The sequence below is a fragment of the Hippopotamus amphibius genome, chromosome 4, assembly GCF_030028045.1.
Source record: "Hippopotamus amphibius kiboko isolate mHipAmp2 chromosome 4, mHipAmp2.hap2, whole genome shotgun sequence".
NCBI classification, from domain to species: domain Eukaryota; kingdom Metazoa; phylum Chordata; class Mammalia; order Artiodactyla; family Hippopotamidae; genus Hippopotamus; species Hippopotamus amphibius.
In genome coordinates this window covers 85,932,552-86,076,730 of record NC_080189.1, presented here as the reverse complement: position 1 = coordinate 86,076,730, position 144,179 = coordinate 85,932,552, and the positions used below count along the sequence as shown (strand labels likewise).

The 144,179-nt window shown below is 38.9% G+C and overlaps 1 protein-coding gene, 1 non-coding gene and 1 pseudogene across 2 annotated transcripts; 2 read left to right on the top strand and 1 right to left on the bottom strand.

Annotated features, from left to right (window-relative positions):
• Positions 1 to 18,183: 18,183 nt before the first annotated feature.
• On the top strand, positions 18,184 to 18,285 carry LOC130852734 (U6 spliceosomal RNA). The gene has a single exon (XR_009053458.1). It is a non-coding gene; the product is annotated as a U6 spliceosomal RNA (small nuclear RNA).
• A 25,890-nt stretch (positions 18,286 to 44,175) lies between these two features.
• Positions 44,176 to 82,274, bottom strand: NAMPT (nicotinamide phosphoribosyltransferase). Its single transcript, XM_057731415.1, has 12 exons — positions 82,135 to 82,274; positions 81,411 to 81,514; positions 73,248 to 73,404; positions 71,666 to 71,769; positions 69,341 to 69,469; positions 63,976 to 64,134; positions 63,281 to 63,417; positions 58,889 to 59,114; positions 57,558 to 57,677; positions 53,816 to 53,956; positions 52,543 to 52,677; positions 44,176 to 46,870 (listed from the first exon to the last, which is right to left on the bottom strand). Exons 2-12 carry the CDS (start codon positions 81,465 to 81,467, stop codon positions 46,760 to 46,762), a joined length of 1,476 nt encoding a protein of 491 aa, XP_057587398.1. The 5' UTR covers positions 81,468 to 81,514; positions 82,135 to 82,274; the 3' UTR covers positions 44,176 to 46,759.
• A 268-nt stretch (positions 82,275 to 82,542) lies between these two features.
• LOC130851902 (la-related protein 1B-like) lies at positions 82,543 to 120,157 on the top strand (annotated as a pseudogene).
• Positions 120,158 to 144,179: the final 24,022 nt, after the last annotated feature.

Below are 144,179 nucleotides of genomic sequence, written 5' to 3'. Positions count from 1 at the left end.
TCCAGAGAAGAGTAGATGTGTAGGGAATTTAATGGGGAGTATGCCTTGAGGAAGATAGGGACGGGGCTGGAAGAGGCTGGGAGAGCTGTCAGCCAGTGATGCAAGTCTGAGCTCTGGGGAGGAGAAGGGAATGGGAAAAGTTTGGGTAGAAAGAGTCTTGGATTGTGGGGCAGGTCTAAGAACGGTTCAGCCAGGCTGATGAGGCCTCAAGTCAAAATCTCCCATCAAAACATCCTGGGTTTCACAGGAATGCGTGTCCTGGTGTCCAGCTCGTGTGCAGCATGGCCTCGGGTTCACCTCAGCTTGGCCACCTGGCAATTACACTCCCTCAGTCGTTGGTTTCGGGCACAGTCTCCTGGCAGCCACCACTAGTTTTGTGCATGGACAGCACAGGTAGTTGCAATGAGTCTTGTATTTGGGGGAACCAGAGGTCACTCAGCCTGAGATACTAAGATCTTTCCTATCTCCTTCTGTCTCTTGCCCTCTCTTCCAGGTCAACTCCGAGAGAAGTAGCACACTAAGTCACTCACACTTTAGTAGTGACATAATTTGGCCTATATGGTCCAAATTATTCTACGACAGAAGGAATCTGGGACAAGAAGAAGACATGTGGGATTTGGGTGAAGAGCGCTTAAGGAAAGGGGCACAGATGCGAAGGGTAGGGGGCCGTCCTGAGTCCACTTTCCAGTTGAGCTCATGCCTCATCCCTGCTGGGAATGGAACGGAACCAATATCAGACTCTCCGTAGTGAAATAGCAGTGAAATGTGCTCTACACAGGTGTCACCACTCTTTGTCCAGCACAGCTGTCTCTCACCTCCTTCATATTTTGAAGGAGGGTATATTTTTTTTTGGTCACTGGAGAAATGAAGTAAATATTGTCCAGGTGGCTGGAATACCTGATTTGGGAAGAAGGGGAGAGACCCCGAGATTTTTCAGAGGTTGGTCCATCAATCAACTCAGTCTGAACCCCAGAGGTCAACAGTGGACATTTCTTTTTTTCCCTTTCTTCTTCTTCTTCTTCTTCTTTTTTTTTTTGGAGTATAATTGCTTTACACTGTTGTGCCAGTTTCTGCTGTACAGCAAAGTGAATCAGCTGTATTTATACCTATATCCCCATATCTCCTCCCTCCCGCGACTCCTTCCCACCCTCCCTATCCCAGCCAATCGTCCAGTTGATCTCCCTGTGTTATGCAGCAGCTTCCCACTAGGTATCTGTTTTACATTTAGTAGTGTATATATGTCAATGCTACTCTCTTACTTCGTCCCACCTTCCCCTTTGCCCATCCCCCCAGCCCCCACTGTGTCCTCAAATGCATTCTCTACATCTGCCTCTTTATTCTTGCCCTGCCATTGGGTTCATCAGTACTATTTTTTTCGATTCCATATATATAAGTTAGCATATGGTATTTGTTTTTCTCTTTCTGGTTTACTTCACTCTGTATGACAGATTCTAGGTCCATCCACCTCACTACAAATAACTCAGTTTCATTCCTTCTTATGGCTGAGTAATATTGCATTGTATACATGTGCCACAGCTTCTTTATCCAACAATGGATATTTCTTGCTCTCCCTTCCTACCCATGTCCTGAATCTCACACTAATTGAATTAGACTCTCTGGGCATGAGGCCCAAGAATCAGTATTTTATAAGCATTTCTGGTGATTTTCGTGAACACTAGAATTTGAGAACCACAGGTTCAAGACTAATTATGGTGGGACAACATCAAGGCCATAGCTGGGGACTATAGCTTCTAACACATAATTAAATATGTTGGACTATATCTGTGGGGTTGACCCATATCTTCTCTCCTGAATTCCAGACACCAACTGCCTCTGACTTCCAACTGTGTCCTTGATGTTCTTCCTGGGATGTGTACTGGGCTTCTCAGACTCAACATGTCTATAGCCAGTGCCCAGTTACCTACCTGGCCCTCCTAAGAGGCTTCTCCACCAGCCTTCCCCGTCACGGTTGGTAGCAACGCCATCCTTTCAGTTTGCTCACACCAGATGCTTCCTGCCTTCTCTCTTTCTCTCACTTTTTATGTCCATCCAACTAGCTCACTTTAAAATATCATTGACCCTTGAGCAACACAGGAATTAGGGGTGCAGGCCCTCCATGCAGTCAGATATCCACATTATAACTTTATAGTCAGCTCTCTGTATCCATGGTTCCACATCCTGGGATCCAACCAACTGCGGATCCTGTAACACTGTAGTATTTACCATTGAAAACACTCTGCATATAATGGACCTGAACAGTTCAAACCTCTGTTGTTCAAACGTCAACTGTGTAGCCAGAGTTGTTACACATCTTTTCACCTCTGCTACAACAACCCCATCATCACTTATCTGGCTTTATATGATAGCCTCTTAGTGGGTCTTCCTGCTTCTGTCCTTACAATTTGCACCTCCCTCTCACCTCTAGGCTACTCTCAGCAGTCAAAGTGACCCTGTACTCAAAACCACACCATGGTTCCCCATCTTTCAAGTAGGAACCAAAGTCTTTATAGTAGCTTACCCCCGACCTTCTCTTCTACAACTCTCCTCATTTCCCCTGCTGCAGCCACTCTTGACTCCCTGCTATGCTGGAATGCATTAAGCATAACGCTGCCCCAGGACCTTTGCACTGGCTCTTCTTCCTGCTTGGGCCACTCTTACCTCAGATACCTGAAGAACTCCTTCCCGCACCTTCTTTGCTTAAATGTTACATTCTCAGAGAGGCCTATCGTGACAGCCCTATTTAAAGTTGTAACTTTTCTTAAAAAATAAACTTTATTTATTTATTTATTTATTGGCTGCATTGGGTCTTCACTGCTGCGCGTGGGCTTTCTCTAGTTGCAGCGAGCGGGAGCTACTCTTCGTTGCAGTGCGCGGGCTTCTCATCGCAGTGGCTTCTATTGTTGTGGAGCACAGGCTCTAGGCACATGGGCTTCAGTAGTTGTGGCACACAGGGTCAATAGTTGTGGCTCACGGGTTCTAGAGCGCAGGCTCAGTAGTTGTGGCGCACAGGCTTAGTTGTTCTGTGGCATGTGGGATCTTCCTGGACCAGGGTTCAAACCAATGTCCCCTGCATTGGCAGGTGGATTGTTAACCACTGTGCCACCAGGGTAGTCCTAAAGTTGTAACTTTTCACAATCTGCATCCCACCCCCAGCTTTATTGAGATATAATTGGCATATTTCACTGTATAAGTTTAAGGGGTACGGCATAAGGGTTTGACTTACATATCTTGTGAAGTGATTACCACAGTAAGATTAGTTAGCATCCATCATCTGATATAGCAAAAAGAGAAAATATAGAAAGAGAAAAGAAAAAAAGAAAAAAATTCGTTTTTCCTTGTGATGAGAGCTCTTCGGACTTACATCCAACAGCTTTCCTGTATCTGCAGCCGTGTTCACTCCAGTCGCCCTGCTGCACGTCACACCTCCAGTGCTTATTTATCTTGTAAACTGGATGCTTGTACCTTCTGGCCACCCTCCTCCCATTCCCCCTTCCCCCACGCACCCCAGGCTCTGCTAATCACAAAGTTGTTCTCTTTTCCTATGAGTCTGAGTTTTTTTTTAATTTAAAAAAAAATTTTTTTTAGATTCCGCATATAAATGAGATCACATGGTATTTCTTTCTGTATCTGACTTATTTCATTTAGCATAATGCCCTCAAGTTTCATCCATGGTGTGGCAAATGGTAAGATTTCCTCATTTTTAATGGCTGAATAATATTCCATTGTATATATATGTATATATACACACACAACAGAATGTTATTGGAGATGTATATATATACAATGTTTTCTTTATCCATTAATCTGTTGATAGATGTTTTCATGCCTTGGCTATTGTAAATATTGCTGCTATGAACATGTGGGTGCAGGTGTCTTTTCAGGTTAGTGTTTTTGTTTCCTTTGGAAAAAGTCCCAGAAGTGGGATTACTGGATCATACGGAAGTTCTGGTTTTAATTTTTTTGAGGAACCTCCACACTGTTTTCCATAATGGCTGCACCAGCTTACATTCTCACCAACAGGGCACAAGGGTTCCTTTTCTCCATGTTCTCGCCTGCGTTTATCTCATCTTTTTGATGGTAGCCATTCTAACAGCTACCAAATGGCAGAACCAGAATTTGAACTGAAGCTGTGTGAGTTCAAAGGTCTTGTGTTTAGCCAGTACACGGTTGCTTCATAGTGTAAACATTTGTAATGATTCTTAACCTCTGTCCTATGCCCCTTTAAAAATCAGTTTATAAGCTGTGGTACACACTTTTAAAAAATGTTTATTTTGATTTTACTAATATTACTTCACTGCTCATGTAGCTAAGAGTGTGTGCCCCTTATCCTCGTGCGTTTCTGAGATTTGAGAATCTGCTGATCCGGTGGCACTGCCAGTTCTTTAAGGCTGGTGGAAAGAAGCTTTCCTGTAACTTCAAAGACTCATTCCTCTCTCCTTCCATTGGACTTCTGCTACTCTCTAGGGGTCCCTCTGAAGACAGTCAGCACAGGCTGCGTTATAGTACTCTGTTTAATTCAAGACCATAGATTTCTTGAGTATTTCTACCCTTGGCTCTGAGGGCACAGAGGATAAAGACACGGTTTTGCCTCCTCGGGCTCATGGTGGAGCCAGGGAGAGTGATGGAAAATGACACAGCAACAGAGACAGTGTCTCCTGGGCTGGTGGGCAGGAGCTGAGCCCAGCTGTATCGGGAGGCAAGCAGGACAAGGGAAGGGAAAGGAGATTCTACCAGCAAAGAAGAGAGCTCCAGCTCGGCACAGTCACAGGTGGCTTATCTAGGGGATGCTAAAGAACTCAGTGTGGGTGGGGCGTGCTGCAGTGATTGGATTCCAACTGTGAGGAGCCGGGGAGGTCTCTGTAACAACTATGGCAGGTTTTGAAGGAGGGGATTCACAGTCTGCATGTGGGGGATGGGGGAGCGGGACTAAGGGTCCATTGTTCTGTCTAATCCGCTTTTCTGCCAGGAAACCTCTGCAACAGAGCAGACCACTTCTCACTTATCCTTGTGTGCCTGGCAGTGCTCTGCTTAAAGTAGACAATCAGTAAATACACAGTGAAAAAAATGTTGCCGCACACATACACACCCCAATTTATATTTCTCTCTTTTTTTCTTTTAAGTAGGGCAATTAGGGATAGATTGAGACACCAGGAGGAAGTTCTCTGATCTCACGCTGAGCGCAGGTTGGTGTGTGGTTGGGGCGATAGGCTCTAGTTTCTCTGTGCTTTGGTGTTCTCATTGTGAGAGGAAAGCATTTCCTCTTCTTCCTTTTTCGTGGATTTTATCAAAATTTTGACTGCTCTGAGTATCTTCCTAGTCAGAACAAATGCATTTGGTATGGAACTAATAGTAGAATATTTAGGGGTGGGTTAACATGGAGATCCTGATGGCTAGCTATTGGGGTTACCAGTGCTACTGCCTGAATGGAGGTAAAGGAGAAAAAGTAAAACAGATTCAGTTTCTTGCATCCCAGATCTCTTTTCATGTTCTCAGACATAAATCAGTTCATAAATTCAAACAGAAAAAAATGTATATGCTTTAAAGAAAAGCAGGGAAAAAAACCAAGAAAAATACCTACCAACTATGGTTTTGAGGAATGGAAATATGGATTTTTTTTCCCTGAATTAATATTCATTTTGAGTAGAAGTGTGAACACTTGCCTACCACATTCTGTTGATGTTTGTGGATTTATTTTTAGAGGGAGGGAGAAGAAAAGAGGAAGAGAGACTGAGAGACCGTCAGACACTTAGCTCCTTGTCTATGTTAGAGTTTATTGAGACGTGGAGTAAAAATTAGCAGTAAGCAAATATTATCCACAACATGCTAAAGCTTAATCCATGGCCAAAAGACGGCCTGGCACTTAGAAGTAAAGTTTAGGCCCTTTTTCCATATGAAGAAGGCGCATCTATTTCCTATTCTTTCGGCATCATTTTTCCAAAGCACACACACTGATTAACTGATGGTTGTGATGGAATTCTGCCCTTCTCTTCTGCGTAATCTGAGAGATTCTTAACCATTTAAAACTTATTCAGAAATAAAAATCCACTCTAGTCAATGAAGAAACCACTTTATAGGTCTATATTATGGTCTATTTATATTTATTCTATTAAGTCCTTATTCACCCTGGGAAAATGATGAAGTCTTACATTTTTGTATTGTTTTATTGTTTACAAAGCATGTTTCATTCATTACCCAATGGAAATCTACTCTAAAGGAAAGACATTTTTAACTGAATCTATAATTAATAAACCTGAGATTCTAATATTTCTTGAGATCAGTTGGCTAGCACTTCACAGAGTCATGTCCAATACCTTTATAGTCTAACTCCTGTATCAGGGCTTGCTTTAAAAAAAAAAAAAAAAAGGAAAGAAAAGAAAAAAGGGACTGACTATAAAACTTCTGTAAACCTGTGAATCTTAGTAGGTCAATCAGTTGTGTTCTAATTTCTAAGTACTGATTCAAGCAGAAATTGAAATAAAAAGTATAAAATTTAAAATAAGCCACTGACATTTATTGACTACTTACTATGTGCTAGGCATGGAAAAGTACATGCATTATGTCATCTAATTCTCCTGACAACCCTAAGAAATGGAGAAATATAGTCACTTCTGATTTTCTAGATAAAGAAAGGGTTAAGAGAAAAGCAACTAAAAATAATGTTTATTGAGTGTTTCCTCTGTGCAGTCATAGTGCTATATGTTTTATATACAATTTCTCATTTGTTCCTTAAACCTGTGAAGGAGAAATCCATTTTATAGATGGTACAACCCAGGCACAGGGAAGTGAAGTATCTGGTCCAGGTTCACATAGTAAGTAGCAGAGCTGGGATCTGAACCCAAATAGTATTCTGCCCAGAATCTGAGCACTTCTTACCTAGCTAATGCTGCAAGCCAGTCTTTTCTCATTCTGTTTTGGTCAAAGGTTGGGAAGATGTGCGATCATTCAGGATGCTCAGGACTCTTGAGCATGTCAGGAGAGCAGCATCATAGCTTCTTGGACAAGCTGGTGATGAGCCATCTTTTCCTACAAGAAAAGGAGGAACTTCATAGGAACTTTTACAGGGACTGTGATGTGGGGAGAGTGTCTGGAAATACCACGTTATTGAGGCTTGAGCAGTAATTATGCTTCAGAGATTTTCACAGTTAGGAGTGTGTTTACTCCCATGAGTCTGAACACAGTTAGGTTAAGGAGCTAATAATAACAGTTGACTATACGCAAAAAGCAGCTCTGAGACTGTGGTTGTCAGTCTCTTAAATAGACTATCAGGCTATACTTACTACTTGTTTATTTTATATTATTTGTTATTGGTTTCAGGTGCACAGAATTGGATTAATCGTAATCCTGCTTTATAACACACTACATTGCTCCTTGGGACTTGTTTATACTGATCATTGTTTTAAATCTATTTTAAAGTGTAGTTAAGTGAGAACGTACTCTAATACATGCTTCTGGGTACTGTGGGCCCAGAGCTACAGCTCTGGCGCATGGTTTATCTGTGGAAACTTTTCCCACATTCTGGACATAAAATCTAGGAGGACGTGGCTTTGGAGAGTCAGCCCTGAAACCAAGAGCGTGGTGGCAATGACCCTGTCATTGATAAGAAGCTTCTCTCCTTTCCACCAGGGGTTAAGGTTTCAGGGCAGGGTCAGCCAGGGGCTTGGCGAAGACAGAGTGTTCATGACATCCTCTCCAAATTCCAAGGAGATGAAACAAACAAGTGGTCATTTTCCAGGAAAATTGAGGCCATGTTTCCAGTGCCCTGAGAGTCCTCACACTCACGATCCGTCCGCCAATTAAAAACGTTGCTCACGCCCTCAGCCCTTTTTCGTGGGAGGGCCAGCTGGAGTAAGGCCAGCGCAGCTGCTTCTGAAGGGAAACTGGGGAAGCTGCACCTTGCCCGCGGCCTGGCTAGCAGTCCTTTAACCAAGCATTTACAGGAAGAAGTTGAGATTGCCTTGCAGAGAAATCTTTTCCCTTCCAGGAAGACTTTCATACTTGTCACTTTCTTCCTTATCACAACTTCTTTTTGCTGTTTCTATGGAAAATGTATTTGTTCCAGCTTCCCTACCCCCAAAGTAGACTTTAATTGTGATACCAAAGTGAGGCATTTTGTGTTTCTAATGGTTGAGCTCACTGTAAAGACTCTTCCTCTATCCAGAGCACTGGGGTTAGTTTTCTTTTTGATTGTTTCTAGTTTGGCAGCAGGTTGCAGTGGCCAAGAGCATAACTCTGTATTCGTGTTGACCGGTTTCAAGTTCCAACTCCAACATTTACTAGCATATTTTTTTCTTAAGCCTTTGGCAACATATTTAAGTTTGCTAAAGTTTAATCTTTTTCTGAGATAATGGGAACTACCTCATAAAATTGTCAAGCAGATTAATTAAGATGTCCTTTGTAATCCACTCAGCACAGCTCTCAGCACATAGGTCCTCAGTAAAAGTTATTGCAGATTCTATTATGAGACGTAGGTCTTCATATATTTGTACTTTTATTTCCCTTGGGTGGATGCCCCGCAGTAGGATTTCGGGGTTCAAGAGTGTGTGCATTATACATTTTAAATCACGGGGCCTGATTACTGTCTAAAAATTTTACAGCAATTTACAATCCTGTTATTAGTGAACAGAAGAGGCCTTCTTTCCCAAACCTTACCAACATTGGGAGATGAGGAATTATCTCAATTTTGGCTAAATTAAATTAATGAGAAACAGTTTCTATTATTTTAATTTGTGTTTTCCTGGTCTTTAAAGAGACAGTGTATCTATATGTAGATTTATTGGCCATTTTCTGATTCTAAGAGAATCTAAGTCTGAACAGTCTATGTCTGTTCATAGCTTTTGTCTATGGGATTTTACAAATATTGCTATTTTGAATAAATATTAGTAATTTATAAAAACTCCCCGTGAATGGAGGATATTATCTATGTTGAAAATATTTCTCTCATCCTGTTATTTGTCTTCCTTTCCTTTTGTGATCTTTTGCTATACTACCATTTATGTTTTTTATACAGAGTGATGTAATCATTTTTCTTTGATGTCTCCTGGGTCTTCTCTTATGTATCAAAGATGTTTGAGTGCCATGTGTATCCTAGAATCATACTCCTGTCCTCATTTCACTGCAGCAATGGCTCTCAATTTTCTGTGGGCATCAGAATCACTTATGAAGCACTTTAAAAAATTGTGTTTTCTTGGGCTTGATCATGGGGTTTCCAGGGGTGGAGCTTAGATGCATGTTTGTGAAAAACAAGAGTCTCATTTTGGAAAAATGAGTCCTACTTAAAAGTACGAGGATGAGTCAAAAATTGTCCGCACTCTGACTGTAGAATTTATTTTAATTAACTTTAGAAAAGACAAATACATCATTTTTCAATGTAATCTCCTTGCTTTTCAATACACTTTGTCCATTTATCAACAAGCTTTTGTATTCCCTCATTAAAAAATGTTTTAGGCTGAGCTGAGAGCCACAAATGCACCACTGTCTTCACTTCTTCATCAGAAGTGAATCTTCATCTTCATAGGGCTGCTTTCAGGGGACCAAACAGGTGAAAGTCCAATGGAGCAAGATCAGGACTATAGGGAGGATGCTTTAACACCTCAAAAGGAAGTTTTTGCAAAGTGTCAACAGTGTGGACAGAGGTATGCGGACATGCACACCCTCAGACCACAAAAAACAAATCACTGCACGCTGCTCTTCTTTCGTGCAAATCACAAGTGGGGCATCCATTTTTGCTCGCACTGCAGTTACAAATGAACTGATGTAACACGTTCACACCTGCACAGCAGTAACTGGGGAGACAGTAGCCTTGAACGGAAAGCGCCAACAGAGGTTTTAATATAACCAGAGTGCGGATAATTTTTGACTCACCCACGTAGGTTCTTTTTTTCCTCCCAACCCCACCCCCACCTCAAAAGTAGGTTCTTAAATTGGCAAAATGTTGAGAGAGTTGTTGAAGTTGGATGCTATTATTGGGGCCCAGTAGTTGGCCCCAAGATGTGCCTCAATGGCATACTGATAATTTTGAATTAAAGTTATTTAAGAAATGGCCAGTGTAAGAGGAACACTATGACCCTCTTCTGTCCCCTCCAAAGCAGGAAATAAATCTCTCATATGAAAGGAGATAGTACAGGTATACCTATTGCCAGAGGTAGGGAATTTGGGCCCAGAAGCCTATATAAGTAAATCTTGTTATTTCTTTAATTTACTACCCCAAACCCAGACTCTGTTTAGATTCTTCACTGATTGAGCACCCGAAACCCAAGTTTCTTTGTCATGTCAATTCCTCACAAATTTATTGTTTTTTTAATCTAAAAAGTAGAAAAGCTGCCTACTTTGGCCACTTCTTAATCCCATTTCTATGAGACCTCCATGCACACAATTAAGATTAATTTTTTTCCTCTTAATCTGTCTTGTGCCAATTTTATTAGTCCAGCTGCAAGAACTCAAAAGAGGTGGGGGGGGGGAATTTCCTCCTCCCAACACTATAGATGGAATGTTTATATCCACCCCAAATTCATATGCTGAAATCTTAACCCCCAATCTGATGGTTTTAGGACATTGGGCCTTTGGGAGGTAATTAGGTCATGAGGGTGGATTCCTCCTGAATGGGATTAGTGCCCTTATAAAAGAGACCACACAAAGCTCCTCAGCCCCGTCCCTTCCCCTATGTGAAGTTATAGCCAGAAGAGGACTGTCTGTGAACCAGCAAGAGGGTTTTCACCAGAACTCAACCATTCTTGCACCCTCCAGCTTCCATAACTGTGAGAAATGCCTTTGTATTGTTTGTAAGCCGCCCAGTCTATGCTCTTCTGTTATAGCAGCCCAAACGAACTAAGACACTGGGGTGACAGGCACATTCATTATCTGTTCTTACTTTTGAATATGTTTGAAAATTTCCACAAGTTGTAACCTTAAAAGAAAAAGTTCAGATAGCAGGCGGAGCTTATCAAAGTTGCTGTCCTAATCAGAGTTGGCTAAGCAGCAGAGATGTTAAATTGACTTGGAAGATCAGCTAGGAAGGGACGTGGCTTCCTCATGGTGGTGTTGAGCAATAGGGGCTGCCCATGTGGGAGCTGAGCCAGAGCCCAAGCAGCCTGCCAGGGCTGTGCTGGGGCCTTGGACCCTGAACAGAAGGGCCTCCTCTCTTCCTGATTGCTCCTTGGCTTCTCTCTCACTTCTGTGGGACCCCATGGAGAGGCAGGAGCAGATACTTCTGTTCCTTGGGGAAGCAAGTGAAAAATGGAAGTCTGTCTTCAAGTCTCTCTCTGGGAAGACAGCAGCAGGTGGTGAGAGTGGTAGCGTTCCCATTTCCCATCAAGTTAACCTCTCTCTCCCTCCATTAAAAATCCTTTGTTAGTCATTTTACATGCACTCTGAATCTTCCACTTTCATCTCTCTCTCTCTCTCATATCCCCAACATGACACTCTTTTCCTAGTCACAGTAACTTCTTGGTCTTGACTATGATTTGCTTACTTCTGCAAATCTGCAGTAAAGTGTTAGGAACAGTATTAAAATAGAGGTCTTACCCTAGTGACACTTACCCAGAGCCCTGTATAGTATCTGTTATTAACAGGATGCACAGTTGAAGGAAGATAAACATAAAACACTGCAGTCAACCTGGGATGCCTCACCCAGACTTTCCCAATCCCTAGTCCTCACTTCTTGCAAAATACTACTCAAAACACAGCTCAGGGGAAGCCCAGGACAAACTGGCTCTCCTTTTGTCAGCAGGTAAGACTAAAGATAACCATGTAATTAAAGAGAACCATCAGTGCAAAGGGGGAGTTGAACTGTCAACAAGCAGAACAACCTCCCCTTAGGGGAAAAGGAAATAATTCTGGGGAGGAAGAGAACTTTTGAGAAGGTCTCAGTAGAGATTGGAGAGATTCAAGAGGACATTATATCCATAAATTGAAAGCAAGTTGCCATTGGAAGGAATAGTCAGAAAACTAGAATTCTTGAAATTGAAATATTGACAATATGATTATCAAAATTAATTTCAGTGACTTCCCTGGTGGTTCAGTGGTTAAGACTCTACGCTTCCACTGCAGGGGGTGCGAGTTCAATCCCTGGTCAGGGAAATAAGATCCCACATGCTGTGTGGTATGGCCAAAAAAAAAAACTTAATTTCAAAATTCCACAAAAGTCTGAAAAATAAGATAGATGCAGCCAAGGACTGAATTAGAAATCTGGAAGATAAAGTTGAAAAAAGAAATCTTCTGAAACTTAGAGACATGAAAAAAAAAAAGTGGGGAGGAGATCGAAGCAATTCACCCTCCATCTCCTTTAATAGGGGTCTCAAAAGACAGAAGGAGAACATGGAGAGAGGATGTGACTTTTCTCCAAAGAGAGAAATGACTTGGTCTTCAGATTGAAAGGACCCATCTCGATACATATTGGTGACATTTTTGCCCAGCAAGGATGAAAAAAAGTATCCTTAAAGTTTTCAGAAAGAAAACATAAAATTGCCTGGCTAATGTCACACTGGATCAGAAGAATCCAATCAGCAATACTGGCTGTTAAAAGGGAGCACCAAGTTCCAGATTCTAAGAGAAGTGATTTGAACATATAAATACACCCAGCTAGGCTAAGCCTAAACATACCTTCAGACAGACAAGGACTCTGAAAGATTGCCTTCTCTACACTTTTTCTAGAACAGTTACTCAGAGCTGTACTAGAGCCAAGCAGAAAAGGAACCGCAGAAAGAGAAAAACATGGGTTCCAAGAAACCAATCTAGGATGACAATGATACAACAATGACATGAATGAGGGCAGTTGCTCCGCAAGCCTCAACAGCGGTGAGTCCAAATTAGAACAGGGAGTCAGAGCCCTCCATGGAAACAGTTTTCAGGAAGAAGGCGGGTAACATCACACAAGTCTTGTGATTAGGATCTAGAGGTGTCACCGCGACCTGCTGCTATCAATGAGATGGTGGCATAAGTCTTTTTTTCTTTCCCCCCAACAAGAGGAAGAATAGCCACTGGATATTTTGGGAAATGGAAGGAAACACTCTACAAGAAAGTCATGGTCTGAATATGAAGCACGTCAGATTTTGAGCAGTTAGTGGTATATGAGAAATAGCGATGGGCCCTCTGAATTCAATACAGTCTGTTTGAACTTGTAATGGGTACTCGGTATACACATTTGCCTGTGTTGAATGTGCTTTTTTATTCCTGAAAGTGGTTTGCCATTTTTATAGTATATTTTCTTTACATATCAGCTTTTCCCTAATGACTTTTTTGGAGAATCACCCAGAGAATAAACTTAGGTATAAATTTTGTTCTCATCCTTTCTCTCTTTCCCTCTCAAAAAAAAAAAAAAAAAAAGAAAGAAAGAAAGAAAGAAAAAAAGAAAGAAATATGATTTTATGGTTTTTAACATAGTATTCATAACTTTGGATTTTTTTTATTCTCATGTCAAAGCTTATATTCATTGTCTATCTTTTTTATATTTTTTATTTTTCAAGTTAATTTTTATTGGCATATAGTTGATCTAGACTTGTGTTTCTGCTGTACAGCAAAGTGAATTAGTTATACATATATATATATCTACTCTTTTTTAGATTCTATTCCCATATAGGTCATTATCGAGTATTGAGTAGAGTTCCCTGTGCTATACAGTAGGTCCTTATTAGTTATCTATTTTATATATAGTAGTGTGTATATGTCAGTCCCAATCTCCCAATTTATCCTCCACCCCTGATTCCGCACTGGTAACCATAACTTTGTTTTTTACACCTGTGACTCTATTTCTGTATGTAAATAGGTTCATTTGTACTGTTTTTTAGATTCCACATATAAGTGATATCATATGATATTTGTCTTTGTCTGACTTACTTCACTCAGAATGACAATCTCTAGGTCCATCCATGTTGCTGCAAGTGGCATTATCTCATTCCTTTTTTTTTATAGCTAATATTCCATTGTATATATGTACCATGTCTTCTTTATCCATTCCTCTGTCCATGGGCATTTAGGTTGCTTCCATCTCTTGGCTATTGTAAATAGGACTGCAGTGAACATTGGGGTATGTGTATCTTTTTGAATTATGGTTTTCTCTGGATACATGCCCAGGAGTGGGATTGCTGGGCATGTATTGCTGGGCAGAGCTCATATGGTAGCTCTGTTTTTATTTTTTTTGTGGAACCTCCATCCTATTCTCCACAGTGGCTGTTACCAATTTATATTCCCACTGACAGTGTAGGAGGGCTCCTTTCTCTCAACACCCTCTCCAGCATCTATGGTTTGTAGATTTTTTGATGATGGCCATTCTGACCAACGTGAGGTGATACCTCACTGTAGTTTTTATTTGCAATTCTCTAATAATTAGTGATGTTGAGCATCTTTTCATGTGCCTCTTGGCCATCTGCATGTCTTCTTTGGAGAAATGTCTATTTAGATTTTCTGCCAGTTTTTTGATTGTGTTGTTTGTTTTTTTTTTGATATTGAGCTGCATGAGCTGTTTGTGTATTTTGGAGATTAATCCCTTGTTGGTCTCTTCGTTTGCACATATTTTCTCCCATTCTGTGGGTTGTCTTTTCATTTTGTTGATGGTTTCCTTTGCTGTGCAAAAGCTTTTAAGTTTAGGTCCCATTTGTTTATTTTTGTTTTCATTTTCATTACTTTAGGGGGTGGATCAAAAAACGTCTTGCTGTGATTTATGTCAGAGAGTGTTCTGCCTATGTTTTCCTCTAAGAATTTTATAGTATCCAGCCTTATGTTTAGGTCTTTAATCAATTTTGAGTTTATTTTTGTGTATGGTGATAGAGAGTGCTCTAATTTCATTCTTTTACAGTAGCTGTCAGGTTTTCCCAAGACCACTTATTGAAGAGACTGTCTTTGTTCCATTGTATACTCTTTCCTCCTTTGTCATAGATGAGTTGACCATAAGTACATGGGTTTATCTCTGCACTTTCTATCCTGTTCCATTGATCTATATTTCTGTTTTTGTGCCAGTACCATGCTGTTGTGATGATTGTAGCTTTGTTGTATAGTCTGAAGTCAGGGAGCCTGAGGACTTTGGATCTTGATTAGACAGTCATTTAAGTTCAGCATCTGGAAGCTTAAACTTATGGCCATTAAGAAGCATAACCTTAAAAAAATTTAATGTCAAAGCCTCATATTTTCCTAATCTTTTTGAAAAGTTCCTTAGTAACTAACAGGTCTTATTTTGAAGAAATACATATATATATATAAAATTCAGCCATGCCTCTAGTTTCACTTCACTTTTTTTCTGCTAAGTCCAAGTAAAATGAAATGTAATTTTTTAGAAATTTTATTTTTTATTGAAGTATGATTGACATACAACATTGTTAGTTTCAGGTATACAACATAATGATTCAACATTAAAGAAATATTTACAGCAGTTACCTCTGGGCTGTGAGATTGGAATGGTGTATGTGTGTGTGCAGTTTCTTTCTTCATGCCCCACTTTCCACCAGTCATGGCTTTCACACTTGCAAACTCATTTTTTCTAAGGAGCTTACCTACTTACTGATAGCAGGTGTAGGCTTTTGTGTTGAATGCTCCTTCCTGCAAGGTTTTAGTTTCTCAAGGACTGGGCCCGGGCCTCTACCCCGTTCCTGTTCCTCTGCCCTGGCTCACCCAACCTCAGGCTGCCCCCACCAGGTCCCAGAGGGCGTCTTGGGCAGATGAGAGCCTCTTGGCCCTGTGCCCCTCGCTTCCTGCAGTCTCTCAGACACCCCACATTGGGGGAGGGAGAAGGGGCGGCAGCCAGTCCAGGCTTGGGTAAGCATGGTGACAGGACCCCACGTTGCAAGAGCTTCAAGTTCTCTGCACCAATCATTAGACTTTCAAAGTCGCATAAAGTGTAAATCAGAAGCCCAAACGCGTACTAATGTCACATCAGCACAATAAACAAAGTAATCAATAAATAAAATAGTCTGGGAGGAACAGACTAAACTTAGAGCCTCTTCCCGTGAATAAGTATTTGTGGGGACACAGCATTTTTGGAGAAGTTAATCAGCTCATTTATTTGTAGAGATTCAGGGAATTGTCACAAGGGCCTGAAAGGATAATGAACATAGGAAACTCTCACATGTTGGTATCATCATGAAAAAGTCTTTCATGGAAAGGAGAGAGAATAGCACAATATGTGTTTCCTCCCCTTAAATCATAGATTCTTCTCCCTGCCATGCTTTCCTGCAGACAAGGAAGGCCTCTAGAAGAGACAATGAGAATAGAAAAGGAAAAGGAGAAACTGGAGAGAGGACATGAGATCTTGTGATGAGGATGAAACCCCGAGAGGCAGTGAGTACTTCAAACTGGACCATGAGTCATAGAGTGACGCATAGGCCTGTGGGTCAGTTTCCTTTCTTTGCCTCCAGATCTTGGCAGTATCTTGAATTTCATCTCTATGTTCTGCTTGTAGCATCTGTATTCCAAAGAGGCAAGGCCATTTGTAACATCTTCGTAGCTCCTGCATGCTTCCTGCTGGAAGGCAAATTCGTTAGAATGCATCTACATCCCAAAATAAATATAAATTTTTGGTAAATGGTTTTGAGAGAATATTATGTTGAATCATATGGAATTGCCATTTTTAAAGACCAAGGAAAAAAAAACCAAAAATCCCCAAACCCAACAGTCACACATTAGCGATTTTGTACTTTCAATCTAATAATTTTGCCTTTGAAATTATTTGGCTGTAAGTGCTGCATTTAATTTACCATTAGTTGGAATTTCCTGGTGGTCCAGTGGCTAGGACTTGGTGCTTTCATTGCAGTGGCCTGGGTTCAATCCCTGGTTGGGGAACTAGCATCCCTCCAGACCAAAAAAAAAAAAAAATCATAATTTATGATTAGCTACAATTTGTCTGTGACTACTACGTATAGGTTGGGAATTTATGTGAAATGAGAACTTTTAACCTACAGATTATTATTAGAGGTAATGACACTTTAGATGCTCATAAATACGAAAGGGAATAATGAATGGAGTTGACTTAATGTGGCATCTGTAAACCATCCTGTAAGCATTTATTGACTAAAACCTCATTGTTGGTGTTTTTATTTGGGGCTGTGGCTCTTGGTGGCAGGCTCTGGTGGGTGATTAATGTGCAGGAGGTTTATTAGAGGAGATGCTGGGTTAGCACCCATAGGGGTGGGGAAAGAGCCGCGTTGGACAGAGCTAGGGGCTGGGCTGCAGGGTTGTCACCACTGGCCTCAGCAGCCCCATAGAGAGCTTGGAGCAAGGATGGCCATCATACTCTCCAGTCTGGGGCACCTGTGAATTCAGGCTGCCATCTACCCTGGGAAGGGAGTTGTCCAGAGGGGACCGGTAGCTGTTAGCCAACAATTTTCCCAGCAGCTGGGGTAGCAATCCCTGTCATTGTGACATGGAGATCTGGGTAGCAAAGGACAGCATCCACCACAGTGCCAATTAAAAAAATTTTTTATTTATTTCGCTGTACTAGGTCTTCATTGTGGCTGCATGTAGGCTCTTAGTTCCCTGACCAGGGATGGAACCCGGGCCCCCTGCATTGGGACTGTGGAGTCTTAACTGCTGGACCACCAGGGAAGTCCCGCCAGTTTTTTTCAGGTCATCTCATAACACCCTAGCACTGAGCCTGGGGGGCAGAGGGACCAATGGCCTGTGTGAGGAGCTGATGGGGCTTGAGGCTTTTAAATAGACTTTTGGCTCTTAGGGAGAGAAAGGCTTTCAAACAGACTTCAGAGGGGAAGGGAGGGGATTGGGGAGACTTGCCAGCAGATGTCATGGTGGAGAGAGCTCTGGGCAGGGTCACGAGTCCTGCTCGTTGGATCCTCAGTGGTCTCACTCATGAATCAAGGGGGGTGTGAACCTGACAACCCCCATCTCCTCTTGTAGCCCTAGCACTGGGCGGTGCTCTGAGTCTCACCCCAGTGACCCCAAAGTAGAGCAAACCAGGTCAGTAACTCATTCAGATTTGAATTAGGCAGGTTGTGAATCTTCTCCTGGTTCCCTGCTCAGAATCCTGGAGATTGGTAAGGCAGAGATGAAGACAGCATCCAAGCCAGGCCATTTTATAGAGAAGCATGTTGATTTCTCCTTCCTCTAGCTCGGGGCTCTGAATAGGCACATCTATGAACAGGACAGTCCGTTTCATTACTGAGCAGCAAGCAGCAGGTCACAGAAGGAAAAAAAGAAAAGTGGGAGAGAAACCAAGAATTAGAAAACCAATGACTTAGTCACACACCCACTGTGTTCACTTGGGCAGCGTGTGGAACAATACAGAGACGATTAGTGTGGCCCCTGTGCAAGGATGACACACCAGCCCATGAAGCATCCTATATTTTTTTAGGAGTGATGAAGAAGTTCTGGAGATGGATAGCAGTGAGTGGTTTTACAATAATGAGGATGCACTTAATACCACAGAGCTGTGCACTGAAAATTGTTAAATGGTAAGTTTTATGTTGTGAATATTTTGTCACAATTTATAAAAAACAAACATGGCCCTAAGGGGTGGATAAAGATGTCATAAAGTATAAGTCATGTAATTACACTAATGAAGCCAATTATAGCCAAAAGAAAAGCAAATCTGAAAACCCAAATTCAGGCCACAACATGCACACTGGGGTATAACTACAAAGTAGTGGAAAGAGCCAACCTGGATATCAGCTGGGTTCAAAGCCAAACTCTGCCACTTCCTAGCTGTGTGACCTTGGACAAGACAGCTAACTGCTCTGAGCCTATTTCTTATAAAATTAAAATGATGACATCGGACTCACGTGTGTTGGGAGAATTGGACAAGTTATCACAGGCAAGGCATTTAGCATAGTAACTGGCTCCTAGCAGGCATTCTCTGAAGTGTTTCCTTTATGCAAGTGAAAGGTTGCAAACGCATTATGTAGTGGGACACAGACGCTAACCTGAAAAACAGAAAGGATAAAATAAAAAGACAGAAAATCTGGAGACATTATTCGGGTAGTAGTTCCTGGCAGAGGCAGGCCACTTGCAGCAAGAACACTCTAAATTGCTGAAAAAGACTTAAACACTTGTTATTAGAGAGCTAGCCTAGCTGCTGTAACTAGGAATCCCACCCCCCGCCCCACTCCAGCCCAATACAGTGGTTTAAAGAAGATGGAAGCTTATTTTTCTCAATGTAATAGTCCGGGGTGAGCAGTTCATGGCTGGCAAGGCAGCTCTGTTTCTCAACACAAGATTTCCATCTCTGGGTCCAGAGTGTTTGCATTAGATCCTGACATCGTCTAGGTAGCGGGAAGGGGAAAGGGTAGCATCCATGTTTCTTTTGAGGGTGTGACTCAGAAATGGCACACCTCATTTTCCCACCCACACCCCACTGACCAAACCTCCGCTATAAAGGAGGCTGGGAGAGTAAACTCCAGCTGGAGTTCTGCTAAAGAAAGGGAGATTGAATGTTGCTGTGCACCTAGCCATCTCAACCACATAACTTGCGTTCTGTTTTCTCTAGTTTATAACCACAGGCTTTCAGAAAAACAAAGCTAGCACATTCCCCAAAACGGAAGCACAAGTTCTTGCTTATTAATTCAATAACTATTTCTGTTCTTTGCTATATGCTAGTCATTACTCAGAACATGGCTTCCTGATCTCATGACGCTTGAATTCAGTAGGGGGAGAGAGTAAACAATAAAAATCAGAAAAACATGAGATACCAATATGTGCAAAGATGAAAATTAAGGTGATGAGGGAACAGGCGACTAGATGGCTACTTAGCTGGGTGGTTAGGGATGCCCTCACCGAGGAAATGATGTATAAGCTGAGCCATTTGAAGATCGGGAAGGAGAAAATGCCAGGAATGAGGAACTGTAGGTACAAAGGTCTTGATGGGAAGGGTGATTGGGGTGATCTTAGAGGTCTGTGGCACAGAAGGGCCAGTGTGGCTGCATTTAGCAGGAGAGGGCGAGAGGATATGAGACCAGCAAGGCAGGCAGGAGCTGTTTGCTCTCCAGCATTTCCCAGCACTGAGCACAGTGTACACAGGGTGGGCACCCAGTGAGGGTTTGATGAACGAATGTGAGAAAGATGAAGACCTGAGGCTGTGGACGGCCAGCCTGTAACTCAGAGCTCTCCTCTGTCTTCCTTGGGCAAAGACCAGATTGCCCCCTGCTCATCCTGCATACCCTCAGGTCTTGTCTCTAATCTCAGAGCCTCTTTCTCCTTGCACTTGCTCCCAGTGTCCTTGGTAGCCTGAAGTCCTCTTATTCACAATGGAATTAGGGAAGGAATTTGGGAAGGAGACAGATGCCTGAAGAAAATGGTCACATCTCCTCTTTGGCTTTCTCTATTCTTTGCTAAACAGCTCTAGTTCTCTTAGTGTTTCTCCATGTGGTTTTCCAGACCTGGGAGCAGCCTGATGCCCTGTCACAGTGCCAGTTAGCAGAGGCAGTGTAACGACAGAGTGCCAGGATGCGGGGGAGTTAAGGCTGTAGCCTTTGGAGCCAGACTGCTTGGGTGTGAATTCCCATTTTGCCCACTATTATCTGGGTCACCCCGAGTAAAGTACTTAACCTCTCTGGTCATCAGTTTACTTATCTGTTAAATGGGGGTCAGTAATAATCCGTGTCCACAATACAGAAAGCTCTGAAACTAAGGTTTTTATTAACTCACTTAGGGCTAAACAGGCCTGATCTGATCTGAACCTGTTTGGCAGGAACACTTGACGTGAAACTATTATCTTGACTTAACCCTCTTTAAAAACTAGTTGTGCATTTTGCTACAGAAATGTTCATGTGTTTGATTAAGGGACAGCCCCAGACCCTGCTGGAGGAGTTATATGTATGGGCCATACTTTTTAAAACGTGAAAAATTCTGAATTTGAAAAACACTGGGCCCCGAGAATTTCCGATAAGGGACTGTGACCTATCACTCTCCTTCTTAGAGTGTGGCAGCTAGAATGAGTGCAAGACTTTTGTTGCGGTCAGTGTACCAACTCAAAGTATAATAGGGGGTGAGGGGAGTGTCTGGATGACATCAGGTCACCCTCAAAACTCAAAGTTTTATCCTCTTGGTGAGGTGGCAAAATGTGGCTTGAATGATACGGTTAGGTGAATTTGCAAGGGCCCCTGGAAGGTGCTCTCAGGGGAGTCCCACCGTGCTCTGGCCACGGCCATTCCCCAGCCAGTGGTTCCGTAGATGATTTCTGTTAAATGAGGTCTCTTGGCTGTAAGCAACAAAAGCCTACATGAGCTAGCTCAAACCAGAGTATTCCCAAGGAACACAAGGCCAAGAGGCAGCCGGACCTTAGGGATGTTCTGGAACCAGGTTTAAAAGCCCTATGGAAACTTAAGGATTTCTTCTCTCTCTCCTCTCCTGCTTCTCTGCAAGTCTACTGTATCCATCTGTCTAGCTGAAGAGCAGTTTCCTCTGCTTTTGAATCCACTTGGTACAGATGCCCATTACCAACAGCTCCCGCATCATATTTCCTTCATGTATGAGCACAGCCCAATTGGGGTTGAACTTCTGAGTCCAAATTCCCCAGGAGGGGGCATTGGCTGGTCCAGTGGGCTAAGGAGGTGTGGTGGTAAAGAGTGACAGGGGTACCTCCTCAGCCCCTCGGTGCCCAAGCTGTGTATGGTTTCCTTCCACAGGCCTGCATCTGAGCATCTGAACACAGGACTTCCCCTGGTGCCCTTTTGTACAGGCGATCCAAGACCTGTCCTTGCCCATCCACTCCTTGGGGCTTCGAGCAGCTTTGACTGTAGCTCTTGCTCGTTCCTCCTGCTAAGAGACAAAATCCAGAGAAGCCCAGTCCCAGGGAGAAAATAGGAGGAAGAGTCCCTGGCCTTCCCTCTAACGTGGTAGACAAATCCATGCCTTACCAAGGTTTCACTTATTGCGGCTCCTTTAAATGTATAATTACCTAGTACTCAGCATGTTTACTTGATGAGGGGCAGGTGGGCGGGGGGTGTCAGAAAGCAAGGGTCTGCTTTTGCCCCATCTGGGAAGTTATTTTCTTCTTGCACTTTTGGAGGACTTTTGGGGAGGGGACAAAGCCAAATGGCTTCTGACTTGGGAGGACAAGCCACTTAAAAACTCTGGGACCCTGCTCTCAATCTGTGTAACTGAAGATAAGTAGCCCAGGACTGATCTTTTCATACAGATGTAGAGGAGAAGAAAGAAATGTCTCCATCCTTGAGCATTTACCTGGGTATCAGAAAGTTTATTCTGAGATGAATTCCATAAGAACCTGTGCAAATATATGTTGCAGTCACTGGTTCTTTCTTGGCATTTGAGCTAACGTAGAATTCTTTCCAGCCCTCCCAGGTCTGTGGTTTGACCATCTGGCGAAGGACCAGCAATGCAGTGTACCTGCAGACAGTAGAGGGATCTAGTCCTTCCAGTTGTGGCCTCCCTGAGGCAGCCTTTGGTCAGATTTTCCAGGGAGTAAAATGACCGCCTCTCTTCCAATTGCTATGCCAGCAAAACATAAATAACTCCAGCTTAAGGTATCACCCTTAAGATGCACGCAACCAGCATGCAGTTATTCAGTGGCTGTCTTTGCAGTTTTGGTACAATCAGGTCTTGGTGGAAAGAGCTGTGGTCTTAAAATCAGGATGCCTGGACTTTAGTCATAGTTCTGTCACTGTAAAAACATGGGCGAGTCGCTCACTCTTCCTGGATTTTGATTTTCTTGTTGTGAAACGAGAGTTGTACTCAGTGATTTCTATGATTAGTTCCTGCTTTAACTTGCCTTTGAGCTTCACAATTTTAGAGCACTCCAGACCTTTACTGGAAAGTGTGTGTCGAAGAAAGGTGAAACTCAGAAGAGCCAGTGCTATGAGTTTGCTAGGGAGACTGTAACAAAGTACCATGAACTGGGTGGCTTAAACAGTGGAAATGTATTGTTTCATAGTTCTGGAGGCTTGAAGTCCAAGATCAAGGTGTCTGCAGGGTTGGCTCCTCCCGAGGGCTCTGAAGGGGAACCTGTCCCACATCCCTCTCCTAGCTCTTACCAGCAGTCCTTGGCATGCCTTGTCTCTCTGCCTTCCTCTTCACGTGGCATTCCCTCTGTGTGTCTGTCTGTCTCTGTGTCCATGTTTCCCTTTTTTTATAGAGATATAGTCATATTGGTTTAGGTCCACCCTAATGACCTCATTTTAACTTGATTACCTCTGTAAAGACCCTATTTCCAATTAAGGTCACATGCTGAGGTACTAGGAGTTAGGATTTCAACATATCTTTTTTGGAGGACACAATTCCACGAGCCCATTGCCGCAGTCATAATATGTGCTTAAATATTTCTGTATGGAAGGAATGAAGAAATGGACTAAAAATAGGTTTTTGAATTTTTTCAACTAGGTGACACCTTCCTCTTATTTCTATGGAATACTTGAAGCTGAGTTTATCAGGTATTATTGGATTTGAGACATAGTATCCTTTCAGATGGCTCCCTCTAAGGAAATACTACGGGTTCCTTTTTTTCTTCTCTTCCTCCGTACCTGCTTGTTCCGCCCGTTCTTTTGTGTCTCCAACGCCAATTGAATTAGTCTTACTCTATTTTTCTTCATCTCCCTACCTGGATCTCCGAAAATAAAGGAATATGTGTTCTTTATTCACTGTCCAGAGTGAAAATGGAGGCATCATCCTCACTGAATCGTCACTTCTGCTTTCAAAGCCTCTTTTCTTCCTCCCCACTTTTTCAGGTGCTTAGAAACCTTGGGCCTGGAAGGGACCCGAGATGTTTTCTGAGGCCGCAGGTGGCTTGGGTCTCCTTGAACGACCTACATTTTTAGGCTCCGCGTGAGCATCTCTCCACTTCTGCGGTGTATTAGATATCCTTTCTTATGTCAGCTTAAAATCCATTTCCCCATTCTGTCACCGGTGAGCTCTCTAGAGTGTGAGAGAGCAAAGCTATTGCATCTCCCATGGGACGCCCTTAGAAGCAACACCAGCTACTCAGATTCAGACTCCTCTTAACATTTGAGAGGCAGCTTTCTCTGGGTCCGCTAGTTATTTAACCAGTCCACTGCAGGGTCTGCAACTAATTAGTTGAAATAACCTGGGCAGGTGATATAACCTCTTTGAACATCAGGATCCACATCTTTGAACTGAGTTATTGCTAAAAGACTTGAATTTCGGTGGTCTGCTGTCTCCCTGTCTAGCTTCATTTTTCTGAATCTCAGTCATTCAATCCACAGAATGAACATCACAGTACTTGCCTTCCCTCACAGGACTGCTATGAAATCAAAGCCGATCATATTTGTCTTTTTTTTTTTTTTTTTGCTCATAACTACTGCTGCTTCTGCTGCTGTTAGGGGCCTGGCAGGAGTTCCTCTTTCTAGACTGACTCAACACCGGAAGCAAATGAGAAACTTTTGCTGCGCGTCACCCTGAGCTTCTAGGAAGTGGCTGGGGACAGGATGTGTGGGAAAGCCAGGAGGGTTATTCAAAGAATGAGTTCCAACCTGCAACCCAAGTTCTCATTGTTAGCCAGCTGCCTGGGAAATGGCGACATTCAGTTCTTAGAAGAGCAAACCAGGGAGAAGTGCATTCACTGTTTTGGAACAAATTCAGCAAAACACAGGATGATTGGCATCCTTTTGATCCCCTCCCTCATCCATATCAAGAACTAGCTCCCTTTGACTTCAGAGACTTTAAGAAAAAAGGTACAGAAAAGGGTTCTTTTGTAAAAAAAAAAAAAAAAAATCACAAAAGAAAATAATAGGGGTTTGTTTCTTCCTGGCTGGCTCTTTTCTCACACATCTCTCTTCTGGCGTGAACTCTCTGTGCACAGATGACAGTGTGCTTACCAGTGAACTGAATGGGCCCTCCCTTATGGATGTGGTCCAGAGGCCCCCACCTGGTAGCACTGACAGCCATTTGGGTCCTTTCCATGGAACCACTGAGCATTGTTTCATCCTTGGGGTTTGCAGCCATCCTGGGCCTCTTGCTACACTGCTCTAGAGCCTAAGAGAGCATTTGGTGGTCTTTTCAGCCACTCTTATGAGGAGAGAAGAGAGGTTGCTTTCAAGAGCCTGAGGGCTTGCATCTGTCATGCTTACACACGAATAATTTTAGTATCCAGAGAATCACATCAGGAGCTAATTAAAGCCAGTCCTAAATTATTTATCTGGGTCAGATTTTCGTTCACTCTCTTATTCAAGATAAAGAAACTGTTGCTCTGTTAGTATCATAAAACCTCTTAATGAATCTTTGATGTTGCTCTGTGCCTTTCTGATACCCTAGTGATTGTTCATTTTTGTTTGGGACCTGACCTTGGTATAAAAAATCTACAAAATTTACCCCAATCCTTATTACCTCTATGTGCAATCAGCTGAAAACTTGTTATATAGCATTGGTGAAACCACCTGGTAGTGGTATGAATGCATATTTAGAGATGACAGAAATAGGAATTTGAAACTTTATCTTTAAAAAAAAAAACCCCTAAAGTAAGCAAAATATAAAATATACATAATTTTTAAAAGATTAAGGTGCCCATATGAGAGCAGTGGTTCTCAAACTTGTCTATCACGGTTAATGCAGTAGGTCCTGACATAGCCTCTCAAAATCTGTTTTTTAAAAGCTCCACTAATGATTTTGATAGACTCCATTCTACGAAATAGTCTTTTATGTTTTTAAAGTCAAACTCTGTCAGCATTGGCCCTTGTGATGTTAGTTGTTCTCGCCAACCCAAATTAATTCCCTTCATTTGAGTGATAAACCACAAGCTGGACTTATTTATTGCATACTTTAAGGACATTTAGATGAGTTTACAAAATCTTAGCTAAGGAAGTCTACTGCTCACAAAGTAATTTCTATTACATTCCTTGTTAAAGCTTTTATTTCTTTTGTCTTTAATCCTCTTCTAGCTGAGAACAAAACAAAACCCCCAAGAAAAACAGAGTAGGGAATAATTTGAGAAGGAAACTTTTAAATGGCCATGTACACGTGTTTTCGTGTATGTAGTTGTGTTAGTCTGGGGCTTTTTCGGTTGCAATATCAGAATCTACCTCAAATGAGCTCAAGCAGAAAAGTGAATTTATTGACTCATGGAACTGGAAAGTCTAGGGATGCAGCTGAGTCAGCTTGATTCAGAGAATTCGTTAATCACCCCAACTTCCTTCATAATCTGAGCTGTCTTTTCTCTCATTGGACGTAGGCTTCTTCCATGTGGCTAAGAGCAGTGGCCACGAACAGCCTGAGATTCACAAACCCATAGCCAAGAATGCTAATAGAAAGACTTCTAATGTCTGCTTATTAACTCTAGGAAAGACTCCACTTATTACCTCCTTGCTTGGGTGCTATCTCTTTGCTACGATGGTGCATGGTGAGTGACAGCACCACCTAGACTATATGGAATGTGGAGGAACCCTCCAGAGAAAAAGTCGCTCTAGAGTAGAGGCTGGCAAATTGTTTTCTAAAGGGCCAGGTAGTAAGTATATTAGGCTTTATGGGCTACATAAATCACTGCTGCATATTCTTTTTCTTCCACCCAGCTTTCTTATTACCACACTGAGGAAGACTTATTGGGAGTAGGATCAAAATTGAGCAGAAAAAGGAAAATAGGGACAAAGGAAAGAGGGAATGTAGAAAAACAGGTGAGGGTAAATTGGAGCATATTTTAGAAAGTATTCAGGCCATATTTCTTATCACTAAACAACAAAACGAGCTTTAGAGCTGTGAGGCTAGAAAAGTGATTATTGGCATCCACCCTTTGCAAGAGTAAAAGGAAAATTCATTTCACTTAAATAGGAGCAACCAGAAAAGACTGTGATTAATGTCCATACAAAGTTCTTATAAGAAAAAATATAAGGAGCAGAATAACATTCTTTCAGATGAAAGCACACCAGAAGGACATGCTCACAAAAGAGATGAAAAGCATAGCCTAAATTTAAAACAAACTAAAATGAAATAAGAAAATGATAGAAACTATGGAAGAACAACATAAATCAAAGGTAGAGAAGCTCATAAATGAAGTATTTGGAGAAATAGGAATATTTGAAAATAAAGGTGACAGAACTACCTCAGACAGGTATTGGAAACTTAAAATCATTTCTGAAATGAAGATGAAACTGTATTGACTACAAGAGCAAATAAACACATGTAACTCATTTTATTTAATTTTATATATTTTTGCTGTTTTTGAAATAAAGTTGATTTGCAATATTATGTTTCCATTGTACAACATAGTGATTCAATATTTTTATAGATTATAGTCCATTTAAAGTTATTATAAAATATTGGCTATATTCCCTGTGCTGTACAATATATCATTGTAGCTTATTTGTTGTATATATAATAGTTTGTATTTCTTAATCTCCTACCTCATCCTGCCCCTCCCCCCTTTCCTCTCCCCACTGGCAGCCACTAGTTTGTTCTCTGTGAGTCTGTTTTTGTTTTGTTATAGTCATTTATTGTTTAAGATTCCACATATAAGAAATAACATACGGTATTTGTCTTTCTCTGTCTGACTTATTTCACTTAGCGTAATACACCCCAGGTCAATCCATGTTGTTGTAAATGGCAAAATTTCATTCTTTTTTTTAATGGCTGAGTAGTATTCAGGTGTGTGTGTGTGAGAGAGAGAGATCACATCTTCTTTATCCATTCATCTGTTGATGTATACTTAGGTTGCTTCCATATCTTGGCTATTGTAAATAGTGCTATGAACATTGAGGTGCATATATCTTTTCAGATTAATGTTTTTGTTTTCTTCAGATATACCCAGGAGTGGAATTGCTGGATCATGTGGTAGTTCTATTTTTAGTTTTTTGAGGAACCTCCATATTGTTTTTCATAGTGGCTCTACCAATTTACGTTTCCACCAGGGTTCCCTTTTCTCCACATCCTAACCATCACTTAGTATTTCTAATCTTTTTGATAATACCCATTCTAACAGGTATGAGGTGATATCTCATCGTGGTTTTGATTTGCATTGCCCTGATGAGTGATGTTGAGCACCTTTTCATGTACCTGTGGGCATCTATATGTCTTTGGAAAAATGTCTATTCAGATAATCTGCCATTTTAAAAACCAGATTGGGTTTTGTTTGTTTGCTATTGAGTTATATGAGTTCTTTATATATTTGGGGTATTAACCCCTTATTGGATATGTGATTTGAAAATATTTTCTCCTATTCTTTAGGTTGCCTTTTTACTTTGTTGATGAGTCCCTTTGCTGCACGGAAGCTTTTTAGTTTGATGTAGTCCCACTTGTTTATTTTTGCTTTTGTTGCCTTTTTGCTTTTTGTCGCCTTTGCTTTTGGTGTCAAATCCAAGAAATTACTTCAAATCCAAAAAATTATTTCTAAGGCCATTGTCAGGGAGTTTATGTTTTCTTCCAGGAGTTTTATGGTTTCAGGCTTTATGTTCAAGTCTTTAATCCATTTTAGTCAATTTTTGTGTATGGTGGAAGATAGTAGCCCAGTTTCATTCTTTTGCACATGGCTGTCCAATATTCTCAGTACCACTTATTTAATATCCTTTCTTCAAGGAATATTCGTGACTCCTTTGTAATAAATTAATTGACCATATATGCATGGGTTTATATTCATGCTTTTGCTCCTCTGTTCCACTGACATATGTCTGTTTTTATGCCAGTACCATCCTGTTTTGATTACTGTAGCTTTATGATATAGTTTTAAGTCAGTAAATGTGATGTCTCTAGCTTTGTTATTCTTTCTCAGTGTTGCTTTGGCTATTCAGAGTCTTTCATGGTTCCATCCAAATTTTAGGATTATTTGTTCCATTTCTATGAAAAAATGCCATTGAAATTTTGATAGGGATTGCATTGAATCTATCACTTTGGGTACTATGACTATTTTAATAATACTATTTTTTCCAGTCCATGAAAACAGAAGTTCTTTCCATTTATTTGTGTCTTCCTCAATTTCTTTCATCAATGTCTTATCGTTTTCAGAGTATAGATTTTTCACCTCCTTGGTTAAATTTATTGCTAGGTATTTTATTCTTTGTGATGCAATTGTAAATGAATTGTTTTCTTATTTTCCCTTTTTGATAGTTCATTATTAGTGTATAGAAACACACTGATTTTTGTATATTGACTGTTGTATCTTGCAACTCTAATGAATTTATTATTTTTAACTTTTTTTTTTTTTTGGTGGCATCTTTAGGGTTTTCTATATAAAATATGTCATCTGCAAATAGTGACAGTTTTACTTCCTCCTTTCTGATTTGGATGCCTTTTATTTCTTGCCTAATTGCTCTGGCTAGGATTTCCAGTACCATGCTGAGTAAAAGTGGTGAGTGGGCATCCTTACCTTGTTCCTGATCATAGAGGAAGAGCTTTAAGTTTTTCCTCATTGCATATAATGTTAGCTATGGGTTTGTCATATACAGCCTTTATTATGTTGAGATATGTTCCTTCTGTACCTACTTTGATGAGAGTTTTTATCATGAAAGGATGTTGTCAAATGCTTTTTCTGCATCGATTGAGATGATCATATGATTTTTAAAATTTCATATATTTTTTATTTTTGGCTGTGTAGGGTCTTCATTGCAGCATGCAGAATCTTTCATTGTGGTGTGTGGGCTTCTCTAGTTGTGGCATGTGGGATTTCTCTTCTCTAGTTGTGCGTGGGCTCCAGAGTGTGTGGGCTCTCTAGTTGAGGTGCACAGGCTCAGTAGTTGTGGCACGTGGGCTTAGTTGCCCCGTTGCATGTGGGTTCTTAGTTCCCCAACCAGGGATTGAACCTGTGTCCCCTGCGTTGCGGGTCGGATTCTTTACCAGTGGACCACGAGAGAAGTTCTGATTATATGATTTTTATCTTTCATTTTGTTAATGTAGTGTATCACATTGATTAATTTGTAGATGTTGAACCATTCTTGCCTCCCTGGAGTAAATCCCACTTGATCATGGTGTATGACCTTCTAAATGTATTGTTAAGTTGCGTTTGCTAATATTTTGTTGAGGATTTTTACTTCTATGTTCATCAGGGATATTGGCCTATATTTTTCTTTTCTTGTAGTGTTCTTGTCTGGTTTTGGTATCAAGGTAATAATACTGGCTTCATAAAATGAGTTTGGAATTGTTCCCTCCCCCTCTATTTTTTGATAGAGTTTGAGAAGGTTTGTTATTAATTTTTCTTTAACTGTTTGCAGAATTCACCAGTGAAGCCATCTGGTCCTGGACTTCTTTTTTTCAGAGGTTTTTGATCACCAGTTCGATATTCTTACTAGTAATTAGTTGGTTCAGATTTTCTATTCATTCCTGATTCAGTTTTGGTAAGTTATATGTTTTTAGGAATTTATCCATTTCTTCTAGGTTGTCCAATTTGTTGGCATATAATTATTTACAGTAGACTTATGATCCTTTTTTCTGTGGTTATCAGTTGTAATGCCTCCTCTTTCATCTCTGGTATTATTTATATGAGTCCTCTCTCTTTTCTTGGTGAGTTTGGCTACAGATGTGTCTATTTTATTTAACTTTTCAAAAAACCAGCTCCTAGTTTAATTGATCTTTTCTATTGCCTTTTTAGCCTCTCTCTCTTTTTATTTGAAATCTTTCTTGTTTCTTGAGAGCTTGTTTGGAGGTTCTAGCAGGGGAGCGCAGCTACTCATATACCCTTGACCGAAGAACGGTCCTCCTCTATCAGGGAAGGTCGTCCTCTTCGACCGAGCGTGCAGCTTCGGGAGGGACGGACGCACATGGAGCGGTGAGGGAGGAAGGGGACACCCGCCTAGCCAGCCAGATCAGCCGAATCAACCCTGGCAATCAATGGGGTGACAGATGTCGCAGCCAGATCGCCCTCACATCCTCTTTCTTGTTTCTTAATGTAGGCATTTATCACTATGAACATCCTTTTTAGAACTGCTTTTGCTGCATCCTATAAGTTTTGATATGTTGTATTTCAATTTTCATTTGTCTCAGTATTTTTTGTTTCTCTTTTGATTTCTTCTTTGAGCCACTGGTTGTTCAGTAGCATGTTGTTTAATCTCCACATATTTTGTGAACTTTCTACTCTTCTCCCTGTAATTAATTTCTAGTTTCATACCACTGTGGTCAGAAAAGATGCTTGACATTATTTCAGTCTTCTTAAATTTATCAAGACTTTTTTTGTGGCCTAGCATGTGATCTATCCTGAAGAATGTTCCATGTGTGCTTCCAATAGGCTTTTTTTTTCTTCTCCTGTGCCACATGGCTTGCAGGATCTTAGTTCCCTGACAGTGAATTGAACCTGGGCCCCTGCAGTGGATGTGCAGAGTCTTAACCACTGGACCACAAGGGAATTCCTTCCAATAGACTTTTAAGAATTACAAGACAATCGAGGATTTGCACACTGACTAGACATTTGATGATATTAAACACTGTTATTTTTAGGTGTAATGAAATATATTACAAACAATGAAATTTGGATTTCATTTAGAATGTGGTGAAAAATGAATTCCTTCTCACTTCTGATATTCTATTACAGGAATCAGCTCATCGATAATGCTAAAAATTTGTTTGGGGTAGATGCTACTATTCCTCATTAAGAAATGTGCTCATAGATAAATGAGTTGTTTAAGTGTCAAAAACTTTTGAAAAGGGGCTAACTCTGAACACAGACATACAGATCTTCAGATCTGTGATAAGCTGTGAAAACAAAAAAGAAATCATTGAGTATACTGTAGAATACTATCTTTCTCATATCACTCTGAAAAACAGAGAAGGCTTAGAAACTAGTTCTTTTTAGTGTACTTAAATCAAGACAGAAATATTGTTTCCAGTTGTTTGAAAAGACCTGACTTGTTCTTTTGGCCTAGAACTTCTTTGAGCACATGTGTAAATTCATACAAATAGAAGAACTGAAAGACAGTTTTTCTGCAAAGTACTAATTATCACTCCTAATGTGGTTCTCTTAGAGTGAAAGTGTCAAGTATAATCTCTCTTCCTCTCTCTGAATATTCTACATATTCACATATATATTCCATATATCTCTGCATGTCTGTACTCTCACTGCATAGTCTTAAACCAGTGGATCTAGAAAAGTTTTTAAAAGTGAGATTGGATCAGGATATGTGCTGAACTGGCACCTAGGCAGTTAGATGGCTTTGAGTATTCCAGTCTGAAGAAGGACACTTTCCAATCAAAGGAATTTGCCTTGTGTCTAGTAGGCTTAGCCCCCTTTACCAGGGTGTGAGTGCAGGATCTCCAAGCACATAGTCTAGGCAAGTGGCTCCCAGCTTCCCATGGTACCACATACACTCGAAAAGCTTTGAGGAAAGCTCAAGGAGGAGGTCAGGGTGGAGAGCCCACCTCTGGTTCTCTTCATGGTTTTCCTCTTAGGGGTTGGTTGGTTGTAGACTTGTTAGGGTGCCCTCACCTTCCTCTTTATGTTCTTTGCTGCCCTCACCTTCCTCTTTATGTTCTTTGCTCTCTTTTTGCCCACAGGCTGAGCTGGCTGAGGTGGAAGTCTGGCTTGCTGGTGGGCATTCTGGGTTGCCTGCTCTTTCTTTCACCACTTGGAAAGCTCTGCACATATGATTTCTTATTTTCACCCCTTGTCCCAAAGCTGCAGGCAGTCAGCTGCCTGAGAAGTTGTTTTGATGAGGCTGATACAGCCCTTCCCAGCTCCTACCGGCTCCTCAGTGAACAGCCTAGGTCAGCGTCAGAAGGAACTAAAAATATCTGGAAATGCTGTAGCTAGTCATTCTCAAGTAGCTGGGTCAGATGAGGCACCAAAAAAAAAAAAAAAAAGCATCATGGAGCCTGATGTTCAGCCCTGAAAACTGCAGGCACCTATTTATGGAAAGCCACTTTGTGATTTTAGCAGCAGAAGCGCGACGGACATACATATTCTCACACACCCATACTGTGCACATACTGTGCACACACTGCGCACGCACTGCGCCCGTGATGACCAAGCACTGCAGAACCTCATGCAAAAATACAGTGTCCGTTGTATATCTAGAGTTCCGCCAACAGTGGCTCTTGGAGGGGCTTCCTGGAGGAAGTGATAAAAGGCCAGGTCTGGAGTGAGATGCTGCATGTAGATACACACAGGGGTAAGGGAAAGAAGGAAGGATTCGTCGTGGCTGAGGCAGTGCAGTCACAAAGATGAGCATGGCAGCCTGTGGCTGGAAGTCTCGCTCTGTCCCTTACTAGCTTGTTACTGTCCATGTGTTTTCATCAGCTGTTTCACTTCTAAAGTGGTTGTGGTGACTACCCTAGAGAGCGGCTGAGGGGACTAAGCAAGGCCATTCATGCAAAGCACCTAGCATGCCTAGCGCAGAGTTACCGCGCGTACTCGGTCATTTCTTTCTTCACGTAGGAAATGGCGCAGAGAGAAAGTCTGTTTGCTCCCCACATTCCCAAAGCTCACCTGGTTATAGTTGAAGCCCCTAAGTTTGGCTTAGGGACCCACAAGATGTGGGGCTTCCTGGAGACCTAGGAGCTTGTGAATATAAGACCAGGGTGGATGATGCTGCACTGGGTCCGTGTAGGCCAGCGGTTCTCATGACCGTTCGTGGTTCAAGACACCAAATTTGTGGGCCAGGACCAGCATTTAAAAAACCAAACAGAACAGAGCAGAGTAGAACAGAACCAAACAGAACAGATGCGGCAGTACCAGAGGGCACTGCGCCAAGTACGGATATGTGTGTGACAGCGTTGCAGTGTGAAATGTGTTTCTTGCTGAGGGTTGTGGTCAAAAAGAAAAGACAAACATGCAAAAATTATGGTGTGGAGGATCAGAGATTTTATTTCGGCAGTTCTGACTACCCTGGGAATTCAGGCCTTCTGACCAGTGAATTCCTGAGGAGATCTTTGTACCACTTGTAGTAGTTTGAGGGGTCTGCTGGGGAAAGATCTAATTTGACTGTTCTTTTGCATAAAGCAGATGGAAATTCTAGTCTGGAATTTCCCACAAGAGGCAGATGAATGAGGGCTGTTTGAATGGTTGACCCATTCCCACTGATCATTTTTTGCCTTAAAAAGCATCAGTATTTGGCTCCAGGTAATGAGGACCTCGGAGCACGGAGCAGGAGAGGCAGACGGAGGACGAGACGTGGCTGGACCGTGAGGGGTGGTGGGAGGAGGAAGTGAGTGTTGTAGGATTATGAAGCACCATTCGCTCAGCAGGTACTTGGTGAACGTCCCCCGGGGGTCAGGCCCCAGCTTAGGCCTGAGGCAGGTGCGGCTAAAACGTCAGGCATCGTTCCTGCCCTCACAGAGCATAGCATCAAGTGGGAAAACGGATAAGGGCCTGCCAAAGCAGTTTTATCCAGTGAGTTGTATTTTTTGCCTAAGATTTAATGTGTCCCTGGATATAATATGGGATTGAAATAGCTTTTTAACTGTTTGTGGTACATACATTTTGTTCTCTTTTCCTAGTTTCAGAGCTAGCTGAGAGGGAGAGGGATGAGGTATTTCTCCTTCTCTGTGTATATATACACACATACATGCATAAACACACACGTATACAGTGCTAAATTAAGCTGCTTGTGATCCTCAGTTTTTTCAATGGGTTAGTGACTCAAAATAGCAGAAAGCTCCTTTCACCCACCTCCAGCAGTTGGAAAAACTCATTTCCAGAGGAGTCCTGGGCACCCCATTATCTTGGCTGATGGGGCCAGCACTGGTTTATCAAAAATGCCTGTTGTCATTTTTTTTATAACAACAGTAATTCTTGCCCCTTGTGGAGAATATAGATAGCACAGAAAAGTATAGACCTGGAACTCTCCTATACTTGGAAATTGTTGTCAGAAACCTCCTTAGAGGTTTATGTTTTTCCAGGTTATCATAGGTGAAGAGGAGAGGAAAGGACTTTTTTTTTTTTTTTAATTGAAGCAAAGTTGATTTACAATGTGTTAGTTTCAGGTGTACAACAAAGTGATTCTGCTTTATATATATATATATATAATCTCTTCTTTTTTAGATTCTTTTCCATTTTAGTTTATTACAAGACACTGAATATAGTTCCCTGTGTTGTACAGCAGGATCTTGTTTATCTATTTTATATATAGTAGTTTGCTAATCCCAGACTCCTAGTTTCTCTCTCCCCCACTCTCTTTCCCCTTTGGTAACCATAAGTTTGTATTCTGTGTTTGTGAGTCTATTTCAGTTTTGTAAATAAGTTCATTTGTATCAGTTTTTAGATTCCACATGTAAGTGGTATCATATTTGTCTTTCTCTGACTTCACTTAGTATGACAATCTCTAGGTCCATCCATGTTACTGCAAATGGCATTTTTCAGTCTTTTTTTTATTGCTGAGTAATATTCCAGTGTGTGTGTGTGTGTGTGTGTTTGTCACATTTTTGTCCATTCCTCTCTTGTTGCTTCCATGCCTTGGCTGTTTTAAACAGTGCTGCTATGAACATTGGGGTGCATGTATCATTTCCAATTAGAGTTTTCTCAGAATATATGCCCAGGAGTGGGATTGCTGGATCATATGGTAGCTCTGTTTTTAGTTTTCTAAGGAACCTCCACACTCTTCTCCATAGTGGCTGCACCAATTTACATTCCCACCAACAGTGTAGGAGGGTTCCCTTTTCTCCACACCCTCTCCAGCATTTAATTATTTGTAGACGTTTTGATGACCACTGTATTGATAATTTGTAGAGCATTCCCACTGGTGTGAGGTGATACCTCATTGTGGATTTGATTTGCGTTTCTCTAGTTAGTGATGTTGAGCAGCTTTTCATGTGCCTGTTGGCCATCTGTATGTCTTTGGAGAAATGTCTGTTTAGATTTTCTGCCCATTTTTTGATTGGTTTGTTTGTTTTTCAGCTGTATGATCTGTTCTATATTTTGGAAATTAAGCCCTTTTCAGTCACATCACTTGCAAATATTTTCTCCCATTCCGTAGGCTGTCTTGTCGTTTTGTTTATGGTTTCCATTGCTGTGCAAAAGCTTATAAGTTTGATTAGGTCCCATTTGTTTATTTTTGCTCTTATTTCAATTGAGAAAGGACATGTTTTGACATGTTATTAGATTTGCAGAGCCTGGAAATGGTTTGAAATGTGTCCTTTTCTCAGAGCTAAGTCATTCTCCTCTCTCCTCCCTGTAGGAAAAATACTGTGACCTTTCTTTCCTCAGGCAGGCTAGGGTGGTGACAAGTTGTATAAACCTCACAGAACCATTCTTGGCCATCTTTCATGGCGCCCTGTTCTCTAAGCAGAAAAGACGACACTGCTAGTGAAATTTTAGGATGGAGGTAACAAGGTTTGTAAAGCGCTTAAAGTCCTGCATCAGTATTTGGGTAGTGGTTTAAACAGAGTTGTGATTGTCAACCAGAGATGATGGGTGAGAATTCTCTGGTGGCTTATCCAAACTACACAGTTATATTGCTGTCATATCCAGGAACGTATCAGTGTACAGGAGTAAGTGTATGTTTCAGAAAAGCCCCACAGGTCGTTCTTACCCTATCTCTCTCCTACTCCACCTACTGATACAAAGAGGAATGCATGTAGACCCTGATCAAAGATACAGAGAGTGGAGTTGAAAAATATACAAATTGGAAGCTAAAGGGTTCAGGAAAAAAAATGAACAGGAGGCACTTTCTCAGATGCATCTTTTCCTGCAGTAAAACGGCCCCTGACATTGCTAAATGTGGCTTCCCAGGCATCACCATAATCTGAGGGGAGACAGCTCTTTGCCAGAGGCACATATTATCCCCAAAGCTTGGTAAATAAAACCCTGAGCCCGGAGCTGGAAGGCTCTGTTCCTTGTGAGTGCCGCACTTTGTTGGCACCGCTTAGGAGCCCAGTGATGCAAGTGTAGTTTCAGCCCGCCTTGTTCAGAAATCCCAAGCAAACAGGTCCTCTGATTTAAAGGAAAATAGCAGCAATTATTTTCAGTAAATTGTTCATTTAAAAAATATTTTCATCCTTTTTGCAACTTACATTTTAGACATGTCTGTTGTAAGTAGCAAATAGTTGGATTAAAAAAACATTCTTTTAACTGATTGTGTATGTGTGTGTAGGATATATTTATGTACTGTCGACATATATGTTATGTATATAGAATATATGTAGCATGCATCCTATTATTGTTATAATTATTCTTTTGCTGTTTTTCCCACTTGTTTTTGTTTCCTTCTCTCATTTTGGCCACCTTTTGAAAAATTTTGATCTTCTCCTGTTCGTTTGAAAGTAACACACTTTGTTCCTATTCCTATTAATTCAACATACATCCTTAACCAAAGTCTCAAGCTGATCAATAAGTTTAACCTCCTTCTGACAATTCAAGTGCCTTAGAACACTCTGAATTCCCTTTACCTTGCTCCTGAGTTATGCTATACCTGCAGATTTTAAATATTGTTTAATTTAAACCCATAAGACATCATCACTGTTGTTTCACACGGTCAATTTTGTTTCGTTGCCCCATGTGTATTTACTACTATTGCTCTTCTTTCATCTCTTACATTTCTTTAGCGAAGTTATGCTAGTGGCAACTTTTGTGTTTGGTGATCTGAAAATGTCTTTATTTTCACTCTTGAAAAATATTTTTCGTGGGAATAAGGTGTGTTGGCAGTTATCTCCTTGCAGGTTGTTGTGTTGTCTCCTGGCTCCCGCTGCTGAGAGTTCAGCTGTCAGTCTCCTTCCTTAGAGTGCAATCTTTTTTTTTTTTTTTTTGGCCACGCCACGTAGCTTTTGGAATCTTAGTTCCCCAACCAGGGATCAAACCTGGGCCCTCAGCCGTGAGAGCAGAGTCCTAACCACTGGAAGGCCAGGGAATTCCCACCATCTCTTTCTCTCTGGCTGCTCTGAAGACACTTTCTGTGCTATTGCTGATTTGCAGTTTCACTATAACATGTCTGGGTGTGGCTTTTTTAAATTTATCTTGCTTGGGATTTATTGAGCTGCTTTAATCTTTCACTTGCTGCTTCTTATCAGTTCAGGTAAATCCCGAGCCCTTATATCTTGAAACCTAGCTTCTAGGCCGTCTTCTTTCTTCCTCTTCTATAGCTCTGATGAGACACGTTAGGCCCCTCCCCACTTCCATGCTGCTTACCTTCTTTTTGATTTTGTCCATTTGTTTCTTGCTGCGTTCTGAATAATTCCTTCTGATCTGTCTTCTTCCCTTTGGTTCCCTCTAGGGCTGTCTAATCTGATTGTTAATTTCAGTTTCTGTATTTTTTATGTACACAAATTCTGTTCATCCCCTTTGCAAGTGTTGTCATTAAAAAACTTTCCTGTTCCCTGTAGGTATCGTCAAGCTATTTCATTTAAAAAAGCATATTATGCATATTTTATAATGTCTCATAATTTCCATATCTGAGACTTTTGGATTTTTTTTTTCCTGTCACTCTCATTCATGGTGTCCTGTTTCCTTGTGTGATTACTTTGTGAGTTGCTCATTGTCCTTAGAATATTATTTTGGGACTTCTTTGAGGCTTAGGATGAAACAGTATCGTTTCAGAGAGAATCTATGTTTTGTCAGACACTTAGCGAACTCTACCAGTCCAGTTTAATCTAAATTTATAGCTTGAGGTTTTTGTAATACGTAGGGGGTGTGGATTTGCCCTGCAACTAGATGTAAGGGCTCGCTTGCGGTGATAACGTCTCAGAGGTTTTTCTTAACTTGGTCTCCCCAGAGCTAAAGCAATTTCTCCTGCAGTGCCCTAGGGTTGTGGGGCTGGGCTTACTACTGACTGGCTCATCCTCATCGTGAAGTAGCCCTTCGCAGGATCTGCTTTATCGTCTTTGATTTCTGTTCACATGTCCTGCCAGTCACTAAAAACTGAGGCTCATGGTTCCCAGGGTTGGTAGACACCCCAGGACAAAAGTACCTTCAGTGCTTCGTTCTCTGTTCCGAGTCCATTTTCACTTGGATTTTGACCTAGTAATTTCTTACTGTCCTGTTAGTACAATACGAAAAAAGAAAAAAAAAAGTTCCCCATTCGTTTTTGTTGGGTTTTAGGGGAAGGTGGTCAGAATTACCTAGTCTGTTTCCATTTCTGGAAACAGAAGCGTCTAGTTATAAAAATACAAAGAGAGCTTTTGTCAAAAGTTTGGTGTTGCTTGGTTTAGAGAAGATTCTGTTTCTCCATCTATAAAACAGACATTTAAAATAGCCACCGGTTTTTGGAATCTGTATCAATGAAGTCTGTAGCACCCCTTGAGAGTTGAATTAAAATCATATTTACTTACTTTGCCTTGTTCCAAAAGTAATTTAAGGTGATTAAAATCTTTAAATTTCTAAGAGCACCACTAGCAGTTCAAATAAAGAGGAAAGGCATTTGGTAGAGAGCACCCTTAATCTCTGCTCTGCAATTACAGGCAGACATCACTTCATTGCACTTTGCTTTACTGCAGTTGTTTTTTACAAACGGAAGGTTTGTGGCAACCCTGCATGGTCAGATGATGGTTAGGATATAGCAATAAAATATTTTTAAATTAAGGTATGTATATTGCCTTTTTAGACAATGTTATTGCACACTTAACAGACTACAGGATAGTGTGAACAGAAGTTTTACCGGCACTGGGAAAGCCAGAAATTCATGTGACTTGCTTTATTGTTGATGTTTGCTATGTTGGGGGTGGTCTAGAACGGAACCCGCGATCTCTCTGAGGTCTGCCTGGAACTAGGAGTTCTCTCTCAGTGTGGCGTCTATGTAGCAACCCCCTTACGTTATATGCAAACTGTTTTATTTGCAAATGAGAGCTTTTCTCTGAAGAAGGTCCACAGCTGTAAGCACATTCTCAGAGGTGTAAGATCCAAGGAAAATTATGAACTACTTAAGTACATACAAGGAAATCTTAGGCAAATCATTTTTCCCCTTTATATGTTAGTTTTCTAACCTATATTTTGATGAAACACTTTACTTCATGAATTTACTGTAAGAATTTTCCAAAGACAGAAATATGTGAACATGGTTTGAAAGCTATCCGTGTTTAAAAAAACAACTTAGTAAAATGATGGTCTATTTTTTTTTTTTTTAACACTTACGAAAGTGTTCAGGGTATTAGTATTACAAAGGGTACCAAAACACTGTAGAAAAGGATTCATCTTAATGACATTTACTCAACAAACATCTAAATGTCTGCTATGCGCTGAATGCAGGAGATACAGATGAGTAAAAGACCATATTCTATATTGCCTCGTGCAGGACACAGACCCATGGATTGTAAGAGCTGTTTTGGAAATGCACGCAGTACCTGTGGAGGCCAGAGGACGGGCAGGTGGGGTGCGGATGGCAGATGAGTGAGTTGGTGCATGGTTCTTGGGGGTGTTATCACCTAACACCTAAAATGAGTTAGCCGCAGGCAGCATAAGCAAGGAAAAGAGTGGGGGGACGGTGAGAAATGTGTGCACACGCGTGAGTGTGTGTGGGGAGAGCAAGCAGGCGATGCTGGCACAGAAGACAAGGGGCTAGACGTGAGGCTGTCTGCGTGGCAGGGGCCAGGTCAGGGAGGGTTTTGTGGGTTAGGCTGGATTCTGAGCATTACCGTGGGCTAAGGAGAACGTCAAAAGCTTTAAAGCAGGGGACTGAAACTATTTGATTTTATTGGTAGTATGTAGTAGGAAGGGCGGGGGGCTAAGGATAGGCTAGGTAGATATCTTTTGTATTGTTTCAGGAAGAGATTTGTGCGCCTACAACGGGAGTTGGAAAGAAGATGGACTATAACATGATTTAGTAGGTAAATCAACAGGACTGTGAAACTGAATACATGTATAGAGTGATGGAGAGGGAACTCTCACTCGGGTGGTTGGCTGAACCCCCAAACGAGGAAGAGATTCAGGAGGAATTTGGACTTGTTGTATGTGAGTAGGTATCTGGGTGGAAATGCAACACAGGTAAGAAAGTCCAGGCTAGAGAGATAAGTGCATGGAGGCTTGAGTAAATAAGTGATTGCTGAGATCAGATGAGAAAAATATGGAGATAAGTAGGACGCGCCAACACTGAAATGGTAAGTGTGTGAAGAAGAGCCCCAGAGAGAGAAGGCACCCAAGATGTTACAACACAAGATGAGGCAGTTTCAAGGAATGAATTATGAACAGTGGCAAATACAGGAGAGATCCTCCAGTTAGAGAACAACTACACAATTTTTGTTTGACAATCAAGAGGCTTCTGTTTTGTTTAATGAGGGATGAGAACCAGGTGGGAGATGAACAGGAAGTGAGGCAGTAAATGGAGAGGAAATGTACACAGAGTCGGGACATGAATGGGAGAAGGGAGACTAAGCTGGCTTTATCTTTATCAAGGGAGTTTTTTGTTTGTTTTTGTTTTTAAATTTTAAGGATGGGAGAAACAGGAACATGTTTGTTTGTTGGCTGAGGAGGAAGAAACAGAAAGAGAGAGGTTGAAGATGAGTTTTTTCCTCAGGCTCAGAGATCTGGTAGAAATCTTCAGGCTACTTAGGAAGACCTAAAAAGAATTAAATTTGTAGCCAGTCCATCAAGAGTGCTCCTCAGCACAACAGCTGACCCATCCACCTAATAAAAACTATAGAACATCTTCCCTAGTTTAACTCAAAGTAACAACTCAGGAGGCAATTACAGAATTAAATAAAAAAATAAAGCAGGTCAGGATAACTGTGTTCTTAATTGTATTTTGTTGCCAACCAAAGAAAGATGCTTCTTTTCTCTGGGATGAACATAAATCAATGTAAACCAAAATTGTATCTTTCTGCAGAGGTTATGCTATAAACTGGTAGAAAAGTCAACTGATAGGTTACTCTACTCGCCAAGAGAGCAGTTTGAGCCCTGAAAAGTGGTAAAAGCCTCAGATCCCTTGTGACTACACCAATTAAGTCACCGAGTCCTATATACCAGTAAGGTGAGGGGTCAGTCAGCCCATGTGAGGGCATGCAGGCAAAATTCCCGACTATCAAGGACCTATTTTCATGTTAGTTAAAAAATTTTGAAGTCGGTATTTCGAGTAATTCTAAAATTCCATTCAAGGACATATTTCTCTTTGCTGGAGTCACAAATATTTTAATAAGTTTTAATGGAATGAAAATCGTGACCCAATTAAGAGAGAGTTGCCTCTGGGGAGGACAAACAACAAACAATAATTAGAGGAATTTTTGAATAAAATAAAATAATTTAAGATAAAGGGGGAAGAACCTGAATACCTGGATTTTATACTTGTATTTTACTTGGTGCAGAATGCTTTGGCTGGTTTCTCTTAAAAAAGTAAATATAACTCTTAAAACATTAAAGACAAAAATTCAAAAATGTATTTAAAGGCTGGAACACTTGGGCCTATGTCAGTGAAAAGGGATGTCGTAGTAAGTTAGAGAAACAAAGAAATTTTAAATCGAGATTATGCCTTCATTCCATCAACTCAACAAATATTGCTTGAGCAACTGGTAGAGGACATCAAGCCTTTGGCAATACACAGAGCACTAAAAAATCAGTTTGTTACTTGTCCAAGCATGTTTGTACCCTTCCAGGAGGCTGAGTGCCTCCTCTTGGCTTGCCTGGGTCAGTGGTCTCCACTGCCTGATCCCTCGAGGGTCACACCCTTCCTTGTGGCTGCCTCCTGCTGACCTCCTGGCCCCTTCCCTTCATTCACTGAGCACGTTGGCACCGGACTTAGTTTTCCTCTCCACTACGACTCTGGAGCATTTTAATGTCCACCCATCCAACTCACTTGTCTTTTTAGGTTTCGTGATCTTGTTTTGTCTCCACTTACTCACTGCAAGGCCATGCCTTGGATTGTACTACACGGTGAACTTGCTCCTCAGATCACTAATCCGGGCATCCTGGTCTCAGGCTAGCGTCTTCTGTCCTTCCCAGCCTCCTTGTTCAACAACTCCCAGTAGATTTCAGAGCTGCCATCAGGCCGTCCATCGGGCTCTCTACTGTCTTCCCAACACTGCTCGTTGCCTTCACGTCCTTACCTATTCAGTTTAGATACCGCAGGACCATTTTTCAACAACTCAATCTTAATAATTAATCAATTACTGTCCTTTGTTCTATCAGACGTATCGGGCAAAACCCCAAGCATCTTTATTTTCTCTGTGTCTGTACCTACGCATCAGTACTAGGGAGGAGAACCAAAATAAAACCACAAGAGGCAAATTTTCACTCTAATTTCTCAATCACCAAATATTTGGGTCCTCCACACCATTCTGTAGTCCCCCAACACCTCTGGTCACTTTACTCCCCATAATAACGGTTTTAAAACTTGCATTTTCAACACCCTCATCTTGCCCTGGTCTCAGATTTCAGAGGGAAAACCAAAGCCTGCATGTGCACTAGCTTCCTCTCCTTTCTCTCAGATTAAAAACTCTCCTTCCATCTAAAGCCAGTCCCTCCACCAGTGCTTTGGACCCCATCGTCCTCCACCTTCTTTGAAGCCCAATACCATGCTGATCCCTCTGACTCTCTGGCCTTTAACTTCTCCCTCTTTCCTGGGTCCTTCTCAGAGGTAAAGCAATAGCTACAGTGAGGCGCACGGTTGCCTCCTTCTCTCCTGCTTTACGCTTCCAACATTTGGTAGCTTCCTTCTAACACCTACCTCCTCTACCACCTGGAAGGGAATGTCTTTAAGCGGCCAGTTATTTCCAGGAGGTCAAATCCAATAGCTGCTGTCGCATCCCTCACTCTACTTGCTCTCTCAGCAGTATTCAACACCTGTGCAGAAAAATGCCCTTCCCTGGCCTTTCACGACTTTCCTCCTCCTGATTTTCCTTTCATTTCTTTAGCTACTGCTTGTCAGTCTCCTGGGCCTGCTCATCTGCCACTGAACTTTTGAGAGTGCCTATGGTTTGCCCTTGGGCCTCTTTCCTTTATAGCAGAGATCGCACATTTTTTTTTTTTCTTTAAAGGGTCATATACTAAATTATTTTAGGCTTTGCAGGCCATAAGGCCTGTCACAACTACTCAACTCTGCCACTGTGGCATGAACGCAGCCATGAACAATAATTAAACTAATCAACATGGCTGTGTTCCAATAAAACTTTATTTACAAAAACAGATGGTGGGCCGGATTAGGTCTACAGCCCATGGTTTGCCACGCCATACTCTACACTCTGCTTAGAGAAGTATCCTCTCTTGTGTCTCCAATGACCATTTATACATTAAATTCATACCCAAATCTGTATCTCCAACTACCTAAAATCTACATTTAAATGTCTCAAAGGCATCTCAAATCTTACCTGAGGAATTGTGCTCTTTGCCCCCCAAATCTGATCTCCCTCCAGTGTCCTTAGTAAGACACTACCATTAGTGCGCAAGGCAGAAAATAAGAGTCATCCTAGATGTTTCTCCCTCTTTCATTCTCTAATTCTTTGCATTGGAAGGATACCTAAAAAGGTAATTCTGGAAATGCCATTATTTGAAACACACAGTCAAATTTAACATTTCACTGATAGAGCTAAACTTTATTTCCATGTTTATTACATGTTTATCTTTGATGTTGAATACATATTAGATTGATTTAACATACAACTTGGGAGAAAAGCTGACATTCTCCACTGAATGGGTTAAAAAGGAATGTAAAACTACAAAATACTTGTTTAAGTTTGAATTCTAAATTATGGCAAACAGAACAGTAATTACCTTGCCATTTTTCTCTTTCTAGTTTTCCAAGATGGATTTCATTATAAAATGTTTTTCATAACAATTTATTTCAAGAAAGGAAATAAAGTAAAATGGTTTTAATGATTATCCCTTAAGTACAGAGTACAAATAAAGCGTCAACGCAGAACTCCTATCTCCTATTTAAAATACAAATACTTCATGATACTATGAATTGAGGGGGATTAACTGTTGTCAACTGCAAGTTTAGCGACTTAAGCAAACCCATACATGCCATTTGCTTTTGTCTGGAAGAGTCAGACTGATTTAAGGGTGACACAACAGAGTTCTATTTGATACCTATGTTACCCAGGAGCTACTCAGGATAGCCAAATACTAAGTGCTTACATGATGAAGATTCAGGATTAATCAATTCCAAGTGGCTAAGAGCTAATAGAATGAATAATTCCATTCCCCCAATGTATGGCCATGTACAAACGTACAGATTTTAGCATTCACTGAAAGTTTTAAAATAAAACTCTGGATGCTCTGAAACTGCTGAAACTCACAGTGCATAAAGACTGTTATCTGTAGTATAATGCCAGTGTTTAAACAAAACCAAAATTATGGGCGGTCACCAAGTTGTTACTGGTAATAGTTTCTTTTACTTCTCTATAAGCCCCTTAGCACATTTTGTGAAGAAAGGTGTGTTCTTCTTAATACTCCTACTCTTTACTTACTCTAGTGATAAAATACTTTCTCAAGTAACTGTTTAGGACAAAATGATTTATGGCTTTTCCATTTTTAAAATTTCACTTTTAATGTCATGTTGCTAAAGCTTTTCTAAACAGTCTTCTAATATCAGATTCTTAAATGAGAAAAGACAAGAGAAAAACTCCGTATCAAGGCACACCCCTTTTCTTACAACAAGGCTCGACACACTTTTCTGTAAAGGGCCAGATAATAAACATTTCAGGCTTTGTGGGTCATAAGGTCACCAGTGCAACGACTCAGTTTCTGCTGCTGCTGTGAGAAAGCAGCCATAGACAATATGTGTTTACAAAGAGTAGTCCGAATTTGGCCTGCAGGCCACAGCTGGCCAATCCCTGCCTTAGAACAGAAAGGATATCTAAAACACCCTGGTCTCTAGTCAGCTGTGATGACTGACTCAGAATCTAGTAGTTTAATCACTCTAGAACAGGCTGATGTTGAACACTTTGAATTTAGCCACTTTTCCACTTTTGGTCCAGATTCTTCTATTCAAACTCATGTCGTCATGTTTTTCATTCGGGATAATTTATCTTCATTTAAGAGCTTGCTTGAGCATTATTTATTGAGGGATTCAGTTTAAAATTAATAAATGATGTCCATAAAATTGAATATCCAATTTAATTTTCGAAAAACTTAATGAAAAAATAACAGAATCAAAACATTTAAAATAAGTACACTCACTACCCATTCCAGTAATTCATTTAAGTCATATCAACTATAGAATAGGAAAAATAAATTCAGAAGTGTAATTACTTTAAAATACACTACTTCCATTTCTGTCAGTATTTTACATTTATGTATATATTCTATAGTGTAAGCAGAAATTCTCTCTAAAAATCTCCTTAAAATCTTGAGGTGCATATTAGAGCCACAGGCAATATCTGACATATAAAATTGCAGTACAGGCCTTTCAAATTTGGCATTTCACTGGTAGAATACAATGACCAACGTGTATAATCACTGTACAGTGCCTAGACATTCCAGTAAGAACCATTATTTCCTTTACTGTAGAATGATTAATACATACTCTACAAGGGGCAGTGAGGGTTAGTAATTCTATTGGGTATGTCCTGACATAATTTTCAATTTGTACAATAACACAAACAACTTTGTTAAGGCCATGTTTTATTTGCTGATTAATGGACAAAAGGCAATGTAATTTATTTTCAAGTATTTTCTTGAAAGTCTGTGCTCATAAAAATCATGAAAAGTTGGAAAGACTGTTAAATCACTGAAACTTTAAATATATCTTACACAATCTTGTTTATACAAAAATACAAGTTAAATATAAACATAAAGCAATCATGATAATTTTATGCAAATCTGTTTTATGTGATCTTCAGTTATATATAAAAGTTTCTTGATTCTGTTTGTGAAAAGATCAATACCAGATTGAATTACTACCTATTGGCAAAGGGCCCTAAAAAGCTTACTGTAGCAATTATCTTTTACATGGTTAAGAGCATTTCCTAATTTGAGATCACCTAAACACTGGAAAAAAGAAAAAATGAAAAGGGCAGTATGTCCATAAACCAACAAATAATTTGGCTATAATGCATCATAAAACACAAACCCCACACATCTGTACAATAAACATTATGTATTACACAGGCGCACACACGCACACGCGGCCACACGCACACATACCCAGTCATAAAACAAAGCCTAATGACGTGCTGCTTCCAGTTCGATATTCAGCTGTGCATTTTTTCTTACTTCATCAAATGAATAGCTTTTTGTCACCTTCCCATTCTTGAAGACAGTATGGAGAAGATCCTGCACAAATATAACAATATTAAAATTTAATGATTATATTACAGTATCAAACAAAATTCTTAAGTAATGCTTTGATGAATTAGACTAGTCAAATACACAGAAATGTTGATAGTGTTCAAATTATGAAATGATTTTATACACAAAGAATGCTGGTGGAGCAGGCAGAGGAGCAAGGCATGATATGAAATGGGATGTAGAGATATTTAATTTTTATGAAAAGGCATGATCTGAATATTACAGTCTTAGAATAGTTTTCTTTAAAGGGAAAACAAAAAACCTAGCTGACCCATCTCTTTTTTTCCAGGTGGAGATGCTGACTGCTTTGGTTGCCCATAAGAGCTACGGCTGTCACTGATAATCATGCCTGACAGGTCAGCAAGGAAAGCCTGCCAGACCTTCCCTGTTCCTTGCCAAGAAAAGCTCAACACTGATTAAACTTATCAACCTAGAATTTACTCAACTTGATAATCACGAGTTTTGGACTCATACAAACGAAGTCATTCCTAAAAACAAGAAACCAAACCCAAGACAGAAACATGAATAGATACTGATTTCATGACTAATGCACAGTCACTGATTTTAAAGACGCTGTGTACATTCCAGAAGGCACCGGTACACGCAATTGGCCTGCTCCATGCAAGGAGAGCAAAGACAAATTACGAGAACTAGGACTAAACTCCCTTTGAGTCTGATAAAGCCATTCTTGTCTCACTAAGGAATTATCTGCCTCTACTTTCTCTTGAAAAGTCCACAGAAGGAATCTAATGTGCCCAAGTTTTCCATCTCATCTGAGGGTAAGGAGCACATAACATCATCTAATACTTTGGTCATTATGTTGTTTCCTTTTTCTCCTACATTTTATTATTAATTGAAGTATAGTTGATTTACAATATTATATTCGTTTCAGAAGTACAATGAGTTAATATTTTATAGATTATATCCATTTAAAGCTATAAAATATTGGCTGTATTCCCTGTGCTGTACAATATGTCTTTGTAGCTTATTTATTTTCTACATAGTAGTCTGTACCTCTTACTCCCCCCCAACGCCTACCTTGCCCTTCCCCGCTTCCCTCTCCCCACTGGTAAACACTAATTTGCTGTCTATATCTGTGAGGCTGTTTCTCTTTTGTTATATTCATTCGTTTCAGTTTTTAGATTCCACATACAAGTAATAACATACAGTATTTGTCTTTCTCTGACTTATTTCACACAGCATAATACCCTCCAGGTCCATCCATGTTGTTGCAAATGGTAAAATTTCATTTTTGTTTTTAATGGCTGAGTAATATGCCATTGTGTGTGTATGCCACATTTTCTTTATCCACTCATCTGTTGATGGACACTTAGGCTGCTTCCATATCTTGGCTATTGTAAACAATGCTATGAACACTGGGGTGTAAAAAGGTTTCAAATTAGTGTTTTTATTTTCTTCGGCTATATACCCAGAAGTGGAATTGCTGGATCATATGGTAGTTCTATTTTTAGCTTTTGAAGGAACCTCCATACTGTTTTCCATAGTGGCTGCGTTAATTTACATTCCCACCAACAGTAGAAGAGGGTTCTCTTTTCTCCAAATCCTGTCCAACACTTGTTACCTATAGACTTTTTGATGACAGCCATTATTCTGACAAGTGTGAGGTGATACCTCATTCTGGTTTGGATGTGCATTTCTCTAACAGCAGTGTTGAGCATCTTTTCATGTGCCTGTTAGCCATCTGTATGTCTTCTTTGGAAAAATGTGTATTCAGTTCTTCTGCCCATCTCCTGATTGGATTTTTTTTGGTGTTTTTACATCAGCTTTTTGGATATTTTGGATATGAGTCCCTTGTGGGTCACATCATTTGCAAATACTTTTCCCATTCTGTAGGTTGTCTTTTTGTTTCGTTGATTGGTTTCCCTTGCTGTGCAAAAGCTTTTAACTAGGTCCCATTTGTTTATTTTTGCTTTTATTTCTTTTGCCTTGGGAGACTGATCTAAGAAAATATTACTATGACTTATGTCAAAGAGTATTTCGTCTATGTTCTTTTCTAGGAGTTCCATGGTATTCTGTCTTACATTTAGGCTCATAACTGCTTTTGACATATTTTATCCCTGAACTGCTTATTGTGGATACAGGTGATTTTTACTGTTTGTCTTTTAAACTTCCTTAGTATATGCTTGATTTGCTACCTGTACTATATATATAGTTGCCTTTACTCACGAGGTATTTCCTTTTGTAATTAAAATGTTTCTAGTTACAGCATTTTTCCCCCGGCTTAGATTACTACTATTAACATTTCTTGTAAAGCTGGTTTGGTGATGCTGAACGCTTAGCTTTTGCTTGTCTGTAAAACTTTTGATGTTTTCATCAAATCTGAATGAAAGCCTTACCCGGTAGAGTATTCTTGGTTGTACATTTACCATGTCATCACTTTAAACATATTGTGCCATCCCTCTGGCCAGCAGTTTCTGCTGAATAGTCAGATTATAGCCTTATTAGAGTTCCCTTGTATGTAAGTTGTTGCTTTTCCCTTGCTGCTTTTAATATTCTCTTTAATTTTTGCCATTTTAATTGCAGTGTGGTCCTCTTTGGATCTGATCCTTCTGGGGCTCTCTGTGCTTCCTGGACCTGGATGTCTGTTTCTTTTCCCGGGTTACAGAAGTTTTCGGCTATTATGTCTTCAAATTTGTTCTCTGCCCCTTTCTCTCTCTCTTTTCCTACTGGACCACTATAATGCAAATGTTAGTGTGCTTGATGTCGTACTAGAGGTATCTTAAACTGTTCTCATTTCTTTTTTTTTTTTTTAAATAAATTTATTATTGGCTGTGTTGGTCTTTGTTGCTGCACGCGGGCTTTCTCCAGTTGCGGCAAGCAGGGGCTACTCTTTGTTGTGGTGCGCGGGCTTCTCATTGCTGTGGCTTTTCTTGTGGAGCATGGGCTCTAGGCGTGTGGACTTCAGTAGTTGTGGCGTGCAGGCTCAACAGTTGTGGCGCACGGGCTTAGCTGCTCTGAGGCATGTGGGATCTTCTTGGACCAGGGATTGAACCTGTCCCCTGCATTGGCAGGCAGGAGGAGTCTTAACCACTGCGCCACCTAGGAGGCCCCTCATTTCTTGTTATTCTTTATTTTTTTCAGCTTCACTCACTTCCGTTACTCCGGCTCCCAGCTCACTGCTCTGTTCCTCTGTATCGCTGAGCCTGCTGTTGATCCCTCCAGTGTGTCTTTCAGCTCAGTTATTGTGTTCTTCACCTCTGGGTCTTTATATTTTCTAACTCTTTGTTACAAACCTCTCACTCTGGTTAGCCAGTCTTTTCATGAGTTCTTTGATCATTTTTAAGATCGTTATCTTGAACTCTTGTATCTGGTAGGCTGGTGACATTTTCTGACCTTAGAGAAGTTGCCTTTTGCAGAAGTCCTCTGTGTTACAGCAGCACATCCCCTCTGGTCACCGGAGCTGTGTGCTCTAGGGCTCCTCCTGTGTGGGTTGCTTGGGTCTTTGTTGTGGCAGGCTGACTGCTGTGGGCAGCCTGGTAGACGTGGCTGGCCCCCAGTCTGGTTGCTTGCCTGGCCTTGTGTGTAGACTGCTTAATGCTGCTTGGTGGGGCTGGGTTTTAAGGCTGCTCGTTGTGGAACCTTGGGGGAGTCCCCAAGCTGCTGTCAGCCCACTGGTGGGCAGAGCCAAGTACTGAGGACTGGTGTTAGACTGCTGGTAGGTAGGGCCAATTGCTAACACAGCTGGCTATGGGGTCCAGGGTATCCTGAAGCTTGTGTTGGCTTGCTAGTGAGTGGGGCTGGATCCCAGAGCAGCTGGCTGAGGGGCCCAAGGTGCCTCCAAGGTCGGCTAGTGGGTCTGCCCAGGCTCCTTTCTAACTACTGCTTCTGCCCTGGGTCTCAGCACGTGTGTGTCTGTATGTACCCTTTAAGAGTAGAGTCTCTATTTCCCACAGGCCCCTGGGTGTCCCTAGGTGCAGGACCCCCAGGCTGGAGAGGCTGAGGTGGAGCTCAGACCCCTTGTTTCTTTGGAAGAACCTCTGAAATTGTAATTATTCTCCTGCTTGTGGATTGCCCACTTGGGGGTATGGGTCTTGATTACACCATGACTCTGTCCCTCCCACCTGTCTCATCACAGTTCTTTCTTTATAGCTTCAGTTGTAGATCTTTTCTGGTAGATTCTGGTCTTTCTCATCAATATTTGTTCTGTAAGTAGCTGTAATTTTGGTGTGCACATGTGAGGAGCTGAGCTCAGGGTCTTCCTACTCCACCATCTTGAAACAATCTTATCTGCCCTTGTGTTGGTTCAAATCACATTGCTCTTGCTGTGGCATTTTCTTTATCCATTTAACTTTATGAAAATTGCAACTATTGAGGAAAGGTAGCTCCTATTAAATCAAAATGTTTAGATGATCATAAATTGATTAGTGACTTGATGATCATAAATTGATTAGTGACTTAAATGTTCTAGAGTATCATTCACATACTAAATCAATGCCTTGTTTTAGTCAAAATCACGACCATGTCTAAAGTGACTTTTGTCCATATGGGGTAAACCAATTCAGCAAAGTTTTGGTGGTATAAGAGTTAAGTGAAGGCCACGCAAAGAACTGCGTAACAGACTATATAAAGGAGTCTAATTCTAAACGTTTTAGGAACTTATACATATTTTTCATTAAACAGAAAAATCTTATTGATTCTGGCTCAAAAATCTTAAAAGAATAAAAATAAGCAGAACATGATGTGGTATAAAGAATCAAAAGTTAAAAAAACTCAAGTAATAAATTAGTGTGCTTATGTTTAGTGTAAACTTTCCTCTGAGAACATGAATATTCATGAGTAGTTCTCCTCTAAAAAGGAGTAGTTTCTTTTTCAATCCAGTGGCTTAAAAAACAGAAGTTTTAGAACTTCTGAGTTCAGAAATGTAAGTGTACTTTTGTATGTTAACAAGCATACAGACTACATTAGCATACTATGAATGTTTCTAGTTTGGGTGACTTAAATCAGAAAACTTGGTTAAGTCTAGGTTTCATCATTTACTAATCTGAATCAAGTCTCATTGTTTTCACGTTACACTACTAAGATAATGTAATTTACCTTTTAAAAAAAGCTATTAAGAGTTGCTGTGAGAATCTAAAGAAAACCATCTGAACTGGGTTCTGTTGTTTTGAAAAATGGAATTATCTTTAACAACATTTTAGAATTTGGATAGCTCTTCTTTTATCTAATAAAATTACCAAAGTTTTACTATAACATTAACAGCTATGAGTCTAAGAACAGCATCCTTTAAGTATTAATAACTATTCCTGTTCAGAAATGATTCACTGCTAATTGGCAATAAGAGTAAGATCAAATATACACACACTGATCAATGACTCCCTGCTGGTCACTATGTGGAAGACCATTATTTTTTCTGGAATGTTATAAAATATTTCACCCAATGTATATAAAAGTCTCACATTTATTATCTAGCCAATTCTTGTTTTTCATCTTATTTTGGTAGGCCAGGTCAGCAATTATAAACATTTTACAATGAAAGTTTTGTCCTCCAAGAAAAGGATTATTCTGAAAATAATTTTAAATAAAGTATAACATAAAAGCTTCCTTTCTTAATTTGAAGAGCCAACCTACTACTGTTTAAAAAACAAAACAAATGAAAAAACAAAAAACAATAAACCCCCATCAGCATAGATACATACATGACCATATTCTTCAAGGTCTCCTTTTCCTTCCTCAAGTGTAACAAAATTCCCTGCTGGTGTCCTATGTAAAGATAATCGGCCCTTTTTGGACCTTTTGTTAGGATCAGCAACTGGGTCCTTGAAGACATTAACCTGGAATCCAAATTAAGAAAGAGAAATATCAGAAATGTTCATTCAGCTTCCAGTAAAAAAAATGTATGTACACAAAGCACTTTGTAGGTATAACTAAACCAATCCACATCTGGCTTTGAGAGACATAACTCTAGCCTGTTTTGGAGGACAGTGGACTCTGTTATGAAAAAGCTGTGAATAAAATCCAAATCTTGGATATCCTTTCTTTCCAGTGCAGAATACTAACACTCCATCAGTAGCAAGTCTTTGAGGTTAACAATGTGATTCTTAAGGTATCTCCGTTTATATTGTGCATTGCCCTTAAACTTATCTAACACATGCATGTTACTGAAAAATCAATCTCTGTCAATCAACTCTATTATATAATCTGTGGCAAGGGAACTAGGATTTTACTACCATAAAGGCTTTCCTATTTCATAACCTTTTCCCGTTTGTTTCTTTTTATCGTATTACCTTATTACTGTCAGAAGCAAAGAAGACCTAGAGAACCTAGAGCACAATGTTTCAGGATCAGAAAGGTAGGAGGCGACTGGAGATGGCTATGAAAGGAGAAGCAGACAAGGCAATTCCAGAACTTGCCAAAGGAAGATGGAGGTCAACTAAGGTAGGGAACCAGCTCGTGTGTTCTGAGGATCCCCTACACATAACCTTTAATACACAGACTCTCAAGAGCTTATGAAGAACTAGGGAGACTGTTGTTCAGCTGCTTGCAGCTTGAGTTCCCTTGTTTTAAGGCTACCAGAACAACTCAAGCATCATAGTTCACCTTCCTAAAACATTCTTTACCAGTGTTTACATATTTGCTTATCTTTAATACATGATGGCTCTTAGCTGACATTCTTGCTCAAATATGGTCAGCTTTTTGATTCAAAGGTATAGACCAATGCAGTGGAAATGAATTGACCTGCATCATCTCTCTTAAATAATCTCTCATTTCCCCTCCTTTTTCTCTGAAGTGAAACAATCACCCACTGTCTCTTTTCTTTCCTTGTTTCTGAGTCACGGTCAGGGGTACCTGATAATACAGTAACAGTTCAGGACCCATACTACATACATACTATTGCATTCAATACATGCATTCTACACACATACATAAGTAAGACAGCAACAACACAGGAGTAAAAGTTGAAGGACATACCCCAAGGCCATTGGTTACAACATAACTACATTTAAAGGAACAATTCAAGAGATCTCTTGTTAATTTCTGTAGCAAAGCTCCACCAGAACCGAAGGCAACATTTTCAATACTCCATTTTTTTTGCTTCATGCCTTCCACAATCTAGATTAAAAATAAAACAGAAATAAATAAATAAAAGCCAAGTAATTTGGAAGAGGAAGGAGGTAATTTTCCATGGGCCATATTGATGAATAAGCCATCCAAAGCTGTTTTATAACACCGTAAATAATGAGATAAGAATAAGGCCCACACAGAGTTACATTCCACTTTTAAAAGACCCACCCAGCCCAAAAGGGCAGCCCAAGGGACAAGTGTAGAAGGAGAGGGAACAAAGTTCCTGAATTTGTTTTGTTGTCACAGTGACTATGGTTTAGGTTGGGGGAATGATGGAAATAAGAGGGAGAAAAAAATGGCTGTAAATACCTAAGGTTACTTGAGTAAACTCTCATCTACCTCTTGAAGTTACTGCCCAGGTACCAGTGTCACAAGCAAGAAAAGGAACTGGGGCCTGGATGTTTGCCCCAAATTACCAGATTCTAGGAATGACTCTACTCATCACTAATAAATCTCCATACACGGTATCACATGTCACAGTGCATGTCATACGTAATGGGGCATTTAAAAATCCATGGATATTGGTGGTAAAACAGTATAAAATAACCTCTCCTACATAACAGTTGAGACACTGGCAGAGTCATCTTACTCTGGTTGGTACTCCAGTGCCCTAAGCAAAATTATGAACTGACTGGGTGTTACGATTTATCATTGAATCTTTTTTGGGAGAATAATCATCTATGAGAAAGAGAGACCTGTATGACCATAGAGTTCCAGCAACTAGTTCTTTCATGGGAAACATAATTTAGAAGTTACATTAATTTATTAATCTACATTATTATTAATGTCATTTGTATTTCTTTTTCCTAAGCAGGACTTATTTACATAGCATCTGTTTTCTTATTTAACACAGTCAATCACTTTTATGGTACAAGGTGGCAAATAAAGTTTAATACCCACTTTTAACTTCTTAAGAATAGTCAAAAGGAAGTAACTGGAAAGTCTGGTTTCATTTTATTTAAACAGAACTTTCAGAAGTGATGAGAAAATCATACGCAAGTTTAATAATTTTATGTGAGTCATTAATATAGATTTGCCATATTCCTCCCAATACCAAAAGTCTCAAATTGACCTTTTATCTATTCCTTATTTTCAACATTGCAAGATACAAATAGATAAACTCCAAGGACCTTCATCTATTAACAAACCTGCATTTAGAAATGCAACTGTTTTTTTTTTTTTAAATCTCGGCTATCTAATTCTCCTGGTGTATGCCAGCAATCAAGATGGAGACATATGTGATTTATTTTAAAGTGATTCCTCAGGCTGTACATAAACCCAGTCTCATGTCTTATTATACCTGAATCCAAAAGCACTCAAGGGCCCTGAATTCAGATTTATTTTTCACTGAACTAACTGTAAACCAAGTATAACTAAGACCATAATAAAAACCTTATAAACACAAAATTAAGGCATGTTTTAAAAAGTGAGTTTCAATAGGGAAGAAATACAAGGAGTGGAACAGAAAAAAAGGAGGAAAAGAAATGGAAACATAAAACGGCAGGCAAGGAGATTTGGGTAAAATAGATAGAGAAAATAGTTTCAGACCTGTCACCTGATTTTAGGTAGGCCTCAGAAGCACAAGGAGGAGGAAATCAGGAAAGAACAGTATCGCCTAATGGCATATCTCTGCATTTTAGGACCAATTTCTTTCAGATATTCTTCCCATATAGCTTCACCAAAAGTTGTGAACTTTAGATAATTTAAAGTTTAAGTGAATTTTTCTATTAAAGTTACAGGAAATTACAGAATTAGAGAAAAAATTACTTTAAAAAAATACTTATACAAATCAGAAGGAAATCTGATTAGACCCAGCAAAAATGCTATCTGAATGCCTTTTCTTGCTTCTAAATACTTATTCTGACCCACCTTCAATATGAAGAAAGCAGGGATTACTCTTTAGGGAATGAGTGCATCCTCATTAACACCAACTATTGATTCTCTGAGCATTCTGTTCAAGGTTTCACCAGTGCCAGAGAGTATCTGCCTCAATATTTAACTTCTTGTTCATGGAGTTGTTCTGAACTGATTCAACTTCTGAACTCATTCTTGACTTTAAAAATGCATACACATTTTCACAGTTTATTTAGAAAAACAAAAAGAAAAAAAAGAAAAGGAAAGCCAAAGAGCTTCAGTTTTTAAAGGGAAGTTCAAATACCTGATGGAACAATCGAACTTAAAGAGCTGCCTCCCAAAACAAGGAAGGGTAGGGATGAGCACTAGGAAGAGCACTGGGCTAACGGGTATTCTGGTACACAGCACCCTGCCCATGCTTCTTCATCTGAAAGCGGGGGTAAGTGCACGTGAGGGCATCTGCTAAAGTGGAGGTATGGGTCCTAGTTCTTCACTGATACAAAGGTCAGAAACCTTCAATTCAGCTGAGCTAGAAGACAACAGCAATTAAACATGCCAGCTGAGATTTCCTATGCTCAGGTCTTCCTCCTTTCTGAAGACTGTTCTTTTATTTCTTCCTTCCTTTTCACATCAAAACCCCTAATGTCCTAACACCAAATGTCTTAGAAGAGCTGGGCAAGTTTCCACTTTTCTTAGGCAAGTCAGTTTGGGAGAGTTAGTGGAAGAAACCTCATTTCTGTTATTGCAGGAGACCTATTCCAGACCTCCTCCTGGAACTCTAAACGCATTACCACCACAGAAGTACTGACGGTTATATGCAATAGTTCTCACTTATTTTTTTTTTGGTTTTGTTTTGGGCCACCCTGTGAGGTATGTGGAACTTTCCCGACCAGGGATCAAACCTGTGGCCCCAGCAGTCTTAACCACTGGACCACTGGGGAAGTGCCAACAGTTCTTACGTGTAAATAAATCTTTGGAAAACAAACTGTTTTTAATTTGAGTACTGACATTACTCTAACCACACCAAACTGTTTCAAACAGAAAATTCTTTTGGTAACTTGTGTTATACAAGTGGATACCATTTGAAACTATATACATTGAAATCTCAGTGCTTTATAACAGTTGACACCATCTACATCCTGGTATCAGTGATAGTCTTAATTTTTATGGAGTATTTTAGGTATTGAAATTATAGTTCTTTAGAAGCTTATCTAAGAAATAAAAGAGAAAAAAGTTTTAAGATAATATAAAACTTACACTATTTGGCTAAATCTAATAATAATAGTGGTAACAGCCAATGCTAAATTTAGAAGAGGTGACAAACCATTCGATAATCCTTGACAAAACACAGATTAATATCACTCAAGTTTCACAGCGTTAGCTACATGGAGTTCCATTCTATTAAAACTGACACCTATCTGTATAGTGTCAGGACCTTTTGTTTTATACACAAAGAATATTTTTTGACTGGCATTTTCTTGTTTCCTAGCGACACTTCTTGGGGCTCATCATCCAGGGTGGCCAATGAGGACTGGAAGTGTGTTTGGCCAGTACGTCTGTATTTTAAGTTACTATTATCTATAAATTTTAAGCAATTAACAGAAAAGACATACACCATCTTAAACACCTATTGAAAGACATTACTTAAATTATTAATATGCTGTTTATCAAACTAGTAAAAAGCAGTTTAATGATAAAGATTGCCTTATTGGAACTTTTAATATAAAATACGTACCTCTTGTAAGGTATTAATATCTACTCCATCACCTTGAATAACTCTAAGATAAGGTGGCAGCAACTTGTAGCCTTTTGAGTTCTCAGTAACAGGGAACTTCTTACCTAAAATATCCAAAACCTGTATGGAAAAATACACACCCAACACAAAATAACTAAAACTGAAAAAAAAGTGTAAAAGCTTTCCAAAGTTAAAAAAAAAAAATGACGGTTTGCTTTGCTAACGATCTTGAGAATATAAAAACTAATCAAATTACTTAAATTTTATAATACCACATATAAGCCTTCTAAAATTTTGTCGCAATTCCTTTTGATCATGTTAGACACAGGTAGCAATTTTCTATTAAGTCAGTTTCTATAACAGCTGACTCTTGAAACTAGGTTTGTATTTTTATTAGGTAAGAAGACAAACATGAAACCTGTTCAGTTTGCTAAAACCAGATCAGTTCATATTTCAGGCTAAGGTAGGACCTTCAGATTGGCCTATTACTTAACAGGATAGGAAAAGACCTCCTTGATTCTACACCCCACCTTTCTAAGGGGTAATTTATCACCTAGTCATCAGCTGGAAAACAGTGCGGGCAAGAGGGAAGGTGATAAAAGACCTACGCTGGATACTTGGCTTATTTTACATTTTGTGTGACCTTGAGCAGGTTTATTTTAACCTCTCTAAGCTGGTTTCTTTGTTTATGAAAAAGACATGGTAATATTGATCTTAGAGATTAAATGACACAGCTAAAGCAAAGCATATAACACAATATTTTTCCAGTAGTAAGCATCAATAACCTGCTCTTACTAGTGCTTTTCAAAAAAAGTAAACCAAGTCCTAAACGCTAAAAAAATGCAGCAAGGCTACATTGAGGATCAATAGTATCTCTAAAGAATCTCTACTTGAAAAGTATTTTCCAATTATTTTTATTCCACATTACCTTGCACATATTTCTTTTGCATAAAACCTTCAAAAGTACAGCAATGACTTGGGATAAAGGAAAAGAAAGAAACCACAAACTTGGTAACCAAATCACAGGACTGGTTAAAATGGTAATGCTATTAATTATAATTTTGAAGGTAAGTAGAAAAGAAAATATCTATTCAATAGTACTAAACTATCTATTTGACAGTATATAAGTAACCCATAACCCTGGATATCCTTTCTCTGTTATTGATGTGTGACCTTGGGCAAATCTATTACTCTCTCTGGGCTGTAACTCTAAAATAAGGGGACTGATCCAGATAGTTCTGAAATGGTGTGTGTATAAATGAAATTAAGAGTAGTGTTGATGCAGCTGGTCTCTAGGCACTTTAATAATCAAGTTATATATTAAAATTTACCTTTAATACAGTGTCAAGAGGATTTCCAGAATCAGGTCTGATTATTAGTGGTGCCTCTGTACTTCTTGATACTATTAAATGTCTTAGATCTTCACCCCATGTTTTCTCACACGCATTATAAATGTCATAGCTATCGCTGACCACAGAAACAGGCACTGATGAAAATTGTGTTACTATATGTTCAAAAGCATCTTTTTCATGGTCCTTCCCCCAAGCTGTTATGGTACTAGAAAACAAAATGAAAATACAGATTTACTTAGGCAGACACATTATCTGTTCCTGAATCATATCTCATGTTAACTATACTACACCGTCGACAATGCAGAGAAGGTGAGTGATTTAGTTAATGAATGCACATCAAAAGGTTAGTTAAATATTTGAGCCAAACCACCCCTGGCCAATTTTCAAGACTATAAGTAATCTCATTCCCCTCCAAAGGTTATTTAAACTCTTAAGTCATATTCAACCAACTATAAACTACATTGTTTTCTTTTTTAGTATTCCTGAACCCACTCATTTAAAATGAGTGAACTAAAAAATAAAAAGCACCTGCTGAATACACTCTATACATTACACTGAGATGTCAGAAAGAATGAACACATACTCCCATTATTTTGCTAGGCAATACAAGCACTTGGCTCCCTTCTGTGAATTTTCAAAATCATGTACCAATAATAGTAGGGACACACAATTCATCTTTCTTACCTTTCAAAATCTTACACTTAAAGGCAATTACTTAGGCAATTGTTTATACTATACCATGCATAGGTATAGTCAACTAACTGTTCACCTGTTACATCTTCAATTGGCCAGTAACAAGCAGTCATTTATTTCACTTATAGATTATCCACTACTACTTAATATATGCCCAGGGAATAAGAATTGTAATATTTAGTTTAAGCAAAACATAATTAAGATGGGAAATACAGTGTGAGAGTTTCTATTAGGCAAGAATGATTATAGTGATTTTTACACTGTCCTCAATAATGGTGGTTCTTTTTGAACAGATTAATGACATGTAACCTAAGTACTTGCTGATTAATATATAATTTTTAAAAGTTTTAAAGAGAAATTAGTAATGAATTTTAGAATTGTTACCATTTTCTCATGCCAACTAATTTTTCTTTCTCCCGAATTTGCTAGTCTGCCTCTACCCCATTTTCCGAAGTAAAATAATGAAAAGTGAAACAACCCATTCATTTTAACCCCATGCAGATGTTTATTTCAAAACTGTTTGAAGAGTCATACTAATTTATTTTTGAAATTGTTTTATTCTTATTTTTTTTTCCTAAAGAACTGAAGTAAACAACTTTTCTCATGCTGTCAATGGTATGCTGGGGATAGCAGAGCATGTACACTTCAGGGGTAGAAAGACTTAGCTACCCAGAACTATCTTGTCTGAAATGGAGAGAGAATGTATTTAGATATAACTCATTTTATAGCAACAAAATAGCTATGATGCCAACCATCTGCTTCATGCAAGCATATGCAGGCTAAAGGGAAAATTAAGACATGGACAAAGAGACGCCTCTTCTTCATATCAAGAATTGCTACAGTCATAAGGGAGAGAATTACACTCAAAGAATACCAACACTGGCAATGTAAGAACAAACTCGTAGAGTTAGCGGTCATTGTTTATGCAGCTGTCTTTTACTAGCATTATATCAATACAGTCATCTACCTTGGCTATTTGTGTGAATCACATCTAGCAACGGTTCATTTTTAGTCTTTTTTTTCTCTTTGGCATTTGAACTTTTCTGAAGCTTTCTTTCCCAATGACTTCAATGACATATCCCATGTTTTGATTCCCCCTCCCCCCTACTTCCATGGGTCCTCTTCAGTCTCCTCTAGATGCTGTGCGCACCTTCCTCAATATGAGCTGGGCTCTTGTCTCTCTCTATTCACCTTTCTATATGAAAAACACTCAAAGCTTTTAAAAATACCCTCGTAGTGAGAGTTTCCAAAATCTATACCTTATAGCCCAGGTTTTTTTTTTTTCTCTAGACTCCAGATCCATTTTGAACGAGTACCTTCATCTTATCATCTCACAGACATTTCCCATAGCACCCTCCACAAAATCTAATCATAACACTTATTCTAGTGTAATATTTGGTATGTGGAGATCATAAATATTTGTTTAATGAATTCTACTTGTGCTACTGTTCCAATTTCCAGTATCAAATTTAACTGGATACTTTTCCAAAGTCTGAGGAAGAGTTATGTAATTGAATATTTCTAAGTTCAGATTCATATATTCTTTAAGAAAATGTTTATAACAATGGCAATTCTAAATTTTAGCGTTTTCTTATTTTAAAGTTAACTTAGGTATTAATTCATTTTTCCTCCATGACTTTCTGATGTTGAAGGTGTAAAATTTTACCTCCTCCCTTTGGTGGGTTGGATGGAGGAACTAAAGACTAGAGAGATAAGTGACTTGCCCAAGGCCACCCAGTATGTCAGCTATAAGGTCACTCAGATTTTCCAACTTCACTCTAGAGCTCTTTTCGCTATACTATGCTGTTGTTTAAAAGACATGTCTATTTAAGAACATCTGACATATTAATTTGCAAATGTAGTAAATATTACAAAATTATAAAAATACAATAGATTTTCAACCTGTTTTAACAACAAAGCCCTGAAGATTATTCTCAGATTTACAGTATAATACTCAAGATGTCATTACTTTGAAATAAAACCATCCATGAAGAGTCTAATATATGAATACTACAGTAAGTTTTTTTTAAAGGTGTACATATATTTAAGACCAAAAATAAAAATACTGCAACCCTAAAATCTTGATCTGTTAATGTCACTCTTCACTAGTCTTGAAGCTTATATGCGAAAGTATTCAAGTCACTGCTAATAAAGCAGTGCTTATAAATGTTAGCTGAATCTACTCTCTACTGAGCCCCAATTCAAATCAAGTTCTAGCGATTTCATCTCCCAAGCCATGGCTCACATTTATCCCCTTCCTTCCATTTATTTAGTCACTTGGTTCTGAACCTGGTCATCTCTCAAAATTATGGCAATAGCTTCCTATAAATCTTCCTAACTTCTCATTTCTCACTCTTTTTCAATTCATGGGATAGCCCGCTATCAAAGTAATCTTTCTATTATACAGTATTTCTCTGATGACATCACTTTTTTGCTCAAACTTCAATGGCCACTCCTATTTGAAAATGGAATTAGAATAACCTAGCATGATGGGTAAGTAATTAACATTCAATGTCAAAATAAATTTTGAGGGCTTTTACTAACCTGCCTTCCCAGTCTACCCTACGTTCCCTACAAAATACATTTCAGCCCTCATTCCCTAAACACGTCCATACTTGCCTCTTTCATTCTTGCTCTTTCAGGACAATGCTGAATGCATGGCAGGCATGTAATAAATATTTACTCAGAGAATGAATATTCCCCTAATGTCTGCCATTAAATTTTACCAATCATTCAAGAAATCACAATTTACATACTATCTCTAGAAAACCTTTCTCGATCCAATCCTAACCAGCAGAATATGACCCTACTTTTCCTTCCTCTGCACCACTAGGGCACTTTATTAACAGAGCAGAATGCTGCTAGTGTACTATTTTTATCCAAAAGACAGGATTAATTCTTTATATCTTTCTATCCCTTGTAGCACTCAGTAGATTGCCTGGGATCAAAGCTCAGCTTTATTGACTGCTGGTTTTAGCACCCTGCAGTATTCAAGTATGAACTGAATTTAGTAAACCTCCCCAAACTAATTACACTAAATTATTTTTGTTATAAGAACCAGAAAATGGGTTTGGCATACATTTTAAAAACTCCACGAGCTTTCAATAAAATTAACTCTAAGATCTGAGCAGCTGTAGTCTAGATTATCATTGTCTTCTAGTTTAACTTGAGATGGTTTAGTAAAATCAGATAAGGAAAGCATAGGAAGAATCTGAACACTATTCCTTTCATCAAAAGGGCTAACTTGCTCATCTACAATTGAAGGTACTGAGTTCAGAATGTAATTTCCAGAGCAAAGATAAGTGAAGTCATGTAGAAGAGCATGGAAAGGGAAAACAGTCACCAGGTTTTACAGTGAGTGCTTTTGGAATTAATTTAGTGAATATAACTTATCTGCATATGGCAATAGAGAAGCTGAAAAAAACTCTTAAAATAAAACCTATAGAGCAATGTAAGAGTTAAATTGTTTCTACTAGCACAGTTAAAAGTTCTCTACCTCCCTGATACCAGTCTTTCTACAGACTATAAATACTGAGTCAGTACTGCTTAAATTCATGAGCATTTACTGTAGTACGTGACTCTGTAGTTAAACAAAACATCACTGAGTTACAAGTATAAGAATAAAAAAACTTATTTACAGAAAACCAATGTTAGAGGAGGATGGAAACAGAATTTTACCTGTGTTCTGCCGCTGGAACAGAATAGCCTGGGACAGGATCTTTCGTTCCATAGTATTTTTTAATTAAAGCAATTCCTGCTACTGTATCTGTTCCTTTGAAGTTAACCAAATGAGCAGATGCTCCTATGCCAGCAGTCTGGAAAATAAACCATAAACCAAAATCCAGAAAAAAGAAAAAGAGAGTCCCATACTTGAGGTACAGAGCATAGCCCCCAAGGGAATGACTGTCTTCAGCTATTCTTAAAGAGATATTTATTATGAGATCATAGTTTCTTATGACAAAGATCCAGTTTTTCCTAAATATTTAAGGATTCAACTGTTCCCTCCTCAAAGAGACCTATTTAATAGTGATCCACCCCCATTTCCCATCACCCTCTATCCCTTATTCTGCTTCATGTTTCTCTCTAGCATTATCTAACATCTGCTGTATTTATATCTGTGTATCCATCTGTCCATCCATCTATCAAATACATAAGGGACAGGGACATTTACTGAAGGCTACATTTCAGGTATTTTTTTTAACAGGCTGACACATATTAGGTATTTAATATATATCTTTGACTGAATCTCTGGAATTTCAAAATGTGGCCTACTTAGAACCAAGATCAATCCCAATAACTTCCCAAAAAGTTCACTGTGGTAATCTAACCAACAATCCACATTTTATTAATTGAGGTTCACTTCAATTTCTTACCTCTTGGGATGAAACTCCTCTGTAGCCAAAATCATGTAACTTGTACTCCAGACCATCTAAGTTACCAGACGTTTCTAACAAATATTTGGCCAATATTTTCTTCTGCTCTCTAGAATTTGTGGCCACTGTGATTGGATACCAGGACTGAACAAGAATAGTCTGCAGTAATAAAATTAACCACAAACATTAATACATAAAAAATTGGGTTCTTTCTGAGGAAAATCCTAGCTTTCTCTGGAGGTATGTCCTAGATTTCCATACTACCAGAAGTACCCACTGGACAGTTCAACTGTATGGCAGGATGCCTACCACATGCATTTCAGATATAGTACAGAGCTCAGCTCTCAAATCTGCAACACAAAGGAGAAGCAAACTAGGCCCTTAATAGTAGAGAATGTCAAATTACCTATTTTCGATCCAAAGCTCCAAAGAAGCAAGTAATATTTAAAAAAACTATCTGTGATGAAGGACCAATGTATTTATTTTCAACCTATCATGGACCAATAGTTTTATAAAATGTACTCACACTTGGCTGTTGAGGCAACTGCCATAAAAGTTTCTAAATGCTTATCCTTGATTTCTCTATTAAATGTGGCCCTGCATCAAAGAGTTCACAGACCAGCACTGGTCCATGAATAGTATACATCTAAAGAAGTTATTTATTTACTCCTCTAGGTAGTCTGGGTCTAATATGACTACTAGTAGGTTATATACTTGAGATATTTTTGCTAACACTAGAAAATTCTAGAAACATAACATTCATTGAGTTATGCTTTATGTTATTGGCTTTTATCAAAAGTCATTGTAAGAGAGCCACATAAATATTTCTGCATATGCTGTAAACTGTCTACAGCTCAGTTCCTATTATATAGGTTCCCAAATGAGGAAATGAAAGAATTGCTAGGTTCCTACCGTCTGATAAGAACTGTCCCTTGGTTTCCCTTTTCTCCTTGGCTGCCAGGAAACTCCAAAGAAAGTCTGATGCTTAATCCCAGCAACTATATTACAATGATTATGGCGTAGGAGTTTACTCCTCCATTCTAGGATCATAATTTTCTATTTTTTATTTTGTAAACTAGATAGTCTGCTATTACAAGCAGCTTCAAATTTGTTTCAGAAAAAGCTGCTAAGATGACAGCAATGCACTCACTCAAAAAGCTATTTACTTTCTTAAATTTTACAAAACAAGCTTTTACTGAATACCAGCTAAGTGCCCAATAAATAAGCAAAAAACAAAAAGATTATTTAACCTTGGACTTCCCAACTCAATCGCCTAAAAAGAAAAACTGCAGCGTTAGACTCCTATGACTGATTAACTATGGCTCCAAATTCTTTGCAGCTCCTCCCATCAAGATATAGAATCTATTTCTTCATCCCTTGATTCCAGACTGTCCTTATGATTTGCTTTTGACCAAGAGAATGTAGCGGAAGCCACATTTATGATTTCCAAGCTTCTGTTTCAAGAGGTTTTACAGCTTCTACTCTCATTTTCTTAGAACCTTGAGACTGCCATGTCGTAAAGAAGCCTAAGTCATGAAAAGAGGTCCAGCAGTCCCAGTTACCTGAGCTGAGGCCCAGACATGGGAGTGAGGCCATTTTAGACTGTCTTATCCAAGCTGAACCCCTAGCTGAATGCAGAGAACCATCCAGTCAACCACAGAATCATGAGAAATAACAGTTGTTTTATTTGGGGTAGTTTATTACATAATAGTAGAAAAGCGATGCAACTCCTAACTTGAACTCTATGACGAATCACCTCTAATGTAAGCATTCTTCTTCTGAAACTATTCTTCAGTAATTTCAGTGATTCCACTGACACTATGCGTGATTATCCTACTTTTAATCTTTAGTTTCTCTGACTTACTTTTTATTCTGCCACTGATTATCCTTCTAAAGCATGAGTTTAGATTCAGGCTGTGTCATTCCTTAAAATCCTTTGATGGCTATCTGTTGGCCATAGAGGAAGAAGGCCAATTCGTGTTGAAATCTGAGGCCTTCTACAGTCTTGCCTTGTTTACCATCTAAAGGTTTCTCTCATGATATTTTCCACTTTTATGCTAGTCTCCCTTGGGCTACCTGCCATTCTAAGAATACCTCAGCTCTTCCTGTCCCTTATTGAAAGCTTATTTTCCATTTCATTATTTCTTACACAGAATTCCCTATTTTTTGCTACCAATTCAGCATTCTTACTTATATTAGTGGTTAGTTAAGAATAAATTGCCCCTCTGCTGAAAGCCCTTAAGTAAGACATATCTTACTCTAATTTCTGTGCCCAGCATTTTTGGGGTATATAACTAGTAATCAATATTCACTTGCTGAATTTAAATTCAATCAACTCTCACATTTTTAATTTAACTTTGATATTATCTAGGAATATGAGAAAGATAAAAAACATAATGTGAAAAACTCTAGTTGAGTTATAAAGGTAGAAGATTGACCTTACCCCTCGAAAAATGCCAGGGAAGGAGAGAAATAACTATGAGACACAGTGATCCTTCACATCACCATTTCCTTTCCATAGTCCAACAAAATCAGCTTAAATTATACTCTTAATAAAATCACTCCCCTTTAAAAAAGATCACTGTAGGTGTAAGCAAGGGAAAAAAAGGCAAGTTAGTTTCGGTTAATCCAAGGTCTAACAAAGTAGGCCTTGTTGGAAACTTCTCCAAAACAGCAATTTGCCCACACAAATCAAGATAAAATTTTTAGCTGAAAACTAAGACTAAATGAACCTGCAAATTTTATTTAAGAAGTGTTCATTATAACATTACTGTGCAGGATAAGGAATTTTAAAGAATAAGAAATGGTGTGGTATAGTAGGAAGGGGACTGGACCTACTCTGTTAACTAGTCTGTTCACCTCTCAGGGCTCAATTTCCTCCCCTGTGAAACGAGGGCATTCGGTCAATGTAATAGTTTTTAAAGTCATCTTTTCAACAGCAAAAAGGTATTGTTTTGTCTTTTGGTTGGAAGAAATGGTTAAGTTTAGCCCAATATGCTCATTCTTCAGTCCCTCATAAGTCTGAGACAGCTCTGAAGAAAGCTTAGGCTCTCGTAAACATGTTTCAAATCTGATTTGAGGATTAAGGTTTCTTCTAGCACTGATGCTGAAATTGATAAAGCAATTCAATTTCAGTGGGTTTTAAAATTCAGTGTATGGTGAATCCAAGAATGTTATTAATAACTTTGCACAGGGAATTTCCTGGTGGTCCAGTGGTTAGGACTCGGCGCTTTCACTACCTGTGTTCAATCCCTGATTGGGGAACTAAGATGCCGCAAAAGCTGTGCAGCACAGCCAAAAAAACCCCACAAAAAACAAAAAAAAAACCTTTGTACATACTGGGAGAGGGAGCTGGGTGGAATACTACTTAGTAATGTTATTTCAAATGTTTTAACTCAAGGATTTCCTGAAGAAAATCTCAAATTTTTAAATAACAAGTTTGTTGGATTTGGTAACAGATTCCATTTAGAAGGTGGTAAACTTGGGCTGGAGATGGGTGAGAGGAACAGGAATCTCCTCTAACCCCATACAGAAACCCAAGAAAGAGGCAGAGTGACTCTGAGAAAGTGTCTTTCGGAGACGTGGTATTTAAACACAATTTTTTTTTATAAAACATAGGCTCTATCAGAGGGGGATTGTTTCAGAACATATATTTTTATGCCTTAGATAAAATATCTACCAAGGACTGAAATTATTTAAATAATACATATTAGAATAGAAGGTAAACTCGATAAGCAAATGAATACAGGGAGCTTTTTTCCTTCAAAATCTACCAGTCTCATATTGGATTATTATTCTTAATAATTTTTAAATTAAAATATTTTCATATTTGCTAACCAACTACTGCTAAAATGTCCAAATATAAACTTTTTTACTTTGTTTTTTTAATGAAAAACACCAAAATAACGATTATTAAAACAGGTACTTAAAATCTTTTTTAAGGCTAGTGTTTTTCACTTTTTGAGGAGGATAAGGAAAAACATACATTAAAAGCAAGGGAGACCTGGAACTAGTTCTCTGTGTCCATAAATATCTGCTTTATGAAACTCCAATTCAACACAGGGAAAGAGTTCTTATTGACTAAATCCTCAATCAGAAAACTAAAAAGAAAACAAGTGAAAAAATTTGGTGATTTATAGATAATGATTTTCAAAATAAGATTTATCTGTTTGGGATCTTTCAGCCTTGAAACTAAAGGATACACTAGATGATGTGGTTAAGAACTCTTCTACTCTTTTTATAATGCTATCCCCTCAAAATAAAATATCTGCTAGTAACACAGTATGAGAATTGTTAATAATAAGATATAGGTCTTTTTACTCTGAGTTCATAAGTTAATTCAAAGTTTTAAGACATAGCAGTAAACTACTTTTTAAATCTTTATTTTACTTAATTGTTCATTGTTTCATAGGCTGTTAGGCCATTATTAGTTGACAGCCCATCAAGAGTCTAGAAAGTTTTAAATTTCCTGTCAACTTAGCAAAAATGTACTTCAAACATATTCTTGACCTCTTACTACTTTTTCTAACCTTTTTCCAGTTTTTAAAAATGAAACTCAAATGTATTATTTTAGAATATAACAACAAATTAGTTTAACCAATAAACTAATAGGATAAAGAGTACCAAGCACTAAGTAAACACCGCAGATAATGGGGTAACATTTCTATAGTCACTTCCTAGGATATTTCCTCTTACAGATAAAAACCTAAGCTATTGATAATCTAATTAGATTCTTAATATCAAAGTGATGAGGCTGTGCAAACGCATGATTGCTTAAGTACAGATACAAGGAAAACACAGGCCTTGTAATTTAAACTCAGAGTACAATGTACTCCTCTTTTGGGCTTAGAAACTAAAACAATCAGTGAATCTTGAATATATTTAGATGAGAAATACCAGGTGGTAGAATCTAGGCCCTATACTGACTAGATAAGAATAAAGAAAACAGTTACTAAAAATTTGAGCAAACTTCTTTTAGCCTAACTAGAACAGAATAGCCATAAAATGTCTTAAGTTACTAAAAATGTACCTGTGCTGTTTTTATAATCTTTCTCTCTGATGGTATATATTTAGGATTGCAACAAATAAGATGGAGATCAACTGAGCTTTAGCAGTCATAATTCTTTACAATTTGATTTTAAAATCTCAGAAGATTAGATTTTACTGGAAGGAAACTTAAAGAATATTTACCAAGATTATTTACCTATTTTATAGGTGAGGAAATTGAGGCCTGGAAAGGTTTAGTAAACTGTAGGAGGTTACATAACTTTATTAGTAGCAATTTTTAAACTAGAATCCCAGATGAATGGTTTTTACATCTACAATTAATGTTAAATAAGAATGAAAAGCAAACAAAACAATTCACCTCAATCCAATTTGTAAGCCAGTAACATTCTGGATCTGTGTTTTCCACTGTGAAGAGAACATTTCCCCTGGGAATGACAGAGCCCTCAGGAACAGCTTTTACTTCTATTGGAAGATGCCCATCATATTTCTGGTAAGAGACAATAATGAAATTATTCATTCAACAGATGGTATGGTGTTACCTATTTAAATAAGGTTCTTTATATTTCACAGAAGCTAAACTTACTGTCATAGAAATTGCAATTGTAGATCTTATTTATATTGCTAGTAATCTGGTCAGAATATCCTTATCCTCCTGAAATAAAATTAGCTAAAATGATTAACAGTTTAGCACTAGTATTAATTTTTAAATTTTATGCTGTCAAAGTACTTCTGCTAAGAAAATTTATCACTTAACAATAAAGATAATTTCAAACTGATTTCAAAACAAAAAAGGTTTTTTCCTATTCTTTCCAAAAAAAGGCAACTTTATTCCAACATATTCTAAGAGCACTATCTTTCTTCTGTAGGTAGGTCATTTTCATAAAAGAAAGGCAAAAGACTGAAAGATAAAATAATGGACTGCTATTAGAGAGCACAACAAAATGAACAAACAGAAAAGAAAAGAGAGAACTCCTTGCCAGTAGAAGAATCTTAAATAGGTTTTCTCTATACTGGTAGTAGACCTGACACCATTTTGGTAGTAGACCAATCATAAGTATACCTTCTAGAGCTTTGGCAATCAATATCCAAATGTAACAATTCCCTCCCAAATTAGGCTGAGGATATAGTGGCTACATGGTATGTTACTAGATATTTAATTATGTCTCCCCTCTTTTAAAGTTAAAGGCTGTGGCTAACTTTTGGCTAGTAAAGTAGGTTGTTTCAGAAATCCTAACAGTTTATTTATGTGATTTGGGACAGGGTAACTAGATTAAAAAAAAATCATGATATAGCAGAAAGAACAATGCCTTAAAATCCTAGCTTGGATACAAAAGCAGGTAGGAGACTGTGGGCAAGTCATTTAGAATCTCTTTTGAGGTCTCAGACTCCATGCTTGTAAATGGGGTTAACACAAGATTATCTCTAGAGAATCAAAGAATCCCTAAGATTCTCTGAATATAAAATAAAAAGATTTACCACTCTGACCATGAGAATTCTATTACTAAGCACAGAACCTAACTTACCTAAAACTAGTATCCTCAAACAAACCAAATGGGCTAAGTAAATGAGTCAGCCAACAGATTTTACTGACCTTACTTAAGATATGGGAAAACTAGCAGAGTGCTTATCCAACTTCTTCAAAGACCCATAATTACCAAATAGTAAAATTCAATATTGCAATATAGCATGAAAGTTAAAGTATTCCTTATTACTTTGTGTTTGACAGTTTACAATGAAAAGGACATTCATTCATTTTAAAGATAATTAACACTTAACATGGCAAAATGCCAGCAGATCCCATTCCCGACCTGTCTTTGTGATAAAACCACCAGAGGACATTCAACTCTTATAACTCAATTCCCATGTCTTTGGATGCCCAAAAGTTTAAGTAAGGAATCCAAACATGTTAGATATGAATATTACAGTACAATAAAGAATGAAAATTAACTTCACAGATCCACACCAGACCATTCTAACTATTCTAGGAAATGTCCTGGAAGTAATGTGTAGTGAGACTCACAGCATCTATTTTCTTAGATACTCTACAGTCCAGAAAATAGCCTTAAGTTTTCAAATTGCCAAATAACCATGCCCATTCTTAATTATAGTGTATTTTCAAAGAAAGGATTAAATCACCTTTCTGAAAAATGCTAGTTATTTAAATTGTAATCCACATTACAACCAATTACTTAGATATGCTATAGTCTAGATACTAATCATCTGTCACCAGAGGAAAATTAAACATTACCTTTACCTTTTCACAAGAATGTCTATTATAAATATAATATTTATTATAAATATAACATAGCCTTTTTATTTATAGAGTCACAGAAAGAAAAGAGCTGTCATTACAGTTGACCCTTGAACAATGAGGGGGTTACAGGCACCCACCTCCACGCAGTCAAAACTCTGAGTATAATTTACAGTAAGCCAGCTCTCTGTAACTGCAGTTCCTCTGTATCTGTGGTTCTGCATCTGCGGATTCAACCAACTGCAGACTGTGTAGTACTGTAGTGTTTGCTACTGAAAAAACGCCACATATAAGTGGACCCATGCAGTTCAAACCTGTGCTGTTCAAGGATCAACTGTATAGTCTAATCTTCTATTCAAATTCCATAGCAAGAAATTTTGAACTAAAAGTAAAACCAAAATACACAGGTCAAAACATGAAACCATTTTTTACCTCAAGAATGTAGTTCCATCCCTTTTCATTAAAGACATCATCTTGGAAATGCTCTTTGTACACCTCTTTGGCTTCCTGGATCTTCTCTTTGGTCACTACTTTACCTAAAAAAATAAACATCTGTTTGCATTTCTAAAGGCATGCTGTGAGTTGCTGATCTGTCACAGAAATAACATCTCTAGTTATTTCACCCATTCTATGGATTAAAAAACAAGAACTGAGAGTTAAATGATTCAACCAGAGTCAACAGCAAAGTCAGAAAAGGAATCTGCACTTCCGACCACTTGCTCTAAGCATAAATGTTATTTCCTTATTTGAAAAGCAAATGTGCAGAAGAGATTATTACATGTATAGTATTTTTTTAAAATCACAGTAATAAGTGTTGGGGAGATTTTTAAAAAATCTCTATTAATTTATACAGTCTTCAGATTTGAGAGTAAGCCTTTGATAGGTGGTTTTCCAGGTGAATCTGGTCACTTTTTTCATAAAGGATGTCTTGGGGCTGATAATCCAATAATTTTTACAATTCCTAAGTTTTTCCCCCCAAATACACTTTTAGCTAACTTTATCTGTAAAATGAGGATAATAATAGAGTACCTACTTATGGAGTGGTTGTGAGGACTAAATGAGTTAAGACATCTGAATTAAACCACTAAGAATAATGCTGGCCTATAACAGACAATATATTTTAGCTATGATTAATAATAAGTAACATTTTATAAAGTTTTTAAGCTGTAGAAAATTGAAGTGTGACATTAGTCTTTGGTAACTTTCTCTAAATAAGATCGCTAGTAAACTCATTTAAAATATCTTGGGTAATCTTGTTGCAATGAAGTACTTTTGATATCCAAGTAGATTTTCAATAGTATAACATATCTGAACTATATGATCTTAAAATTGCCAAGGTTACAGAAAAAGGTTATTATCTGCATAAAATTCAACTTAACCTGTATTCAATTCTGAGATTACTTTTATTTGAAAAGGTTAGAGATGAAATTTTCCAAAACATATAAAAATGTTGGGAACTGTTTTCCCCTCAAGATACAATTACAAAATAGACTAGAAATGGACTTTCAGATAAGAAAGCACAGAAATTATTCTGGGAATTTTTTTCTGCTTTAAAATGCATTTGAGACTAAGTCCACACTTACAGGTAGTTTTGAAAAATAGGCCTTTCAGGTAAAATTGACTAGCATAAACATATTCTAATTATAATTGCTGGCATAATTCAAAATGAGTTCCCAGGTCAATAACAAATCCTTTACTTTGAATTAATGACTAAAGTCTATTAATAAACCAGATTAGCCTCAGAAAATTATTCACTTTTCTAAATTTATTCCCAATCTTACTAGTTTCAGAAAATCTTTCTCATATTTAGAACACCAAGCACATATATCAAATTATAAAATTTAATGCTTTCAAATTAACAGATTTCTATAGATTCCAAAAGAACCCCTAGTAATTAAATATCAAAATTAGACTATTCAAAAAAGTACTTCAAATAATAAAATATAACAATATAGGAGGAAAATATGAAGAGGTATATAAAAGCAGTGTTTGAAACATATTAGGAAAACAATACCTTTTAAGTACTTATTAAGAATGTACTGCAACCCATAAAATACTGTTTCCTCATATTTCACCTTCCTTATTTTGGAGTTTTCTGTCTTCTTTTCACGGCATTCAAAGTAGGAATAAACTTTGCTTGTGTTGGGTGGGTATTGTTTATAGTGAGTAACCTATATGAAAGAGAAAATACTTGAATTAGAAAATACCAGAAGAACAGAATATAAATTACAATAAAGAGCTTGAAATTGTTTAAAACCAGAGAAACTATACTGATTTGCTGTTGATCAGCTTCTTTTCCTGGCTATAAAGAATAAAAGTAAGTATCATGCTTATTAAGATCCTTTTAATAGTTCAGTATCTTAAATTCAAAACCCCAGAAGAGTATTAAATTTTATAAACAAACAGACTGAACTTAAGGAAGTACAAGGCCTCTCAGCTGGACACTTGGAAAAAAAATACAAATAAAGGTATCTCATTTACTCTTGGGGAAAAGTCTTCATTTGGGAAAGAGAAGCAGCTACTTGGGGGACACACACACACAATATAGAAGAATGAACTGAAAGCAGAATTTGGTACTGTTAGTATTTAAGTGTGGAACTCTGGACAAGTCAATAGTCAATGACTTCTCACAACTCTCCTTCATCTGTACAATGAGGTACTGAAAATGACCCCTTCTGATCTTCACAGTGACACTAAAAACCTGAATGAAAGCAACAGCAGGCAGCAGTGGAAAAAATATCCTGTTTTATAATCTTTTTCTCAAATTACATGTGAATTGGGAAATAAATGCCCATACAATGCAGCATTAAATCCTTATGAATTTAAAGATATGAAGAGGTATTATCACAAATTTCTTTTCCATGAATGTGGGTAAGAGCCACTGTTGAAAATTTATCTGTTTTTGTTTTTTAAAAAAACAAAGTGAGTGTTCACTATAATTTGAATTTTATTATATTTTAACATGGTTACAACGTTTTACCAATAAAAAATAAGTGAAAGAATAGTGTGCATTTTCCCATTTGAAAGAACAGGAATGATAATGTCTTAAAGCTCAAGGACAGGGTGGTGAACTAGGGTGGTGGAGGAATGATTGTTTGCAGACCGAAGACCACTGGGAACTCAAACCATTTTTCCTGCTTAGCTCTGATCTCAAGTTTAGGAAGACTAAACTTGTTTGGCTGCACAATCTCAATCCTAGTAAAACTTGGCTTTAATGTAAAGATTCTTTGTGGCTTAGCACAAAAACCCTAAAACAAATAGAGAGAGGAAAATGTTTAAAATGTTTCCTTTCTAATAGAAGCAACTTGCAACTCTAAAAATAGCACCCTGATGCTGCTTACAGGTAATGTTGGAGGTGAATCTTTATGTTAGTATGTGGTCTGATTGCTTAAGTCAGGCAAGGAACTTTCTGTTTTGCTCAGGTATAGGTATCTATATACTACAAGATATAACAGAGGCCTCATCAAAACCTAGAAGTATACGTCAGTTTTTTAAAGTTAGAACCCAGGGACTGATACCAATGTAAGTTTAAGGTTTAAGAAGTAGCTAGTGAAACAGCGAATACAGAATCCAGAGCAATTAAGTCTACCAGCCAATTCACTAACACACAAAAACAACACGTGTATATATGAATGATACCACAGTAATAAAAGATTGCTTACTTAAGAAACTGATTAGAAAAAGATATCACCACTTGAACATGTACCCATGATGTATATAAAAACGAAAATGTCCAGTTCATAAGCTAAATAACTCCAATTCCCTTAGTGGGAATAAGCAGTGAGGTGAAAGAAAAGTCAACCACAATGAAGTAAAATTTGAATAAAGTCAGATTCACAGTTGTGACTCAATAGTTAGTTTGGTCTTCTTCACAGTTCAGAACTTAATGGTGCATCTTTGTAAATGTACTTTTTCTATATCAGATTTAAAAGTATTAGAAGGCAAATGATTATTTTCATCTTCTGAGTAGACCAAGCAGTCAAAAGCTGAATGGAAATGTCCCTAAGCTATTTAACTCCATCTTGGTCTAAAAGTATACTAAAAAATTTCCATCATACAAATACAATTCCTGTTCTGGACAATAATTAAATTATGTTTATAATTTTAAAGCTTTACTTCAGTTGTGTTCTTTAACTATGGTACTTCAAACCTTTGCATAAATATTCAGAATGCTTCTCTGAAAACAAACATTATTAAAAATACAAAATTGTCTAGGCTTAATTAGAAACGAAGTATGACTTCTGAAATCTTCTTTGGAGAAGCTTAAGAGAAATGCTTTAGAATTTAGCTAAAGAATCTAAGTCATCTAAGGCAAACTCTCTGGCAATATGAAACATAATTTACTATTAACCAGCTACTAACACCCAATATGTCTAAAGAGGAGTAAAATGGTATATTCAAATCTATTTATATTGGCATATACACATGGTTTTGATGGGAAAAATTTTAAACAGAGCTTCTTAGCAAATATTTTCTAAGAATACAGCCCATAGATAATTCTAGTTTTTCTAGGTTTACTGTCCTCTTCATTTTACTTTCTGCTGAATTTGTCACCTTGAGCCCCTTGGAACTTTCACCAGAAAGTGAAATGATAGAGCAGAAATTCAAATTAATAAATTGTTATTTTATAAATAGTTCATTCGTTCACAAATACATACTCTGTACCTACTGTGTACCAGGCACTGTTTCAGATGCTAAGGATGGGGACATAAAATAGACTGACATAGTCCCTACTCTCATAGGGCTAGTGAGGGTTGAGAGGTCATAAACAAAATAAATTCAGAGCCAGATGGATGCTATGAAAAATTAAAAGAAAATGATGGACTAGAAGGGGCCTGGGAGACTTAGGGGGCCAGGAAGGCCTCTTTGATAGTAACATGTGAGCAAGATCTAAATGATGAGGAAATACTAAATATCTTGACTTCAGGGACAGAACAGAATGAAGACCACTGTGGTTGCGGCTTAGAGAATGGGGAGGAGGTGCATGGTTAGGTCAGAGAGAGATGCAGGGACAAGATCATGTAAGGCTCACAGGCTACCAGGGAGCTTGAATTTTACCTCAAGTGCAATGGGAAACCATTAGTAAGTTCTAAGCTGAGTGAATATGATCTGATTCACATTTGACAAGGATCAGCCTGGCAGAGGTGCAGAATGGATTACAGGGTGACCAGAGTGGACACAGAGCATCAGTTAAGAGGCGACTGCCAAAGAATAGGTTAGGTGAGAGACTGGCTCAGTATCTTTGGAGAAGCAGGCTGAAAGATCAGATTTGGGAATAAAGGGGGAAGAATTAAGGATGTCTCCTAGATTTCTGGCTTGAGCAACTGAATGAATAACAGTGCCATTTACTGAGATGGGGAAGGCCATGGAAGGACTGGATAGGGAAATCAAGAGCTTTGTTTTAAATATGTTAAGCAGACACTAAAAAAAAGTTTCATAATATTCAAAATTAAAGTGACCTGCCAAAAGGGAACTCTTAAATCATGTTGTTTTTCAGCACTGTTTTGACTTCCATCACTAGAGAAAATGGTTGAACAATAAACAAAATTACTTATAAGTAATATCCTCAGCAAACATTAACCCTAAAAATGTTTCCTAAACTGCAAAATGTAGCCTTCCTGCAACTAAGGGTACCGCCAGTACATAAATATATATGTGGTAAAGAACAGAAGCATGCAGGAAAGTGTAGTTCTAATAAAACTTAATTTCACAGCTAGTTATGTGGCTGATTTCCTTCATGAAAAAATAAGCTTCTAAAAATGGCAATCCCAGGGTCAAATATCTTTGTATAACAGTTCAAGACTGGTATGAGAAATAGTTAAGTTGCATAGAATCTTTCTGTGAGAGCAAAGTACAGTTTTCTCCTGAGCTTCTCTAGATTTCCCATAAGGTTGATGTGATGGTATTTCCAAGAGCTTTCCTCCCACAATGGGATCACATGACCAAAGGCAAATACAACTAACCTACTTTTACAGTTATAATCACTAAGAATCACAAGCCAACATTTTAACAACACCATGTGTATATGAGAGTACACAGAATGACAGATCCAAAGTCACAAACTAAGCTATGTTACCTGTGTGATACCTAAGGGCACTTATAAGAGGCACTTACATTGGCTAAGACACTGTGCCTCTTCAAAGGTAATGTGCCAGAAACAGCAAAAATCATGGCAGATTCTTTCTTCTTTTCAATATTATTCAAGATTTCTCAAGCCCTGGACTTCTGCTGCCCTAGAAAATAATTCATTGCTATTTGGCTTTTGGAGCAATAATAACTTCAAAATACAACTTAAGGATTTTTGGATTCTGTTATTTTGCAGGGGAGAAACTGTAAAACCGGCCACTATCATTATGCTGCCTCTTCCCTTAAATCGGGCAGAGTTCCTAGCAACTTGTTCCTTTTTTTGCCACACCTTTAAAAGAGATTTCATAAACTGACAAAAAGGATTACCAGTTTCTGGTATTTTTCTTTTGAAAGATACTCTACAATTATTACTGACCTAATCCAATCTTCCTATGAGGTATAATCATGATTTATATATAGGATTTTATTTCTGTTGCCTGGGTTTTTCCTATAATTTATAGTATAAAATTTACTGGAAAAACTCCACCCGAAGAATGCAGAGGTACTCTCTGACATACAAATTGCAGCAGGACCACACTTCTCACAAGACTTAGGCTGCCAAGAGCGCCACTGTGACCATACTTAAGTGTCCATTCAGAAGCAATGAAAGAGAAGCAACCATGAAAAATAAAAACAGCTCAGAGGAAGATACTGGGTAGCTAAAGTCTGAGGCAGGACTAACTTGCCCATAAGATGATTGTCGTCTATCCCCAAATATTTTCCTCCAGAAAGACCAAACTTAAGATTGTTATTCTGCCACTAATGAGGAAGCAAGCTCTTTTTAAAAAAAGCTATCTTGGGTGCTTAATCACCATACATAAACTACACAGCTTTTTGTAACTTTTCTAAAATCAACTTTCACCCATCTTAGATTGTAAGGGACATCTTTTGTCTTTTAGAATTCCTAATAGGTCTCCAATATTTATTAAATTAATAGTGAAAATGTGCTGAGTTCTAGATAATCAATTTAAAATGATCTTTTGAGAAGCAACCCACAACGGACAGCACATTTCATACCTAACCTGTGATGTGGTTTAAACTGTAAACTGCTTAGGGATTACTTTCTTGTGCTATATATTATTTTTTCCAACTAGGGCTCAAATGACAACATCTTTCATTTTAATTTACTAATAAACAAAATGTTCAGAAATGTTGAAACCATTCTCTGCTATAGTTTGTTATAAACATTATCTACATAGGAGGGGAAGGAAGAATGGAACAGAAATGAATCTTTTAATGATCTATTTATTTGGAAACTTATCAATGGCTATCCCAGAGATAAGTGAAAAAAATAACCTGTCTTCTTTACAAAAAATGTTCCAAATGCTTTTTAAGCACTGCAATGGTGAAGGCCAGCACAAATACACCTTTCCCTAGCTGGCTCAGCACACTGTAAATATAACCCGGTAGATAATTTTGCTTTAAACCATTTTGAAAATATAAATGGTTAACACTTAAGATTAAATGTCCTTTTCATTTGTAACAAGAACCCAGGATGAAAATAAAAGAAACAACCACATTTACCTATTTCCTTAGTTCATCATTACGTATAACAAAGTTTGAGATTACAGAAATGAATATATATTTAAAATGCCCCTCCTTTGGTCCAAATTGTCTTGAGCCCTCTATAAAGGACATAAGTGAAAACAAAATTCCCACATGTTGTCATGTGCTTGGACACTATTCCATCTACTGTACTTGCAAGACAGCTTTCTACAGTGCCCAGTCAGCCAATTATCCTTTCTTCAGTTCTAGAAAAAATAAATCAACAATATTCTGCTCTTTTCCACCAATGCATTTAAAGCTGCTAGCTCCCTACTTTAACTGGCCAACAGTATGTAAGTACTGATAAGGATATGTATGTAACATTCTCATGTAATTTCTAAATATAAGGGTAATTTCACTACTTCTAGACTCAAGATTACCATTTCTGTCTCCTCTTCATCTAAGAAGATAAAAAGGCGAAAATGATAAACAGGCTATAAGGACGGCTAAAAACTGTAAGGAAAATGAAACTTAAAGACTAAATTGTGTGTGGAATACACAATCTATTTTACCGTACTGCTGTAAACCACTGGTATAAAACATATCAACCTGACTGAATCCCCTTGAGGGTTTTTCTGGGGGTAGCGGGAAACGAAATATCTTACTAAGATGATAATCTTCTTAAAAGGTTTTATATTAAAAAGGGGATAAAATACACCAGTCTGACTTGAAAATGGACAGGAATAAACTTTATTAAGTAGATGCAAATTTTAATGGTGCAGTTAAGTATGCCTTGCTAGCAGATTAGAAAACTTTAAGGTAACCACTCTTACCTTTCATCCCGGGAAAATGATGTTAAAGCAGTTTTACATTCCCTATACGTAATAGTTAGAGGAACTACAAACTAAATAAGCTTACACAGTTTTGCTTTTAAAAGCTGGACCAATCGACCTCCGTTTACATTTCCCATTTTCAATAAAATCAAAAGTTACTACATTAAAAAATTTGAAAATTATTGTAAAGATTTGGTTAAGGATAAATTCTAGAAAACTATGAATGAGACCATTCTAAAATCACTATTAAAAACACTTGAAACGCTATGATTGAACTAAGAGACCACAAGAGGAGCACAAGCAAACCATCCTTGATAGCACTATGATCTCCTTGCAACTGTGTTGATTTCCACTTTAAAATTCCATTTAAAAGACCACTTGTTAAAGAAACTTGGTTCTACTTTAAATAACAACCCACCTAAATTATCAAAAGTAGAAGCTTATAACCATCTGGGGAAAAAAGTTCAAAAGAGAACTTAAGTAAAACGGAATTCTCCAAAATACTTTACTGGATTATTTAAGGAAAAAACAAAAAACAATAAAAATCACAACAAAACCCAAAATCTGACAACATTATGCTTTAATCACTATATTTCAAACTACTATACTGTTCAAGTAAAAACTAAAATTTATTTCGCTGGACTTTGCTTAAAATACATGCTTAAAATAAATAAATTTATTTAAGTGGAGTTTCCGGTCAGACATGTCACCTTTTAGGTGTCCTGGCTAACAAAGCGTAATCCAGATTAGTTCATATAACTTGGAAACCAGGGGAAAAGATATTTACCAGATTTCTCTTTAATCACCCTTCCCTTTACCAACGTGTGTGAGTTTCAAATTAGGGGGCAGGTACACACGGAAGCGTCCAATAGCCATAGTAACAGAATGTTGTGTCGCTTCCCTCTCAACAAGTTCCTGCAGGGTTAACTACAATTCATTTAATTCCTCGTGTTTCACTTTCCTTTTCACAGACATCACGTAGTGGTCCTAATGGAATAAGGGCAGACCGGCCTTTGCAGCAAGGGTCAAGGAGCGTGAGCGATGACCAAAAGCAAAGGAGCTGGCCACGCAGCCCAGCGGAGCGGGAAGGGAGAATCCAGCAGGGCTCCCAGGGACAGAGCGAGAACAGAGGAACGTGGCCGGCTGCTCCGGCACCTCTACTACCACCTCGCCCACCCCTTCCTCGGGAAGGGATGTACCTGCTGATGAAGGGGTGAGCGCGCGCCACTCAGCTCCGCGGGGGAAACCCCACTTCTCAAACCCCGCGTCCCCTTTCCACCACGCAACCCCAGGGGCCGTTACCTAACCGACCCGCTCTTCGGGCGAGCCCTCGCCCAGGCCGGCCCTGTCCGGCCCGGGGCCAAAAGGCCGCTCTCCTAGGGAAGGCGTGAGCTGGGTCGGGGACGCCCCGGCCGCCGGCCGGCCGAGCCGCCCCGAGCCCCCGGCGGCCGGCGCGCGGCTCAGGCTCGGGCCCGCCTCAGCCCCTCGCCGCGCCCCCCCACCACGCGCCCCCAAGGCCCCGCCTCCTGCCGTCCATCCCTCTGTCCCTCCTCCATCCGCCTCCTCCCCACTGCGGCGCCAGCCTCACCTGCCCCATCCCGCCGCTGCCGCGCCTTCCCTCGGGACAGCCTCGCGCCACGACCCCCGCCCGGCCGCTCCCGTCCCGCAGCCCCACGCTCGTCCCCGACGCGCCCTCTCTTCCTCCGTCACCTGCCCCCACCCCGAGCCTCTACCTTGTACGAGTCGGTGGCCAGGAGGATGTTGAACTCGGCTTCTGCCGCAGCGTTCATCTCGGGCCGGATTGTGGGGGCCGCGCGCCGCGGGCTGCCCGGCGCGGCTGCGGGGGAGGAGAAAAATGGGCTTCACCGCTCTCCGTTGCTTAAGTCACCGCTCGGCCGGAGGGGGAGGGGTGAGAGGCGGGGGAAACGGAGCGGGGAGGAGGGGCCAGAGGAGGGCGGGCCCGGGAACCATGACGCGGCGGCGGAGGCGGCGCGCGCGCTCGCAGTCTAGGGACTCCAGCGGCCTCCTCGCCCCCACCCCATCGCCCCGGCAGGGACGCGAGGGGCGGGGCGCGGCCGCGCCTGCGCAGCGCGCAGGGGGCGGGGCGGGGCGGACGTGAGGCACGCGCTCTTCTCGGAGACACCCACGCTGGGAAGCGGGCGGCTGCGGGGAAGCGGGCGGCTGCGGGGAAGCGGGCGGCTGCGGGGCCGCCCCGGCCTGTGACCCGGGCGCCGCTTGGCTTTCGTTTCCCGGCGTGGCGCAGCGGGGTGGGGCCGGGAGGAGGCGTGCCCAGCCTCGCCACTCCTGCGATGAGCCTGTTCGCCCGACCCGCTGGCACCTTGCTATTCCGCCCAGTCCTGGCCCTTTTTCTGAGTCCTCCCGAAGTCACGCCACCAGGCTGGGGGCCGAGGAGCCTCCATCTGCCCGTCCCCCCGTCCACTTCACGCAGTTACTCACCTTTGTCTCTGGCTCGGATTAAGGATCGAGTCTTTTGCTTCCATCCCTTGTGTCCCTCCTGGTCCTCCTAACCCTCTCTTTAAAATCTGAAGAGCTGCGGTGAGGTCTAAGGTCCGAGGGGCCGGTTTCATCTGACGCGTCGACTCCGCTTTCCTCCGGCTCTGTGGCTGAGCTCTTTGATCCTCTGAGGGTGTTCTGATTTTCCCCGAGAAAATAGCCTGTGCCCGAAGTCGGGGGTTGGATTCAGTCCTCACAGGTAATCAGAGGACAAGAGCTAGTTGCAGCTAGCGTGCCGAGAAGTAAGTGGCAACAGGCCAAGTCTTTCACAGGGTGCGAGACTGACTTTCGTCATCGTTGTAATCGCTCGATCTTGGGAAGCGGGTTGGCAACCTGGAAACAGCGAGTGAAATGACGTCGGATGACTTCAGCCAAATGCGGGCCATCCGTTTGCGCAATTCTCGTACGTGGTTGCATTTTTGCGTAAAAATAAAATTCCCTTTGTCCCCATGATCAATAGTTGTTGGTTTGGTTTTTTTGTTTGTTTTAAGACTTAGGTTTTACAAAATACCGGTAGCTGGGGAAAAACGATTTAATGAAAACTGGTACAGGAACTTTACAGACTGTCATTCAAGTTAGTGGAAGTCTTATTTATGGGGGGTGAGGGCGGAGGCTGTGAATTGAGAGATTCATTGCCCCAAAACTGAGACCTCTTCAACTAAAGCAACTTCAGTCCAGACCACAGTACAGGTTCCTGACAGTTGCCTTCGTCTCTAGGTAGATTCAGTACAGGCAATCACAGAAGTGGTGCGATAGCCCTAGGGACTCACCAAGTAGTGAATAATACTAATGCGCTTAGAATTATTTTCAACAACAAAGTTTGAAACAAACGAGGCTTTTTTTTCTTTGGGGAGATTCTGTTATATTATTGTAGTTTAAGTAGTACAATTCAAAGAAGAAAAATTATCTTTTTTGCTCCTCTCAATTTGGAGCTTTTTTTCCTTCATTCATTTAAAATTTCTATAACCTACTTTACTTACATGACAAATGCATTTTGCTTATCTTCCTGGAATCCATGTATGCATAACTGACCATTGTTATATGCGCCTTATGCAGGAAAAAAATAGGATTCTGATTACAAAGTGGGCTTTGTTTATGGTAGCATTTTTTTTTAAAAAGTGCAAAATAAAATTTGAACTTGCAGTCTTTGAGTTGACTTTACAGTTTTAGGGTGAAAAGGCTTAAAATCAGTGCAAGTAAAAATGTTAATATTACATTGACATTGCTTGTTAAACGTAGAAAGTCATAAGGCCTGCACTCATATTAGCAACTTAAACCCTCACAGCAGTCTCCAGAGAACAAGAGGAAAATGAAGTCCTGTAACCAACAGAAAATCACCATTTGACTAAGGTAGAATTAGGCACGCTCTATATGTAACTACATGGTTAAGCCGGACCAATTTTGAATTAATCAGGATTTAGAACTATGAAATTATCACCAAATACAAAGTCAAGATTTCATTTTGAAATGGCCTCCCTTGAAAGACAATTTAACAGCTAGTAGCATATAAAAGATCTGAGAAACTGTTTCTCATAGGTCCCCACAACATGACAAATAATGACGAAAACAAAGACTCAGATGGGCCCCCTCACTTTGTTCAAAGGCCTGGATAAATCTGCCATTCCTACCCAGCAGCCGGTCAAGCAGGGTGAATGGGCATCCAGCTCCTTGTTTCTCTCTCTCCAAGTGCTACGCTACGAAAGGCCCGCGACTCATGCATTTGATCAAAGTGGGTGTTCCTGCACCGCTCCTGTTTCCACACACCCTCCCAGACAGCCTTTGGTACACTTTTGTATTTCACAGTTGCTTCGGATATTCTAATCAGACCTGAGTTCACCTCAGTAAAAACACTGGAGAAGTAGGTATGGGACTCACCCACCTGGAACTCCTGACAATGGTCCTATCCATCACCCTTCCTAATGTTCTCTAGCCTTACCAAGCTGCAACAGTTGTCACAAAGACAAATATAAAAGAGAAACCTTTCAATTAAACTTAAACCTTTTTCTTATTCAAACTTCCGTGGCTCTTTGGGAACACCCCAGAGTTCTAATTTCGTAAGGAAAAGGCCTCATCTACAGAAAGACATGGATCTTCATGAATCTGATTTTCAGTGCTATCCACCCCTGAAGCACTCTTTAATGACTCAGTTTGCTGGGTCCTCTGCAATCACGTAGGGATACACAGAAAACTGCTGAATCTTAGTCTAAAAGTATAGAAGTGATAGAGTAAATGTAACCCACATACAGGAAGAATTAACACACACAGGGGTTGTTCATAGACCTTCCATTAAAAAATTATATCTGGTACACTTTCTATGGTGTTCTCGTGGTCTGACTGTGTTACACTCTCCCAAGCAACTATTTGCCTGGAAAAAGTAAGGAAAATGTGTACATGTTCTGATGCTATGTGTGGGGATTTGGATGTCATAATTACTTATAAATTTTGCTGATGGCCACTTTAAGACTTAATGGCCAAAATCAATGACTGAGAGAATGAGATTGTTAGAACTATAAAAGGTTGTCGAGATCTTCCCAAACAGTGTTTTCCTAAGAGAGATTGGATTATCACTGATGGTAATGTGAAGTGCATATCAGTGGTACTAGATATACACTTTAATTTCAATTATTATGTATCTGTTTTTAATGATTTTCAGAAAAACATACCTAGCACATAAAACTCAATTTTTTTCTTGGGAATTATTACTTAGGATGAAGGCAAAGTTGATGCACATTTGGACTGGTGAACCTTATTACTCTCCTTGTCTTTCCTAACCTATCAGCTACTTTCTTTCTTCTTTTTTTAAAAAATAAATTATTTATTGGCTGTGTTGGGTCTTCATTGCTGCACATGTGCTTTCTCTAGTTGCAGCGAGCGGGGGCTACTCTTCATTGTGGTGCGTGGGCTTCTCGTTGCAGTGGCTTCTCTTGTTGCAGAGCATGGGCTCTAGGCACATGGGTTTCAGTAGTTGTGGCACATGGGCTCAATAGTTGTGGCTTGTGGGCTCTAGAGCGTAGGCTCAGTAGTTGTGGCACATGGGCTTAGTTGCTCTGTGACAGGGATCGAACCTGTGTCCCCTGCATTGGCAGGCAGATTCTTAACCACTGCACCACCAGGGAAGTCTCTATCAGCTGCTTTCACATCTTCAACAGAAGACTGGTTTTCTTGAAGAAGCTAAACATGAAAGGCTGCATACTATATGATTTCATTTATATAAAATTTTAGAAAGGCAGAACTTGTGTGAAAGAAAGCCGATCAGTGACTGTCAAAAGCTGAGGCTAAGGGAGGCCAAATGACTGAACAGGGGCATGATGAAACTTTTTGGGTTGAAGGAAATGATATGTGTGGTAGTGATTATACAACTGTTTACATATGTCAGAATTAATTGAATTCTATACTTAAAATTGGTGAATTTTATTGTGTATAAATTATATCTCAAGAAAGCTAAAGACTGGTTTTCTTGAAATCATTTAAAATATCTCCCCTCCCCCATTCTGTTTTCTTATGTTTGCATTTCTATGTTCCCATTTTACTTTACAGGATTTGGAGATGAGCACCATTTTGCTCTCCTTAAAGGACAGTTGTTAGAACAAAAATTTTTACAATTTGTATGGAAACACAAAAGACCCCAAACATTCAAAGCAATCTTGAGAAAGAAAAACTGAGCTGAAGGAAGCAGGCTCCCCAACTTCAGACTATACTACAAATCTATAGTAATCAAAACAGTATGGTACTGGCACACAAACAGAAATATTAGATCAATGGAACAGGACAGAAAGTCCAAAGATAAACCTATGGTCAACTAATCTATGACAAAGGAGGCAAGAATATACAATGGAGAAAAGACAGTCTTTTCATTAAGTGGTGCTGGGAAAACCAGACAGCTACATGTAACTGAACGAGATTAGAACACTCTCCAACACCACACACAAAAATAAACTCGAAATGGATTAAAGACCTAAACATAAGGCCAGATACTATATAACTCTTAGAGGAAAACATAGGAAGAACACTCTGACATAAATTGCAGCAGTATCTTTTTCAATCTGTCTCCTAGAGTGGAAATAAAAACAAAATAAGCAAATGGGACCTAATTAAATTCAAAAGCTTTTGCACAGCAAAGGAAACCAAAAACAAAATGAGAAGACAACCCATAGAATGGGAGAAAATATTTGCAAACGAAGTAACAGAGAAGGAATTAATCTGCAAAATACACAAATAGCTCATGAAGCTCAGTATTAAAAAAACAAACAATCCAATCAAGAAATGGGCAGATCTAAATAGATATTTCTCCAAAGAAGACATACAGATGGCCAAAAAGCACATGAAGAGATGCTCGACATCCCTAATTATTAGAGAAATGCATATTAAAACTACAATGAGGTATTACCTTACACCAGTTAGAATGGCCATCATCAAAAAAATCTGCAAACAATAAATGCTGGAGAGGATGTGGAGAAATGGGAACCCTCTTTCACTGTTGGTGGGAATGCAAACTGGTACAACCACTATGGATGATAGTATGGAGGTTACTTAAAAAACTAAATATAGAACTACCATATGATCCAGCAATCCCACTCCTGGGCATAAACCTGGATAAAACCATAATTTGAAAAGATACATGCACACCAATGTTCATTGCAGCACTATTTACAATAGCCAAGACATGGAAGCAACCTAAATGTCCATGGGCAGAGGAATGGATAAAGAAGATGTGGTGCATATATACAATGAACTATTACTCAGCCATAAAAAAAGAATGAAATAAAGTCATTTGCAGTAACATGGATGGACCTAGAGATTGTCATACTGAGTGAAGTAAGACAGAGAAAGACAAATATCATATGATATTGCTTATATGTGGAATCTAAAAAAATGGTACAAATAAATTAATTTACAAAACAGAAATAGAGTCAAGATGTAGAAAACAAACTTATGGTTACCAGGGGGAAAGAGGGGAGGGATAAATTGGAAGATTGGGATTAACATATGTGCACTATTATATATAAAATGGGTAACTAATAAGGACCTATAGTATAACACAAGGAACTCTACTCAATATTTTGTAATGACCTATGTGGGAAAAGAATCTTAAAAAGAGTAGATATATGTATATAGATAACTGATTCACTTTGCTGTACATCTAAAATTAACACAACATTGTAAATCAATTATACTACAATAAATTTTTTTTTAAAAAACAGGAGAAAGGATAGTTGTTGAAGTTGCTGAACATTTATAGAAACCCAATGTCGAAAGGAGTTTCTTGCTATTGAGTAGGAAGCAGGAAAAGGAATCAATCCCAATATGATTAAGTTCCATAGGAATATACAAGCACCTGGTATGTACATAATAATGTACAAAGAAGCACAAAGGCTTCAAAGAGAAACGTTCTCTGTTCTTTTCCAGTGCAGCTATGAAGTGACTGGGATCTGGAGTTTGGAGAAATAAAGTAATATAGGTAGCTAATTCATAATCCCTGGTATGTTCAGCATTGGATTGTAAAATCAAGATAAAACTGCATATGGATCTGACCCTTAAGTACAGGAACAACTTGTGAGAAGCAGTCAAGGCCTGGATAAAGATCAACCAGCCCCCACCCAATGTCCGCACCCTTGACTTTTTCTGTACCAAGAACTGCTCCAACTTGTGAAACCTTAAACTGCAGCCTTGCTTTCTCGGGTCAGTATATCCTGCCTTTCTAGTTCACTCACTCACTCTCCTCCTAGAGCTTTGTTGCCCATCATTTGCCCGTATGACTTCACTTTTCTCCTTATCTAGACCTAGCCCCACTCCTTCTACTGTCAGCATCATCTCTCGCCCCCTTATTTCCTAGCTGGCCTAGATCCTCACCTTTTTTGCCCTAGAGTATTCAGGCTGCTGAGCACCAATAGGAAACATCACACAGCCATGAGTCTGCCATCCAGAGCAGCACAATACAATGCTGCCTGGAAATTCTTTTATTCTTCCCACTCAGCATTCTTTCCCATTTTGCCCAGCAGTTTTGGGAAATGTTTACCTGTCGCCTCAAACTCCTTACCCCCAAATAACTCTATCCCTTTTAGCTGATGATAGAGTCCCCAATGTAAGAAAAACCAAGGCTATTGGTAGGAACTCCCTAAACTATAATAGCTATAAGAGCAGAGGTCTGTCTTATTTAGAAGTCTATTCTCAGAGCCACATGTAGTGCCAGGCACACAGCAGGGGCTTAGTAAATATTTCTTGGCTGAAAGGAGCTATTTCTATCACCAACGAAAGAAGGACGGGCCTTATGGTAGATTATATCATTTGCCCATGTTCAAAGCCCCTCTCTATAGCATCATTCACCCATATTCAAAGTTCCTCTTCTATGCCCTTGTCCTATCAAACTCAGGCATGACCACAGGAGTTGCTTTAACTATGAAATGTGGACTGAGCTGATGTGCATCACTTCACTTGCAGGAGCTTTAAGAACTCAGGCATGGTTGCCATTCTCTCCTTTCTTTCTGCCACCAAGACTGCAGGGTTCCAGATAGGGGCTGAGCCAAGAGCCTAAATCTTGAAATGTGGACAACACAGAACCGAATCAGAGCCAACAGGCACTGGACGTGTAGTGTCAGTGAGAAATCAACTTTTCTTGTTGTAAACCCTGATGATTTTGGAGGTTGTAACCACAGCATAACTAGATTTATCCTGACAGCGATAAACCTCCACACACATTTTCTTTTTTCTCCAGGCTCAGGGAAAGAGGTGCCCCTCCTTCTGCCCCAGGTTAACCTCCTTCACTTGTGCTCTGGGTCCACCTCCTGCACCCCCCGCCCCCTGCCATCTCCTTAGGTCCTATTCCTGTTAGTTGTCACCCCTTCTCACTTCTGAACCTTCAAACATCCCCTTTCTGCTGACTTCTTCCTGGCATACAAACATAATTCAATCTCTCCCATCTTCAAACAAAACCAAAAAGACCAACTTCCTACTCCAGATATCACAGTATCTCCTTTCCAGAAAAAGACGTCTGCACCTCCCATCTCTACTTTCCTCCCTCAGTCTGTGTGGTACTGACACTTTGGCCAGATAAGCTGGAAGTCACAAAAGTTATGTTTCACAGATGTTGGCTAGTAACACCAGTAAAAACAGAAATAGTCTCTTTTCTTCATTTAACCATTATCCCTCTTGTTTTTCCCTGTGACACCAGGGTGAGAGTGTTTTCTCCAAAGGAAGTCTGAACCTATTATTTCACAGTTCCATCTTCCATAGAACAGGAAGAAACCATCTGTTATCTACCCTAAAATTTATCTGAGCCTGGGCTAGTTACCTCTTTCTTTCCCAGGTGACTTTCCCATTCACCTACAGCACCTGTTAATCAGAGGCTAGGGAACAGTTTGGATCCCATCTTTGTCCAGGGCTGTGAATCCTGGGGCCAACTATCAGTCCCAAAGAGCCTGTCCCCATTTTTCATTGTGGCCTCCTCTAAAATTTAGAATTCTGGAGTTGGGCACATGGGATGAATTCCCCAGAGAAATTTCATGCTCTAAGTTGCATATAAAGAAATTGATCTGCTCTTCAAATACACCCTGACTTAGTAAGAATGAACAGGGGCACTACCCTGACAACTGAGCAGCATGTTTCTATATACTATTTAGTTAAAATAATCTGATTTAATTAAAGCCCATGGTTCTTGCCAAGGCTTTTTCAATGTTTTGTTCTGCTCAGCCATACCTATGATACAATAGACACTCGTATAAGAAGTCATTGTTCTAGATTTCCTTTTGTTTCTCCAAGTCACACCAACCATGTGGGATAATCAACAACTTGGGAAACAAACAAAATGGTTTAGTATTTACAGTTTTCTCTTCCCCTTCCAAATGATCCCAGCTCCTCCCTTCCCCAGGTTTCGAAGAGATTCATTTCAGTGCATTGATCACTCTTGGATTTGGGGATCATTCTCTCTCCTCTCTGCTCTGATGAATGGTAGCCTCCTCTAGCCTGCTTGTCATCCTTCTGCAGCCACACGTCCTGCAGTTGTGCTCATGCAGTGGCTTTGTGCTTCTGTAGATGATAGTGCTGGGTAAGGCTCCTGGCCCGCTAGTGATTATAGCTTGTCATACACCTTTGAAAAGAATTCTGGCTTTCAGGGTCCTCTCATCTCAGATACTTGCAACAACCTTCCAAGGGCTTACCTAGAAGGTCTTGGGATGGTACTATCATTTTAATAAAAAGACCTCCCCTCACTTTTCTCTGATAGGACACTTTCGGTTGCAGAAGTAAGACACTTGCTATTAAAGGTGGCTTAAGGAATAGGGGTTTAATTTCATCTTCAACAAGAAGTCTTGGGGTAGGTTTTTCTAAAGTGGTTCAGTAATTCAAAAATATCAAGATTCCTGGCTCTTTCTTTTTTCTGCCTCTGTTATCTTCAGTGTTATTAAAGAAGTATCTTTGTCACACATGTCACAAGATGACTGCACAGCTCTAAGTATTATGACCTCACACAAAAACATGCAGAAACAAGAGAAAGTAGGGTTTTGTTTCATGTGCACCTCTCTCCTTTTATTAGATGGGAAAACCTTTCCCAGAAACCTCCAACAGACTTCCCTTGGGCCCTACAGGCCGGAGTTGGATGTATGTCCATGCCCTAGCTGCAAGGGAAAACACAAAGGTGAGAATATTGGCGTATTCAGTTTCAGGAATAGGAGGAAAGCTCCAACATCAAAGAAGAAGGGGGTTAGAAATGGAACTACCATATGATCCAGCAATCCTACTCCTGGACATATATCTGAAGAAAATCCTAATTCAAAAAGATACATACACCCCAATGTTCATTGCAGCACTATTTACAATAGCCGAGACATGGAAGCAACCAAAATGTTCATGGACAGAGGAGTGAATAAAGAAGATGTAGCATATATATACAATGGAATATCACTCAGCCATAAGAAGAACAAAATAATGCTACTTGCAGCAACGTGGATGGACCTAGGGATTGTCATACTGAGTGAAGTAAGTCAGAAAGAGAAAGACAAATAGTATATGATCACTCATATATGGGATCTAATTTTTAAAAAATGATACAAATGAACTTTATTTACAAAACAGAAACAGACTTACAGGTATGGAAAACAAACTTATGGTTGCCAAAGGAGAAACTTGGGGGTGGGGGAGGGATGAATCAGGAGTTTGGGATTAACCCCAATATCGTATGATATCACTTATAGGTAGAATCTAAAAATTAATACAAATGAACTAATTTACAAAACAGACTCATAGATTTAGAAAACAAACTTATGATTACCAAAGGGGGAAGAGGGGCGGATGGTAAATTAGGAGGTTGGGATTACCATATACACACTACCATATATAAGACAGATAACCAACAAGGACCTACTGTATATAGCACAGGGAACTCTACTCAATATTCTGTGATAACCTATATGAGAAAAGAATCTGAAAAAGAATCAATATATGTATATGTATGGCTGAATCACTTTGCTGTACACCTGAAACTAACACAATGTTGTAAATCAACTATACTCCAATAACATCAAAAAAAAAAAAAAGAAATGACTGTGGCGCGAGTGACGACAATAATCTTCATATCACTACCAGCTAGGAGCCCAGGTACCTCAGGGGTCTCCTGTCTCAGAGTGAATTCATTCTCTGTCTACATGAAGGAATCTGTACCTAGACTTGGCCTCTTCTGTCTCTTTCCTTATTAGGGGGTAACAATCTCACCATTCCAGATAGTTCCATCATTCTTAAAGTTCTCTTCATAATTTCTACCACTAGCCTGAGGCAACCTTAATGTAAGCAGTATTCCTAGTGGCCTTCCTGGTACTCAGAAGCAACCTGAACAGGATATGTAGGTTAAAGTCCTGTTTCTGCCATCCATCTTCCCATCCTTCCCCCCATCCTCCCTGATTTTGCTGCTTGAAGGCAACAAAAGGCCATGTTTGCTCCCTATATGGTCTGATAAAAATTGTGGGGTAGCAAAAATGTTCACACTTTTTTCCCACAGTGATCATCAATATCTCTGAGGATAATCACTAAACAATGACTTATTCTCATATATTTATTCAACTACTCTCATTACTTTAAAACCTTACATTATGTGCTCACCGCATCATTATACGGAACCTAACACAATATTGTCAATAACAGTTTTCAAGGACCATCTAGATCCTTTTTAATATATTAATACTTACACTTTAAAAAATTAAAAGCTTCTGTTCAATAGTTATCACTGCCATTCCAAAGCATTTATTAAGCACTTCATTCCATGCAGTACTATTCTAGCTGATATATAAACAAAAGAATGCAATATCTTTTGCCTAGAGGTTTAATATTAAACATAGGAATTGTAATTGATCAAGTTAAATATTCCTACTTTTCACTGACAAAGAGGGAGGCCAAGCTCAGCCTGGGCTCCAAGGGATGGCTGCATCTTAGAAAGGCTTTTATTCAATTTCATTAACATTTCCTGAGTACTTACTATACTCAAGATCTTGTTGGGCTTATAGAGAATTATAAGATAGAATCTCTGCCATCTAGGGGCAAACAGTTTTCTTGGGGAAACCCAAGAACTAGTTTTCCCTTCTTCTGAAGGACATTTTACACCCCTTCAGAAATTGTACTTTAGCCTTGCTCTGCTAACATCCCACTCTGAACCACTGCTTACCTGCTGTTCTTAGGGCCCAGGATACACAGGCTGCAGCCCACTGTGGACTGATGGTACTCTGTCCACAGGGGCCTCCATGGAGGGCAGAGAAACACTGGACAGATGTTACTTCTTTTAAAGCCATGTCCCTTGTTTGAGCAAATCATTTCACATAAAATCTATATTAGGATGTAGTTAGACTTAGTTGGCTGTAAAAGAAACAAACAAAAACCCCACAATGGCCAGAATAATATTTAAGTTTACGTCTTTCTCTGAGAGTAAGCAGTGTAGAGATGATAGAATGGTTCAGGAAGCCACGCTCTTCTTACTTTCTCATCCTCGACCTGAGGCTTTGATCCCATGGTCTCAATTGGCTGTTTCAACTCTGCTCATCAACTTTGCATTGGATAGCTGCTGCGTGCAGAATAGACTGTAGGGCATAAAAGAGTAAGTGAGGAACCCAGCTAAATGACCACTGTGGTCCACATGAGAGATGGGAATGTCTTGGGCTAAGATGGCAGGAGTGGAAAGAGAAAGAAATGGGCAGATCTGAGATATTCGGAAGTAGAGTTAACAGGCCTTGTAGAGACATAAGATGTATATACAAGAGAGGAGATCTGGGCTTCCCTGGTGGCTCAGCAGTTAAGAATCCGCCTGCCAACGCAGGGGACACAGGTTTGAGCCCTGGTCCAGGAAGATCCCACATGCCGTGGAGCAACTAAGCCCATGTACCACAACTACTGAGCCTGTGCTCTAGAGCCTGCGAGCCACAACTACGGAGCCCATGTGCCACAGCTACCAAAGCCCGTGCACCTAGAGCCCATGCTCCACAAGAGAAGCCACCACAATAAGAAGCCTGCACACTGCAATGAAGAGTAGCCCCCGCTCTCTGCAACTACAGAAAGCTCGCATGCAGCAATGAACACCCAATGCAGCGAATAAATTTAAATAAATAAATGAGAGGAGGAGATTCATAAGGGTTGTATGGAGAAGAGTGGGATCAATGATGATTCTTAGGCTTTGGCTTTAACTGCTGGTGGTTCCATTAAATGAGTTGTGGACAACTTCAGAAAAAGAGTTTTAGGGGATCAAATTAACAAGTTCGATTTGGGCAGTTTAAGCTTGAGATTTCTGTTAGACAATTAAGAGATGACCTGCTTGCCTACTGAGTTTTGACTACTATGTGGATTTCTCCTTCCTGTGTCCTGATGCCTACATGGATAGACTGGTCCCCCAATACTTCCCTAATTAGAAAAAAATTTGTGTCATTATCCACTCTTCAGTTTTATATCTGAAAAGCCCTGGCCATTTGTTTCAGACCAGTCTTTGTAGCTCTCAGTTCCCCCAGCTTCATTCTGCCTGGTGCTGGTTTCCTGTCCCCAGAGTGATTTCTGACCCTGTGCTTCTGTAGTCACAGGATACCCTGGGAGCAAGTCTACACAAATCAAGCTGTTGGGAACAGACAAATCATTTTTTTCAATGAAATAATTTCTTTCCAATTCTTGGAAAGTTTTATCTTATATAATTTTCGTCTTTCGGTGTTGTCCATTTATTGGGTATAAGCAAAGAAATAAAATGCATTTTTAGAAAATGGCCAAACACTAAATAGATACTAGTAAGTTGGATATATATTACTGATATTTTCTTATTTTGAAAATAAATATCTATTGCAAATGAAGAGAGAGGCAAAAGAGAAGCTACTATAGTCTTCATGTAAAAAATAGCTTAAGGGTATCTCCATAGTACTAGAGCTGGTGGAGAAATAGTTCCATTAGGTTGCTGAAAGTTGATCAACACATAGAGGATTGTGAAACACTAACTAAATGGACAAACAATAGATTGGTCTCTTCAAGGGAAAATTTAATAATTGCCATGTGAAATAAACCTGACTTAACAATGGGATCCTATTATCTGTACAGCAAGTTTTCTCTGAAAACCAGTTTACATATTAATAATTTGCTTAACAGATACAGAATAGGACATAGACTGTTAGATGCTCTCAAAAGATGTCTTCATTAAATCGTCTATGTCTGGGAAATTAGCTTTCTTTATTCTGGAGATATTTTTATCCAGATTAGACATGTTGGTCTTCTAGAATAAAAGCAGCCTCCTCTTGGAGAGTATTGGAAAACAGTGAAAAATTCCACAGGTACCATTTCAACGTGCCAGGCAAGCTACAATGCAGTTGGAGAGAAGGAACAGTTTCATTTTATGCTAGTGGCATTTGAGCCATGTCTTCTTGACACAGGGATTGGTCCTTTTCCAATCCTACCAACAACACATCTGTATGCTGTCTCTTCAGCTATTCGTAACATGATCACATTCTGTTTTCACTTTTAGAAGATGACTTTTTCCTTATTTTATTCCCACATTCTGGATATTCCAGTGTAGTCCTTCATTTGCCAACAGTATTCAAGTTTTAAGAATGACTTTAAAGCTGTGTGTCAGAACCATCCCATTTACTAGGAATTCACAAGGTTCTTCTCAATGAAATTATTCAATTAATTATTAATTAATGATGTGTGTGAATCTACTGAAATGTGATGAGTTACATAATTTTGGAGGGTATAAACATGCCATGGGTCCTGAATTCCAATTAGTATATGGATATGTTAAAAATCAAAGAGGAAGTAAATGTACACTGATCATACTTGTTTATTCTAATTATTTTTACCCATTTAGAATAAGTTTGTATTGTTTGATCTTGTGACAAAGGCTGTGCAGCTAGAAATATAAATGTGGAGAGCTGGAAAATTATGCCATAAGTTATAATATAACTTGTTGAGCTTTTGTACATAAATTAAATTTAAAAAAATTAAACAAGCATTGAACACATAATTTAACTTGAACATTTATAGAATTCAGAAGTATCTAGGGTGAAAAGTGTAAGTTTATTTTTATATTCTGGTTTGCTATAAATTTGTTTTTCAGACATGAATGAGCATTGACTTTTCTAAAATAGTTTTCTCCTTTAATCTTTCAGTGTCATAAATTACATAGAGTGATTTCCCAATATTGAACCAACTCTGTTTACCTAGAATAAACCCTACCTCGCTCATGCTGTACTATTCTTTAAAATATTGCCATATTCAATTTGTTACTCTTATACTTGGGACTTTCACAGGTATGTTTAGGAATATTAGCCTAGAGTTTCCTTTTCTTTTCAAATACTATATCCTTGTCTGCTTTTAATATTAGAGTTATTACTAGTCTCCAAGATAAAGTTCAGAAGCTTTGTATCTTTTCCCAGGTTCTAGAAAATTTACACAACATAATAGTTTCTTGTTAGAATTCTTCCATGAAAGGACTTGGCCTGGTGCATTTTCACTGTTTGTTTCTTCTTTTAATAACTTTTGTATTATTGAGAAATTCAAACATATACAAAAGTAGAGAGGATGACATAATGAAACTCAATATACCCATCACCCAACTTCAACAACTGTCAGCTGAGGGTCAATCTTGTTAAATCTAGTACTGGCAAACCTCAGGAATACTGTGGGTTCCGTTTCAGATCACCTCAATAAAGCAAAAACTACAAAAGCAAGTCACATGAATATTTTGATTTTCTGCTACATATAAAAGTTATGTTTACACTATATAGTAGTTCCTCAACTGTTCAATAGCATTATATCTAAAAAAACAATATAGATACCTTAACTAAAAAATACTTAATTGCTAAAGTGCTAATCATCATTTGACAACAAAGGGTTGTCATGAACTTTTGATTTGTAAAAGGTTCTGTTGCTGTTCAATAAACCAGGGGGCAAAAAAATGATGTATGCTTGAATTTTAACTATTATTTAAAAGCAAATCCTAAACACTACATGATTTCATGTAAGAGATTAAAACTCTTTATGAAAACATACCACAGTATCTTTATCAAACAAACCATCCATAACAATAATTCCTTGAATATATTCCCTGAATATTATTCCCTGAATATTCCAAGGAATATTCTTTGAATAACAATAATTCCTTGACTATTTGAATATATTCCTTAATATAATCAAATCAGTGCTCAAGTTTCCAACTGTCTCATAAATCACATTTTACAGTTTGTCCACTTGAATCACAAATAAGGTCCACATCTATATTACAAAGCTACAGTCATCAAAATAGTATGGTACTGTACAAAAACAGAAATATAGATCAATGGAACAGGGTAGAAAGCCCAGAAATAAACCCACAGGCCTATGGTCAATTAACCTATAACAAAGGTGGCAGGACTGTACAATGGAGGAAAGACAGTCTCTTCAATAAATGGTGCTGGAAAAACTGGACAGCTACATGTAAAAGAATGAAATTAGAATATTCTTTAACACCATACACAAAAATAAACTCAAAATGGATTAAAGACCTAAATGTAAGGCTGGATACTATAAAACTCTTAGAGGAAAACATAGAAAGAACACTCTTTTACATAACTCACAGGAATATCTTTTTTGATCCATCTCCTAGAGTAATGGAAATAAAAACAAAACAAACAAATGGGACCTAATTAAACTCAAAAGCTTTTGCATAGCAAAGGAAACCAAAAACAAAATGAAAAGACAACCCATAGAATGGGAGAAAATACTTGCAAAGGAGGTGACTGACAAGGGATTAATCTCCAAAATCTACAAACAGCTCATACAGTTCAATATTATAAAAACAAACAACTTAATCAAAAAATGGGTGGAAGATCTAAATAGACGTTTCTCCAAAAGAAGACATACAGATGGCCAAGAGGCACATGAAGAGATGTTCAACATTGCTAATTATTAGAGAAATGCAAATCAAAACTACAATGAGATATCACCTCACACTAGTCAGAATGGCCATCATCAAAGTCTACAAACAATAAATGCAGGAGAGGGTGTGGAGAAGAGGGAACCCTCTTACATTTTTGGTGGGAATATAAATTGGTACAGCCACTATATGGAAAACAGTATGGAGGTTCCTTAAAAAACTAAAAATAGAACTACCATATGATCCAGTAATCCCACTACTGGGCATATACCCAGAGAAAACCATAATCCAAAAAGAAACATGTACCATAATGTTCACTGCAGCACTATTTACAATAGCCAGGACATGAAAGCAACCTAAATGCCCATCAACAGATGAATGGATAAAGAAGATGTGGCACATATATACAATGGAATATTACTCAGCCATAAAAAGGAATGAATTGGAGCTATATGTAGTGAAGTGGATAGATCTAGAGTCTGTCATACAGACTGAAGTAAGCTAGAAAGAGAAAAACAAATACTGTATTCTAACTCATATATACGGAATCTAAAAAAAAAAAAAATGGTACTGATGAACCCAGTGACAGGGCAAGAATAAGGATGCAGATGCAGAGAATGGACTAGAGGACCATTGTGGGGGTTGGGGGGCAAAGGGGAAGCTGGGACGAAGTGAGAGAGTAGCATAGACATATACACTACCAGCTGTAAAATAGATAGCTAGTGGGAAGTTGCTGTATAACAAAAGGAGATCAACTCAATGATGGGTGATGCCTTAGAGGGCCAGGACAGGGAGGGTGGGGGGGGGGAAATCACGGGAGGGAGGGGATATGGGGATATATGTATAAATACAGCTGATTCACTTTGGTGTACCTCAAAAGCTGGTACAAAAGTGTAAAGCAATTATATTCAAATAAAGAGCTTAAAAAAAACAAAACAAAACAAAACAAAAAACCCTAAAAATAGAGCTATCATATGATCCAGCAATCCCACATCTGGGCATATATCCGGAGAAAAACCATGGTTCAAAAGGATACAGGCACCCCTATATTCACTGCAGCTTCATTTACAATAGTCCAGACATGGAAGCAACCTAAATGTCCACTGATAGATGAATGGATAAAGAAGATATGATACATAATATATAAAATGGAGTATTATTCAGCCATTAAAAAGAATGAAATGATGCCATTTGCAGCAACATGGATGGACCTGAAGATTATCATACCAAGCGAAGTAAGTCAGACAGAGAAAGACAAGTATCATATGATATCACTTATATGCAGAATCTAAAAAAAAAAAAAAAAAAGATACAAATGAACTCATTTACAAAACAGAAACAGACTCACAGACTTAGAAAAGAAACTTAGGGTTACCAAAGTGGAAAGGAGGGGGGAAGGGATAAATTGGGAGTTTGGGATTGACATATATACACTACTATATTTAAAATAGATAACCAACAAGGATCTACTGTATAGCAGAGGGAACTCTTCTCAATATTGTGTAATAATCTAAATGGGAAAAGGATTTGAAAAAGACTAGATACATGTATATGTATAACTGGATCACTTTGCTGTACACTTGAAACTAACACAACATTGTTACTCAACTGTACTCTAATATAAAAAAAATTTTTTTAAAGCAAATAAGGTCCACATATTGCAATTGTCTGATATATTTTAGTCTGTTTTAATCTTGTTTTTCTTTTATATCTTTTTTTTCCTTTCAACTTACTTGTTGAGGAAATTAGGTTGTCATATAGTTTCCTGTGGTCTGAATTAGTGTTATTCAATAGAAATAAAATGAGAGCTACCTCTATAACTTTAAATTCTCCAGTAGCCACAGTAAGAAACATAAAAAGAGAGAGGTAAAATATACTTAAATAACATATTTTATTTAACCTAATATATCCAAAATATTATCATTTCAACATGTAATCAATATAAAAATCATTCACGAGATATTTTACATTCTTTTTCGGGACAAAAATCTAGTGTTGTATTTTACACTTATGTTACTTCTTAATTTGGACTCAGTTGCTCAAGTGTCGCATGTGACTCGTAGCAACAGTCACAGATCTGGCTTTTGCTGAATGCATCCCTGTGATGTAGGTTCCCATAATCCTCTAGACTCTGTATTTCCTGTCAATTGGTTGTCCCCTTAAATCTAGAGGCTTGATCCTTAGATGTTTTATTTAGTCTCTTGGCAAGACTACCTCATAGGTGGTATGTTTGCCCATCAGGAGGCACATACGTATCATCGTCACTCCTTGTGTGGTGTTGACGGCCATCGAAGCTTAATGTTTACATCTGTTAATTCATTTGGGGTTCATTAATTCTATTAATTCAATCGATCACTCTTTTTCACCTCTTAGCAGAAATATGTCTATAGAGGGAAACTGCTCATCATAAACTATCTGGGTATCTGGATACATAGTTCATACAAGGAAAGCAGAATAAATGCTTGATTCTTTTTTATTTACTAGGTTTCAAAGTAATGAGTTGGTTTTCTAGTATCCTCCAACTTAGATCAATGTTTTATTATTATCTCTTCTAGTTATCCCATTGCTGTATTAAAAATATCATTCTTGTTCTTTCTCTCAGTTTCTGTGGGTCAGGAATTCAGGAAGGACTTAGCTGGGTGCTCTCGGCTTAGGGTCTCAGATGGAGGCAGGAGCTGGATCAGTGGAGGGCTGGCGCAACTGAGGATGGCTAGGATTTCTCACTTTTCTGTATCTCAGGACCTTTTTGTGTCGTCCCTCTACAATGCATCATGTTGGACAACTCTCAGCGTGTCAACCTTAAGGCAGCCAGACTGCCTACATGATGGCGGAAGGCTTCCAGAGTGAGTATTTTAGTGAGATGAAAAGCTGCGTTGCCTTGTAAGACCTAGCCTTGGAAGTCACACACCATCACTTCCACCGTCCTCTCCCTCATAAGAGTGACAATTAGCCTTCTGCTCATGAATTATTTATGTATTGCATAATGATATTACCACAAGTGAGCAGCTGAAAACAACATGCTCACAATTTTTGTGGGTCAGAAGTCTGGACATGGCTTAGCCAGGTGCTCAGCCTCGTGGTCTCAGGATGCTGTAATCAAGGAACTGGTCAGGGTTTCAGTCTCACAGGAGGCTCAACTGTGGAAGGATCCACTTTCAACCTCATATGGTTGTTGGTAGTTGTCCATTTTCATGGACTGGCTGTTGAACTGAGGATTTCACTTTTTTTTTTCCCTCTGTTAGGACAGTTTTTAAAATCAAAATTATTTATTCACATAGAGAAATTCTTTACACAAATTTTTCTGCATGTGAGTTATTCAGTGAGCACCTTTTTTTCCCACATAGATTCTGCAAAATCAGTTGTTAAGTAAACAATTGGTGAAATTAGGTCCAAACAACAGAAATTTAACAAGTTATTTTACAATTATAGAGTATACTTGTCATACAATTCTTTTGGGGAAAACAATTTGTTTTGAGAATCAGATTAGCTCCTTAAGCTATTGTGTTAATTTTAATTCCCTTCTTCACCTTATATTGTGCAGAGAGAAAAGAGCTGATAAACAAAAGCAGTGAATTTAATTAATTAAAGCTATAAAGAATCACGTTTTTTAACGCCGATTTTTTTCCTATTGAAGTATTATTGACAAAGTATTATATTACTTTCAGGTGTACAACATATGATTCAGTATTTTTATACATTATGAGATGATCTCCACAATAAGCCTAGTTACCACCAGTCACCATACAAAGTTATTATAATATTATTGACTATATTCCATATGTGGTACATAATACTCCTATGACATTTATTTTAAAACCGGAAGTTTGTACCTCTTCCCTTATTTCACCCTGCCACATCCCTCTGCTCTGTGACCACCAGTTTGTTCTCTAGGATTTCAGTTTCTTGCTGGGTATTGGCTGCAAGCTACCCTTACTCCTTGTCACATGGAGCTTCCCAGTATGGCTGCTTGCTTCCCCAAATCCAGCAGGGAGAGACAGACTGCTAACAAGATAGGTTGCAATTTAATGGAACAGCATCAGGCCCATGTAATCAGGTCCATCGCTGTTACCTTTGCCATATTCTATTAGTTGGAAACAAGTCCAGTTCCCACCCACATTCAAAAGATGGGGATTACACAAGGCATTTTGGCTTTCTTTCAGTTCCTAGTATGTGCCATGATCTGTTCTGTCTCAGGGCATTTGCATAAATTATTCCTTTTCCCCAGATGCCTTTTTCTTCTCCCTGAGTTTACCTCGTTAATTCCTACTCCTCCTGCAGATTTCAACTCTATCCTAGTTGCTCTGTTTCTTGGGAGGGATTTGAGAAGATTTAAAACTATGCTGCTACTGTCATCTTCCCCCAGAGCATTTTTTTTTTTGCATAAATTTTTGGATACCTTCTAACTTTCTTGTTTTTTCATGTATGTAGTTTCTCTCTCTGTCTCCCTTTAAAAGTTTTGTTATGTATATCTTCCAACAAGATCATTCACTTCATAGAGATATTGGTCTTTAATAACCTCCAACAGTTAAATCAAATCTCCTCCATTCTCTACAGTTGTCTCCCTTTCTCACATGGTTTATTTGATGTTTTTCTTCTGTCCTCATCACACTTGCCAAAGATCTATTTCATTCCTGTTTCAAGGAAATAACTTGTAACTTCACTAAACAAGTTGTATTGTCTATTTAATAAGTTCTATATTAGTTCTTTATTAATTACTTGCTTTTACTTTATTTTGTTTTTCCTTTTCTAGTGTCTTGAGTTATTTTTAATCATTCTTGATTTTTAATATATTATTTAAATTGATACATTGTCCCCTGAGTATTACTTTGGGTATATTACTCAAGTTTTAGATAATTTTTTCTCATTTTTAGTTTATTTAAAAGCAATTTGCAATTTTAGTTTAACTTCCTCTTTAAGAGTCTTTCAGAAACATTGTAAGCATTTCTGTCATCTTTTTAATTTCTATTTTTTTTCACTGATATCAGAGAATCAAGATTATGATTTCTGTTTTCAAGAATTTCTTGGAATTTGAGATATTTCTTTTTGGGTTTATGTTCAATTTCTGTAGCTATTTCATTGGTGGTTGAAAACAATGTGCATACTCCTTTTTGAGGGGAGTAAAATATATTTTTGATCAAATTTGTTAATCATATTATTCAAATTCTTTTCATTCTTTCTTAAGTTCTGTTTACTTGATCTATCAATTTCTGATACATATGAATCTCCCACTGTGTTTGGGCATTTGTCAACTTCTTTTTTATTAACATTTTTATTTTATACTTTCCAAGTTATGTTAGGTAAAAGTTTTGACTGTTCTGTTTTTGTAGCTTTTTCTTTTCATCAATATGAAACATTCCTCTTTTTCCAAATTCAAAATTTTTCATCTTAAAATTTATTGCATGTGAAATTAATGTCACTATATTTGCTTCCTTCTTACTAGCATTTACCCTAGATATCTTTTTTTGAAAACTTTATTTCAATTGTTCAGGGTCATTTTGTTTTAGATGTGTCTCTTATGAAAAGAATACGAATTAAGAAAATGGTAATAGAAACACACATGTCAATAATCACCTTAAATGTAAATGGATTAAATGCTCCAACCAAAAGATACAGACTGGCTGAATGGATACAAAAACAAGACCCTTCTATATGCTGCCTACAAGAAACCCACTACAGACCAAGGGATACATATAGACTGAAAGTAAAGGGATGGAAAAAGATATTCCATGCAAATGGAAGTTGAAAGAAAGCTGGAGTAGCAATACTCATATCAGACAAATTAGACTTTAAAGTAAAGACTACTACAAGAGACAAGGAAGGCCACTACATAATGATCAAGGGATCCAGCCAAGAAGAACATATCACAATTGTAAATATCTATGCACCCAACATAGGAGCACCTCAATACATAAGGCAAATGGTAACAGCCATAAAAGGGGAAATCAACAGTAACACAATAATAGTAGGAGACTCGAACACCCCACTTACATCAATGGACAGATCATCCAAACAGAAAATAAATAAGGACACACAAGCTTTAAATGACACATTAGGCCATCTCAATTTAATTGATATTTATAGGACATTCCATTCAAAAATGACAGAATACACTTTCTTCTCAAGTGCACACGCAACATTCTCCAGGATAGATCACATCTTGGGTCACAAATCAAGTGTGGGTAAATTCAAGAAAATTGAAATCATACCAAGCATCTTCTCAGACCACAATGCCATGAGACTAGATATCAATTACAGGAAAAAAACTGCAAAAAGTACAAACACATGGAGGCTAAACAATACACTATTAAACAACCAAGAAATCATTAAAGAAATCAAAGAGGAAATCAAAAAATATCTAGAAAAAAATGACAATGAAAACACAACAACCCAAAACCCATGGGACACAGCAAAAGCAGTTCTAAGAGGGAATTTTATAGCAATACAGTCCTACCTTAAGAAACAAGAAAAATATCAAATAAACAACCTAACCTTACACCTAAAACAATTAGAGAAAGAAGAACAAAGAAACCCCAAAGTGAGCAGAAGGAAAGAAATCATAAAGATCAGAGCAGAAATAAATGAAAAAGAATGGAAGGAAACAATAGCAAAAATTAATGAAACTAAAAGCTGGTTCTTTGAGAAGATAAACAAAATTGATAAACCATTAGCCAGACTCATCAGGAAAAAAAGGGAGAAGACGCAAATCAACAGAATTAAAAATGAAAAAAGAGAAGTAACAACTGACACCGCAGAAATACAAAACATCACAAGAGACTACTACAAGCAACTATATGCCAATAAATTGGATAACCTTGAGGAAATGCATAAATTCTTAGAAAAATACAATCTTCCAAGACGGAACCAGGAAAAAATAGAAAATATGAACAGACCAATCACAAGTACGGAAATTGAGACTGTGATTAAAAACCTCCCAACAAACAAAAGCCCAGAGCAAGATGGATTCATGGGAGAATTCTATCAAACATTTAGAGAAGAGCTAACACCTATCCTTCTCAAACTCTTCCAAAATATTGCAGAAGGAGGAATAATCCCAAACTCATTCTACGAGGCCACCATCACCCTGATACCAAAACCAGGCAAAGATGTCACAAAAAAAGAAAATTACAGGCCAATATCACTGATGAATATAGATGCAAAAATCCTCAACAAAATACTAGCAAACAGAATCCAACAGCACATTAAAGAGATAATACACCATAATCAAGTGGAGTTTCTTCCTGAAATGCAAGGATTCTTCAATATACACAAACCAATCAACATGATACATCATACCAACAAATTGAAGGATAAATACCATATGATCATCTCAATAGATGCAGAAAAAGCTTTTGACAAAATTCAATATCCATTTATAAAAACTCTCCAGAAAACGGGCATAGAAGAAAATTACCTCAATATAATAAAAGCCATATATGAGAAACCAAAAGACAGCATCGTTCTAAATGGTAAAAAACTGAAAGAGTTCCCTCTAAGAACAGGAACAAGACAAGAGTGCCCACTCTCACCATTATTATTCAACATAGTTTTGGAAGTTTTAGCCACAGCAATCAGAGAAGAAAAAGAAATAAAAGGAATCCAAATTGGAAAAGAAGAAGTAAAATTGTCACTCTTTGCAGATTACATGATATTATACACAGAAAACCCTGAAGACTCTACCAGAAAACTGCTAGCATTAATCAATGAATTTAGTAAAGTAGCAAGATACAAATTAATGTGCAGAAATCTCTTGCATTCCTATACACTAACAACGAAAAAGCAGAAAGAGAAATTAAGGAAACTCCCATTTACCATGGCAACAAAAAGAATAAAATACCTAGGAATAAACCTGCCTGAGGATGCAAAAGACCTGTATGCAGAAAACTATAAAACACTGATGAAAGAAATCAAAGACGACACAAACAGATGGAGGAACATACCATGTTCTTGGATTGGAAGAACCAACAGAGTGAAAATGACTGTACTACCCAAAGCAATTTATAGATTCAATGCAATCCCTATCAAATTATCAATGGCATTTTTCACAGAACTAGAGTAAGAAATCTTACGATTTGCATGGAAATGCAAAAGACCCCGAATAGCCAAAGCAATCTTCAGAAGGAAAGATGGAGTGGGTGGAATTAGGCTCCCTGACTTCAAACTGTACTACAAGGCTACAGTGATCAAGACAGTATGGTACTGGCACAAATATAGAAAGGAAGATCAATGGAACAGAATAGAGAACTCAGAGGTAAACCCAAGCACATATGGACAGCTTATCTTTGACAAAGGAGGCACGAATATACAATGGAAAAAGGACAGCCTCTTCAATAAGCAGTGCTGGGAAAATTGGACAGCTACACGTAAAAGAATGAAATTAGAACACTTCCTAACACCATACACAAAAGTAAACTCAAAATGGATTAAAGACCTAAATGTAAGGCCAGACACTATAAAACTCCTAGAGGAAAACATAGGCAGAACACTCTATGACATCCATCAAAGCAAGGTCCTTTTTGACCCACCTCCTAGAATCAGGGAAATAAAATCAAGAATAAACAAATGGGACCTCATGAAACTTAAAAGATTTTGCACAGCGAAAGAAACCATAAACAAGACAGGAAGGCAACCCTCAGAATGGGAGAAAATACTTGCCAACGAAGCAATGGACAAAGGATTAATCTCCAAAATATACAAGCAGCTCATGCAGCTTAACACCAAAAAAGCAAATAACCCAATCCACAAATGGGCAGAAGACCTAAAAAGACATTTCTCCAAAGAAGACATACAGATGGCCAACAAATATGTGAAATGATGCTCAACATCACGAATCATCAGAGAAATGCAAGTCAAAGCCACAATGAGGTATCACGTCACACTGCTCAGAATGGCCATCATCAAAACATCTATAAACAACAAATGTTGGAGAGGGTGTGGAGAAAAGGGAACTCTCCTGCACTGTTGGTGGGAATGTAAATTGGTACAGCCACTATGGAAAACAGTTTGGAGGTTCCTTAAAAAACTAAAAGTAGAACTACCATATGATCCAGTAATCCCACTACTGGGCATATACCCAGAGAAAACCATAATCCAAAAAATAACATGTACCATCATGTTTATTGCAGCACTATGTACAATAGCCGAGACATGGAAGCAACCTAAATGCCCATCAACAGATGAATGGGTAAAGAAGATGTGGCATATATACACAATGGAATATTACTCAGCTATAAAAAGGAATGAAATGGAGTTTATGTAATGAGGTGGATAGACCTAGAGTTTGTCATACAGAGTGAAGTAAGCCAGAAAGAGAAAAACAAATACTGTATGCTAACTCATATATACAGAATCTAAAAAAAAAAAAAAATGGTACTGATGAACCCAGTGATAAGACAAGAATAAGGATGCAGATACAGAGAATGGACTGGAGGACACGAGGTTGGGTGGGCGGGGGGGCGAAGGGGAAGCTGGGACGAAGTGAGAGAGTAGCATAGATATATATTTACGCTACCAACTGTAAAATAGATAGCCAGTGGGAAGTTGCTGTATAACAAAGGGAGATCAACTAGATGATGGGTGATGCCTTAGAGGGCCGGGACAGGGATGGTGGTGGGGAGTCGCGGGAGGGAGGGAATATGGGGATATGTGTATAAATACAGCCCATTCACTTTGGTGTACCTCAAAAACTGGTACAAGAGTATAAAGCAATTATATTCTAATAAAGAGCCTAAAAAATAAAATAAAAAATGAAAATAAAAGCTAATAAAAAAAAGAAAGAAAAGCATATGACTGGATTTTTAAAAAAATACAGTGTTTTTTTCTGTTTATTGATAAAGGAAGTTAATTCATTCATATTATTGGATCCTGTCCTGACATTTTCTTTTATTTTTCCCATCCACTATTCTTGTGGATTTTTCTCTTCCCTTTGAAGATCAAGAGAAAGTCCTAAAAGTTCCCAGAGGAAAAAAGAGAGGTTACTGACAAAAAAATATGAAGCAGAATATCAATGAATTTTCCATCATCAATACAAGATACTGAAAGACAACAGAACAGTGTCTCTAGTTCTGAGGGGAAATTATTTTTACACCAGAATTCTATAGTGAGCCAAATGTGACTGTGTTCAAATATAAGAGAGAGAGAAAAAAAAAGACATTTTGGAACATGTCACAAATTCTACAGGACATGGGAAATGCCACTGCTGCCCACTGCTCAGTATGGAGTAGGGAAAACCATGCTGAAAGGGAGGGTCTCCTCTGGTCCAGCTCTATTTACTGTGGTCTTTTGTATTCTTGCCCAATTGTATTTGTGGCTCCTGAGCTTGGGGCAGTGGTCAGCAAACTGTGGGCCTCAGGCCAAACTCACCCTGCCTCCTGTTCTTGCCAATAAAGTTTAATTGGAACACAGCCATGTTCATTTATTCACATATCCATGGCTGCTTTCACCCTGCAATGGCAGAGCTGCAAAATTGTTACAGAGACTGCATGACTCACAAAACCTAAAATCAGGGCTGCGCTAAGGTGTGGAAAGAGAGGTAGGTGCCTTGGGTGCTCCTTTTTAAGGCTGACCTTGTACTTGCAAGACCCTGAGCACGAACGTCTTAAACTTTGCTCACTCACCACTTCTCCAGCCTTATTCAATTCCCCACCCTGCCTCAGACATTTACTATGTAGCCCTTAACTGCAATTATTCCCCTGGGTTAGAGTAACTCTGAAACAGTATATCTGGAATAGTCTTCTCTTGTACATGATATGGACCATGCTTCTCTACTTTCTACTCTTTCTGTCAATCTGATCATACATACTTTTTATTTTGTGATTCATTATTTTTTTAAATATATTTTTTCTAGGTATTTTGGGTAGTATAGGAGGGGAGCTAGGTCTATTTTACGGAGAACTCTAATGGCAATTCAGTTGAAACTACAGCATTTTAATATAAACTGCTATTCTTCGCTTGGTCCTTTTCTTAAAGTTTTCTTATAGAACATATTATTGGGAGGTTTATCTTTTCAGGTTAAATCTGACAGCACTGCAGAGGACATGGCATAGAGTTATATATCCTTTCCCAACTACCTTTTGGTCTAGTTCCTAAAAGGTTCATAAATATGTCACTGGAGATTTTATTCATATTGATTTTTTCCTCCTGAGTCTTTTTATATTTATTACACCAGGCATAGAATTAATATCTTTCTTTACCTCTTATTGCCTGCCTTGCACAGTAAAACACCATTACTGATTTGTTTATTTATTCAGCCTCTACTTTGTGTCAACTGCTGTGCTAGGTGCTTAGAATTACAATGAAAAAACTTTCTGCTCTCATGGAGTTTACAGTTTAGTTGGGAAGACAGAGACTGATCAAATATTGAATTGAATATTAAACCATGGTAAGTGGTGTGAAAGAAAAAAAATAAGAGGCTGTAATAATGTCTAAAAGGTGGTCCTAACCCAGGCTGGTAGTTCTGGGAATACTTCCCTGAGAAAGTTGTGTTTGAGTTGAAATCTGCAGGAGGAGTAGGAGTTAACTAGGTCAACATGGGAAGAAAAAAACACTTTATGTAAATGCCTTGAGGCAGGACTGAGGATGGTACATTCTGGGAACTGGAAGAAGGCCAAAGTGACCAGAGGTCTGATAGTCACACCCATGAGGGAGAGTAATGAAAAATGAGACTGGAGAAGAGGGGCAGGGGTCACACTATATATATATATATATATATATATATATATATATACACATATATATATCTTAATCTTTACAGCAATTGGAATCTTTTAAGCTGGGAAATGACATGATCACATTTAGGTTAAATTAAACAATCAGTTTGCCAACAGAATAGAAAATTGGATGGAGGATATGAAGCGACCAGTTAAGAGGCTGTTATAGCAGTCCAGGTGAGAGCTGGGGGTAGATTGGACTATGGGGGTAGATTGGACTATGGTGGTAAGAGAGATTAAAGGAAATTAATTGACTCAAGAGATATTAAGGGGACTTCCCTGGCAGTCCAGTGGTTAGGACTCTGTGCTTCCATTGCAGGAGGCATGGGTTTTATCCTTGGTTGGGGAACAGCACGGTCAAAAAAAAAAAAAAGGATATTCAGAAGGTAACATGAACAACTCTTTGTGATAATTTGAATATAGAGGATATTAAGTGGTGGGTGGCAAGGACAATTCCCAAGCTTCTGGCTTGCTCAGTTGAATGGATTTTGGTGCAATTTACTAAAATAAAAAACACCACCATAGATGAACTAAACTGTGGGGATATATCATGTGTTCAATTTGGAACTCTCTAGGCTTCCTGGATTTGGGTGTCTATTTCCTTCCCCAGGCTGGGGAAGTTTTCCGTTATTATTTCTTCATAATGTTTTCCTCCCCCTTCTTTCTCTCTTCTCCTTCTGGGACTCCTGTAATGTGAATTTTTGTCCACTTGTTGTTGTCCCATAAGTCCCTTAAGCTATTTTCACTTTATTTCATTCTTTTTTCTTTCTGTTGCTCTGATTGGGTGAGGTCCTCTGCCCTGTCTTCAGGTTCACTGATCCTCTCTTCACTTCATCTGGTCTGCTGTTGAATGCCTCTAGTATATTTCTGAGTTCAGTTATTGTGTTTCTTTAGCTCTGTGACCTCTGTTTGACATTTTATTTTCTGTTTGTTGAAGTTCTTACTGTGTTCATTCATTTTTCTCCTGAATTTAGCAAGTATCTTTAGGATCATTACTTAAACTCTTTTATCAGACCAATTACTTATCTCCATTTCATTGTTTGTTTTCTGAGGTTTTATCTTGTTCTTTCATTTGGAACATATTCCTCTTTCTTCATTTTGCATGACTCTCTGTGTTGGTTTCTATGTATTAGGTGGAGCAACCACCTCTTCCATAAGCACTGGCCTTATGTAGGAGATGAACCTTATCATTCAATCCTGACCTGGCTCTTGGTTGTCTTTCAACTTTTGTGATTGTTCAAGCAGGCTGTTTTATTTTCAATAACTCCCAGTAGTTGCGGGTGTGCCAAGATCAGTCAGTACCTAGATTCAGGCTGATTGGAAGTCAGACCCTCAAGCAGCAGCTTTTAAAAAATGCATATATATACAGTTTTGTGGGACTGCCAACATAAGCCCCACGGGCCACGAGAGCCAGGCAATCTTGAGGTGTCTCCTGAGCAGCAGTCACAAAAATTGGGGCTCCAGACGAGTGTATAAGCTCCTTTCTGGAAGACACTGGTGATCCACAGTTAGACAGAGAGAGCATAAATTTGGTGTCCCCCAGCCTACGTTCCCTGAGAGCAACTCTGTAACCCCTAGATGTGTGCTGAACCTGAAGCCTGCCCCTAAGGCCAAAGCTCTAGGACAAACAAAGAAAACACCACACCCCCAGCCTCTATAGCCAGGCTGTCAAAGAGTGCCCCTTGGGTGGCAGTCACGAAACTGGGTCACCAAATATAAAGACCAAGGCACCAGATGCTTGTAGAAGCTCCCCTTTGGGAGATACTAGAGCTCTGGAGTATGGGAGAGGGGAAGCACGAAGATGGCTCCCACTGGCTGAAGAGAGGCAGGGGGAGTGCAAAGATGGCACCTGCCAAAAAAACAGAGAGAGAAAAAAACAACAAAGAAACAAAGAAAAAAAAAATAAGAAAAGAAAACGAAAAGGAATAAAAAGACAACAAAGATGGTGCTTGCCAGGTTTAGCAAGGCAGAGGGGGAGCAGGAAGATGGCACCTACCAGCCTCTGTCTCTGGAGAGTATCCCAGCAGCCCCGTTCCTCAGACCAACGCTTTAAAATTAGCAGTAAGTCTCTTTCAGGTAAAATCTGGGTGCTTTTCAAAGGGCTGCTTCTGTGCTGGGCCCTGGGCTGATTGAGTCTATGTGGGAGCCCACCTGGAGCTGTTTCTCACTTTGCCACAGTCTCAAGGGTCTCGTGGGCATAAGCCCCACTGATCTACAAAGCCAGATGTTTTGGGGCCTCGTATCTCAGGTGCCGGTCTTAAAAGTTAGGGTGCCTGATGTAGGGTCTAAGCCCTTCACTTCTCAGGGAGAATCTCTGTGTTTCAGGTTCTATCCTGATTGTGGGTCACCACGCCAGGGGCAGGGGGAGGGAGTTACGGTGAAATTGTGTCCCGGCCTCTCCTACCCACTTCAGCATGATTTCCCTCTTGTTTGCCCAATGTGAAGGGGTTACTCTGCTAGTTTTTAGGGTTTCTTTTTCCCCAAAGGAAAAATTGTTTCATATATAGCTGTAGATTCAGTGTGTCCAAGGGAGGAGGTGAGTTCAGGATCTTCTGACGTCACCATCTTGAACTAGACTTCCATGTGTTTGACTTGGGGTGTTTGAGTTAGAAGTGACTCTGAGACATGCCAACAAATACTTCATGTAGCTGTCTTGGTCCAGAACTCAAAGGAAAGGTCCAGGATAGATGCACATTTAAGATATATGGTATTTAAGCTGTGAGTATGTTTGAGATTGCCTAAGGAGGTAGACTAGAGAGCCTACAATTGAACCTCGAGGAACTTACAGGCAGCATAAAAGAGGATGAACCAAAAAAGAGGAAGAAGAAGTAGCAGCCACAAATGAAGGAGGAAAACCAGAAGAGCATGGTATCATGGAAGCCAAAGGGTAAGAGTGTTTAAAGAAGGGGTTGGTCATCAGTGTGGCTATGGCATGAGGATGAGGACAAAAATATACATTGAGTCTGGTGACTAGAAAATTATTAGTGTTAGTGATCTTTATTAAAATAGTTTCATATTTTGGTAAGAGAAGAATCCAGATGGAGATAGGCTGAGAAAGTGGTGGGAGGTAAGGAAACGATGTCAGCAAATGTAAACGATCTCTTCGATGAGTTTGGTGGTGAAGGGGAATCTCCAAAAAAGTGAAGTGAACTTAAAATAGTTTATTTTTTCTTTCTTCTCTTCTCTTCTTTTTCTTTTCTTGCTCTTATTTTTTATTTTTAGTGCAAGAAAACAGAGCACGTTTAAAAGGGATACAAGGATGCAGAAGTTAAAGATTCTGGAGAGAAAAGAAATAATAAAAAACATAAGGTCCCTAAAATAGATAGGAGAGTGTGGGATCCAGAACACGATGAACCTTGGAGGCCTTGAAACATCTTTGCCCTCTCGGTCTTATGTCTTCTCAATGCTTAGGACCGTTGTGTCTTTGTTTTTTGTTTATTGTTTTTGGCTCAGTGAATAATAATGAAAGGGAGCAGGACCATTTAGGTTATTTTCTCTTGACATCATTACTCTAACGTTATGTACACAGCCTTTTTCCTTTTAAAATACATTTGTGGAATGTGCTTTTTAGGGGATGAAGTCCTTCACATCAAGGACTCTTTGCCAAGGTTGTTTTATATCTCCCCTAGCTCTCTTCGTGGGCTTTAATGTTTTCCCTTAAAGCCTGGTTCAAATTGCAGATAAATGCGGAAGACGAGGTACAGGCAGTTCTCACTTCTCATCATTGGTGCTGGTTTGCCTGGCAGTCCCCATAGTTTATGTCACTCTGTTATCCTGCAGGCAGTGGTTTTTGCATAGGTTCAAATGGTGAAAGCAACAGCATATGAGCAGTTGGAGTAATACACATGACAGTCAAGAGTTTATCCTATCCCAAAGTGATTAAAGACTTGGTTTTCAGATTACATTACATCTAAAGATGATCTAAACTATAGTTGAAGGTTGGTATTCCATCAGTTATTAGCGAGCAAGGAATATAAAAGCCCATTCCACATTAAACAGGTAAGCCATTCTAGAATAAGTAGAGAGAAATAAAAGCAAAAATAAACAAATGGGACCTAATCAAACTTACAAGCTTTTGCATAGCAAAGGAAACCATAAAAAAAACAACAAACAGACCACCTACAGAATGGAAGGAAATATTTGTAAATGATGCAACAGAAAGGAGCTTAATCTCCAAAATATACAGACAGCTCATACAACTCCACAACAAAAATATTTGCAAATGAATCGACAAAGAATTAATCTCCAAAATATATAAACAGTTTATCCAGCTCAATATCAAAAAAACAAACAACCCAATCAAAAAATGGGCAGAAGACCTAAATAGGCATTTCTCCAAAGACGACATACAGATGGCCAAGAGGCACATGAAAAGCTGCTCAACATCACTAATTATTAGAGGAATGCAAATCAAAACTAAAATGAGGTATCACCTCACACCAGTGAGAATGGGCATCATCAGAAAATCTACAAACAGTAAATGCTCGAGAGGGTGTGGAGAAAAGGGAACCCTCCTACACTGTTGGTGGGAATGTAAATTGATACAGCTACTATGTAGAACAGTATAGAGGTTCCTTGAAAAACTAAAAATAGAACTACCATATGACACAGCAATCCCACTACTGGGCACACACCCAGAGAACACCATAATTCAAAAAGATACATGCACTCCAATGTTCATTGCAGCACTATTTACAATAGCCAGGTCATGGAAGCAACCTAAATGTCCATCAACAGATGAATGGATAAAGAAGATGTGGTACATACATACAATGGAATATTACTCAGCCATAAAAAGGAATGAAATTGGGACATTTGTAGAGACATGGATGGACCTAGAGATTGTCATACAGTGTGAAGTACATCAGAAAGAGAAAAACAAATATCATATATTAACACATATATGCGGAATCTAGAAAAATGGTACAGATAAACCAGTTTGCAAAGCAGAAATAGAGACACAGATGTAGAGAACAAATATATGGACACCAAGTGGGGAAAGTGGGGCTGGGGCGGGGGGCAGGGGGTTGGGGTGGGATGAATTGGGAGATTGGATTGCCATATACACGGTACTAATAAGAAAAAAAATCAAATTGTACACTTTAATTATATGCAGTTTATTGTATGTCAATTATATCTCAATAAAAGTTCTAAAAAAAAGAGAAACAGATATTAGAAGCAAAAGAGAAAAAAAATAAACAAGGGTGAAAACTAGGAAAAAGAAAGGTAAGAAGTGTGGGATAAAAGAAAAGATAAGCTAACCCACTAATACAATTACTTACACTTAAAATCATTTTTTACAAGTCTCAGAATAACATTTCCTCAGCAGGCCTAGAAATCAATAACCTAAATTAAAGGGAGAGTCAGTGTTCTTGAAGAAGAATAAAAATGGAATGAGTTCCATGTAATAGCATGAGTAAGAAGGTAGAATCCATTCACAACATAGAGAAGAAGGGAGGTATTTCTTCTGTGCAAGAAAAATTAAAAGCAATTAGAAATAATAGAAAAACAAAAAGCTATACAAGAAAGTCAGAGTCCAAATATGCACTTTAAAATGTGTAAAGTTTTTCAAAAGTTGGTGGAAAGGAAGAAGAAAGTAGAATCCACTTGACCTTGACTCCAGAACGTTCTTTGAGTGGCACAGGGGTTATGATGATGGTACTGTAAAGGAAGAAAGGTACTCTTGGTTGTGACTGTGCTTCTTCTCTACAAAAGATCACTGCTCCTTAAGGGCAGCTCATCCCTGGAAATTCTGGTAACTACTCCTTTCCTTGTCACTTCTGACTTACAGATTGCCAACCATAGGGACTCACCATCCCTTACTGGTTTCCCTTAACCCTACTCACAGTTTTGTCAAAAGGTCTCTTCATTAAATTCTCTTCAATTACCTGTTTTGAGAGTATCTGCTAGTACCCTGACATCAAGAGAAACAGAGTGAGACAACGCTTTAAATTCCATGTATGTTCCACCCAGGGATGAATACAGGCCCATGAGGTAAGTATGAGATGAAATGAGAGACATTAATCTCCCCTTCTGTCAGTCTCAATCTCACGTCCATAAGCCTCTCACATACTCTGCTCATCTTGTACCAAATATGATTCTAGTGATTGATTGTTCATTTGTTTGTTAGGTCCAAATGGCTCTGAAACACAAACATACCTTGGGCCAGAGATCAATTCCCATAGCAACTATTAACTCATTTAGAACGACTGTACGAGTGGCTAAAAAGCTCCTCTCCTGCATCTTTGTGAAAAGATCAGGCTAGATCTGTCCCCACTCACCCCTCTGGAGACCTTGTGTGGACAAGGCACAGCTGCCACCCCCATATGCAGTGGTCCTGCCTATCTGTATGCCAGAGGAAAGACTGGATTTGTTGGACTTACTGAGAAACCACTCAGTCTGGAGCTTTACAGGCTGATAAAATACTAAACTTTAAATAGCCTCCGAACCACGGCATAACCTCCCAAATCAGTCTGGCTTCCCAAGTTGGGTCATAAGAAGGGACTTGTCGGATGTTTCCATGTGATACCAACACATCTCAACAAAAGCCCAAATCCAGGCATAAAGCTCATTGACTAATGGTTAAATTCTCTGTTTTTCAGGAAAACATCTCTCCTGATGTTCAGGTCATCTCAGTGGTAAGGATTCGGCCTCTCCTCCCTCCCCCTTCAGATCCACTTCCATTTCGGCTTCCTTTCCCTCACTTGCCCAGTGCCAAGGTCCTTCCATGTCTGCCTCACTCAGCTGCCCAGAGGCAATCACACTGCTTGTCTACACTCTGCTTCCAAATGCCCACATGAATTGTGATTCAACTGTGAAATAGATAGCATGGACTTCGAATCTCCCCATTCTGGGTTCTTTTCTCCTTCCTTGGTGCCCCTTTCTCCCATCTCAAGGTTCCAAGGTCTTTTCGCATGGAAGCAAAACCACTCACCCAAAAGGAATTTTTTTCAATTATGGATATTTGATCTGGATCTCCATTCTAATAATCACAAATCTTTGCATTAAGTACATAGGGCTTGCTTGTAGTACTTTGGTGTGGTTGTGGTGCTGTCGTAAGATCACCATTTTTGACCCGGTGTCGGTGTGGCCAGACGCCACTGCTGCTTGTTGATATAGCACGATCACCCTTCTCAACTTAGAGCAGTGACGAGGGCCGTTTCCGCCCAGCACTATCCTGGTGCTTGTCATGAAGTACACTGACTGATCACGTGTCACGCATTGTGTGGGGTACTTCACACGTGCTGTTCCATTTCATGCTCACGGCCACTTTGGTGGTTTTATTATCCCCACTTTAAAATAAGAGACTAAGCTAGTTTCTTCTTCCTAATGCTACTGTGTATATTTCCTTCCTTTTCTTTTGAATATAGGCTTTTTGTTTGTTTTTAGGACAAAGGATTGTTCCAAAAAATAACAACAATAATGGCTATTTATTGAGCATTTACTATGTACAAGGCATTGTAGCCAATGTTCTATAAAAATTGCCTAATTTACTCTTTATATCAATCCTTTGAGGTGGGGATTCCCTTAGAACAGAGAGATTAGATACTTTGTCCTGAATTACATATCTAGCAAGTGATAGAGTAGGGTTTGGACCTGAAACCGTCTTATTCCAGCTCCTCAATACCAGTCTCCCTAGTTTCTATGTGGACCAATCAATACAGTGAAGAGTAAGTTCACTAAAACTTCAATAAAAAATGAAATGATGTTGTAAAAAACAAAATGTGCTATGAAAATCTCTTCTTGTTGGCTAATTGCATAACAGAATATCTGTGGAACTGGAAAAGAAAAATTTAAAATATTGCAAATAGTACCTAAGAAGAAAATTGGAAACATAGCACTCATGCTTTTATCTGAATTGAAAGTACACAAAGTACACACAAAAATTCAGCAGTGCCTTTGGTCTGGTTGTATTTCTTTCCTGATTTGTTACTTTCCTCTGGGAAATATTAACAAAGTCTCCTTAAAAAGTGGTTTACCCAGTAGATTCTTAAAATTCTACATAAGAGCACTGGAGGCTACTTAATTAATTGCTTGCCTTGTTTCACTCTTATTCTCCCTGCCAGGCACAACTGATGTTATAAACCTAACTTTGTACAATCTCCACAGAAGATAGGCTGGCCTCATGTACTTGGAAAAAAAGGACGTCGTAAATTGACTGGGCCTCTCATTGTGTACTTTTTATGCTATTCTTCTCTTTCGATTTCTCTTTCTCCAAAGTTTCTTTTCTCTTCTTAAAAAAATACCATAAATTTGCTACTTAATTCTTCTTTTTTGCTTCTTCTCAAAGCCTTGTTCACTTCCTCAAAAATAAAATTAGAGCCATTCCCCAAGGGTTCTTCCCTGGTTCTGTGTCTGCATTTCTATTTTAAATCAGTGGTCTCTTGTGTAAATTCCCATATCCTGACTGACTCCCTAGAACAAGCTCCGTCTTTTCTCTCTGTCTCTACTATTCTTCTTATTTTGCATGTCATCAATTTTTTTCCTGATATATGTTCATTTTTCTTTTTCAACATTTTGCTCCACTCTTATGGTCCTTTGTTACTGCCCTTTTGGTTGGCAGGACTGGGTAGCCCAATTACCATATGACCCTGCAATTCCACCCCTAGGTATATAACTGAAAAAAAACCAAAAACTGATTTAAAAAGATTACATGCACCCCAATGTTCAGAGCAGCATCACTTAATTGCCAAGATATGGAAGCAACCTAAATGTCCACCAACAGATGAATGGATAAAGAAGATGTGGTGTGTGTATACACACACACACACACACACACACACACACACACACACACACACACTGGAATAGTACTCAGCCATAAAAAAGAATAAAATTTTGCCATGTGCAGCAACATGGATGGACTTGCAGGGCATTGTACTAAGTGAGATAAGTCAGACAGAGAGACAAATACTACGTGATATCACTCATATGCAAAATCTAAAAAATACAACAAACTAGTGAATAAAACATAAAAGAAGCAGACACAGATACAGAGAACAAACTAGCAGTTACCAATGGCAAAAGTAGGGGAGCAGCTATATAGAGGTGGGGGAGTGGGAGGTACAAACTATTGGGTATAAGATAGGCTACAAGGATGTATTGTACAACACAGGGAATACAACTAATATTTTGCAATATCTGTAAATGGAGAGTAAGCTTTAAAAATTGTATAAAAATAAAAAATAAAGAAGCTCTTAAAAAAAAAGACTGAGTAGAATGGACTGGAGGACACGGGGTTGGGGGGGCGGGGGGTGAAGGGGAAGCTGGGACGAAGTGAAAGAGTAGCATAGACATATATATACTACCAACTGTAAAATAGATAGCCAGTGGGAAGTTGCTGTATAACAAAGGGAGATCAACTCAATGATGGGTGATGCCTTAGAGGGCTGGGACGGGGAGGGTGGCAGGGAGTCGAGGGAGGGAGGGGATATGGGGATATGTGTATAAATACAGCTGATTCACTTTGGTGTACCTCATAAGCTGGTACAAGAGTGTAAAGCAATTATATTCCAATAAAGAGCTTAAAAAAAAAAAAAAGACTGAGTAGTCCATTTCTGCTTCTCATTTTCTATATCATCTGAATTAAAGAAAGTATTGATTTGAAGCCCAATCCCCTTTTCCTCTTTCTCTTCTTCCCCCAGGGTTGGAGGTGTGGCTCCTGTTGGCTTAGGAAACCTCTGTTTTTTCCTGCATGACTGTAGAACAGTGGTTATTGATTGATCTGGGGGATTTTCCCAGATAAACATTTCTGACCTTCCCATTTCTTCTACCCTTTCCCTGATATTCTGTGAGTGGGGTAGCATGGGAAATAAAGAGCAGACACAAGTGTTTTGACAATTCTTTAGATGTGGTTTTCCTGCAGTGAACTTTTACTCTTCAGTCATACCACTGATTGAGATCCTCTACTCTAGAAGCTTCCATTTCTTGAGTCAGAAATAGACACATTTGTTTAAGGCAGTATCCTGTCAGTTGATGAATGGGCCATCAGTTTAGTAAGCAGTAGGTGGAGCACTTCTAGGGGGGAGATGTGAGTGACATGGGAAGGATGAAAAGCTTCTTTTCCATCTGCTATAAAGTAAATCACTTGCTTAATGTAAGGGTTAGGGTTGAGCAGATATTCATTTTATTCTAATTAAGAGTAGTTTCACATGTTGCAAGGAACTTATTTAAATCTTGACAGAAGACCTTAAAAAAACTGCTATTTTGAGTTATCAGACCAAATCTCTGGTTTATATACAGTGTCTGCCCCAAATTCTTCAAGAATTGGAAGCCTATTGAGTCCAAAGAAAAATACTGAAACAATTAATCTTTAAGCAATATTTAGAGGTTATCTTCTCATTTGGCTGGCTTAGACTCAAAACCTTGGATAGAAGTGATAAAAGGGACACTGTCCATCTCTAGTGAAACTGAAGGAGTCAATGTCTGTACCTGATGAGGCATCAAATCAACTGCATCTTCCAGAAGAGCAAGACTCGATTTTTTTTATTTGATGAAGAGATGCAACAAATAGGAGGATGAAAAAACACATTTACTGATTGGTCTGATAATGATTCAGACTGTGAAATCAATGACCAAGATTTAAATAAGATTTTGACTATAAATGAAACACCAATTTACCTGAGAAGACATCCTGGATGAGATCAAACAGTCAACCACAAATCTAGCGCAAAAATTACATCTGAGCTTGCTAAAGTTATCAATGATGGTCTATATTATTTTTTTTTTTTTGGCACACGGGCTTAGTTGCTCCGCGGCATGTGGGATCTTCCTGGAGCTGGGATCGAACCCGTGACCTCTGCACTGGCAGGCGGATTCTTAACCACTGTGCCACCTAGGAAGCCCATATGGTCTATATTATAATGAACAGGATTTATGCATGGAAGTAGATGGAAACAGACAGCCATAAAGAAATTGACAAGATGATCTAAAGTTTATATGGAAATTCAAGGGACCCAGAATGGCCAAAATAACCTTGGAAAAGAAGACAAATTTGAAGGATTCACACTTCCTAATTGTAAAACTTAACACAAAGCTACAGTAATCAAGACAGTGTGGCATTGGCATAAGGACAGACATTTACATCAATGGAATAGAACTGAGAGTCCAGAAATAAACCATGTGGTAAGCTGATTTTTGAAAAGGGTGCCAAGACCATTCAGTGGGAAAGGAATCTTCTTTTCAACAAATGATGACAGGACATCCAGATAGCCATGTGCAAAAGAATGAAATTCAACCATTACCTTATACCATATTCAAAAATTAACTCAAAATGGATTGAACACTGTGATATTATTATTTATAGTAAGAAATATATACTAATCTTCACCCTGTTTCTGGCACAGAGCTCCTAAAAACCTTAGGATTTCCAAAGTGATGAGAACAATAAAAGTATCTTTTGTTACGTTAATGAAGAGACTTTTGGACCTAAGGATGGGGCCTGTTTGCTATGGAGAACTAACCATGTGATTAGAGGGCTGAAACTTTTAGTCCCACCCCTTGACCTCTGGGGAGGGGCAAGAACCTGGAGGTCCTCACCAACTGTCAATGATTTAATCAATCATGTAACTATGTAATGAAACTTCTGTAAAAACCCTAAAAGTACAGGGTTTGGAGAGCTTCCTGACTGGTGAACACATGGAAGTGTTGGGAGGGTGGTGCCCTTGGAGAGAGCATGGGAGCTCCAAGCCTCTTCCCACATAACCTTGCCTTATACATCTTTTCCATCTGGCTGTTCCTGAGTTATATATTTTTATAATAAACCAGTGATCTACTAAGTTATAATATTTCTCAGAGTTCTGTGAGCCCCTCTAGCAAAGTAATCACACTTGAGGAGGAGGGGTTGTGGGAACCTCTGATTTATAGCCAGCCAATCAGAAATACAAGTAATAACCTGGGCTTACAACTGGCATCTGAAGTGGGTGGGTGGGGTAGTCTTATAGGATTGAGCCCTCAACCTGTGGAATATGATGTTATCTCTGGGTAGACAGTGACACAATTGAGTTGAATTGAGTTGAATTCTTGAGCACCGTGCTGGTGTCTGAGAATTGTTTGCTGGTGTGTAAGGACCTCCCCACTGCCACCTGACACACAGGTTGGAATTGGGTCCAGGAACCCATTTTAAACACAAATATAAGAGCCTAGAACTATAAAATTCTTAGAAGAAAACACATGCATAAATCTTTGTGAACCTGGATTAGGCAAGTTTTTCTTATATAACAACAAAAGCACAAGGAAAAATACAAAAGAAAAAAATAGTATTTTGGAGTTCATCAAAGATTAAAACTTTTGTATTTTAAAGGACACCATCAAGCAAGTGAAAAGGCAACTCACAGAATGGGAGAAAGTATTTGTAAATCATACATCTGATAAGGGACTTGCATCTAGGATACATAAAGAACTCTTACAAGTCAATAATAAAAAGACAAATACTGCAACCCAATTAAGATATGGGCAAAGAATAAAAAGATATTTTTCAAAAGAAGATAGACAAATGACCAATAGCACATGAAAAGATACTTGACATCATTAGCCACCAGGGAAATGCAAATTAAAAACCACAAGGAGACAGTACCTCACAGCCACTAGGATGGCTATAATCAAAATGACAGACAGTAACAGGTGTTGGTGAGGATGAGGAGAATATGGAACCCTCACACCCTGCTGGTGGGAATGTAAAATTGTACAACCACTTTGGAAAACAGTCTAGCAGATCCTCAAAATGTTAAATATGATTCAGGAATTCCAATCTTAGGTATACATCCAAGAGAAATGAAAACGTATGTTCACACAAAAACTTGTACACGAATGTTCACAGAAGCATTGCAAAAGAAAAAGGAACCCAAGTGTTCATCAACTGGTAAATGGATAAACAAAATGTGGTTTATCCATATAATGTAATATTAGTTGGCAATGAAAAGAAATGAAGTACTGGTACATGTTACAACATAAAGACATTATGCTAAGTGAATGAAGTCAGTCACAAAGACTACATTATTGTATGATCCCATTTATATGAAATGTCCAGAATAAGGAAAGCTGTAGAGACATAGGGCTGGTGAAATAGGGGAGGAGAATGTAAGTAGCTGCTAATTGGTACCAGCTTTCTTTTCATGGTGATGGAAATGTTCTAAATTTGATTGTGGTAATGGTTGCATAGTTCTGTTTGTATAACAAAATCATTCAATTGTACACTTTAAATGGGTGAATTGTATCACATGAATTATATCTTAATAAAGCTGTTACAAAAAAGAAAAAATGCTATTCTGTTGGTATAGAATAAATTCTTTAAAAACAAGTTCTGAAGACATTTTCTTGCATAGAATCTCAAGCCAATGCTAGTGACAGCAGGCTGACATTGAAGTATTGCTTGATGTTACACCAGAAAGCTGGAGGAAGCTTAAGGAAAAAAGTAAAGAGAGTACAATTGAAAACTACCTCTCTGATGTCACAAAAAGTTCCTGTTCCCAACAGCAAGATTTTTTTTTCTCAATTTTCTTACTCACACTTTGTGAAATATAAGAAATCAGAAGAAAAGACAGGAGAGTAGAAATGCTATTTCATTGTGGTTTGGGCCAAAGAAAGTTTTGCGTCAGACAGACCTGTGTTCAAATCCGGACTTAGCTCATTGTGGGGCAACAAATGCCAAAGTTATACAACTAATTGTAGGGATACAGATGAGCAACACTGTTCAAATCTGTTTTCTCTTACATAGTTCTAGAATAATTGGGTATTTATTTTTTAGCTAGCTAGTGTTCATTGACCCTTCTTTTGATACTAGTATCCAGAGATTTCTTTGGGGGAAATAGCATCCCCAATTCCTGTATTTCCGGTGTATTTGAATGAATTCCTGGTTTTCCATATCTGTGCCTCAAGCCTGGCTGATCAGCACATTCCATGGTTTAGGGATGGGGATACATCAAATTTAGCCACTGGGATTAAGCTTAGGACCTTTGTTTGAATTGTTGAAGTGGAGTTCCCTTTGCTGCTGCTAAACTGAATCTGACAGTGTAAATATCTGGAGCTGCTCAACCTTTATTGCACAGTCACAGCCTGAAAGTGTAGGCAGCATGGAGACATTAGAGTGGAGAGATGCAGAGGTTCTGGGCCTTGGGGACATCATATACAGTCTTTGTTAAAAGCATAACAGCATCAGCCCTGGACTTCTCAGTTATATAAGTTGATGCACTTGTTTTTAAGCTTAAACAAGTATAAATTGACTTTTCAGTTACCTGTACCCTAATGAATCCTAAAAGTAGCATTATCTCCTGGCTAGTTACCATGGCTGTGTAACAAATGACCCCCAAACCAGAAGGTTTAAAACAAGAAAATTTCATGGTTTACAATAAGAAAACATTTATTTTGCCACAGTCTGAGCAGGGTTGGAGGGGGTAGCTTATTTCTTCTCTATTTGGTATCAGCTGTGCTGGTTTGAACACTGAAGGCTGGAATCATTTAAAGCCTTGTTAACTGACACGTCTGGTGCCTGGGCTGGGAAAACTCAAACAGCAGGGACTGGAGAAGTTGGGGTTCCTTTCTCTCTCTAATTTTCCCTCCTTGCCCCCTCCTCTTTCTCCTGGTAGCTTCAGGATAGCTGAAGTTCTTACATGTCAACAGAAGACTCCCAAGGGAAAAAGAGCTCAGGAGATGCTCTAACGTTTTTTATGGCCTTGCCTCAGACGTCATGCAGAGCCATGTCCACCACAGTCCAAGGCCCACCCAAATTCAAGAGGAGCAAACACAGACAGATAAGTGTCAACATCATACTGTAAGAAGAACACATGGCTGGGATATACTGGTGTGGCCATCTTTGAAAATACCACTGAGCACTCTTTTGTGGGGTATTTGTAAGGATTAAATGGGAAAACTCTCAAAAGACTATGTTACGAAGATATAGTATAGAACTGAAGACCTCAGTTGGGCTGAGGGACCCTAAGGAGACCAGTGTGAACTGGAAATAATTCTGTAGCCAAGCCAGGAAAATGCTAGAGAGAAGAGATAGAAGAGAAAGATGGGTGGAGAAAGTAATTACCTGAGTTTTACCATGTTGCTCTTTAAGGGCAATGTACACGGAAACTTGATAAAGGAAATGTGAAATAACATTTATGTCATAAATCTCTTGTTATTTCTACATATGCTAGGATTTCTGATGCAAATTGTTTATTTACTTATTTTTGCAGTCATGCTTGAGTAATAAGAGAGGGTGGGAAATGGTGCAAGCTTCTTCTCTTGGTTTGAAATTCCCATGACCTTAGTTTTACTCTATTAATCATGTGACTGGAGCCAACTGCTGACTTCAATGTTCCAAAAATGTATCTTCAATGCTTTTTTTGAGAAGACATATAAGTATTTTGGAAGTTAAACCATAAAATTAAAGTTACAAAGTGTGAGCCAATGTTACATAAAACATCAATTAAATCATTGCTCAAGATGGGAATAGAAGGATAAAACGGATAAAGCCACAGCAAACATAATATTTACTGATGAGGCAACTGCAACTACATTGATTAAGTCACGGTGATGAAAAAAAATCCCTTTTAGATTCAAAGTCCAAAATATTCTAAAGGAATTAGCTTTCCAACTTTGTAAAAAAGTTGCCTCCTCTAAATTTCGATTTCTTCAGGGACAGAATGAGGGAGTTGCATTAGAGGTTCTTAACTTCTGTAGGGAGGTTGCCAGACTTCTTTCACAATCAGACAAAAGCTCTGGACCCTCTTCCCAGAGAAAATGCACAGACACAAACATTTTCCATATGATATCAGGGGTATGGCCTCTGAGTCCAGGTTTAAAATTCCTGGACCCCTCACTTTATTTTCTTCTTCTAAATTCTGTGATTGAGGATAGTTGATTTGGGCACAACTTTCATACATTCCCAGCTCTGGAAGGACTCCAAGTCCTCCTTGAGTTCATCATGAATTCTTGGACCCAGATCCAGCCTGAGTTGTTACCCATGCAGTCACACATGGCCCCAGGCTCAGAAGAGTCTCACACTTAGTTTAATGCTCTATTGTTGCCGTCTTGACGTTCTTAATTTTTGGACAAGGAGTCCCATATTTTCATTTTGCACTGGGTCCCACAAATGATGTAAGGGTCCCGCTCTGGCCACCCTCAGAGTCTCAACTCTTCCTTTTCATATTCCTGAGAAGTGGTCATCCAGTCTGTGGATAAATAGAGCAAGGAGGAACTCCACACTTTTTGAGGCAACCCGTGTCAATCCCAGGCAGATGGAGGCTTAGACATTTGTTTTTATGTTGTGCTGAAATCTACCTCTCTGTAACTGTACCCACTGATCTCAGTTTTCTGAATCTTGTGTGATATGCTTATCTTATGTGATATCTTATATCTTTTAAGACAGCCACCATTCCCTGCCACCTTAGAAGAAATCTAATAAATTAAGGAAATGAATCTTTTCTTTGACTGATCCATTGAAAAAGAAAGGCCGTAGAAACTCACATGAGATGAAAGATCACCCGCAAGGGCCAGATACGAAAATGAAATAAAGTGATTAGGATTGACACCATAGGATGACAAATCAGGACAAAGTTAAAAAGGATCAGCAGGGTTTGTGCTTCTGAAATGGAAACAAGCCATAGTGTTTTTTGCATCATAAAAAGGTCCCCAAAGAATGACCTATGCTCATACAATTCACTCTCATTTTCAAATTGGTAGTGTTAAGGAACAGATCTCTTTTTGGGTAGGGAAATGACTGAGCTTTGGTTGTTTCTTCTTTTTAAATAAGTAACTTAAACAAGCAAATGACATAAATACATAGGCTCTAGCATCCCTGTGCCAAAATGCGGCTATTTGCTATGTGCCCTGAGAGAGTATGTCCTTCTTAGGGAGAAACTTGTGTTTTTTTCACCTGTGTTTTGTTCCTCTGTGTGCTCTGGTGTCTAGTGTAGTGCCTGGCACAGAAGGCTATCTGTAAGTCTCTGATTCTGTAGTGTATGTTTCTGTGTCTGTGGCAATGATGGGCAAACATGATTCTCTGTGTTGGGGGGATGGAGAGGCCTGTCTTGCCGACCACACAGCTAAGGGCTCCCTTCACTGGGCATCAGTTCTAACCACATGGGAGTCAGGCAGGGTACAGAGGCTGGGAGGCATTGAAGACGACATTTTCCTTTTCACATTGTCCTCACTACAAAGAGAAAGGCAGAACCTACCTTTTTTTTTTTCTTTTTTCCACCATATAAAGGCATAGCTTTATCACTACAGACACAAAGGCAATCTGGAAACAACTAAAATTGGAAAACTGGCATCCAAAGGATAATTGACCGCAACTCTACAAAGCAAAATGGATTGGCCTAAATAACTCCATGCAACAAGACAATTCACTCGGTTGTCAGGGAGTATGATGTGTAACTCACCTTTTCTGGGGCCCCAACCAGGAGACCAGCTTGCACAAAACCACATGTTTGGCAGAAGTCGTGTTTTTTTGTGGCACAGGCTACTGGCAACACCTACCCTGAAATGTTCCAGGTCAAAACAGTTCCGTAGGACTCTCAGACATCAGCAGCCCACTTGTCCAGACCTAGAGAATTCAATCAACAAGCTGGTCAACACGTGAGAAAAGCAGTCTTGGGTATTATTAGTCAGCTGTTGCTGAATTGTTGTAGAGTATTAAGCAGCCCCTCAGCAGCTCTGGGGCTTTCAACAACATAGGTTTCCTTCTTGCTTGTGCTACTTGTCCTTTGTGAGTCCGCTGCTCCTCTGATCTTCATTTGATCCATTCCAGGCGCCCCCTCCCACCCCAACCCAGGGAAGATATGGACCCTCTCTGGACATACTGATCTTATTGCAGAAGTAAAAGAACAGTGATTGAACCTTGCAGGGCTCTTCAAAGGCTCTGCTGGATACAGGTGCATCACTCCTGTCCATATTCCATTGCCCTTAACACAGATCCGACTATTAAAAAGCATCCCAAGAGTGCTTCTGGAGAGATATATTTAGACCGTGATTTTTAACTTGCACCATCCTCAAATTCTGCATTTTCAAAATAACCTCTTTTTTAAAAATTGAAGTATAGTTGGTTTACAATATCAACTATTAGTTTCAGGTGTACAGCACAGTGATTCAGTAATATAGATAGATAGGTAGATAGATAGATAGATAACAGATATAAATTCTTTTTCAGACTCTTTTCCCTTATAGGAAAGTAACCTCTTTTTTATTCTAAAACTTTTTATTGTAAAACTTACACATAAAGTCTGGCCAGAAACTTGTTCCCCATTCATTGTTTTTTCCAGCTACCTAGTAATGATTTTACCATTTAAAACATTTTAACGCATTTTATCTTTTATTACTTATCGTATGGGTCAAAATGTAAAAAACAGAAGCATATACAACGAAAAGTCTCCCTCTCCCCGCTTTAGCCTGGCCATCCAGTTTCCCAACAGGCAACCAGCACTATTAGTTTCTCCTCTATCCTTTCTTAATCTTTTGCGCAAGCATGAACAGTGAACTCTCAATTCATTTCCATTTTCCTAAGAATGGGGTTATTACTAACATTGCCTTGTGTGTGTCTGTGGGGGGAGGGACGTAGCCCTGTCTTCCCTTTTACGACTTTCTGCTTTGATCTCCCATCTTCTGAACTTGTACAATTAGCCCCGAGCAGCCAGTGATCCATTACCATTGCATTCTTTATCCCACTGTCCCAAGAGAGCACAGCTCACAATGTAACTAACAGTCTTTTCATGAAGCCACAATAAAGCAAATATTACTGTCCTGGGGCAGGACCTCTCCAAGTTATTTTCCATCCCTCTTTCAAACAGTATTAATCTTCAGTCACCACGTCGAAAGGTTTTTCTGGCAAGATATCAAGAGATAAAAATTTTAGCTTGTCCCTTACTCCAGTTGGTGGGATCTGTCTCTTTTTTGTTTCCCTCTCTCCTCTACTATGGGAAAGAATGTTGCTCTTTAAAAAGTGCACTACCAAACAATGATTCAGATCTCCTAAACTTTCTCATGAAGAGAGTTTTCTACTTTTCATTTCTCCCCACACTTGTCCTCACCAGGGATGGAAGAAAGTCCTTGAGCGGATTTGAGAGCAGGTTGGACTTAGGGAAGGATTTTACCACTGGGTTGTTGACTGAATTCCATTATTTTGTGTGCCCAGAACTCACCTGCTTCCTTTTCTGCATATTGCCTCCTCCTTCCAGAAACGATCCCTTCTTTCTGTTTATCCACATGGTTGATTTTGGAGTGGCCAAGTTAGTTCAAATGTAGTTTAGACCCTGGCCACAAATGATCGGTCCAGAGGTGGACACCAGATCCAGCCTGGGCCAAGAGAGTTTTTCTCCAGGGAACTTAGACTTCGGTTTGAGACTCACGTCAGCCTCTTTCCAGATAGCTGAACTTACTAGTAGTAACATGGAAAAGTCTTTGGGTTATTTTTGCTGTTATGGGGATGGAAGAAATAGATGTAGATAGTCTGAAGAGAGGGAGAAAAGAAAGAGACAGTGATGAGACGGAGAGCTACTGACGGCATTCCTGTCCCGGCTGCAGCTGTTTCTGCCCTAGCTTTGCAGGAGACATCTTAACCTCCCTCTTCTTCTTCTTCTTTTTTTTCTTTAAGAACTTTTATTGAGATACAATTGACATACAATAAACTGCATATATTTAAACTGTACAATTTGATATATTTTTTCTTATTCGTAATGTATATATGGCAGTCCCAATCTCCCAACTCATCCCCCCCAACCCCTCCCCGCCAACCTTCTTTTAGTATAAGCTATTTCAGGTTGGCTTTTTGTTACTTGCAACCGGAGTCTAACAAATACTGAGGGGGTGTGGCAGCACCAGCCAGCCCTGCTTTCTACTGGGTAAGGCTTTGAGATCTACCACCCTTCCCTACAAAAAGCATTTTACCCCCTCTGCCAGTTAGAAGTTTATACGCTTTCAAAAACTTACCTCCTCAGATTGTATTTCTAACTGAAATATTTACCTGAAATAATTTCACTTTCATAAATGTTGACTTACAGTAGACTATCATTGACACATTGCTTATGGGGCAGGAAAAATGCTGTTTGGAATTTTTAACTTGTATTTTTTTTTTTAATCTAAGTATGTCCCCTTCTCCTACTCAAGCAAAACCTCAGCAGTATTGTGACAAAAGCTAAGAGTCTTGCAAATGTAAAAAACTGAGCCCATAAAGGAGGTGATACCAAGTGCTTCTGGGGAAATTTCTCAAAGCTAAGTAGGACCGCCAGCACCCCAAGGGATCCAGGAGCAGAGGAAATTTTATTTACCAGGCAGAGCCCCTGGGAAGTGGCAAGATCCCAGGAAAAATGTGGAAATGGTGTGTCTGGGCAGAAGGGCAGCCACAGACATCTTTGCTGAGATTCGCATGCCCCAGAGAGGCAAGGAAAGAGCAGTAAGATGCCAATACCCCCATGCATGTCAGGAAGTAGAACAGAAGACAGCTGCACATAAAGGGGCCTGTGAGGACAGGGATGGGGCACCTCAGCCCCGACCTGTGAAGGCCAAGCCCATGACCATAACTACAGGTGTCTCCATGGACGTGTGTGCAGACAGGACTGGAGGGCAAGATGCCACCACCTCCACCAGCCCACCCAGTGCCTTGGCTCCATTGGAGGCCCCTGGAACTTAAGACAAACCTTGCTAAATGGAGACTCCAAATTGATGAGAGAAAGTTTCCACCACCCTACAGAATGTAAGCCAGAATGAGAAATTAAATGGAGAGATAGAAAAAAAATGAAGGTATATTTTGTGCTCACTTGAATTTCTGGACTGAGATTCATACGTGGCCACCTGTTATTACATGGCTCTACTTGTTATTTAGGGCAAACAATGTACTTCCGAATGCGACTATGTTCAGTTAAAATCTGTAATGAAAATCTAAGAAACTGTTGCTTGTATTGTTCATAATAACTTGTGGGCACTTCTGTTGTGTCAAGCATTGTGCTAAGGACTTTAAATTCATTATTATACTCGACATTTATAATAATTTTAAAGGGTAGAAATTCCAGTATTTCATAGACAGGAAAATTGAGAGGATAAAATCCTGATCATTTAGGAATTATAAAGGATTCTATCCTATTTGTAGCAATTGCTTCTGTCAAGAGACTATTTAGATGGGATATCTATGCCAGAATAAGTTCTCTAGGGATTCCAAAGTAACGACATAGCATGTGAAGCCAAGACCACCATTAAGTAGCTTTTATAAAATGTTCGTTAGCATGGAAAGGCATTCAGCGAGGGCCAACTTGAACCAGAAGCTGTGCCAGGAACTTGGGTTAACAATGGCATCCTCTCCTTCAAACAGACCTGGTCCTGGTGGAGCTGTTAAAAGGCTCAGCAGGAGACAATCCAGATTTCATGTCTTGAGCACACTAGCCATGAAGTCAGAAAAACACAGCTTTCAGAACTTGGAAGGACCAACACAAATCACTTCAACAAGTCACTGTCTTAGACAAGCAGGGAGCCACTGTAATACTCCTGTTGGTGGTACTGCCAAGGCCCTGCGTGATCAAGGGGCCACTATCCGCCCTCGACCTTTTAATTATCTTGTCTTTATCTTGTCTTTTAATATGGTACTCTTCCCTCACTATCATGCTCATTTCCTCCAGAAGAGAATTATTTCTTTTATAAAAAACTCTCACAAGGGTTCAGATTACATGAGAAAACGAAAATCAGAAAATGGAAATTGATACAACTCTATACAGGTATTTGGCTCAGTCAAAGCGCAATGCCAGCATATTAGGGTTCTTCAGAGAAATGGGTCCAAGAGGAATATGTACATAGAAATACATACACGAATATGTACATACACACACACCCATATATATACATATAAATATGGAGAGAGAAAGAGAGAGAGAGAGAGTACGATTGGGATTGAGTGCTTGAATTTAAGGAATCGGCTCACACAGTTGTGGGAGCTGGCAAGTCTGAAATCCACAGGGCAAGCTGGCAGTCTGGAAACTCCGGTAGGAGCTGATACAGTTTTAAGTATAAACTATTCAGGGCAGGCTACTCAGGCTGGAAACTCAGAGAGGGTATCAACTGGCAGTCTTGAGGCTAAATCCCTTCTTCTGGAAACCTTAGTCTTTCTTTCATGGCCTTCGACTGATTGGATATGCTTCACCCACACTGGGAGAAGGTACACTAGTCTGCTGTACTCAAAGTCTCCTGGTTTAAATGTTAATCACATCTGAAAAAATAACTTTACAGCAACATCCAGACTGGTGTTTGACCAGGCCAACTACAATCACTGACTCATAAAGCTGAAAAGGAGTAAGTTCTGCCAAAGATAGACTGTATGGAATTTTTAGTATGTATTCCACCCAAAAAGTTTCCATGGTCAAGATGTTTTTGTGTAAACAATTTCAAACATATTTATTTATTGATGAAAGTCTTTATTACGCTCAACATACTGGGAATTCCTCAAGTAGGGGCTACAGCTTGTGGTGACCTCTGATTTATATAATCATAGACTCTTTTTTGTGTGAAAATCATCTCCTCTCAACCAGTGTTTCTGATTTTCTTTTTTATTGAAGCATAATTGACTTACAATATTATATTAGTTTCAGCTATACAAGTGGTTTGATATTTTTATACATTATGAAATGATCACCAAGGTAAGTCTAGTTACCATCTGTCATGGTACAAAGTTATTATAATATTAACTATATTCCTTATGCTATAATTATATCCCCATGACTTTTATTTTATAGCTTGAAGTTTGTACCTCTTAATCACCTTAACCACCAGTAGTTTGTTCTCTGTGTCTATGAGTCTGTTTCTGTTCTGGTTGTTTTGTTTTGTTTTTTATATATACATGGAATCTATATATACACATTCCATTCCTGGAGAGAGTTCCAGCAGTTCCCTGCCCTGTTGGCAGACACATTTCCTTCTCACACAGTCTAAGTGCCCTTTAAAATACTGTTATTTTGCTTTTGCCCTCAGGGTGGGTGAGTCTGTGCGTGGGCCCCTCAGTAATACCCATCCCTCGAGCAGGTCACCACATTGGGGGTGGGGGTTCCCCTAGATACCATGCCTCTGTCTCTCCTACCCATCTCTGTGTGGTCCCTCTATTGTCGGTTATGCAAACTATTCAATCAGCTCTCCAGTTCGCCTTCAGGAGGAACTGTTCTATATGTAGGTGTAGATTTCATGTGTCCGTGGGAGGAGGTGAGTCCAGGGTCTTCCTATGCAGCCATCTTGGACGGACCCCTAAATCATTGTTCCTTGATGTAGAAACAGTGATCAAAATCAATCTCTCTTTTTTGAAGCTGAGGAAACTGAGGCACAGAAAGGGGAAGGGCCCTGGCTCACAGAGAGTTGGTGGCAATTCCACATTCAAGTTTACCGACTTCAGTATTCTTAGCAAAAGGAAAATATAAGAAGCTAGTAGTAAGTGTTGAGGATTGGGGCCATTCCTAGGGAGGTGTTTAATTTGGGGCAGGCAACTGTGACTGATTCTGTACCTCTCTAGCATTTCTATGTAGCTGAATTCAGACCTGATGGATAAGTAGTAGATGGCAGATAGGTATATGATGGAAATGGAAGCCCAGCTGGCTTTGTTTTGATGTTGATTTTGTGTGTGTGTGTGTGTGTGTGTGTGTGTAGATTATCAACTGGTGGAACCCTCTCTTTTTTCCTAGAGCCAGTGACAGCTCAGTTGCCAGTAGGGGGTGGTGGAAAAAGATGCTGAGTGGGTCAATCTTGGGGTTTCAGGCAATTGCCTACATTTGCTGTACTTTGAGCCCAAAGATGAAAGAAATTCCCACCTGGTTAAAAAAAATGATGAGAAAAATTACAAAACAATGATGGCATGCTAATCAAAGGGGAGGCTGTCAAAGTTAAACATTAATAGAGGAGGAATTCCCTGATGGCACAGTGTTTAAGAATCCGCCTGCCAATGCAGGGGACATGGGTTCAACCCCTGGTCTGGGAAGATCCCACATGCCATGGAGCAACTAAGCCCATGCGCCACAACTACTGAGCTGCGTTCTAGAGCCCATGAGCCACAACTACTGAAGCTCCCCACACCTAGAGCCCGAGCTCTGCAACAAGAGAAGCCACAGCAATGAGAAGCCTGCGCACCACAACTAGAGAAAGCCCTCGTGCAGCAAAAAAGACCCAAAGCAGCCAATATAAATAAATAATTTGTTAAAAAAATTAATAGAGGAATATCCCTCAAAACTTTCTCCAAGGGAATTTAAAAATTCTTCTGTTGATTCTTTTTCCTTGGTTATTGGCTTGGGCAGAGGATTAAAAAGCCATGATTTCAGATTTGAAATATTCTCCTCTAGGAATAGACATCCACCCAATATGCAAATTTCTTTCTTTTTTTTTCTTAATTGAAGTATAGTTGATTTACAATGTTGTGTTAGTTTCTGGGTTTTTTAAAATTGAAGTATAGTTGATTTTTAATTTCTCAGATTCAGGTTAATCTTTACATTAAAGCTTCCTGGGAACTTTTGGTGATCCCGTGGCAGATGACATCACATAGCCCTGTTTGTATTTTCTTTTATGATAGAAGCATCAAACATAGGTGTATCTATTTTATTATACAGTGTACCTTAACACTCTAAAAAAATATGGTTAGGACTGAGACATATACTAAAATCATAAAACTATCCCATAGGGCCAGTAATACAAACAGACCAATATTTTGTTTGAAAATGGTCTGTGCTAGTCCTTCAGAAACTAACCTTGAAAATTAGGAGATAATCACTGCTGCACCCCCCTTTCTCTTTATATTGTCATGGACTTAGCACCCAATCCTCTTAATTCTCCTAAATTTCTCTCTTAGGGTTAAGAGACTCTAATATTTAATATTCATGGTATAAATCAGTTCTTGGTGGGGTTCTTACCCCTGCACTCTATCTGAGGCCATCATGGTTTCTGAAAAATGCAGAACAATAGATGCTATAGGTGTATGTACTTTCTTTATACGTGGTTCTCAGGTTGGGCTTCCTCACAGCAGATTCTGCAGAAAGGATTCCTGCACAAGTGATGTACTGAGGGAGTGATCTCTGGCGAAGTCTGTATGGGAGTGGGGGCAGCAGAACAGCACAGAGGAGGAAGCTGAGTAAAGTGTGGTTTCAGCTGAAGTCTAGCCTCAGTCTGATCCCATGGGGAGGTCTGGAGCAAGCACAACACCACAGAATTGCCGAACGTTAAGCCTGGGGGCAGGGGTTGTATCCCTTTATCTCTCACTTAATGGCTGCAGATCACCCCAAGGGAGCCTGTAATCCTTCAGTCATTTCTGGGTAGGGGGTAGTTCTCTGAAGAAGGATGCAGCAGCTGGGGGAACTGTGCATTGGCCCAGTAAATGGGATCTAAGTCAGTCACCAAGAACATCTATTATACCTAGGCAGACTTACTGTCCTGAATCCCCGCTTTTGTTCTTATTCTCCTGACCTTAACTAAACAATCTAGAATGAATGTTAAAGGCGTCATGTGCTAAGAGAGCCAGTTCTTGGCAGTCAGCTCCTTCTTGCACCCTGAACCATGTAACCCAAATAGCAACTGGATTTCCTAACTTTGAATCCCAAAATTTACCCTTACATCTTCAACCCTTGAAACCCTTTTCTATTTTCTAGTTTTACCAACTCTTTACTCAATTGACAAAAGTTTCTACTTACTACTCAGTCTTGGTCCTGGTAGGGCAGTGTATTAGTTATCTTTTACTGTATAATAAATTACTCTAAAACTCAGTGACTTAAAACAACAATAGACACTTATTTTCTTATAGTTTCAATGGGTGTGGCTGGGGTTTTTTTAGGCTCAGGATTTTGCTTTGTTTTTTATTTTGATGGGTTTTGTTCAGATATTAACTGGGGCTGCAATCATTTGAAAGCTCGATTAGGGATGGAGAAGTGCTTCAAAGGTAGCCTAGTCACATGGCTAGCAAGTCACATGGTGCTGCTGTTGGTAGGAGGCCTCTGTTAGCCACAGCTAACGTCCCCAGAAAGAGCAAGCCAAGAGAACAAGGCACATGCTACAATGACCTTCACAGCCTGTCCTTAGAAGTTGCACGTAGTCATCTTCATCAATTGGCCACACAATCCAGCTCTGATTCAGTGTGGGAGGAGACTGCAGAGGGTGTAAATAGAAAGCAGCAAGGATTACCAAGGGCCACCCTGGAGGCTGGCTACCAAAGGGTAGTATATTCCTATCTTTCTTCTCAATATTACCTTGCCTTCCCACTCTGCCAGTTTGGCGAAAACATGGTGACTCCCTACCCCGCTACCCATAGTTTATTTTATATCCCTGATATTTCTCAAGACTTCTACTTTAAGTGAGTAATGTAGGATGTGAAATCAAAATTTTAAATTAATAAATTTTTTAGCAGTTTCTAAGCTTTCAGAGATGTCTACTAACATTTCAGCAGTTGGTGACCAAGCCCATGCTCTCCTCATCTCCAATCTTCATGATTATATAGTCTTCAATTATGCCTACTCCCAGCCTTCATTTTTTCCTGGAGAGTCCACACTTGTATCTTTCCTCCTATAGCAACACTTCTGTTCTCTCCCTGTGTCTTCAATCATCCATTCTGGTGCTTTATCTACTCAACCACAGAGATTCCAAAGTGAAATTTCCTTCCCTCAAGATGGCAACTCTGAGGCATGGTTGTATCGAGCCCGAGTTGAAATTGCAAAATTAGGCAGCTTGGCAGGGGAAAGCCAGAAGTGGACACCAGAGAGGGGGCACAATCTTCAAAGAGACCAAGCCTTTTTGACCAAACACTACCTTTCGTGATGCCAGTGTCAAGGGATTTTTGCTTGGATATCATAGAGTTTTTCATTCTGACTGTACTAGAAGCACCACACAAAGGTTATACAAAGCTGTCTGCTTATCCAAATGGGGTTTGAGATATTAACGAGAATTTGACTAAGCCTGACCACTCTGCCACCAGTGGGCTTTATTTGCTTTTCACTTCTGTGATGCTTTTCATTTGTTCTAAGAGAGAAAAACTCTGTTCCGTTGGCACAGGCAATAGTCCTAACCCTCCCAACTGTCTTAAAAAGTATATGTCATTGGTCAGTAGAGGAGATGGAAGGAAGACTTCTATACTCTCACTGTGCTTCAAAATCTCAACTAGAGATAATAAATATTTTAGGCTTTGCAGGACACACGCGGTCTCTGTCACATATTCTTCTTTGTTTTTGTTTGTTTACAACTCTTTAAAAATGTAAAAACCAGTCTTAGCTCTGAAGACCATACAAACACTGGCCTCTGGTGGGATCTGGCCCCTGGACTGTAGTTTGGCAACCCCTGCTATAGCAAACAACTTACAAAGGTAGCAATGGCTCCAACAAAACTGGGGGAAAACAAAACAAAACAAAAAAACCACTTAAATACAAGTCACAGTCATTTGAGAAGCAAAGGTGCTGATTAAACAGCTATTAGAATCTCAAAATCAACATTAAATGTCTGCTAAAAGCAGGCACATTCAGTTAAAAGGACCAGAAAACAAGCTATTTAGTAGCAGAACTTTTTGGCCCAAACAGGAAGTCACATGGTTGATGAGACCCTAATAATGTGATCAGGTAGAATTATTGTAAGAAAAATACTAGGACAAGATGCAGTATAAGTAACTGAGAAGGTTTCACACTCTAAACAGTGTGATAAGTTAAAGTATAGTTGTCCCTTGCTACCCATGGGGGATGGGTTCCAGGGCCTCCCTGTGGACATCAAAATCCACAAATGTTCAAGTCACATATATAAAATGGCGTAATATTTGCATACAACCTAGGCACAGCCTTCCAAATACTTTAAATCATCTCTAGATTACTTATAATACCTAATATAAAGGAAATGCTATGTTATAAATACAATGCTAATGTTATGTAGATAGTTGCTGGCATGTGGCAAATTCAAGTTCTGCACTTTGGAACTGTCTGGAATTTTTTTTCACATGGTTTTGATTTGTGGTTGGTTGAATCCATGGATGTGGGACCCACAGATGTGGAGGGCTGACTGTACTGATGACGTGTTACATGATCTTGAAGAGGTTTTGTGAAACAAACTGAAAGACCACACAGCTTCTTTATCTCAACTGAATCAGCAGATTTCACCAATGAATGTGATGCTGCAATATTGGTAAATTTGCAAATAACTGTGAAATTCAAGAACACAAAGAATTGCCTTCATTTCTATCAACAAAAGGTCTGTCTTGGAAGAACGGTGTTGATTTCCAAACTGATAGTACTTTGTCAATGGCTGGTTTTATGAGAGCTTTTGTATCTTGTTAAAATTAAATTTTTCTCACATTGTCACAACACACTGCCTTCTTCACAGAGTAGTAGTGTTGTCAAACACTCTTAGAGATAAAATGAAAAAAAGTTTTGGATGATGCTACAAAATGGCTAGCTTTGATTCATAAAGACTAATTAACTTGAGAATATTTGAAACTGTAAGAAAACCTGGACAAAGACCATATATTCTGCTATACATAGAAATTTAGTGGCTTACCAGAGGAAGAGTTTTCAGCAGATTTTTTGAGCTGATAGGTGAAATTTAGAAGTACTTTCAAGATAAGTTGGCTAGATTTTGTTAAGTGCTTTGAAGATGAACAACAGCTGCAGAAAGTAGCCTTCTCAGCAGATACTTTTCATCGTGTGAACTAGTTGAACAAGCCTCTGTAAGGCCCTGGAGAAAGTGTTTTGATTTCAAATAGCAAGATGCTTGAATTTAAAAGATAACTGAAAGGGATTTCTGATTCAGGTGATGATGGAATAAGACCCTCCTGGGGTATAAAACCCCCTTGCAGTAAACAAGTATAAAACCTGGACATAAAGCAAAAAGCAATGACCTGAAGGCACTGGAGAGAGAAGAGAAGCAGACAGACACTGCTGAGAAATAAACTTGTGGAGGAGGGGAGCTGTATGAAGTAAGCTTCTTGTATCTGTGGCTTTTCGCCTGGGTGCCCAGCTAGCACATGGTGGCGAAGGTGTCAGGAGAAAATCCATGGTCTCTCTGATAGGGGAATTCAAGGATGATGGAGAGAGCTGGAGATTTCCTGAAGAGAAGGAGATAGAGAGGACTTTCCCAAATTCTGTCTACCGGTTTCTCTAATTCCTGAACCATACATGCATGAAACAAATTCAAGGCATCTTAGCTAAAGACAGATGATCCAAACTGAGACTGGAGATGCTGTTCAAGAAACAGAGTTGTGTAAGCAAAAAACAAACAAACAAACAAACAAAAAAACCTACTTATTGAAGAAAAACAACAAAATTAAAAAATTGACACATATATACTACCAAATGTAAAATAGATAGCTAGTGGGAAGCTGCTGCTTAACACAGGGAGATCAACTCGATGATGGGTGATGACTTAGAGGGGTGGGAAAGGGAGGGTGGGAAGGAGTTGTGGGAGGGAGGGGATATGGGGATATATGTATAAATACAGCTGATTCACTTTGCTGTACAGCAGAAACAGGCACAACAGTGTAAAGCAATTATACTCCAATAAAGAGCTTAAAAAAAATTTACACAACCATTCACAAAGTCGAGGAAAAATCCAAAATTTCCCAACAAAAACTAACCACGAAAATGGAACACACCCTCAAGAGAAAAGGAAATCAACTGAGTCAGAACTCGAGAGGAACTAGATATTAGAGCGAGCAGACAAGTACTTTTAAACAGCTACTATAATGATTCTCAGTGAGATTAAACAAAATATGAGCTCAATGAATGGGGAAAAAAAAAGGAAATTTTCAAAAACAAAATAAAAACAAACCAAAACTGGGACTTCCCTGGTAGGGCAGTGGTTAAGAATTTGTCTGCCAATGCAGGGGACACGGGTTTGAGCCCTCGTCCAGAAAGATCCCACATGCTGCAGAGCAACAAAGCCCGTGCACCACAACTACTTAGCCTGCTCTCTAGAGCCCGTGAGCTGCAGCTACTGAACCCATGTGCCACAACTACTGAAGCCCGTGCGCCTAGAGCCTGTGCTCTGCAGAAAGAGAAGCCACCAAAATGAGAAGCCCATGAACCACAACCGAGAGTAGCCCTGCTCACTGCAACTAGAGAAAGCCTGTATGCAGCAATGAAGACCCAATGCAGCCAAAAGCAAACAAAACAAACAAACCAAAACCAAATGGGCGATATTTGAATAAGTATTTGAATTAAAAAATTCAATATTTTTTGAAAAATACAATATTTGAATAAAAATTTACTGAATGAAAAAGAATTTTACTGAATGGTCTCATCAGCTGAATGGAGATGACAGAGTAAGTGAACTGAAAGAACAATAGTAATTATCCAATGTGAAGAATGAAAGAAGATTGGGGAAAAAAAGAACAGAACCTTTTATATAAATATCAAGTATTCCAACATATGTGTAATAGGAATCCCAGAAGAAGAAGAGAAAAAAAACAATAAAAATGACAAAGAAATTTCCCTAAATTTGATTTAAAAAACAGAAATTTATAGATAAAACATGCTCAAAGGACATCAAGTAGAATAAGCATAAACAATCCCACAGCAAGGCACATCCTGGTCAAACTGTTGAAAACCAAAGACAGGACAGCAAGTCTTCAAAGCATCAAGAGAAAAACAACAACATATTCTTTATAAGGGAACAATAATTTAATTATTCTATAAGTTTTCATCAGAAACCACAGAGAATGGAAGAGAGTGGAACAACATCCCTTAAGTGCTAAAGGAAAAAAATCATCAGCCCAAATTCAATAACCAGAAATAGCCTTTGAAGAATGAAAGTAATATAAAGATATTTTTAGATGAACTGAGACTAAAAGTATCATCACCAACAGACCTCAACATGCTAAAGGCAGTTCCTCAGGCTGAGGGTAGTCACAGAAGAATGAATAACATAAAAATTATAAGGGCAAAAGAAGAGTTTTTCTTTGCTTTTTTCCTGTTATTCGGTTTATATGAATCACATAACTATTTAAAAAAAAATAGAATGGTGTCCTGTATAATTTATGACAAATGGAAATGTATTATGTGTAACAGTTATAAACCACAGAGGGCACATGGAACAAATGGCTCCACGGTTTCTGTATTTTGAGTGGTACAGTATTAATGCAAGTGGGCTATGAGAAATTAAGGATGTATACTGCAATCCTAGAGCACTTACTAAAATAACATTATAATGCCTGAAAAAAAGTGAAAAGCTAAAAAAATATATATCAAGACACTGGGTATCAAGAAATAAAAGGCAGTTCCCACCTCTAAGAGACAGGAAACAAATGAAATAAGCCCCACAGTTACCCCAGCTAACTGCCAAAGAGTTTTAGGCAATGATGCAGTGAAAGGGAAGCCAGAAAGAACCCAGCTGCTTCCTGAGTTGAGGACTTGGACCTGGGAGAGTGGAGAGAGCTGCCTCAGAAGTCAGGAAAAAATTAGTCCTGGACTAAACACTGCTCTGCTTCTACCTGAGAAAGCTTAGAAGCAACCCCTGAAAGGGTCAAACTGTTGTCAAGCAGCCAAACTGTGTCTAAGGACAAAGATCAAGATTCTAGGAATGTAAATTAAGCAAGTTAAAATTAACAATACCTGGCATACAATAAAATATCATCAGGCGTATTAATTTTCTATTGCCGCACAGCAAATAACTGCAAAATTTCTGGCTTAAGACACCACTCGTTCGTCACCTCACAGTCATGCAGGTCAGAAGTTCGGCCTGGGCTCAGCTGGGTTCTCTGCTCACAATCTTAGAAATTAATAATCAAGGTATTGGCCTGGTCTCATGTGGACTCAGGGTCCTCTTTCATGATTCTTTGACTATCGGCAGGATTCATTTCCTTGCAGCTGTAGAATTCGTGGAGATTGCAACTTCTTCAAGGCCATCACAAACACATTTCTCTGACTTCCTTTGTCTCTGCCCTCTAGATTTCTTGTTAAGAGCTCACCTAAATAGTTCAGGCCCACAAAAGATAATTTATCTCTCAATTAATTCAACTGATTTGGGACTTAAATTTCATCTCTTTTGGTATATAATGTAATGTAATGCGAGTGATATCCTCTCTTCAGGCTAGGGGATTATAAAACAGCGTTGGTCGTTGGAATCATCTTACAATTGTGCCAGCTATACTAGGCATGAAAAGAAGCATAAAAATATGACCCTTAATCATGAGAAAATTAGATAGATTGAAATCAACTTACAGTTGATACAGATGATGGAATTGGTAGAGAGGGATATTTAAACAGTTATTATAACTATATTCTATAAATTCAAAAATCTAGAGGAATGACTGAACATGTTAAATAAGACGTAAAAAAATACAAATGTATTTCAAAGAGTGAAAATTACGATAACAGATAAAAAGTGCACAGGATGAAACTAACAGCAGAACAGACACTGCAGAGGAAAATATTAGTAAGTTTAAAAACAAATCATCATAAATAATCCAAAATAAAACACACAGAGCAAAAAAGAATAAACAGTGAAATGGGAAAACTTTAGTAGACTTAATATCAGTGTAATTGGAGCCCCCAGATTTAGGAGCGAGAGCAGAAAATCTGAGGAAACCGTATTTGAGAAAATATCAAACATTTTCAGAATTTGATAAATACTATGAATTCGTGGATCCAAGAAGCTCCATGATCCTTAAGCATAAGAAACATGATGAAAAATACATCAAGGCACTTTAAACTTAGATCATTAAATCCAGTGATGAAGAGAAGATCTTAAAGCCATCCAGAGCAAAAGACATATATAGAGGAACAAGGATAAATAGGATAGGAGATGTCTTGGAAATAATGCACGGGGGAAGACAATGGAGCAATATCTTTAAAATACTGAAAAAACAACCCTGACAAGCTAGACCTCTATATTCCGCAAAAATATCTTTCAAAAAATAAAAAAAGGCAAAATAAAGCCTTTGCTCTAGGAGGTATTTTAAAGGAAGTCATTTAGGCAAAAAGACAAGAATGCCAAATGGACATCAGGATCTACACCAGTAAATCATGAACAATGGAAATAGTAACTAGGTGAATAAATATAAAAGCTTTTCATTATTTGAATTTGTTCAGGAGATCACTGCTTAAAGCAAAAATAATAGAAATAGATCGTAGGGTTTATAATATACCTAAGTGAATGTGTGATGACAACAAGAAGGTCAAGAGAGGAGAAACAGAAACTCTTATAAGGTTCTTATATTATGGGTGAAGTGGTACAATATCACTAGAAGGTAGACTGTGGAAGGAAGTTAAATATGGATACTGTAAACCCTTAAACAACAACACATTAATACCAGTAATTATAGATAGTAAACCAACAACAGAGATGAATGGGTTCATAAAAATACTATCCAAAAGAATATAGAAAAATTGGAAAAGGGGATAAAGAACAGGTGGGGAAAATCAAACATAAATAGCAAGATGATAGACTTAAACCGAATCATACCAATAATGAAATTAAATGTAAATGATCTAAACACTCTAATTAGAAGGCTAAGATTGTCAGATTGGATCTAAAAGCAAGATCCATCTGTATGCTGCCTAGTGGAAACCCATGTTAAGCATAAAAATATAAAACGGGTTATCAGTGTAAGGATGGAATTAGATATACTAACATTAATTAAATTCAAGCTAGAGCGGCTATATTAGCAGCAGACAAAGCAGATTTTAAAAAGAAAAGAATAGTACTAGAATGAAGAGGGTCATTTCATAAGGATAAAAGGGTCATCAAGAGGATATAACAATTGTCAATACTTATGCCCCCGCATACAGAGCTTCAGAAATTCATAAAGCAAAAACTGATAGAACTGAAAGGAGTAACAGACTAACATACAATATAGCAAGAGATTTCAAAATCCCCTGAAAAAGCTGATAGAACACTAACACCCAACTGACCTGACTGATCTTTTCATAAAATGTCACCCACAACAGATTACACATTCTTTTCAAGTACACACACACACACAATTTATCAAGGTAGAACAAGTTCTAGACCATAAAAATGTCTTCATAAATTTAAAATAATCCAAATTATACTAAATATATACTCTGACCACACTGGAATTAAATTAGAAATCAGTAGAAATCTATGTGGAAAATCCCCAAATATTTAAAAACTAACACATTACTACATAACTCACGGGACAAAGGAGAAATCAAAAGCGAAATTACAAAGTATTTTGAACTGAATGAAACTGAAAATACATCATATCAAACTTTGTGGGATGCATCTGAACAGAATTTAATGTGAAAGTTATAGGACTAGACACCCATATTAGAAAGGAAGAAGGGAATCCAATCACTAACTTCAGCTTTGACCTGAGGAAATTAGAAGAGGAGCAAGTTAAGTCTCAAGTAAGCAGAAAAAATGAAGTAAAAATGATTAGAGCGTTAATCAGTGACTTAGCAAACAGAAAAATAATATGGTATAATCAATGAAGCCAAAAGCATATTCTTAGAGGAGGTCAATAAAGTCGATAAATATCTAGACAGACTGATCAGAAAAAAAAAAGAGAAGACACAAATTACCAATATCGGGAAAGTGGTAACATAACTATAGATCCTCATTATTAAAAAGATAAAAAGGGAATATTATCCATTATCTCAATACACTTGACAACTTTAAATGAAAACAGGCAAGTTGTTTGATAGACACAACTCCCAAAGTTCATTTAACAAATAGAAACTTGAATACCTCCATCTATGTTAAAGAAATTGAACCTGTAGTTAAAATATTCCAACAAAGAAAACTGCAACACCCCATGGTTTTACTGGTTAATTCTACCAAGTATTTAATGAAGAAAGAATATCAATTGCACTCAAGCTCTTCTAGAAAAGTAAAGAGAAATTATTCCCAACTCATTCTGTGCTCTAATGAAACATTCTTAAACATGTTTTTACAGTCTTGTGTATATTTCTATAGGAGAAATTTTAGAAGTGGAATTGCTCATTCAATTAGAAACAATATAAGGGTAAGCTCTCTCAGCAAAAGGTAGACAGTCCCTAAGTTCTGTTTGTCAGAGAGGG

What these genes read in the sequence shown, in the direction of transcription:
- NAMPT (XM_057731415.1), bottom strand. Translation starts at nt 81,467, where the DNA reads ATGAACGCTGCGGCAGAAGCCGAGTTCAACATCCTCCTGGCCACCGAC. An exon ending in TGGCCACCGACTCGTACAAG is followed by an intron (nt 73,405 to 81,410) that starts GTAGAGGCTCGG and finishes TCTTTCATATAG; the next exon opens with GTTACTCACTATAAACAATA. An exon ending in CTCTTGACACTGTATTAAAG is followed by an intron (nt 57,678 to 58,888) that starts GTAAATTTTAAT and finishes TTTTCCATACAG; the next exon opens with GTTTTGGATATTTTAGGTAA.